General features: G+C 39.2%; 2 protein-coding genes across 2 annotated transcripts; both read right to left on the minus strand.

Moving 5' to 3' along the window:
- Positions 1-10,824: 10,824 nt before the first annotated feature.
- Positions 10,825-114,999, minus strand: COL12A1 (collagen type XII alpha 1 chain; the record flags this gene model as incomplete). The annotated part of the gene is made up of 65 exons (XM_081998047.1): positions 10,825-11,486; positions 13,851-14,021; positions 15,069-15,137; positions 16,215-16,403; positions 17,992-18,058; positions 18,169-18,204; positions 24,531-24,602; positions 25,679-25,732; positions 26,954-27,007; positions 28,482-28,535; positions 30,502-30,597; positions 31,127-31,180; positions 32,058-32,144; positions 32,788-32,865; positions 34,039-34,188; positions 39,332-39,441; positions 39,825-39,967; positions 42,081-42,219; positions 42,309-42,347; positions 43,215-43,379; positions 45,515-45,658; positions 45,858-45,981; positions 48,854-48,993; positions 49,557-49,631; positions 50,110-50,256; positions 50,697-50,813; positions 51,623-51,769; positions 52,383-52,502; positions 52,696-52,825; positions 54,352-54,494; positions 56,079-56,208; positions 57,229-57,371; positions 58,968-59,097; positions 60,170-60,309; positions 61,217-61,346; positions 64,640-64,782; positions 65,091-65,117; positions 65,218-65,350; positions 65,674-65,813; positions 67,224-67,353; positions 68,107-68,246; positions 69,213-69,342; positions 69,616-69,761; positions 70,830-70,959; positions 72,175-72,314; positions 72,945-73,091; positions 73,282-73,446; positions 73,991-74,110; positions 74,196-74,345; positions 76,968-77,089; positions 77,804-77,996; positions 80,345-80,611; positions 82,534-82,803; positions 95,465-95,737; positions 96,639-96,911; positions 99,229-99,501; positions 100,866-101,468; positions 101,676-101,966; positions 102,787-102,960; positions 103,415-103,579; positions 103,690-103,953; positions 104,644-104,700; positions 105,605-105,748; positions 106,508-106,624; positions 114,927-114,999. The coding sequence occupies 65 exons, from the start codon at positions 114,997-114,999 to the stop codon at positions 11,305-11,307; spliced, it is 9,369 nt and encodes a 3,122-aa protein (XP_081854173.1). The 3' UTR covers positions 10,825-11,304.
- A 17,181-nt stretch (positions 115,000-132,180) lies between these two features.
- Positions 132,181-137,171, minus strand: COX7A2 (cytochrome c oxidase subunit 7A2; the record flags this gene model as incomplete). Its single annotated transcript, XM_081998666.1, has 4 exons — positions 132,181-133,767; positions 134,167-134,251; positions 135,738-135,827; positions 137,154-137,171. The coding sequence occupies 4 exons, from the start codon at positions 137,169-137,171 to the stop codon at positions 133,709-133,711; spliced, it is 252 nt and encodes an 83-aa protein (XP_081854792.1). The 3' UTR covers positions 132,181-133,708.
- Between the last annotated feature and the right edge of the window lie 7,008 nt (positions 137,172-144,179).

A 144,179-nucleotide genomic window follows, 5' to 3' on the forward strand; every position in this document is an offset into this window, starting at 1 on the left:
ATATTTTTTTCTCTGTTTTTTTCTGAACCTGTCTTCTGTATTCATGTTCACTGAAGCCAGATGATGAATTCTTACATACTACACATTCCTGAAAACGTGACCATTTAATTTAGATTAAGGTTGCCTCGTAGCTTCAAGACAGGCACATGTAAACATCACCTGCATTTGAAGATGGGTTGTCACAAGCCACATCCAACTCAGGAGCTATGTTTGGCATTGAGCCTTAGCAAAAAGTGCATCTTCTCAGCAAATCTTGCTACCTAGGGCTCAGCACCATGACAGCGTGGCTAACCAGCCTCCTTTGAAAAGTTGGTTCACATCTGAACCCAGAGTGTAACTAGACCCAGTGCCTAAACAAAAACTGAACTTTCTGGGAAAATAAACAAACAAAGAAACAAATGAGACTTAACTCAGATTACTGACACTTATTGAAAATCTGGCGGTAACTCATGAAATTCCATACTGATACATGTCCAAAGAGTTTATTAAAGGCAAAGCTCAACTGCTTTGGAAGGAACTAGCTCTTCCTCCAGTGGAATTTCCACCACGCTGCAATGTGGCTTTTCCCACAGTACAACGCACAATGCTACTAATGTTACAGGATAACCATAATCTAATGTCATATGCCAAAAGACTACATACTAAGAAAGTGAGAAATGTTGATTGTAAATTTAGACTGCCAAAGCTGAATTGATTCAGGCAGCTTTAGAAATATGTATAATTTTGCAGTATTTTGTGTAGGTGATGATCCTGGGGAAAGAATAGCAAGAATAGAATCAGATGTAACAGATAAAGCTGTGTGAACTTTAAACTGGAACAAAATGCCATACACTATTGGTATCACAATAAGAACTTCCTAGGTGTTGTAGCTGGAGCCATTTTTAAAACTGCAAAAGCAAAATAGATTAAATACAGTAAATATGTATCACACCAAGACATGACAGTTAATATACATCTTATGAATCACAAAACACATTTTGTCATAATGTACTATTATATCATAGTGTATTCTATTCACTCTGTTTACACAGAATACAGAGTGAGAAAAAAAGTCATTCTAGTGGGAAATATAAGCTGTTTTGATCTGTTGGCATTCTGAAAGCACAGTTCACTGGACAGTTGACCATGTAGTATTGTATTTAAGTATCCCAGGAGCATTTTTTTATACTGAAAAATATTTTTATGAAAATTTTGGTGTTGCAAGTTACCTTAAACCAGTGTGCTATGTTCTGACTTAGATACATGAAGCATTAAAATACATGCAGAAAACTTAATGAAGACTGTTAGCAGGTAATAAAAATAAGGGAGCTCTGTCTTTTCTGAGCACTTCTGGATAAGATCTGTACCTTGATCTGAAATGAAACTATCCTTGCATATGCCTATCCAGATACTTTTTCCTCTCTATATTCTCTAACTTAATATTAAACCCTACTATATTTTATGAGGTCATCTGAGAAGTACTTCTAAGAAGTGATAGATAATATATTTTTCTTTGAGATATCATGAACTCTTCATTTACACTAACATGCAAGATGGATCTATTAAAAATGCACAATATTACTATCCATAAAATAGGGAAAGCTGTTCTTATGATACCTATCCATATATGATTGTAATATTACCCATTCAGCTTTGAGTAAGAGACATAGAATGATTCAGAAATGTGGACGGAGAATGTTTCATTTAAAGCAGGAATTTAAAATTATAAGTTGAAACTTTGAGTAATGTAGTTAGGCTGAAGTTGAGACATATCGCCAAGGAACTGAGTTATAGTCACACAACTGATTGAATTCTCTCATGCAGGATTGTTGAAGAAAACCTTTCTTTCAGGAAATTTGTAATATACTATTATTTCCATATACTACTGCATAAAGCAGGATATAGCAATTGTTATTCACATTTCTGAACAGACCCCTTTTTGAAAAAAATATCAATCACCTCCCGCTTCAAATGCATTTTTAGAATATGCAGAAATTGTCTCTGTGTATCTTCTGTCAGAAAGAGATTATGAGTACGTTGATTTAAAAGTGTAGGCCTCTTACCTTCTGGTTTTATATTTCTGTAGATCATCAGCTACAATCTTCATATTTTTCCTCCAGTAGATCTCAACAAATTGCAGTAAATACTATTGCCTTAAATACAAGCATGAAGATATGGGAGCAAAACTGGATTTTCTTAAATTTTACATCTGTTCCAGTGTCTGTAGTCCAAGCATTACATGCTTAATACCTTGGTTCTTAATTTATTGCACTCCTCTGCTTTCAGCAGTGGCTTCATTCTCTTTAATTTAGTGACAACACTCAATCTCTTCCATCCCTCCAGCAAGACTGTGCTACACCAAGTCATCTTCCAGTGTCAACAGCCATTGTCCCTCGCAGAACACCTCCAGCCTTAGGAGAAATAACTCATACAGTTAAGGGACATGTTTTGTACAATTTTACCATCCAGCCTGGTGAGGGAGTAGCCCCAGTGATGACCATTTAAGGATTTCCCAAACTAAATATTGTAAAATGGCGTATGAGTGGAAAATAGTATTTTCAGAGAGAGGGCAGTGCTAGGCCTGACTCTCCCTGCCGAACTCCCACTGGGGCCTCCCAACCCTGACTATGTCCCAGGTTGCCATTTCTGCTCAGCCTGGGGCCATCAGCCCCTGCCCCAGCAACACCACAGCAGGGCCAGTCTCCAGCTGTTGAGATGGTTACTTGTGCAGTGATGTCTTGCTGGACAACACAGAGCTCTTGCCCTTTTCCTCATCATAGAGAAACCAGACAAGTTTGGTTTCTCTCATATGCTGGTCTTCCAAGCCTAGAGGTCATTCTTGCATATGCAGATCCCCAAGTTTAAGTTCTCATGTTGCACCAACTCGATGCACTTCTAGAGGCTTCCTAGGGAATGTGCACCTTTCCATGATTTTGCAGGAAACTCTGACATTTATTTTAGAGTGTGTCACCAAAAAACTAATGTTTTAGTTCACAGGCTAAAGGAGAAAGTGCTTAATATAATGGGTTAGCTCCCATTGAGGCTTTTCGTCTGTTAACATAAAAACTAATGGGATGAACAACAGCATAACTTGTGCTCCAAATATGGGACAAAAGAAGGAGCAGTCAGAAAACAGCCTCTCATAACACATTCTTTTGGTCAAGAGCAGTCATGGTCCTTATGAAAATGAGCAAATTACCTCGATTTCTGGGTTGACTACAAGTAGTGGGAATTTGAATGAGGACACCTACTATGCAAGAGCTCCTTACATCATTCTCTATCAAACGAAGAATGGCAAGTTGTATTTCTGCCTTCTTTTTCCCTCCTGAGTAAAAAGTAAGCTTTCTTCCACCCTTGAAGACCACTCTTTCCTTCCAGCCTACTCCAGGAGAAAATGCAGCCACTAAACTACACCAGCTAGTGACTGCGATAGGATGTTTCCCTGTGCATTCTCCCCTTTGCTCCTTCACATTTGATCTTCGTTTGAGTTCCTTATTCTGAACCTTTCAGGTTCACAGCTACATGCCAGTCCTGTAACCCAGAAACTGGGTTGGGCCAGGGCATTGGGAGTCACAGCTTGCAAGTTCTTCCTCCTCGCTTTGATTTCATCTAACCGAGTAAGAAGAAATTAGGAACTTTCTCCCGCCTCAGCTGGAGAAAAAGGTTGTGTTTTAAAGGAATTAAAGACAAGGTCCAGGTAACATAGATATCGCCCTTAAGGAGTCTCTTTTTTCTTGAAATTCCTTATCGTCATCGCTCAGTGATAAAGCATTCAGTGCACTAATGATTTATCTCTTACATTGAGGAAGCTGCTGGGAATCCTCTTAGTGCTGCTTTCCCCTTCCTGTCTTTTTAATCACCTTTAATGGAACCAATGGGAACAACCTGTGACCCTGTGGTAGTACATAGCTCTTGTGCAAGATGGTCTTTCTACGTGGTTTTCCTGACCTACGAGTGGGAACTTACACTGGGCCAGCACTGTTCTGAATCATGGAAGCACTTGAATTTTATGTCACTGTCTGTAGTAAAGCTTTTAATCTTTACATCTAAAATTTTTTCTCTTCAAATTTCTAAAAGCTTCATCTATTTCACTAGCAAATATCTTGGCTTATTTTGGGGGAAACAGTGCTGTAGAGGGAAAACACATCTTTCAGGTATGCCTTTGAGAAATGGGACAGATATATGAAATGTTTGGTGCTGTTTTGACTTCTGTTGCTACTGAAAAGAGATCAGCTGGGGAGATTGAGAAATATAACCTCAGCATACTACCTTGGAGGATGCACTGGCTGGGATTTTATAGTCTACAGGCGTTTTCTGTCAGATATACTGTACACAAGGGCATTGCCAAATAACAACACAGAGTATTTATGGTATTCTGAGGAACTGCCAAAGAAAACAAGTCTGCAGATTACCCTTTATTTGATGTTATGCTGAAATTTCTCACATCAACAGAGTTTCTAGAACTGAAAACTTGATAAACATCTAAGGATGGATACTAGGCCAGGATTCCTTTTCGGCTTTTTAAGGAAAAATCCTAAATACATTGAAATCAGCCAAAACTCAGTAATTATAGAAAAAAACCTTGGACTTTGAAATAAAATCTCTTCTTATCTGTAAGTGGGTGTGTATACACGTAACATGTTTTTATAATTTTTACAATTGTTTTTCTTTCTATTTCAAACCTTGGTTATGGTATTACATCTTTGGTTATTTACCCATAATAAAAATTAAAGTTAAAATTAAAAGCCATTGTAGATAAAACAGTGGTTTTTTTCACTGTCTTCCAGTGCACAGAAAATACTTGTTTCCTGTAATTACATAGAAGAACTAGATTTGGGATAAAAACGTCTTGAACCATCTCGGCTGGTAATTAACACCTGTAACTACATATAGGGGAAAAAAAAAAAAATCTACCCAGAAGAGTTCCTGCTTGTTAATCTATTACAACAGAAGTATAAAAGCAGCAAGAGGACTAACAGTTCAAAAAGATAAATGGAGACTTGAAAAGGCCAATACTTATACAAGCGTCAACAATAAGGAACCCTAAAATTCTGTTGCTAAAACGCTGCTTTACAGTTTTGGATGCAAGACAGGCAATAGCAAAAGACAAGTCACATGGAGTACACAATCCACTGGGATGGATCATGGGAGCTTTGTTAATCTTTCATTTGTATACTGCCATCAAAATAAAAAGAAAACAAGTTTTTGGAATAGCAGGAAGGCAACGGGAGTTGAAGACAGCAGAAGGACCCCTCCTTATCAGACTTTTTTTTCCAGGCTAAACAAGCCCAATTCTTGCAATCACCAGGCACTCCAGATCACCTTGGTGGCCCTCAGCTAGACTTGCTCCAACATGTCCTTGTCCTCCTTGTCCCCAGGGATGCATAGGCAGGAGGTCTGAATAGAGGGGTATAGCACATAAGCTTCAGGAAGGAAAGAGGGCATGGAAGAAGGGAAAGACGACTGTGCATGAGGGCATGACACGGCATAATAAAAGATAGTAATAAAAGAGAAAATTGTTACTGTACAGTGTACAGTAATTTTAATTATTTTTTTCTGTTCAATGTCATGACCGGAGCCCAAAGCTGCAAACATGAAATAAAGTGTTGCAATTTTCCAGTGGTGGTTGCTATGAGACATAAACAGCAGGCCATTATAACTGATAAATGTCTCACATTTGCTTCGGTTTGGCAGCTGTAATACCTTGTATTACTCAAGGTATTTATCACTTTTATATACTTCTGCTTATCCCAGACAGGAACACTTTTTTCATGATCAATACCGGAGTTCTAGTAACTCATAAATGTCTTTATTTTGCTCAGAGACCAGTAATTCTGGTGAAGTTTATGGCAGAATTATCTGGATAGGTGCCCTCTCTAATGGAAAAAAGATAAGTTTTTGTTTTCTCCTTTCTGGCATTTCATGAGCATCTGAAGCTTTTCTACTTTCATTAGAGCTGAAGGAAGAAAATTTTTCTCCTTCAGCATTTTTAACTTAAGAACTTTTCAGGGATAATGTGCTATGAAAATGAGAGACAGAAGGTACCTTATTTCCTCTCTATACTATTTTTATTGTTTTGTTCAATAGTTAATATTGTACAAATAATCTTGGCAGTGACTCAGAAGATAACTCAAGGGTGGTAGAAAAAGTCAGGTTATTAGAGGCATATGGCCTTCTGAAACTGAGATATCAATGGGTGTCTCAAAATGAGCTCCCAGAAATATCACGTTCCCAAATCTTTAACAACTCTTGAAAATCCAGTGGGTAGCTCGCATTATTCCAGGAAGGAATAAATATGGGTTGCACAAAGAAAAGGTACAGTGGTCATGAACTAAACCTTCAAGGCATCCTGGGCTGTCTATACAGGGATCAAAGACAGTGGATGTCAAACTGGTCACTAAATTATTCTGTAAGAACAGTTCAGAAACAAACAGGGGTTTTCAAGCATGAAGAAATGCAGAACAACAAAGCTGACCCAGAAATGAAACTGAGACCAGCATCTGGGTGACAGCTCCAAATGGTCTTGCTGCATTTCCTCATGAAAAACGAAATATCTTATTGCTAATGGCTTTCTACATCTCCAAATTTACATATTTGTTGAATGAAAGCAAGACTAAAAATTCAACCTTGCTAAATTCAGTGGCAAAACACAGCTGATCTTACAGGAGGCAGGTTTTCACTTTATATTTCAGAATTACTCTCTGAGGTGCAATTTGTCACAATTAGCTCAATGATCTCATGCATGACAGGAACAAAAACAATGAGACGGAAACATATTAAACAAACAGCACAGGAAAACAACTCAATGAAAATGCAACCGAGCATTTCTTTTCAGAGGCCAATAGTGTATCAACACTAAAATCATTGTTGGAGTCCATTCTTTTTAGCTGAATGTCACCTAAGAAATGTTCAGATGTGGAAAAGCCTTCAAAAGAATTTTCTTTCATTCCCATCTCTTTTTCCAGAGCATGAAAGTGATGGCTGTGCATCTTTTAACTAGTTGGTCAAGGCAAAATTTTGAGGTCTTCTGCAGTAAAGTAAAGCCTTTGTTAGAAGCTGTGTTTTCTTGATGGCTATAAGTTGGTCTGATCTTTTTTACTTTGAAGACCAGAAATACAACTATCTTCATACCAGTATGTTCAATGCGGCATTTAAAGTAAAATGATACAAAAGGTATTAATTTTTATATTAAAAAGCTGACATGAAAATAATTAGTGTCTTCACAGTGCAAGATTTTCCCAAAATGTGTTCCCATTGTAACCTTGCTCTGAGTTGCAGTCAAAAAATATCAACACATTATTTCACTTCAAAAGAGCAGTAGACAACCTCAAGGACTACGTGATTCCTTTAGCGTGTTTTCCTCAATAGAATTTATTATGGGAACTTGCTAAGATGAATTATTTCCTTGAAGATCTATATGGATTGATCAAGTTATCACTAATACACGATTTTTTTATTACCAAAAGGGGTCTTCATGGGAACAAAAATCAACTGTTGGCTGAAACTCTTCTGGCAAAATCAGTCACTGGCCCTTTATCTTCTTCTTCTATAGGCACCTCTGTGCAACCAGTGCTAGGGCGTTCAAAAGACTATTGCAAAACTCCAACAGCAATAAAAATGAAGGGAGGCACTCTTTCAAATAAGGCTCTTTACACGCCATCCTTCACTCCATTTTTGCCTATTATTGCACAGAGACCTCAGCAGTGGTATACTACCATAATTTAGCCTCCATAAAAACAGTAACACTGTCTGGGTATTTGTGCAGTTTTCCTATCCATGCTACCAGGAATGCAAAGAACTTGCTCTCTGAGCAAATGTTTGTGGGACACACATAGACTGTCTTCATTAAGTTCCTCTCTGCAATGCTCCACCCTAATTTCAAACAAACAGCAGCCCTTTCCCACCTGCTTCTTCATATCCACAGTTTTTGCCAAAATGAGAGAAAATGAGTATACAATTAAAACTGAGCTTTTAAACAATTTCATTCTTTAAAACTGCCAGACTATGTAAACTGCTCAGTTGTGCATGAGATATTCAGGAACTCAAACTTGTTTGTATTTGCTTTACATCTGTATTTCTCCAGGATTTGCTTGGCTCAGCTTTGCAACAGCTTTCCCAGAAGTGTCATCAGTACCCCCTTCCCCTGAGAGTCATTCCCCTGAGAATTCCTGGAAATGAGTTGTCCTTCCTTGTTGGCCTCCATCAGTAAACACTCATTTATATGCTGTCCAAACATTCCAAGTATTTTCTGCCGATTTTGGATGAGTTGATTAAAGTCCTTTTTACTTCAAAATGCACTGCCAGAAGAAGGATGCCCCTGTCATCAAGGTAAAACTCGTGGGTTGAGATAAAAACAGTTTAATACGACAGAAAAAGAAGGGAAATAACATAATAATAATGATAAAAGAATACACAAAACAAGTGATGCAACAATACAATTGCTCACCACCCGCTGATCAATACCCAGACAGTTCCCGAGCTACAGAGCCTCTGGCCAGCTCCCCCCAGTTTATATACTGAGCATGATTTCATATGGTATGAAATCATATGATATGGAATATCCCCTTTGGTCAGCTGTCCTGGCTGTCTCCCCTCCCAGCTTCTTGTGCACCCCCAGCCTCCTCTCTGGCAGGGCAGTACGAGAAGCTGAGAAGTCCTTGACTTAGTGTAAGCGTTGCTCAGTGGCAACTAAAACATCAGTGTGTTATCAACATTATTCTCATACTAAATCCAAAACACAGCACTATACCAGGTACTAGGAAGAAAAATAACTCTGTCCCAGCCAAAACCAGGACAGGCAGCAGTTTTTTTCTGAAATATAAATGCTTATCAGCACTTATGACAGGTTCAGAGATAGTCTTGATTCATACTTTGTAATTCTGTGCCCATCCTACAATTTGTATCCATCCTGCAAATCTGTGAACAAAATTTTGTCATTAAAATGTATTACTAATAAGCTGAGTTTTTACTGAATGTTTAAATATCTCAGGCCACCAGATAATCAAACAGGAGCATCTCTACCAAGATTAATATTAATAAAAGAACACAAAGTATACAAGGCATGTTTGGAGGACAGAAGGGAATCTTTTTTTATGAAGATATGGGCATCTGGTTAAGCTTCTCCTGGGGACACACTTAATGCCAGAAAAAGGCAGATGGGAGACCAGTGCAAGGATGTTGTTATTTTTAAATACCATTCAGAGAAACATTTTAATCACTTCTCCAAATATCTACCAGCATCTTTTTTTTCTGCCAGACACATGCATTTCTTTATTGCACATCAGGCTGCACATATTTTTGATACTTAACTCTCTGCAATTAGAAGAAAATATAAAGAATCAGTGGCTTTGATTCTTCTTTAAATGTTCCTCCGTTCAGCCCAGAATTATTCTCTTACAGTCTAAAAAGCATATGGCTGTAATCAGGATCACTCTTTGAAATGCCATTTGTTTGGATTTCATTTCCCTGATAACCAGTCAGGCAGTCTATGGAGTTGTTGTATAGTTTCCATTTGCAGACACTAAAATTTTTCATATAGCTTCCAGCGCATGGTAAAATTCAGTGATCAGGAAGCCAGCCTGCATATCTAGCTTCGCTTCTGTGACAGATGTCTTGCATGATCTTAAGAAATGGCATTCCAGCCTTCCTACTGAAGTCAAAAGGCTTTGCTTCAGGTCCTATGGCAAAAGCCATTTCTACTTCTAAGACAGATCTGGGTTAAGATACCATGGATAGGAAGGATCATCACCAGTCCACTCTCTCCTCCTCAGTTAGCAAGTGAGTCTTCTGGTCCACTGTAGTTTTGTTGTTCTTCTCCAAATCATCCTTGTGACCCTTTCTTGGTAAAACTACATCAGAGCCACCACTGTGAACAAAGCTTGTGCAGATGCAGATGACATCTTGAGCAGATAGTAGCCAGCTCATGTGCAGTTCCAGCAGGATGGAGCTCAGCAAACACCAGACACCCGCTTCCTGAGGCTATTTGCTATATTGAACTCAGTGCTGCCATGGCTACCACGCTCACAGCACATGAGAAATTAAAAGTTTGTGGGGCTTTAGGTTCTTACTGCAGCTCAAGTACTTCCTCAGATGGAAAGAGTCTCTCTCTCTGGAACACCCATCCATCAGAAACCCAAAAAAGAGACAGCAACTGAAGCTCAGAACCTCTTTTTAATTTTCTTCACCCAAATGTCTTGCAGACTGAATTTTTTAAAAGCCTTATTCATACCTCAGAGGGAGGAAACCTCTCCTGCTTTCATCCACCCACCTCTAGACACCACAACCCAAATACCTATTTTAAGACTCTACACATTCTAATTGATTTTGGTACTTGGCATATCCAAATGATTGAGTAAATAACATTAATAGAGTACACACACATCAGTCTCACGGTGCCTTTCAAGAAACAAATAGACACATATAAATTTTCAGTAGTTTTATTGAAAAATGCCTCTTTCATTTCAGAAATAAATAATATAAGGCAGTGAAATTCACAATTTGCAGTTAAAATATAAAAGCAGCAATTCTATATCCATAGTCTTGCAAACAATTTCCAACTGCTTTTGATAACTAAGAAACATTGTATTCTGAAAAAAAAATCCATACTAAATATACAACATAAACATGCAATTCATCTCTGCAGGATTGACTGCAATTTGGCATAAATGTTGCTGTGTCTACAAACAAGGAGATTTCAGGCATTATTAAACTGTATCCAGTTGATACAATGAGTTCAACTACTTAATGTCTGTGGTGTTTAAAGGAGATGTGTAAGAGCAGCATATGCTCTGCAAAGTGTAACTAAGAATAGAAGAAAATGACAGTGATATTAGAAGGAGAGGGAAATTTTTGTTTCTTTCTTTTTTAACTAGATAATGCAGACCTGTGATCTGACTGAACTGCAACCATGCATTTGAAAGAGTAGAAAAACGTAGAGCTAAAGCAGACAGTCCTTAGAAAAATTGCAGCAGCTCTGTGGTTATTTTTGTTTTGGTTTTTTGGTTTTCTTTTTTTTTATTTATTTGTTTTTACATTATTTTAATGAAAAGGCAGCACTGGGATAACTGGATGCACATACTAACCTGTACGCAGCCACTATAAGCAAAAGTATTTTACAAGCATTTCGAGAGCAATATGAAGTCTATAGGTACACACATTGCTATCCCCACATAAGCAAGATACAGAACAGGGGTGCGTCTGATATGAAGAGACCAGAAAGCTATGTTGCAAAAGAAATTATGCACTCTCCCTTTGTGTATCTGCAAATGCGAGTATAGCAAAAACAAAACCCACCAACCAAAAAAACCAAAACAAGGCACAGATTTTTTATGGTTTTGTTTTTGCTTTTCTTGACAGCGATCTTTTCCAGCGCATGTGCTCAGGGTATTCTGGTGAGTGCATTTCAACTCCATAGTCCTCATACTCGTCCTCTCTCCTTTCTGACTCCATAGGTACTATAAAGGGTTCAACTTCAGGTTGATAGGGTCCACTTTCAGGCACGTATGGTTCTGGTTGAAAATAGTTGTCCGATTGAACATAATAGTTATCGCATGTCTTTGAATCCACAAATACAATGAAAGTTAGCTTGTCTACATAAAGTTAGTCCCATCTTATTTCCATATAATAAGTATATAAATTAAGAGTTCACAGGGGGTATTTTTTAGTTTTGTTCATGAATACTTTTGGCATTAAAATAATAAAAAGTTTAAAATTTGTTTTGAAAGGCTTTGTATTTATAATTCACAAAACATTGCAGAAAGAGTCTTAAACTATGCAAGGGACAAATTATTGTAAAAGAAAAAAAAACCAAAGAAAATCAAAGAAAAACAAATAAACATATTATTTTACAGCTATTTCAGTAAATCCAGCATGAGGCTTTATTTTAGACTGCGTAGGTAATAGAAGACATGGAGCAGGTAAAATGAACAAGTGGGTTTGGCATATACTAATTTTGTCTGAGAATGGGAAAGTAAGTGTAGATGTAACTATCACCAGCGGCAATATACAGTACATGTCATTGTCTCGTGCTGTTCCTCGTAACAAACCGAGTTACAGCTGGTGCTTCAGGAACACCAAAAACTACAGCAAAACAGAAGAAAAATAATTATAAAACTTTGGTATTTATAACTGCAGTTACAGAATCCAACAAGATTACATATAAAAAAAGGCACATGCCCCAATTCAGACACATTGGTAATAAGCAACAGACAGGTAGGTTTCACAAGTTGTCAAAGATGTTATTCTGGCATATAGCAAGCAGCAGCAGGCTTTTATGCAAAAGCATCACGTAGAGTTGTTAACAGATTTTAGTGAATACAGTCCCATACAAATCATTTACAAGCCACAATTAGTTTACTATTTACAGAAGTCATTTCTCATTTACCAGGTTAAATCTGTCTCTCCTAATGGCATTACCTTTGCTGGTTAGTAGTTTTATAAGCCTCTTTCACCACTGAGGCTTTCGATGGTCTGGGTCTTTTTTGAAAAAAGAAAGACTGTCTATTTTAATATTGAAAGGCAACAAGCTTAAGAAATTGACATCACTGTCCTTTATCTCATTCATGAGTTGTGTTAGTAAAGAGAATCTCCCCATTCTATGAGGCCAACATGGTTCAAAAACCATATCCGTGGTGAAATATCCATACGGACTCATTTTCTAATAAGCACGTGCGCAAACATCTCAGAAACAGGATTTTCATGTATTCAAACTGTAAGCAGCACTGGCGACTTAGAAAATGTGTTAGCCGAAACCTGAAACAGGTCAAAGATGATGTTAGTCTTTTAAAAAGTCCATCTGATGTGCAAAAACATACTTTCATCCAACTAAATACATAACAGTTAAGTCATAGGCATATATTTATATATGTATACATAGTTTCTTACTAGAAAGGAGAACACTGCTGAATCACAGGTACAATTTTCTTTCTTTTTCATTTAAATAAGAATTTTGTGTGAGATCTGCACAACCACCTGGATTTTTAACCAGCAGCACTGAGTCTGCAAGTGTGTACATATATATATATATATCTATCTTTTCTCTTTTTTTTTTCTTTTCATGGGTACATGCACAATACACTAACAGCAAACCATATCCAATAGTAGTATCACATACACTAATTTTGAGATGTTGCAATGCATACATATTAATTTGTTAACAATACTGTGGTCCTGCAGGATCCCCATGTTAAAATATATTAGAATCTTTCCAGTCAGAAATTGGTGGCCGCTGTGACACTTTATTTTGATTCCAGAAGCAGCCTACTGTTTTGAGTGGAAGGCTGGTATGACCCAGGGCTAATCAGAGACTCCATGGTGTTTAACTCAGTAGAAATTGTAGGACAGTGGTGGTTTTCAGTTGTCTGCACTGTATCACCGAATGGATTTCCTTTGTGGAAAATTTTTATTTCAGGTATCAATTTTGTATAAAAAATCCTGACATTGCTCAAAAAGAGACACACGGAAATTGCCAACCACAGCATTCTTTTTATTTTTCAAGAGAAACATGGAGAATTCAACCTTGTTCTGAAGACGATTGGAAGGGGTGGGTATGGAGGGGAAAAAAGAAGAAGAAGAAAACAGTCACTTAAATCCTATGGGCAATATCATCAGCTACTAACCATCTATGTTTAAAAAAAAAATTTAGTTACTACTTCCTATTTAAAGCAAACCACACATAACATTAAGTAAACCTGCGTCAAAGTCCAAATGACTGCTCATATACCTGCACATTACAATGAGGCAGGCCTGTTCATTGCAACTATTTCCTCCTGATTCAGTATGTCCAGGCTAGCAGGACTGTCCTCATGTAAAGCAGCTCAATATGGGCAGTCACATCTGTGAAGGCTATTTAAGGCAAGTTGTTCATAACCTACCTGGGAATCCTTGACCATTGTAAGGGATGCTGGCACACTGGGATGAATCGCAATATCCTGGTGGCCCTGGGGGACCTCGAATACCCACATTTCCAGGACGACCTGGCGGCCCTGGTGGTCCTCGTGATCCTGTGGAGCCTGGTGGACCAGTTCTAGATTCTCCTTGTGGACCTATTTTTAGAATTGAAAGGTTAGGAGGTTGTTTTCTTTAAAAGCCAGCTTGATAAAGCAGCTAACATTACTGCTGTCTAGACTACACAGTCTAGGCTATGTCTTTGGTGAGAAAACACTTGCACTTTGTTGCTATATGGGGGTCAACAGAAAGAAAAACAAAAGAAAACTAGAAATGTGACTCATCATTAGTTGCTTCCCTGTGTGTGGCTTACTTAAGGATTTATTCACAGAAACGGATTTAGTAAGGTTTGAGCCAAGTAAGAAACATCAATGAATTCTCTGGTTTATTTCCCCTCCATGTAAGATATGAAGATCTCAAGGGAAACTACTAGATTAGACAAGCACACTGGATTTCAATTAAAATATAGGAGTACATTAATTCTGCTACTCTGTAGCCCCAGGATAGATGAGGTAATGTTTTTTTTGGATTTGGTCTTATTATGGTTAGCAGAAAAGTAAAGCTTCAAGTAACTTGGGCTACAATGTGCTGCAAGCATCTTATGCGTCCTGTAATGAAAAACCATGTTTAGCCTAGTAAACTATGAGCAGAAACAAATGATGCAGTTGTTTTCTGCCAAGGCATCAGTGAACAAAATTGCATGATACAAAGAGCAAAACCAATGGTCAAATCATCTGGCATTATCATCTGGTAACTCTGCATGTGGGAGTACTTTGTAGTCCAGGGACAACTTGTAGTTCTGTAATCACAAGTAAAAAATGGAACTAGATACTGCAAAAGTATCATCTGATAACACTTATGAAAATATCTGCCAAATATTTGGACAATGTATTTTCATTAAATACATTTTTACACAAGCAAGCATGCCAGATGAGTAAATTACAAGATAAAGATAAATACCTATTAGACACATCCAAAAATCTTTCTAAATTGCCCTTTTTTGCAGGGGTTTCCAGCAAACTCTAATACATTTCAAAAACATAAGGTGAACAGAGTAAAGCATGTTCAGTCACCATATGTAGTCTAGTTCCCTATGAAGAAATGTTCTCTTTTTGTCCTACTTTTCTGTAATCTGAAATATTTACCAGGTGGTCCCGGCAAACCTCGTGGTCCTTGAGATCCAGTCCCTCTTTCGCCTTTCTCTCCAGGCATTCCTACAGGATTAAAAAAAAGTAATAAAAACCAAAGGAAGGAAACCACATCAACAAATATTTCTTCATGTTTGCTCATTGATGTCAATATTTAGTTCGCATTATTTAATGTAACAAGGCTGGTCAAACCTTATTTTGTACAGATGTCCAAATGTGCACTTGGGAAAATAATTAGGATATAAATATACTAACCTAAAAATAAAGTAGGATGCAGAGGTAATTTAGTGTGAACAAACTTTCTCAAACATAGAAAAGTCTTTGGGATATTTAAAACACCACAGAACCTTATTATTTTAAACTACAAGCAGGAAGGTATTTTCAAGCTTGCATAATTCTGCCAGAAAGGACACTTTACACTTTCTTCGAAACACTTATGATGAAATAAGTTTAAGAAAGAGCAGAATTCAGAAATTCATTCTTCCTTGATTTTTTCTTACTCTTTTTTAAAGATTATACTAAAATATATGCTAGAAAACACAGCACTGAGTCTACGCTACAGTAGAGTAGCTGGAATAAACAAAGGCAACAACATAGTACAGTACAGACACTCCATGTCATTGCAGTGATTTAAGGTAGCCACAAAATACCCATGTGCTCAAACTCAGTTCAGAGTTGCTTCCCTCTCTGAGTACTGCAAAGAGACAAGGATGTAGACCTAATTCTTTCAGCTCCTACTTTTTATTCTCGGTAATGACTCATTTTCTCTCTTAATCAGAGTTCTGTTCTGCAGAGTTGTGTTACTCCAAACAGCCTTTCAAGATGTAGCTGTTTAGTGCCAGAAGAGTTCTGAGAACATCCACTTTCCTGGGATATCCTGTAGAAGCCTGAGACAGCAGCCAAAATGTTATACCAACTTGTGTTTCATGAAACATGAACAAGGGAGAGACAGAGGAAAGCACTGATGTAATTAACCTTGTCCTCCAGAATATCCACATCCTTCAGGCAACCCAACTGACCTAATAGGCTACAGATAGGTGTGGGCTTCCTAGTCTGAGGTGGTAAAGGGATCAGACTGCTCCTCTGGCAGCCTCTGCACTATGCCCGCTGTGAAATATATAAGCCACCTTGGAATTTACTCACCTCTTTCACCAGGTGGTCCTTGGACCCCAGGAGGTCCTGGGAATCCTGGTCTTCCTCCAGGTCCAGGCTCTCCTCTTGTCCCAGCAGCTCCTGGGGGACCAGGTGGTCCTGGTGGCCCTGGCTGATTACGGTTTGAATAATAATCGTTCGGGATTTGATTGAGCATTTGATTGAACCGGCTCATTTGACCTTTAAAAGGAAAGAAAAATGGTTCAATAAATCATGTAAAATGAGTGAAAGTCTTTTATCAGAATGGGAAGGAATAACAAATTATCTCTCTCCATTAAATCTTATCCTTGTTCCCATACGATAAATTAGTGGTGAACTAGTACAGATGAATTGGGAAGACTTAAGATAAATGTCTGATAAGGAGGCTGAAAAGAAATGGAGAAGGGAGGGAAGAAAGGTAAGGGAGATTCTGGAAGCCAGTAACATTAACAAAAACTAATTTTAAAACAATTGAAGTCACAAAATAAGAATTTGTTTACAATACTCTTGCTCTCAGAGTTCTAGTTAGAGGTTATTTCTATTCTGAAGAAAAGACTTGTTACACTTCTAATGGTGGAGTAACACATTTCTTTGCACTTTCAGAGCTCTGAAGCTCCCAGAAACACAGTAAAATTATTCATGTGTGAGCTACTAGCAGGACAGAGTCTATGAAGTCGTTTTCTTAAGCCTGTAGGATGCATAGGCTTGTATCTACATACCTTCTGCATATAAGCAAATTTCATTTCCAAAGAAAGGTGTCTGAGCAAAGGCAACAGCATTATGAAACAATGCAGAAAGAAGTCCTTAATGGGGGGCCACACTAGCGCTACCTGATTAGTGCAATGTGCTGATCCTAGCATAATCCTGAAGACATGAGCTGAGTATGAAAAAAATAAGACAGGGATGTTCAAAAAAGGGATACTAAAAGGTCTCAGACAACACATCCTTATTCATAAGCCTAATACATTCATGAATGTACTTTCCTTCCTCTGTGATGCTAATAGATGTGCAGCTAATAGCAGCCATCACAGACATTTTAAAGAGCATACTGTCCTCCTGCTGTACACAAGCACTCTTCATGATCCAAAAGGTACATCTGTTTACCTCAATCAGCACTTACTCTTGTTATATAAACAATTAAGAAGAATTTATGGGCACATTTCTCTCTGTCCTCCTCAGCTGGTCTACTGATAGCAAAAGCACCTCCTCGGGGACAGAGAGAAAGCCTCTGCAGAGAACAATTTCATGGGCTGCACAGCTGCACTGTGTGGCAGTAGTGGCCTGAAATTCAATCTGGACTCCGTATCCAAATAAACATCATTTTTACTTGCATAGCGCAGATGATTTTGTGTACAGTATTTGCCCAACACTCATCTGTCTTTTCCTGCTAGCAAAGTACCTGCAGTGAGCCTCCTTTTTCTCACCGATTCCCTCCTCCTGAAGACATGTTTAATAAGAAAATGTATACTGATTTTATGACTAAGATAAAATAATTTTGGACCAGACTGACAAAAGGAAAGTCACCTTCCTTGTAGAGTATTAGATTTGCATGTATACTTCTAAAGGTCACAGATTAGTTCATGACCAAGCTAGCCATTTGGATCTGGCAAAAATCTAGTGCTACATTTTTTTCCACCAAATCATTGGCATTGGACAGCTATCAGGTCACTCAAGCTCTCGTTATGCTCTGTGGCCAATATCCCTCACGTTAAATTTAAACCACTGTTTTCTATTTAACAAACAAAGTAGTAAATTACTAGTATGAGAAACAAAGAAAGAAACCGTTTACCATTTATGAGTTGTTCACAAACTTGTCTTGCAACTGCTCGCATCATATTCTGAGAAGCAATGTCACCCTAAAAAATCAAAACCAAAACATGTGTTTTATTATCAAGTGCTCGTGCTTTTAAAGACATAGTGTTTACTTAAAAAATCTGAGAAAAAAATTACTTTAAAGCAGACTTACTCTGTCACCTTTTTCTCCCTTCATTCCAGGTGTACCCTAAAACAAATAGAGTAAAAAAATAAAACAGATGAAGGATTATGTTACTCCACCCCACCTACAGGTTTGAGACATGCAAATTTAGAAAATATTTTGACTCCTTCAAGCAGACAGACCTGGTCCTCCTTAAACTGTACATTTCAGAGATGCTAAAGCAGGTGCCAGAAAAGACTAGACAAGCAGTGATCTTCTGTGTATAATCAAACACACTGACAGACACAAACTAGGGCCAAAGAAACTGATATATTCTGACACTAGGAGCAAAATGGCAATTTGAAAGTTGAATTTCTAACATCACTTTTCTGTAAATGGTGAATAGTCTTGTGTAAATTATGTATGACTTTAATTTTAAGTCTTAAGTCAGCTCATCATAAGTAAGCTAGGAAGAATAACACATGACTAGGAAGGGTAGCTGTCTCCTTGAACCCACAAGAAACAGACCCTGCGTTAAGTGAAAAAACGCTATGTAGAGATGACACAGAAGATGGAGAGAGATGCCATTAAGTGATTATTCTATTTATAACAACAGCTTCCCTGCTAATTCTCAACCATTTCTAGTCTTACAATAGTCTCATAGAAGTCTTAGCTTGAGCTGCTTTATAATTATTGCCATTTGCCAAGAGCTAACTTTTGTCTAATAGCAATTTCCATTTGCCTTTGAATACTCTAGTGGTTGTTGTGGGTTTTTTGGTTTTCAAGAATATGCAAGAAGCCAACCAGAAGGACTGATTCTAATTTTTATATACGTATGTTTCTATGGCTGGAAAAAAATCATGTATACTCTAAAGATGTTTTTAAATGCTGAGCTGGAGATATGCATACACAATCTGCAAACAAAATTTTGAGTGTGCACCTCTCACATTTTGAGATTTTAGCCTTATGTTTGCATTCCAGTGCTAGCAAAAAAAAACATCAAGAGAGAGCAAATCATACTTTCCAAAGAAATTGTAATTACAATGTTTGTTATGATGGATTTTTAAAGATTTTCAAAATAGACAGCAATGATCTCAGAAGGATATTTATAACTTACTGTGGTCTATTTGACATGATTTTGGCCACAGTAAAAATTGCAGATGCACATTTAAAATAAGTAGAAAATTAGATTCACAGGTATTTGTTTTAACCACTAGGTCTCCCTTTGAAAAATCTAAAAAACTGCAAAGTGTTTTTAACTATTTTTTTAATTTTGACATCAAAATACAAAAGAAAAAAGGAAAACAAAACTGCATTTACTGCAAGACCTGCTTAGGAATCCATCACGAATAGCCCTTCCGATGCTCTTGAATACTCACTGTGACAAATACCACATATGCTGAATTGCAGGTCAGTACAAACAAAACTTTGCCCTAAACTATTGCTCCTGAAATGGTTAGTGTGAGTTTTACAGGTCACTTCAGCAGATGCAGAGTCAGGCCACAGCTGAGTCCGTCTAAAAGTCTATTGTAAATTCACCTGCCAGAATGTGTCCAAAGAGCACGGGAGCTTCGTTAGTTATGCAAAAAGAGACTAGCATGAGTTCAAATAGATTTTCACTTGTAGCCTAAATTACTATTTGAACATAAGACATATTTCAAAGGTGAAAGACCAGTTTGGTCATCTGCTCTGCATGGCTCGCCACCATATTTACCCATACATCCTAAGTATGACTGCTTTTTACACTGTAGTATTTCTTTAAGGAGTCTATTTATCACCATTAACAAAGCAAAGGCCAAGTGTGGGCCGCAGCTGTTTTTCATAACATTCCTACAGTACCCACAATTAATTTCAACAACACGAAACGACAAATCATTCCATTGAGGTCACAGCAGATACAATTCGAATGCACTGTTTCATAGAATTCCCTCAAAGTTTTGGGCAAACAAATTCCCATGGGGTATGTCAGGGTGTGAACTTCGTATGCCATCTGAGCTCCTCTACAGCAGTGCTGCATACACCTACCCCATGACATGCCACAGAAAATATTAGGCAGCTCATCCATCAGTGAGTTAAGTAGTTGGCATATGGTATATTTGCATCATGTATAACAGATAGTTCATGCAAAATTAGTTGTACAGACTCAAATGAAAGATTCAGAATGGTGACACCATAAATGTGTCACTGGAATAAATTATGCCACCAATGAGACAGTTACTCATATGTACACTATATACCCGTCAAACTGATGAATATTCTTTCCCATCTGTCCTTCACTCTTTCATTTATATCTTTTCTTACTCTGTGAAGTCCACAGGGAAAAGGTCTGTCTTTTAGTTTTAGCTTAGCACAGCCACATGCTGAAACAGACTATGGACTTCTAAATGCCATAACAACATAAAATAAACTGCAACAATTAAAACCATCAGGAAAATATGACATTTCTATCTGTCATTCTATAATAATTAATATTGTGGTAAATGTGGGTGTACTGAAGCTCTGAGAGATGTAATTTGACTCTCAATTCAACAGACTTTAACATCTCAGTCATAAACTATCACACATATCTGAAATATCCATTGAATAGAATTGCATGTTTTTCACTTGCACTAGTCTATAACATGAAAATGTAGAGGAAAAAATATTAACAAACTATTTGGTGCTTCTCTTTCTGTTTGAACCTTGGCAACTTATTGCTATTTCCTGAAAGCATATTCTTTTCAAATTAACTGCTGAGTACATATTTGTAATACCTGTTCATTCTAATTATCATTCTTTCTAAAGGCTTTCATGGTACAACCTGGTAGTTTTGACTGGAAACAAATCATGCAGTGTGTCTTCCTGTTATTCACTAGGTAGGTGCAAGCATTAGAAATCAGTTTTCTGGTCTACGGTTCCAGCAATATTCCAACAATTACTGAAAATGCCCTGTTCCAATGAATTCACATGCTAGCATGTTCACACAGCAGAACTGCACACAGAAGAGAAAAAAATTGAAACAAACTTTTTAAAAGGTTCAAATCTTATATACTGTTTCTGGAAATATTTTTGCTGAGCGGTCAAGAAAAGTCCTTCAGGCTGTCTTCAGCTACAAGCCCTGTTGGTAAGACAGGAAGGTGCTCTGGTAACAAAAGCACAACATTGCACCAACAAAGGTCCTCCAGCTAGAAAAATGTTAAGGCCATTCCTTAATTCTAACTGAAACATAGTCAACTTTACAACTCATTGAAATTAAATGAGCCTCATTCTTCAACTTGTGACCTTGCAAGGATACAGTATGACTGGAAATCTATGGGCTATTCCTAACTAATTTTAAAATTTGAAGATTAGAGGCTGACAGGCTAGCTTAACAATAAAATTCATTCTCCACCTGGATATTTTAGAAATATGATTTCAAAAAAATAATTACAATGGCAATTACTGAGTTGCTATTTGCATCTTCCTCCCACTTGGTTATATTCTTCTTAAATTTCACTTTATTTTCTTTTAATAGAGAAAAACGTGCAATTTAGTCAACTGCTTGCCAGCATTTTGAGAAGCAGCAGCTGCTGCTGACATTCTGGTTTGTTGATATCCTGCGATGAGGGAGTCACTTGGGGTCAGTGTGAGGAAGAGCTAGTTTATACTGCATGTGGGATTTTTCTGAGCTGTGTGATGAAGGTTGGGGCTGCAGCAAAGTTCTATGGCTGAAGGAGGACAAAACAAAGGAAGTTTTGCTATTTTTCCTCCAAAATTATTTTCCCCAAAAGAATGTTTGCTCCCCACAAGAACCACTATTTCACTGCTCCCAAAGTGGCGTCTTTTTGAGACCTCATGTAGGATGTCTGCATAGATGGATGCAAGATCAGTGAATACATGGCAGCAGAGAATGGAAAATACTCAAAAACTGCATTCAACTCACAACAAACACATCCCTTACGTGCTTGGAATTACCCTCTAAAGGTTTTCACAGGCTGTTTGCTCCTGGGGGCATCAATCTAATAGCACCTTATATATAAATGCCTTGCACTATTTCCTGGAGAGCTTCTAGATCAACAAAGTCAGATCCTGTAGTCACAGTCTGTTTTACAAACAAGACAGTTCCACTTTTATATGACTTAGTCTGCCTATGTATTCATTACCATTTGGACTCTCACACCTATAAAACAACAGTACTGGAGCTTTTCTTCTCTGGTAGTCCAAGATCTTCTATTTCCTGTTACATTTATTCACAGAAAACATATATGCATTTCTTCTTGAACCAATACCTTCTCTTAGCTTAGTTACTCTTTCATATCCTTGCTGGTTGTTACCCTATGATATATGCACAGACTACGACCAAATTCTCACTTTCTGTTTGACCAGACAGACAGAGGACCGATATATTAATTTCCTCTAGGATAGCCAGTGATCAATTCTCAATAGATTTACTGACTTATTTGTGTTCTTACTGTTCCTTTCTTGGTCATTTTGTTACTACACTGAAAAAACACATAAGTTCCTCTTGGAAGTACTTATAAGCAGATTATAAAGTCAAATTTCCTATTTCCATGCAAATTCAGTTAATGTTTCAAATATCAACTTCTTCTAGTGTAAGTACGCATTGAGGCAGAGAAATGTTTACAGCCACATTCATGGTGTGGTCTGCCTCAACTTAGCACATTAGTAGTATTTAACACATCAGGCAAGAGCTCAAATTGACTGCATTCACTGGGAATGCCTTCATGACACCAAGGCTCCTCATACTTTGCATGTAACTGTGTCTTTTGCCTGGGATGTAATGTTCCTTGCCTTGTAGGGATCTATCACCTGACTTGCACTGCATAGTACCAGCATTACAGATTGTTCAGGTAGAAGAAAAAATGGCAGAATCTAGTTGAAAATTATTTACTCCTTGTATTTATCAGAGGCAAAGTGAAGTCTCATTATCCTTCTCCAGGATGGGAAGTTACAAATTCAGGCAAGCCTGAATTATGATTCAGGACACTGCAAGTTACATTTGGCCATTAGGCTGCACCTTTGACAATTCTAATACTGGACACAAAGGAAAGCATTGAAATTCGGTCCACCAGGAGTCTGATAAAACATCTGTGCAAGGTGTAAGCCAGAATTCTTGCTGGGATCTGTTCTAGAAACATAAAAAATTGTAAATACGGTGCACAGCATACCATTAAAAGAAAGTGCAATAACTGGAAAAAACCAACGTATTTCTACCTGAAAGGAACTCTTAAGATTAGAGTGTAAGAGAACTTACACGCGGTGCTTGGACAGAAGTTGACTGCTTTGCTTTGCAAAAGCAGTGAAACTGGGCTTGTAGCCAAATTTCATTCTATGCACATTATTTACCTGCAGAAGCTCTTTGCTGCTGAACTGGGTCAGCTATCCAGTGCCCCAGGTGAAGGAAAACTTGGATACACCTGGTAGTTTGACGCTCACTTGTGAACAAACCACAACACCTTGTGCCCCATCTACGTCTGCCTAGCATCTGACATGTCAGGAATATCACATTAGCAGTGTAGGTCTAAAGGCAGGAAAGTTTCAGTACTTTCCTAAGACGCTCAATGTCCTCTACAGCAAGGCGAAATGGGATTTATAGGCTGGCAAAAGCAGACTGAATTCAGCACGTGTATGAGAAAATGACCCAGGTTCCAGATGCTCCTGGGAACTTCCACTTCATAACCACCAAGCTGCCCAGCCTACTCTATATTCTTCCAAATTATCCAGCTGTCGTACACACAATGACATTGATGCAGGATGGAAAATTCCAACTGATTGCCAGACATTAAGTTACAACTAATGAATGACTTCCCACTTCAACTGCTGTCTCCACTCCTGATTCAAGCATAATTTCTTAGAGATCCTATAAATGAATCAATTCAAATTTCTCCTGAAACTGTTGGTGGGAGGCAGCACCTTCTGCTCCTTCTCCCTATTCAGGATGCACTTTAACTTTAAAGGTTTGATTTGAACCCACAGAAACAATTCCCAAATAATTGCAAAATCACATTGTAAAAAACATAAAACACTTGCGAAACAGAAGTGATTATATAATATTATCAAAGATTGTCCACCTTCAGCAGTGTACCACTTTTTTACTACACACACATACACAACTATAAAGACTTTCCAGTCATTTTGCTGACCCAGTTCTTCATGCTTATGCAGTGTAGGAATATATGCCTTGGCACGTAATAGCCTATGATCTTTTTAGTGGAAACCAGAGACCACAATTTCCAGCCCCAACTATTAAACTCAGCAAAATGACATACTGTAAAAATAAAATTGTTTGAAAAAAAGGCTTGTGGTCTTAGGTCAGCTCCACTGTATTAACCACCGTCTTAAGTGCAAGACAAGATTTAAAGCACGGAGAAGTCTCATTTTCATCAACAGACTGTAATTTTAAATCTGATACTATAAGTGTATCATTATCTTACTGGTGTCCCACGATCTCCTGGTTTCCCTGGTTTTCCACTTGGGCCAGCAACTCCTGGAACTCCTGGGGCACCCTACAGCAGAAGACATGTAAAGTGAATTGTGGAAATCCACAATGGCCTAAATGCTAATAAGAAATGTGTCATTGTATTGAGTGCAAAGCAATACTGAAAACGGCTCCTATCTGTTTGGAGGTTTTTCTATTAGGTACATATCAGACTTGAAAACTCCTCAGAAAAAATAGTTTATTTCTTCATGGAATTGTGTTCTTTTATATAACACCACAGTTTAACAGGTATTTCTGAATCTAAAGACACAGAATGTGTCTATATGTTTTTGGTATTGCTCTTAGTAACAGATTCCTAAAGGAGTGCAAGACCCTTTGGCCTTCTAACTTCATCTAGCAGGTCTGTGATCCATGTGAAAGTCCAAACAAGAAGTCCATGAAAGTCATTCTAGTGATACTAGATAAATATGAACTAATAAAAGACCAGTGTTAGGTTATATGATAAAAGGTTATCTGCACACCCACAATCTGCACCCACATGTGCACCAGAAAGACAACCATGGGGGAGAGAGAGTATCCCAAATAATACCCTACCCTGGTGGAATCCTCTCTACATAAATACACGTGGTGTAAATGTGTGGTCTCTGTACGTGTGCCTACTGGGAATATATCTTCCACCTCACTACTGGTTGGACCTGGTAACATGGAGCTGCAGCAGCTTTTCTAACATGGTCCCACAAAACACAATGCAGTAGCTTTTGAAGCAAAAAATAATCCTCAAACACTCTTGTCAAGAAAAAATTGTATTAACAGCGTGTCTTTTCACTAGACTACAACTAATAAGCTGGTTGATTTCAGTAGACCTAACTATGCATTTAAATATCCTGCCTAAAGAACCCAGTAAACTGGTGCTTCCCTTACTTACACTGGCAGAAATCAGTTTCAAAACCACTCTCATAAATGTTTGTGAAGACATGATCTATGCAGCTGTCTGCTCACCTTTACTGAGAGCTTCACAGATCCATTTAGGATATTAAACAAAGGATCCATTTCATATTTGACAGAGACTGAAAATGTCAATGTGGCTCTCTCTTGGCTTAGGTCTCTTATTTCAGAGTATACCAAAGACAAAGTTATATTTACCGCTGGTCCTGGTGGGCCTCTGGGACCTGTGGGACCATCTTTTCCTGTGAAACCCTGTTCAAAAACAAAAACATGATTAGAGACTAGCCTAAGATTGTAGCATGATTAAAATGGCCTTTAAGATTACGTAATTGCAATACTCTTCATTACTATAACATGTATTTTTAAACCTATCCACAATGTAAGTTTTAAAAATAGCTATCACAACTAACGCTGGAGAAGGCTATGGAGCAATGAGCTTCAGCCAGTTTAGATGTTCAGCTGTTGTTGATTAACTGAAGATGGAACAAGACACTCTCAACATTTTTAAGAAAAGGAATTGTTGTTCTAGCCCAGAGAAGCAAGATTTCCCTTTTTGCTATTCTCTCGCTCACAGATTAGCTGGAAAATCAGATGTTTCTCCTTAAATGAAGAACAACCTCCCTCTCAGACACTTACTCTGCAAGAAAAGATGCTGAGAAATCCCATTTCAATAATCTAACAATGCATTCACAAATTAATATTTATGGTCCATGGCCCACTAATGACCCATGAATCCCATAGTACATTCTTTGGCAACTGACTATCATATGGTTGTCTGTTTTCATTTCCAGCTATCAACTCCCACTAAAGGATAACTATAAATGCTCTTATCAGATATTAATTTTGACTATAAAGGTCAGTCATTGCTTCAGTCATCTCAAAGGTGGTATGCCACTGTGAGGACAAAAGAAATTTGCTTAGTTGACCTCAAATTAGAAGCAAGGGCTTGCAACAACTCCACAATTAAATACCTGTGCACATGCCCTTCATCATGAAGACATTTCAGACACCCCCATCCAAAGAAAAGCTCCAGATAGTCAAAGGTTAAGGAGCAAACTTGACCTTCACGGTAACAATGGCACAGACAGATTCTTTACGGATATGACATCTCCCAGACATTGAGACAGGCAGAGTTTCAAAGCAGCAGCAACAGTGTGTGGAAGACAGCAGGGCCAAGTACCTCAGCAGAGCCCTGCTCAGTTTACATACTGCCCTGTGGATGCAGGCATCTGAGAACCTAATCAGAAGAGCGAGCAGTGCAATTTTCACAGAAACTATCTGGCTACCCTACGGCTATCTGGGGAGGTTTTCACCCCTAAGTTTTTCCAGTCCACTTCTACCTCACCAGGTTGGATACTGATAAAAGAACTCCTTCTGAAAAAGTATTTCAAAATAGAAAGAGGTGATAAAGAAGTGGGACGGGGGGACCAAAATTACTTGGTCTTTTCAGAAGATAAACTGAGGAAACCTTACCCTTTCTCCTGGAGGTCCCATTGGTCCAGGTGGACCAGGTAAACCTGGGGTTCCCTAGAGGAAAAAGGAATAATAAACTGTATCCATGACAGAACAAACATCACTGCTATGCTAATCATGCCAATATATGTGCACACATTCAAATATTTAACTGTCTTCAATGTTGTTTTTTGGCATTTAAAAAATAAAACAAACCTTTACAAGAAACCATTTATTTCATATACCTGATACAACACCCTCACTCTACTTTTTACTTCCATTTCCTCACCAGCCCATAATTCAACTTCAAAAATAATTTTCAGTACTGTTCCCATAAAACAGATATAACTGGTTTATTGCCTTTACAAGCATGACTTACAGATGTCAGCTAATCCTTTAACACCTGGTGCTAAAGTGTAGCTGCAATCATTGATCAGAGTGTATCTAAAGAAACAAAAATTAGACTCTTCCTTTATTATTCTTTTCCCCCATTATCATATTTTTTAAAATTCTGCTGCTTTATTGTGCATATTTTAAATTCAGTTTCTGTTGCTTGTAGTTTCTGCATAGAGAAAAAACGTTAACATTAAACAGGCAGGCTACATTAGAGGACACTCAGGAGTAATTTCATTCAACAGTCTGTAGGATCAGTACCACTGTTGTAGGAACTGAATATTGAACAGTCTTGTGTCATGTTGTCATGTTGTTCCCCCTTTTCTGTCTAATCTCGCTGTACACTAAAACTTAGCATTGCTTTCTACAGGATATTACTACTCCCTAAATGTAATAAACCCTACTCCCAGGGTTATAAGGACTAATAAAACAGGTAAAGAATACAAGGCCCTTGGTTCATGACTGAGCTTATCTGATACATGAAACTAAATCCACAACACCATTTAAGCATCTCACATATAGTCTTTATATCCCCAGTAAAACCAAGGACAATATAGTAACCAAGGAATATTAGTTGGCACCACATGTGCAGATCAATGACCTTAGATTATCCAACTCTGGCTGGCTATCCAAAAAAACACTTATATTTTCTTTTCACAACCTAATCCTAGTTTATAATATAGAAACCTGCAAGAAAGTGAAATTTAATATTGCTTTCTTCTTTCAGAAAGCATACAGTTAGTGTCCCAAGACCATTTGACTTCCAAAAGTAGAAAGCAATTAGACAACATTGCTGAAGAGGGGTTCTGCAACCTTTATTTTAGGAAGACATTTAACTGCAGGTGGTCAGAAGTTGAGGGACCTTCCTGGGGAGTTATCAGTGTACTTTTCCTAATCCAGTGGTGTGTCCCTGTGCATTTACAACTGTCCAGATGGACATTTGGCTTGACTCTGTACAGCTGTTCTTTCACTCTTGCTGTTTTGAATAGTTTACTATTTCCTACATTTCAAATTCCTAAGTGTAAGGTAATTATGTTTCCCAAACTATTGCTTAGGAAGGTATAAGAAGCCCATGACTCCTAGTGATGTCAAAGAGCAGCCAGCCTGCATGAGGAATACTGTAAAATGACATTATCTTGTTTAAGTGTCGACTTACCGATCTCCCTGGTAGTCCAGGCTGGCCAGCATCACCTTTCATTCCTTGACGACCCTATAATTTTCAAAAATTATTGTTAAAGAGTCTGAATTACAGAATAGATCAGCAAAATAATTAATTTGTGTAAATGGACACAAAATATTTCCTGCAAGATACCTAAATTAAGGAAACCATAAGCCAACTATGTATTATGGAATAAAGCAAGATACATATACCTCTTAACTGAAGCAATACTGATCATCTCACAAACATCTGCAAATGCAGGAGGACTGGTTGATGTTATATTAAAAACATAGGCAAGCAGACATTTGGAGAGGGCACATACTTTGATAAGGAAGTGACATGGGCTTTTCAGTAAGAGAGACTGATACCAATGTCTTCACAGGCAGGAAAGCAGGGTAGGGTTAATGTTTTCTCCCAACCTTCCTTATCTTTCCCAGCTGGTGAATGGAGCTGTCTGAGCTCATGAAAGGTAAAACCTTGGTCTTTTTAAAGTATCACTGTTTTTCTCTAACCCATGGTCTAAAAAGCATTACACACTTCCAGGACACAGGGTGCGGGAGCATATAAAGCAGCAATGTCTTGTCTTTCACAAGCTGGTTGCATTCCATATATACTACAGCTCTGTAGGATAAATGCACAGTCTAAACCCAAATGAGCTAAATGTGACAATTCAATATTACCCACAGTGGCTTGTGTGATAATCCAGCATTAATAACTGTTGATGACACACAAATAATCAAACAATTTGTAAATATAGCCTGCCAATGTGAATTGCGATTGATATGAAAAGCAAAATTACATGACTCAAAAGTGGCACTCTCACATTGTTACAACTTCTCATTAGAATGAATGAGAACAATTATGTCAGTTTTGTTGGTGTTTTCATTCTTCAAAGGTTTTCAAACTGAATGTGACAAATAAAAGTATTTATCATATTCCACATGTAAAAGGAATGTGTTTGGCCTTTCTTGCTGTTTGGCACCTCTAGCCCATCTTGATGAAGTTTTTCCTCCCGGCATGTAACAAAAAACTGAAAAAGATCTACACTGGTTAACAAAATCTTTCTATTTTGTCCTTACAAAACAGAAGGTGCACCTAATCTTAAAGCACATTTTGTTTTCCATTTCCCAAATTACATTATAGACTGAGAAAGTAACCTGGTTTCAAATGCAAAATGAGACAGTTTACAATCAGACACCAATTCTATTATTTGTTTTCATAAACTTTATATTTTAATCAGACTTCATACAAAAAGCTCCTGGTTATATTAAAATTCAAGCTATTCCTTTCCTAAACAGGAAACATCAAAATTATATTCCTGCTTTTGGGGTGATTACTTATTAAAATGTGGCAAAAGCAGTCTTGATATATTCAGAATGTAGACAAAGGATTACCTATGTTATCTGCTATAAAAAGCAGAATCTGGTGAACCTTCATCAGTGTTAATATAGTTACTCTGTCTTTGAAAGTATGTACATGAAATCAGAAGTAGCCCCTCGTTAAAATATGCATGCTGCTGCCAAGAAAGCCCCCTAAAAATGAGGAGCTATTTTGTATGCCTAGATCTAGGCACCCATTGCCTCTCTCAACTTTCAGCTGCTGATTTAAGCTCAGAAAATAGAAGTTGGACATGTAATTCTGTGAGAAATCTTTCAGAGTAATATTGCATGCTTAATTTTCCTGCACCAGAGTTTGATAGTTTTGAGGCCTAGAATTTGAAAGCCTAGAAACTATAGAAAATCTGTAAGAGAAAAAATAGGGTAGCACAGTGTACATTACAGTGTTTAGACTCTGTCGCTTCACAGACATCCCATAAGCATATGTAACATTCAGGACAGAAAATGCTGTTGCATTGGGAGAGACTTGTTTCAGAAAGAGACTTGTTTCATAATACTACCACATCGCAGGGAAAAACAAATGTTAGAGCAAAGCTAGCACCCTCTTCCCAAGACCACCACCCCCATGGTCAGCTCTGACTCCACACACAGTGACACCCACATTCAGAATGGCCACTCACCGGTTCTCCTGGGATTGACAGCCCATTGGGGCCCTGTGGACCTGGGGGACCTTGAGGACCAGGAGGACCCGTCTCACCACGAGGACCAGGTGGCCCCTTAAAGCAGAAAATTAAAACAAGATTGTAAATGACAATCCCTTCTTAGATCCGTAACTGTAAAATCCTTTGGGTTAGACACTTAGGATAAGTCAGAAGCCTAAAGACACATTTAATACTTCAGAACAACTGTGGAAACAGTTATCCAAGTGGCATATTCTTTCATAAGCTGTTCTGTGATTCATGTTGGCAGTCTCAGGCCAATATGTGCCTTCTGGCAGTATTAATTAGAAGTATAGCTATCGCCTCTGTACAGAAGAAAGGACAAGAATGCTGCAGAGTGTGTATTAACACCCTGATGCATGTATTCTAGTTTCCAGATGTGCAGTCAACGCCATTGAGGCTACATATATACATAAGCTCTGTATACACAGCCTCAAATAAGTAGGCTGCACATAAATAGCATATAGGCATATTTCCAATTAAATTTTTAATCTCCATTCTTAGCTCAGCATAGAACTAAGCACACAAATTTTCACACAGGTAAGCATGCAGCAACATTATAGATGTATTCCAGAAAGATACTTACAGATGATCCAGTCAAACCCCTTTCACCTCTGGGACCTTTTGCGCCTGGGCCACCCTAAATTAAATATTTGGAAGGAAAATACATTTCACACAGGAAAAGCAAGGGTACATCATACTGGTGTGCATTATGAATCCTCTTTATCAAACTCTGATGTGAAAGCCCAAAGTTTTGAATTGTATAGATCACACTGCTAAAAAGAGTACTAGAATAAAAGATGCATCAGAAACTAAGGTAAACCACATCAGCTTCAGCCTTGCCAATTCAGCCCATGAAAAATTACTGTCATTTTTGTCTCTGCAGATAGAAACTTCTTCAATTTATATTCATTAAAATCTCTGGAAACCTCACTAATAGACTGCCAGACAACTTAACTGGGCTTCAGATGCCTCATCCTGCATTTTTGATAGCTTCGAAGTAGAAAGACTACTGGGCTGAGTATAACTCCCTTATATTCAAAGCAATTGGTAGGACCATATCCATTCCATAGATTACTATCTCTCCACACAAAAAAAGAGAGTAACTAATTTATTTCCCTGACATAGTAAAGAATGTTTCCTTGGAGTGAAATCCTGACTCTGTATTTAGGAAAAATATTTGCATAGTCCGTTAAAAATATCTCGTACATGAAGCAGCAAGACAGCTGAGATTGGGCCAGATTCTTTCAACCTATCAAACAATAAGGAGCTATTCACAGTGATCACATTGGAAATGTGGAAAAAGGATTATTATATAAACAAGTAGAGGTGGTAGGAACTGCCCAACTGTGTTTTAAACTAAGATGAAAGGGGAACAGATTATCCTGATGTTATGGACATGCTAATAGAAAATATCTCTCTGACTGACCTTTGTTTCACAAAACCACAGATCAACATAAAACTACTTCTGTAAATTTAAAAATCAGAAAATCTGACTCTTGCAAATACTTCCTTACAGCTGGTCCAGGGGGTCCTGGAGGTCCCACACTGTCTTGAGTACAGGTACAAGCATTTGGAAGAGCTGGGCATTTTGCTTCATCTCTCTGAAAATTAAATCACAACTATTACTGTCCTTTTAAAGAAAAAGTACTTGGTGGCAGCATATTTTTCTAAAACAATAATAGCAAGATTCTCTATTATCCTGTTTCCAAGTATAAGTAAAACTCACAGCTAAGCGGTGGTTTCTAAATGTTTCTACAGGACCTTTCCTATTTTTAGCAAATTTTCTCTGTGAGTTTTATAAGGCACTAACAACAGACACACAGGCAAAATCAAATTCATATGCAATTTCTGTTGTTCGAGTATTTATATTCATTAGAAAATCAGCTTGCTCTGACAAAGAATAAACTAGTTGCTTTTTAAATGCCAATCTAAGAATAGATTAAATTAAAAAAAATAATATAGCTAATACATTCATGACACCTAGGATGTTAAATATCACTGAAATACAAAACAGAACCAACATTTTTTCCACCATTCCCAAGAGACTCAATTCTACCACATTTCAATCTTTCTCCCTCAGACACAAAACTTTGAAATGCAGTATTGTTCACTGGCTGCTCTGACAACTGTGATTCAGCTGGGTGATTCAGTCAGTGTGAGGTATAATACCAGGCTAATATTGATGCTGTTAAATTTGCCATTAATAACGATTTTCTGAATAACCTCTTGTTCATTTATACTTACCATAGAAGGAAGATCACAGCATCTGTCTCTGCTAGTCCAAACCGGACTGCATACAATGTCAAAATTCTGAATTTCTAACTGTAAAAGAAAGGGGGACTCTTGAAAGATACTAGAGATGTTATTTATGAAATCTGTTGGCATTATCATTAAAAATGACACCCCAAACAATTTCTTTCTAGTGTAGTTAACATCAGTCTTTCACTTCTTTTTTGACACTGACAGAAAAATTAATTAAGAATAAAACACTTAAAACCAAGCCTACATAAGGCTACAAGAACTTCAAGAACTGATGCTTGCTCTTGTTCTGGGGCAAAAGGTAGCCAAATAAAGTGACTCAAGAAATATTTTGCAATACTTAATGAATAATAGTGATGAACAACTACATCGACTGAGTGCCTGTGCACTTCAACATGAAATCTGGCTGAAAAACTTTTGGACCAGCTCAGAGAGCTGCAGTCCTTGAGTCATAATAATTCAGATTCGTGTATGGAACTTTCCACTGACACTAGTGGAGAAAAGCTAATGCAAAAAGGCTGGAGTACCTTAGGTACACTGTACGGTGAAAGCAGTTTCCTCTCTTTTTTTCACCCCAAGAGCTATGATCCTGTAGTTTGATACGTACAACCAAATATTTGGTGGTGAGTACCAAGAACCTTCTTCAGGTGTTAGGGTTTGCACACATGGGTCAGATTGCAGACTTAACTCTTCTAATATGAAGCCCAGATAATAGCACTGTTTACATATTAAGTGTAGTTAATCCATCAAGATAATTGATATGCCCTTCATAGCAGCAGACACTTCTTCACAGTAGGTTTGTTGATCATAAAGCCAGTGGGTATTACTCTGATCACCCGGTACAAGAGAGACCATAGGACTTGCTAGAATTAAAAACTGTTCATTAGAATATGTCTTTTAGAAAAACAAAGCAATCTTCATTTAAAGACTTGCAGGGATAGAGAATCCACAGTAAATGGTTTCAATGACTAAATACTCCCTCTATTAAAGAAAAAATTTTTCTGCTCTTGTTTGAATTTACCTGACTGCAACTTTCAGCTATTAGATTTTTTTTCTCACAATTCTGTTAGAATGAGAACACCAAACTTCTCTGTTAAGTATATTCGATCTTGCAGTACAGGCATTTGAAAGCTTTGGGTGCAATATTGGTTTCTTAGCAATCCTTAATGTCTAATCTCTTTCCTCAGAAAATTTCAAGGACTTGCATTAATGAATGGATTAAGGTTTATTTCTTACTGTTGCTGATTTCCGGTCGCCTTTCATAAGTTTCCCAAGTATTTCATAGCCATCAGTTGTGATGTTCCCAGCTGCCTTAATTGGTTTTTCCAGTATTTCACTGCAGTCAATGTAAATCTTAACATTTGATGAAGTTACAACAATATGGACCTGAAAAAAAGTTTACCATGATATTTAGAAAATGCACATAGGCAAATTTACTCTAATAGTTTAACAGTATTTCACTGTTTAGGTAATACTGTTTTAAATTTTCTTCCTAGTGATGCTGTTTTACTTTCAACTGGTGGAAAAATCCAAACTCAAGGAAAGTCTATGACATTAGTAACCTCTTTAAAATGTGTTGAAGGTCAGTAAGACGGTTATGCAAGCACAGCTAAGAAATACTATTTAAAATAATAGTTGAACTGCAATGGTCTATTTTTAAAAAAGCTTGCCTGAAAATTGCTTTAAGATGGCATAAAAGAAAAAAAGTAAAAAGAATTTCTGAGAGGAAGTGAATATAAGCTCTGCTTGTCCTCTTCTGATGGCTGGGACCACACAAGAGGTTTATGAGCCTGTGACTACCCACTGGCTAATAAACTCTGTAGTTCAGAGAGTAGATTGTTTTAGATCCAAAGATCCACAGATGACTCAACCAGAGGCATTAGTTACATTGAGATACAGGAAGTGAGCAGAGAAGCCTGCCCAGAAAAAGACAAAATAATGGAAGATGCAAGAGAGAAATTTCCATGAGAGAAATTTGGCTACAAAAACATACGCCAAAATAAGGGGAAACAGGGAAGAAGAGGAAGAGATTAGGGCAAAAAGAATTACTGTAACAAAGGAAGAGTATGTTTACCAGGAGAAAAGAATGACGTGTTTGGGGAAAACATCACAAACCTTAAACAGAAGAACAAATAAAATGAAAGCAATGGTTACCATTCCAAAAATTTATAGTACGTGTGGCAAATGTTATGAAAGGGAATTTCCTACATTTCGCTGAAAACCAAAGACATTCAGGAGTCTCCAAGAAAGAAACAAGGAACTGACATTTTAGTAAATCTAGTATGCAGTTGATAGAAGAACTTCTTAAGGCAACAGAAAGGTTTCAGTGGCTTTATATATTTTACATACTGCATATATTTTATATACAACATTATAACATCTATGTAGTTGTTAAAATATCAACACAGATCAGTAGTAAAGAATCCTTGAATTATTTGTGTTTTAAAGCTTCTGTTACCACAGTACACAACGCTTCAGAAACATATTGCTATTTGATGACTGCTTTAAAAAATTGGCATAAAGTTGAAAGACAGATTCCCTTAAATGTCCTGAGTCAACAAGTGCCTGAACAATCTCCTGAGAATTTGTTCTTTTTTTCCATATTAAATATTTTCCCATGTGGAGTTGTCTCCAAGGCATCTGCATAGCTTATCTAAAACTCTTTAAACATTATGTGCTTATGCTTTATATAACTGGAATTAAGACTTTTGAAACTGCCCTCATTTTTTGTCATCTGAAATTCAGTCGGCGTCACACTTTAATTCTCAGTGCTGTGTATACAAGTGGTTTTTTTTAATTCACATTCCCCACATTGTTCATTGACCAAATACAAAAAATAGAGGAAAGATAACTGAGTGTGTCCAAAGTATATTTTGGTATTACATTCCAAACTTTCTACAAAATAAAATAAGCACCATGCCAAAACTTTAAATTCATTATTATTTAAATACCATAAGCTGATGACTAAATTTTACAGGTTAATGAATGCATCAGACAGTTTAAACTCATCACAGATGTAATTCACTAATTCTGAAAGATACCTAATATGCAAGTTTTTCTACTGGAATGTTAAGTATTTATCACAAATTAAATAAAGCAAATGACATCTGCATAGTGAAAGCATATTACTGCATTTTCATTTGCACACAAAAATTAGGAAAGGTGAATCCACGTGAGAATGTTGAATGGGATCATCAGAAAATGTTTGAAGAGCAATGACTGCTGAGCTTTGTCGATCTATCGAAAGCAGCAGCTAGCCCAGCAGTCAAAAATAAGCAGGGCTCCCCCAAGACATTGACTCAGCTCACTGCTGATTTAATGCCAGCTCTGAATTCCAGCCTGAATTTCATGGCCCAAGCATAAATCTAATAAAAGTATGCATATAGTGTGTACAGTAAATAAAACATCTCTGTATACAATGCAGCTACATTTTGTTTTCAACAAATTAACATCAACAAAATGTTAACAGAAATCCTCTCTTCAATTTCTAACACACCAACATAAAGCATCACTTCTGACTATTCTCAGTGTCAGAAGCCATTGAGGTTTTAAGAAAGAAAACATACTTTAATCTTTCTCTCTGGACCCTTTCTAAGATAAAGTTTGGTGGTGTTCTGATCTACTGCTAGATGAACCACATCAATAAGCTAAGCAAACTATTATCCCATATGTACATCAGCAGAAAGACATACACTAATTTTCCAATTTCCTGTGGCTATCTACTGCAAAACTGCAATCTAAAAGAAAGTTTAGCACGGTAAGAATAAGAAAGTAGAAGTCATCTGTCTCTCCAGAACATTTAGTTATAAACTTAACGACTGTCTCAAGCAGTCAGGATTTTTCCTATGGGACTTGCCAGATTCAACAGCTTTCACCATAGCTCTGCTACGCAAAGCATTCAAGTATGCCAAAGTAAATTTCCCTGCACGGTTAGGTGTAGTTAACTGTGCTTCACTGAATAAGCCAGTAAGTCATCGAATGAAAACCACAAAAATGTTTGATATTTTGGAAAACATCTTGAATTCTAAAGATTTGTCATTGCTTTGAAACTGGATGGTAGGAGAAATTGCAAAAGTACATTTTGAAACGTGTTAATCTTGCTTTCCATTCAGCTGAAACTACTGCTATACTTTATTAGGAGCTAATCAACATGGCTCATACATAAGGCTTTCCCAGCACGTGAGCTGTGGAATCCCATGATGCTATCATTAACAACCTGACTCATAGAGCAACCTCACTAATCATTCTGGTGAGAATCCAGAGGAGTCAGCTCAGTTACATGGTGAAAAATCACAAATACAGCTCTTTAAATCAAGGCTGCTCCAGTTACTTTAAATACTATCAAAATCTGAACTTTTGATTCCTTTCTGGGAAAAAAAAGAAGGGGAATGACACACTGCACTGAGTAAACAATACATTTTTGCTTAAGAAATAGTCTCATAAGCAGGAATTCATAGTTCTAGAGCTCTAAGATAATTTGCAAATGGCTGTTACTCCTGTACCTCATTTGGCATCTTCGGGTTGATTTCTTTTCATATGTATGAGTGTATTTAACTATTAAAATAATAACAGGGTAAATAAAAATCCAGATTTTTGTTATTATTATTCATCAGCAAATGTAATGAACAGTTATACATAACTGCTAGTATTGCTGAGGTTGCAGGTTGTTCCCCATTTGCTCTGATAAATGAGCAGAGCTTCACTGTAAGTGCTGTCAGACAATTCTGCTCAGCTCTATTACATTTAGAGAAACTAAAAGGAAAAATATGATTCTGAACTTCACTTAAATTAGCAGCAGACACATAAAACAGACTGCTGGCAGTACAGCATGTAGAGAGCTTCACACCACTGACCCAAAGAAAGGAAGTTTCAACTCTAACACTGATTTCTAAAACGGGGCATGCTACAAGCTGTTCTGTGTCTTAAAAGTACTCCTTGGCAATAAGATGTCTCAACTTTTACATCAAAACAATATCTATTGTAGCTTTTACTGACGGTTTTTCTCACTCCAGTAGATTAATGCATTTCCTTTTAATTCAGGTGTCCTACTAGGCTATCAAAAAAAAAAAAAAAAAGGCAAAAAGCGAAATGCCAAGGACGAAATAGAGGCTGCCTACTGTGGTTGTGATCCAAGCCTACTCATAATTATCGGTTACAAAGTCAATAACATAAACATTTCTTCATATAGGAAAAAAATAATTAGCCATTAAATACATTATAAAACAAGAATAATTGGATACAACATAGAAGCAGTTTGGGAAACTATCCTCTGATAAATTCTGAGGAAACCAACAGCTTTTATAGCACTGTGTGATTTTTGTAGTCATCCATGTTTTAAACAGATGAAGTCACAAAATATTATAATGCTGGCACCAGCTATCTTTCCCTGCTTTCAGCCTAGCAGAGCTAGGTTGACTATGTGGCCTCCAGTATCAGCAAGTTGACAGAGGCAACCTCTTATCAGTATCCTCAGAGGAATGCTGGTAGTGACTAGTCATGCAGGAGACGGTATCATAAAGAAAACAAATGTCATACTCCAGCCATATTTAGTCATCAGAAGAAAACTAAACTAAACAGAAGGGAGATAAATGAAAACATGAGAATGTGCATTTCAGCTGACCAAATATGTTGCAATTGCAACTCACTTTCTTGCCCTAAACATATATACTTAACACAGCAGGAAAATATTTTTTCCATTGTGTTTTAGGTATACATGTAGTCTGAGTCAAACACTTCTTGATGACTAGAGGTAAGGAAGCCTGGCAGGATCACGTTTTCATAATTTGGTGCACAAAATTAGAAAAGGAAGCACAAAATTATCACAACTGAAGGCAGATGCAGTAACATGTAAGGATTTCACTAGCCATTTTGACAATTCAAAAATGTGATCTTCATTCTAATTCACAAATAGATTATACAATCTTCTATGGGCTCTCTCTCATTATTGTTGCTTCCTCAGTTAACATTACTTTGGAGTATTTTAGGCCCAGTGAATTTAAGCAAAAAATATACCAATACACATTCATACATACAAAATATATACATATACATGTATTACATTTGTTAAACATATGAATCTCATTCAATATGCTATTCACCTCCCAAAATTCATTCCCTACCTTTATCTGTAAGTTAATAGCAACTTACTTTCTGTGGCTATATCTTCCTCTTCTCTGAATGATTTCAAATCATTACACTGTACCCCAATGTTTTCTCACCACAACTTCTTTTCCTTTTTTTTCCAGTTTATCTTTTATTCTGCCTCTTTCATGTGCTAGGAATTAGGCTATGAAGTCTATATGATATATCCCTCCACTTACACAATCCTGACAAATTCTTGACAAATCTCTTACACTGGTTCAAAGAAGAGCTATAACTTCAGAGATCTTGTTTTATATGATCCGTTAAGTCCCTATGTCAACTTACAGTACTATACAAAGACTGGATATAACTGATAATGATTTCTGCTTGTTTTTTGTTTCAAAGAACAGCACTTCAGAAAGCAACATTCATAATTTCAATCCTTTACCTTATGGAAGCTTCCATAAAAGATCTTCTTTACTTCATCATTATCAAAAGTTACAGTTTGAACCTCTCCCCTTGTATCCTTGTTAAAGAATGACAGCATTTTGCTGGAAGCTGCAATAAATGAAAATAATACATTCCATTTCACATGTACAACTGAAACCACCATCAGAAGATACACTTATAGATAAAATGTAATATACCACTCAGTTGGGTAAACACAGGTTATATGGATGGTCTTACTGACCCATAAGTATATAGATGTATTTTCCTTTGGTTTTAGAGGTAATACCAAAGCTGAAATGTAGATTAGATGAATTATTCTGAGTTGAAAAAAAACAACTGACGTACAAATAAAAAAAAAAAAAGTCTCTTAAAATTAAAAATATATAATCCTTTTACCATGTAGGAATGCAGGTTTGGAAATATTTGGGAAGAATGCATGCAAATTAATGTAACATATAAATTCTTTATTCAATAAGCATAATCATCCTTACGATCAAGCACAACTCCAACTTGTGGTTTGTAATCTCTGTCTGCAATCTGCCAAATTGCAAAAGGCTCATTGGGGGATTCAGGCAGAAGACGGAATAACAGAATGATAGTGTATGCCTGTGGTAATCCCTCGGGGTGAATCTCCCTGTTAAGACAATATGAAGACGTTTTTTCACATGAGGAAAATAAGATCTTCATTATTTGCTCTTTTTCAAAGAAAAGACATGAGAGTAACAGGGAAACCACAGTGTTTAATGGAACTGAGCATTTTAACTGCTCTCTCAAATAGAAAAGAACCTTGTGGTAAAAAACACTATGTGATTTGTTACGATGAACTGCCAGCAGCTGGTCCAGGCACCATGGTTATGGAAGAGGCCAGAATATGACCAAGAACTCTTGGAGATGTATTCTTGTGGCAAGATTCTGTATAAACTACACATATTATAAATTCCTTAATGATAAATACAGAAAAGAAGATTGCAGCTTTATTCTTTTTTCATCTGGTCCGTTTTATACAGGCAACAGAAAACAGCACTTAAGCGTTCCTGCCCTTCAGGCATAGATGCAGTGAAGGAGATATTTAACGTATTGTCTGCAGCTGATGATGTATTTGGGCTCCACCTCATTCATCAATGGCTGAGGTTTAGATTCGTGATGTTCAAACTGTTAGACATTAAAAAAAAATTGCATTAAATGGCCTCCAGTATTTTCTGAAGGGGAATGGAGGGAATGCAGGAAGGGAACTGTAAGAAGGCCGTAGTTTCTGCTCCTCCTTAACCGTTATAATGGAACTGAGAAAGGGATTTAGCTTCATGAACAGAAACATAGTAACCTTAAAATGAAGACAGTAGCTGCTCTGTATTTTAGGCAAAGCTTATGTACCCATACAATTATGGACTCTGCAATAATAGCCATATCACTAAGTCAGCACCACCACATGGCACAGTGCAAGAATGGAAATATTAAAGTAGATATAGCAAGACTATTTATAACTTGGATACCAAGTTATTTCAGATATGGAAACAACTAGGCCACCAGGATCAGGATGCTTTTATTGCTTTGCTGACTCAGTCTAAAGTGAGTTTTATTCCCTGGCTTCTCATGAAAAATATGTGCCCAGAATACTTTGGCAAGTCTACTCCACCTCCTACAGCAGACAACAGACTGTGTATCGCTGCATTCTAAAAAAAGATGAAATAAACAGGAAGTCTGTCTTTTATTGTCTTTTTATCATCTTATCCTGCTAAATGCAAGGTTTATCTTAATGTAAGAGAGTTGCAAAACTGGGATTATCTGTACTTCCCTAGATTGTAAAAATCCAGGCTGCCAGAGACCTATCACCCCCATAGCTATAATGGCACATCAAGTAACTCAGAAGGACCTCAAGTCCTCCACTTTTAAAGTTGTGAGCTGAGAAGACTGGCAAAAAGACATTATTTCTTCGTAAACCCCAGCTCCTGTGCCTGTGATCTGATCTTTACCAAATCTGGCAGGATTGCAGAAGATTTCAAAGGCTTGCATGAAAAGAAGATAAAATTTCCTTAAATTTAATAGGAATAATGGGCTATTTTTAGGCATCTCCTCTGACTCAGAATGACTTTTTCTGAAATGTACTTAAATAGTAGGGTGAGGAAAAAATGTAAAAAGAAAGAGAGAGAGATGCTGTTCCCCTCTTAGTAAAACTAACTGCTAAGTCTTTTTGGGTTTTGGGAAAAAAATGTTGGCAAGAATGACCATATATTACCGCTCCATAAGCAAGCTCTAAGACCACAGGCCCTTGAAAACTCCATTCCATTTGCCAAATACAGCAACTCCAGTAGAGGAGAAACTACCCTAAGTTAATGGTGTCAATGTGCTGCCTATTGCAGTATGAATGATGCCTCTGCTAAAAGTGGTGCTTATCCCTCCATATTGAAACCATCTCTCTCCGGCAACGTGGAGCTTGTTTTAGTAAGGAGCCTGTTGTTCAACTGCCTACAGACAAATGGGATTATATGCAACTCAAATGGTTAAGCAGCATAATCTCAAAAAAGAAAAATAAGCAACTGGATTAATAGTGAACAGATCACAATGGAAGAAATAGATAAGCATTTAATGAGAACAATGATAGGTGTTCTTTAGAGTATATTTCTTGAAGTTCAGTAAAAAGAACATAAAATAAATTAACCTTCCATGAGATACCAATGCAATCATCTATAAACTCTATTAATCCTTCCTCATCTACTTGCCCTAAATATGAGTCTTTCAAGTTTACTTACCGTATTGGCTGGCTGACAAAGGCATTTTTGTGGAGTCTATATGCGACATAGCTTGGGAAAGAGCCTGATTCCAGTGATACACCTTGTACAGAAGCAAAATGCTTCTCTGTTAAATTATATGATTCCAGCATCTTGAAACCTTTAAATGGGAGAGAAAATTAAAAAATAAAAACACTGTAGACCTGTAAAAGACACAAATGAACCTATGCCAAAATATTAGACACTTACCAGGTGAAGTGTATCCCTCCAAGTAAATAAGAGGACAAGCTAAAAGACATGAAACAACATATAATTCAAAACCATAAAACCTAATAGGATATGAACATATACATACTTCAGAAAGTTTTATTACCAAAAAGTCTGTGCTATTATAAATTGTCATCCAACTTTTGTTACTTTTGTCATACTGTGTTCTGCTCTGTGGTAGATGTACTTAAAATCTTTACTCACTACTTTTGGTGGGATATTTCTATCGTGACAAATTGAATGGAATAACAAATGAACCCCCCAAATATTTAAGAGTCTAATTCATAAGAAGAAAGGAGCACAATGACACAGTCTTTCCATGAATATTTAAGGCATGAGTCAACTGCATAATAGCTGTCAGATTCACAAGGAAAAACTGCAGATTTATATGGCTCCTCAGGAGCCAGCGGATGAGGCAGTTAGGGAGTACACAGTTGCACATGACAGGCCTGAGAATTTCTTATTTTTGCCATAGAAGGATTTCACTTGAGTAAACAACTTTATTTAGATAATTTTAAAACAGCATCACACACTGTAGCTGCACCTCTTTAGAACCCATAGACCAGTTGTAAATAAGAGACCTGTTGTGCCCCCAGTTCAGATTAGACATCATTCTACTTCTTAAAGAGCAGTGGTTCTCACTGACTGTTACTCTTTTTTTGTTATATCAATACTTTTGAAATGTGAGACAAGATTACCTAAAATATAATACCTACTTCAAAATTTTTAAAAAGTAAATTGCTCCCTTAAACTATGTCCAGTTATTATGAAACCCAACTTTTATATATGAACATTTATTTTGATGTACCTTAAATGGCATGGCTACACTATCAGTATATAAGCAAATGTATTAATTTGGGAAAAGGGAAAATTATGTCTTCTACTCACTTGAGGTAGCTGTCTCACACACAAAGGTGACAAGGTTATCTTGAATCTTTTCAAAGGCATCAAAGTCATCAACAATAAATACATGACGCTCACTGGGCTTGCTGGCAATCTTGGCCAGCTCATTGTAATCTACATCAGCCACACCAACCACAAAGACACTGAAGCCTGTAAAAATAATACTTGTTACTTGAAATGTAGTAAATGTACATTACCGTTTTTCAGGTCCATATTTCACAAACTATCTCTATCATTGATTTCTCAGTCTCTACCTGGTCTTTTATCTGGCCTTTGTTATAAGCATACATTCTGGAGATCCTTTCACCCTATTAAAGCTCAGGAGGGATTAAACTGATTTTTGCATCTTTCTTTCAAAACTTTCTTCTGCTTTCTTCATTGATTTTTCTTCGGCATTATCCAATCTCATATAGCCCTTGCTTCATAGTCCCCTCACTCTTTCATACAAAATGTATAATCCTCTCAACTCTACAGTATCTTAAATCTGTTCTGTGTCCAAAATATCTGTGCAGATTATTAGTTATCCAGTTCTCTAGCTCTTGCCATCTCCTGCACTTCATGCTTCTCAGTTTCTCTTTCACTTTCTTAGGGTGATATTCACTTCACCAATTTTTACTTTCCAAGTTAGCAACAAGTCTAAGCTAGTTGCTCTCTTCACTAGCCATAAAAGGACCCTACATGATGACCTTAGACTAGACATTTGGATAGATGGCTTAAGTCAAATGAGAAGACCCCAGACCCTAGAAATTAATCATATCACCAGGTGTAACAGTATAATCTCCTTCTTTGTCAGGGCGATTTTCCTCTTCAAATCCTTAAATTAGTATCTCCTTGCCTTCTGTGTCAAATTTTCGTTTCCTGCTATCTTCTAGCCTTTACAGAATTCTGTCTCTGACTCATTTCTTCCTTTCCCTTCTCCCACCTAAGCCTCCATGTGATAATTTGACATCTTTTTGCCATACCAGCAAACAAGGAAGAAAAAAAAAAAAGTTACAGAACAATTCAGCACTGTATAGAAAAAAAAAAAACTCCCAGAAAATTTCATTCACATGAAACTGCACAGATGTTGGAAATGTTGGTTGGAGGCTGAAAGCAGAATTCACATTTATTGCAAATGATAAAGGTATCTTTATTGACATTTTTAATTTTTCAAAAAGAACATAGTTATTCCTCTGTAGTCAGTTCTGGTGAAGCTTTGGCTGAAATACTGTCCAGCTTTGAGCACGACATTTAAGATGCAAAGAAACCTAAGCAAGTAGAGAGGAGAGCAAAAATGGTAAGAGGTTTGGAAAACATGATCAACAGGACATTGAAAGAAGTAGGTTTGTTTAGTCTAGAAAAGAGAAGACAGAAAGAGGAAATGACAACAGGTTTCAAATATGAAGGCCCGATACAGTGGACAGTGATCAACTGCTTTCCTGGTTAACTAGGTAAATGAAAAGATGACAATAGTTTCATTAGCCTGATGAAACGCTTGGGTGAAATGTGAGGCAAAGCTTTCCAACTTTTAGGGTAGTTAAGCACTGAAGCAGATTATCCAGGGAGACTGTAGAGATTTTTATAAGTAGGGTAGCCACACATCTTTAGAAACCATCTAGACAGAGCTGACTCCTTCAGATTACAAAGGCAGAGAAAATGACCACTTGTTGTTTATATACCCATGATTTCCATAAGGAAGTGCAACAACTCCTTACTCTGGGAGCAGGACTTCAGGTGGTTCGTGAAGTGCAAAACTGCTGGGTGCAGAGACAGGAGTAGATTATTTGACATAAGCCACATCCAGCAAATCTGAAGAGGAAGTGCAATGCTTCTCAGCTCAAAACACAATGAAGGAGTCAGTTCAGACCAAGCTCGACCAAAAGCAGTTACTTCAACTGGAGATCCACTAGATTACACCAGGTAAAACATAGAGTCCAAAACCCAGGCTCATTACATCAAAAGCACTAGAATGGAGTACACTTCACAATGATCCCTGGGGTCCACACAGCAAGGAGAGAAAGAAGTAACCAAAAGTCAAGTCTATGAAACGATGTGCGTGAGGAATTACTTGAAAGCCTTAGCAAGCCACATCCTTCCCCAGAGAAAAAGCCAGAGAAAGAAAAAGTAAGTCTGCGCCAGAGATTCTACATTTTTTAAATAGTTTTGACTTTTTCCTAAATACTCAGAATACGTTTCTGAGTCCATAAATGGTGAGTAAAGGATTCCCAGATAATTGAAGCACCACTTATAATTGCATTGCTTAACACATAAGGAAATGAAAGAGCCAGGTACTGTGAGCTGCTTACCAGAGTGCTGTATGACCGTTGCTGCTTTCCTCACCTCATCCTGAGATCGACCATCTGTGACAACAACAAGTACCTTGGGAACACCTCGCCTCATGCCACTCTCCCAAGTCAAAACCTTTTCTTTGATAAATGTTAGGGCTTTGCCTGCAAAGTGCATAACGAACAAGGAGTCAGCCATATTATCCACAAGAGAAGAAATCCCATACTCTACTTTGAAAGGGCACAGCCACACAGCTAAAACAGAACATAAAAACCTAATTCTTCATCCATGCAATATTAGGTTAATGAGGCAGTTTCTGAAAACATTTTATCTTAAAGAAATACAATTACTGCTCAGGATTACCTGTCCTTGTGTTTCCTCCTCTGTACTGAATATTTTGAAGAGCTCCCAGGGCCTGGGCCTTGTCATCAAATGTATTCAGTTTAAATTCAGATTTTGCCTCATCACTGTACTGCACAAACGAAACCTGAAATGGAATATATCAGGGTGTTCAGTCTCATACCTCCATGTTCAGACCAGCTCTCTCCACTGAAATATTTATTGTGGTATATTAGTAAACAATGTGCACACAACACTCTTTTCTTTGCCTTTCATGTATAAATTGTGATGTGATTTTAAATACGTATGATTAAATTATTGCTATTACTATGATGCAGTATATAAAGTGCCTATTCTCTGCTTCTGAGCAGAGGTACAGCATTTACAAAACCTCTTCCAGGTTTTTTTTTAAGAAATACAAAAATAATTTGGCAATAGAATGTCAATAAAGTTGGATATATACAGAACTGTGTACTCTCTTGCCTTAAATACTGGAATACAATCACAGAATATTTATTCTGAAATAATTTAAAAATATTTATATATATATCATTTTGCTCCTTTTAATATTCTGTAAAATTGCAATATTATAATATACTAATTTGGTGCTGAATAGACACCTCTCTGTATGTATATATTCATATTTACTGAAGTATAAACCCCTTTTTAAATTATTAATATCCATTTAAAAAACAGAGATTATTGCAACTATCCCAAGAGGTAGGTCATTTAAATATTTTACTAGACATTAGCAATTACATGTCTCTGTCACCTGTATTAGGCCTTCTCTATCTCTAGGCTGGGGACTCATGGGTATTTGCAGGAAAAAAAATACTATGAAACAAACAAACAAATGGGAAAGAAAACTAGCTGGTATAGACTAGAGCTAAGAAGGATAAAGAATGTCTGAGACAAAGCAAAGTATGAAGGGTATCTTTTCCTTAAAAATGTCTAGAGAGTTAAAGATCAATCAAAGAACTAAAAATCTGCCTAGAAGATGAAAGGCAGTTCATAAGCATTGTAAATAGTTTTTCTAGTTACCGGGGAAAATCACTCACACAATCTCCCACAAAAAAAAACAGCCAAACAAAAAAAAACCTTCAGCCTTCTAACCAAGGAAAATGCATTGGACGTGCAGGTCATCACAATGCTCCAGAAATACCTTGTAAGAAATTCTCTCACATCTCATGTTATTCACTTCATCTAGTGAAAGAGAAATAGTTATGGGAACTTAGGCAGTCATCTCATCCAACTTCCCATAAGCAGAAGAAAACCAGTAATGGTGCAAGGCTTACAGTTAGAAGCCTGACTGGAAATGTCTTTGACGTAGCTATGATCAGCCCAGAAATTCTGAAAGTCTATTCCTCATTAGCTATTATCATAGAATCACAGAATGTTTTGGATTGGAAGGGACCTTAAAGATCACCTAGTTCCAAGCCCCCTGCCATGGGCAGAGACACCTTCCACTAGACCAGGTTGCTCAAAGCCCCATCCAGCCTGGCCTTGAACACTTCCAGGGATGGGGCATCCACAACTTCTCTGGGCAGCCTGTTCCAGTGCCTCACCACCCTCATTGTAAAGAATTTCTGCCTTATACCTAGTCTAAATCTACCCTCTTTTAGTTTAAAAACATTATCACTTATCCTGTCACTACAGGCCCTGTTAAAAAGTCTGCCCCCCATCTTTCTTATAAAGCTCACTTTAAGTACTGGAAGGCTGCAAGAAGGTCTCCCCAGACCCTTCTCTTCTCCAGGCTGAACAACCCCAACTCTCTCAGTCTGTCCTCATAGGGGAGGTGCTCCATCCCTCTGACCATCTTCACGGCCCTCGTCCTGACTCACTCCAACGTGTCCATGTCCTTCTTACACTGGGGGCCCCAGAGCTGAACACAGTACTCCAGGTGGGCTTTCATGAGGGTGAAGTAGAGGGGCAGAATCACCTCCTTCGACCTGCTGGCCACACTTCCTTTGAGGTAACCCAGAATACAGTTGGCTTTCTGGGCTGCAAGTGGACATTGCCAGGTTATGCTGAGTTTCTCATCAACCAACACCCCCAAGTCCTTCTTGGCAGGGCTGCTCTCAATCCCTTCATCACCCAGCCTGTATTTATGCTTGTGATTGCCCTGATCCGGGTGCAGGGACCCTGCACTTAGCCTTGTTGATCTTCATGAGGCTCTCACATGCCCACCTCTCAAGCCTGCCAAAGTCCCTCTGGATGGCATCCCTTCCCTCCAGCATGTCAACCACACCACAGAGCTAGGTGTCATTGGCAAACTTGCTGAGGGTGCACTCCATCCCACTGTCTGTGTCACCAACAAAGATACTACTGTTTACTCTTTAAAGCTGCACTAATTAGTTAAGAGGACTAACTTTTCACCTTTTCATACTTTCACAATGCCCACTGTGGAATGGACCCATGTTATCTATCTTTAGGATAGGATGAAGAGACTTCTGCAAGTGCCTCTCTCAAAGGGATTTTGCCTACTTACTGCAGTGGGATTCTAGGCAGCTCAACAAGACAAGGCTAATGGCAAGCCAGCTGGACTCTACATGCACAGGACTCCTTTCTTGCACTAAGAAATTAAAACGTAATCCTCACTCAACAGTCAAACTGTCCCCAAAACAGATTTCTGATATGACACAGACAAAACCTAGCATGTAACAACAAGGTAGTGTACCAGTTGTTGATGCCCTATACAAATAAGCAAAAATATAAAATTGCCCATACATTGACTATACATCACCCCAGTTTCTCTGCCTCGAGGATTTCCACAGACTACAACTTTTGTCTTTCAGGATAGTAATCTCTCAGGATAGACTGGATTCCCTTTTTCTTTACAAAATGACCAATATATTTCATAAATAATTATATATGCACACATATACATAAGCACTGTACAATAATCTAATACAAAACAAGATAGCATTCTGAAAGAAAAGAAAAATCAGATGTAATTTTAGTAATTTAGCTTGATCTTCAGTTTCCCTCCAAAACGTACCCAATGGAAATAACAAACCTACCTGGATTCCAGCAGGATTAATCAAGTCAAAGGCTCCTACTGTATTAAAAACAAATTTCACTACTTTGTTGAAGTTATCATCACCAATACTCCAGGAAGCATCAGTCAAGAATACTATGTCTGCTTTGGCACCTCTGCATACTGAAAGACCAAGAAAAGGAAAACTTAAAACACATCAATCATATCACTGTGAAATAAAGAGCATTGCTTCAAAATTTGGAAATTCAAGAATGACAAATATTCAGCAAACTTCTATTACCATGCAGTCAATGTGGCAGATGGCTAATGCTTACCACAAAAAACATTTATTAAAAATTTTCGAAGAAAGGTTCAAGAAATGAAGAAGAGCTCAAGAATCAAATGTAAATGTTTTAAATGACTTTTTTTTTCTGAGCAGCTACCATAAAACATAAATTGCCTGCTGAGGCAAGACAGACTCACAGACTTGCTGCAGAGCTATAGAATATCATTCCCCAACATTTTTTCCCCAAATGTGTGAACCTTGTTGTTCTAAACCAGGAAATGTTGAGGTCTAGTAAAGCTCAAGAGCAAATGGATGGCATTAGGAAACTGGTCTCAAACTTAATTTCCCTAAAATGCTGTGGTAGCTTTAAATCTATTTAAATTTATGAAAAATAGAATTAAGCTCTGAAGCAGTGCAGCAACTACATAAAAATACTGAATAATTCTACAAATAAACATACCATCCCGAGCTGGAGGGATCGTGGGAGGTGGAGGAGGTGTAGGTGGCGGTGTTGGTGCCTCTGTAGGTTTGAGGACTGAAACGAAATAATAATTTTTTTACTCCATGTAAATTATTTCATTCAAGGAAAAATTCTAGATTATGTATTATATTACCAAACAGAAAGATTCTAATCTTTTCTCACCAACCTAAACAATGTATAATTGGCAAGGAAAATTTTCTTGTCTTACAAGAGTAATGAGATTATACCTATTGTTAAAAAAAAGGTACATGATTTCATTATAAAAGGAACACTTTTATATGAGCTGAGTAACACTGCGCTCTGATAATGCATCAGTTTTTCATCCAAGTGTTAAGAAATACTTGGTTTCAAGAGGAGCAATAAGAATTTCCCTCTCCCTCATAAACTCCAGTTGACAATACACATAGATAAAGAGGAAAGAAGATCATTTAAAAGAGGTATTGAAAGACATTTCGGAGCAAGGCAAGTTCTACAGCTGAAACAAGACAAGCTCTATAGGCAAAACTTAAGGTTCATAGTATCTATTACCTACCTGTATGCTCCCTCATAGAGACTGGAGGTCCCTCAAGGTTAGGGGTCTGAACAAAGACAGTAGCATTGTATTCTGTGTCTGGTGAGAGTCCAGTAAAACAATGGCTCGTTTCTGATCCACGTACTGTGATTTCCTGTCCTCTGGAACCTGTCAAAAAAAGTCCAATGGAAAGAATGTTAGGGCAGAAACCCACTATTTCCTTTTTAATATGTATACAAGTAAGTGTAGAAATTAGAACTTCTTGAGAGGAGGCTGGAGCAAGCTCCTATAGGACAGCAGCTCTTGTTCCACAAAGGCCTTTCTAGACCAAGATTATGTGGTGATTATGCACCCAAGAGCATACTGGACAGTAACATTTCAAAGTACATGTGAAACCTAGGTAACTAGCAGATTCCCACTAATGAAAGTTAACCTGACAATAAGCAGCACTCGCTCTTTGCAGTTCTGTTCAGAGCTTTAAAGCTCAAACAGATGTATCGTGGCTTCTGGTGAGTGCTTGGTGCTTGCCACCATCCCAAATAGGTGGTGCTGTCACTGAAACAAGACAATTATGTTTCCAGAAAATGGAAAAAATAAAGTGCACTTACCATCAGCTGGGTTTAGCTTCAGTCTGTAGGAAGTTGCCGAACGATGAGGTGACCATCGGATACAGAAAGTATCCCAACCCACTTTGTAACTTGTTAGGTCAGTGACATTCAAATATACTGTGAACAGAGAAAGAGATAAATTGTTCTCTGGAAAATAGTGTGTAATGGATGAAACGCATCAACGTGAAAATTGTATTAGCAGTGCTGGTTCAGAATTTGTTTTTTTAAAATACTCATAGGAGGAAAGAGCAGTTCTAGTCAATCTCTTCATTTTCTGCTATGCCCTAGAGATCCCAGCCTATTATTTACAAAGGTCCAAAGTCTGATACCCTTCCCGTATTGGGTAACAGCCCATTTTATGAGTTTTCATATGAAGTAAGTTGAGTTCTTTATAAAATAAGAATCTACCAAAAATTGGAACCTGACTCATATATATGGCAGTACAAAAAGAATGTACCGAGTCAACAAAACTCAGGATTCTCAAGAAAACTTGATTTATCTTAACTGAAGAAATTTTTAGAAGTTTCTCAGCTGAGGCCGTCAACAAAATCATCTCCTTCCAAAAAGCTGAAGTTTCAATCACTGGACATTCCTGTGAGGTAAAAGCAGAGTAGCAAAAAGCCTAGACCTGCTTATCATGGTTAGATTCTGTAATACTCTGGAGACAGTTAAAGATTGACCCCAACTATAGCTGAATAAAATTTTAGGAAGCAGACTAGAAAATTTTATATCATCAAATCATTACTTAAAACTATATTTCCATTACTGTTCACAGACTTAGTGTTTTTAAGGTCTACATCATGGACAGGTGACACATATTCCTTCAGACTTTCTAACAATCAATCTTAAAAATCCTCTCTTAACCAACATTGTCTCAGATCAGCATATGTATCTAGCATGACTACAACAAAATTATTTTGACTTACATGTAGTGCCTTGATCTGTCAAAGGTATGCTCATTCCAGAATCATACTGGGCATAAACATTCACATCGTAAGTAGTACTGGGAGACAGATTATGCAAGGTGTAGGAAGTCACTTCTCCCACAAAAACCTCCATAGGCTCATTTGAACCTTGAATTGAAACAAAGAATTAAGGAAGTACAGAGAGAGAAAGATTCATGATTAAGTGAGCTACAAAACTATCCACTGTCTTTTACATGTCATTAGGTGTTAATCTCATTTTTTCTAAAACAAAACATACTAATTTCTTAAATTTTAGCATATTAGACTGTTGCAAACAGCACATACACATAGCTTTACAAGCTATTGTTCAAAGTTTGCATTTAATTTAACTTATAAGAAGACATATACATTGTTTCAGTATCACATAAAACAAAGGTTCTGAAGGACATTAGCACCTAAATACCTGTCCAATACTTATCTCACATACACCATTTCATATCCTAAGAAGGAAAAGAGATATTCAAGAGAGGAAAACCAAGTCTAGTCCAGGACTATCTAGTCACTGTATTAAATTTTAACTATACAATTCAATCTCTGTAATTGAATGTATGAAACACTGTGTTTGATAATTTGTGCTTCTTATAAAATACCGATACTAAGACTTAAGCTTCCATCAAAATCAGTAAACAAAAGAAATAAATAAATCCTTTAACACAAACATTTCCCATTAGCCACTCATTGTTCTGAAAGTGGTATACTGAGAATGAACAGATTTTCTTACCCACAGGTTTGTATACAATTTTATAGCCAAGAACAGGGGATGGTGAAGGATCCCAGGAAACTCTGAATCGTGTATACCATTCATCAGTTATATACATGTTTTGAGGAGGAAGCAGGCCAACTAGAAAGACAGAAAAATATTATAATTAGACTAGTGACTCTTTTTCAACGCCTAGAAACTTACATTGTAAGTCTGCCAGGTAATAATCACATCAAAGACATAATGAACGTAATAAAACATTAACAATGTTGGAGTGCCTAAGGAATACAAGTCTTACATTTAAAAAAGAATACACAATATTAGAACCAGTTACCAGTTCTGCCATTTCCAGTCAGTTGTCCACCATCTCCATCTTCATACACAGCCACAACAGTAATTTTATATGGCGTATCTGATTGCAGTGGTTGTAGTATCACATTGTTTCTTATCCCAGGCACTGTTGTCTAGAACACAAAAGAAACAGAGGTAAACAAACACAGTCCTGTAACTGATCAATAATGACAGTAACTAGGACCAAAAATTTGTTTTGACAGTTGGTGCACTTTATTTATGTCCACTGTAGATAAAGTCATTCTGGATATCTTAAGAGTTACAGCCTTTAAACTATTATTAGTGTTATTTTAAATTATAAAATACTGTGGTCAGCACAAAGAGATAAATCAAATTGACTCTTCAGTCCCTACCCTCACATCAGACTGAGATGCTGCAGTTCCTCACCAAGATTTCAGTACTGTTCTGTCATAGAAAGGAAGAAGTCATGATGATGTATTTGGAGGCAGAAGAAGAGAGGAAAAAGCTCCTAAAATGGGGATGGAGGTGATTTACACTACTCATCGGTTTCATTTCTACCTTTTCATTATCCTCGTCTTAGGATATCATTTTCTTGGCAGAAACAAGTTAGTCTGAGAAGGAAGCTCTAAATATTTTGGTATGTAAAAACATGCCTGTTTATGCATCCCTCAATCTCAACTTCCTGGTGCAGTCATGCACTATTGCTCCATTCTAATGAAAAGGTAGATATAATCCAAAAAGTGACACTGCTCCATAAAGTGGCCATAAAGCACTGAAGCTATGGAAAGTAGCTTGAGGTATCTATCTCAAAAGCATGTCCCAGTCAACATTTTCCATTATTACTTAATAAAAATTTTCAGTTGAGACTTGCTGTTTTTATGAAATGCCCAATATTTTCTGCAAGGAAGATATGTGTGTTGAAAAATATGTGTGTCCTGATTAACAGGTCCAGAAGGGAATTTTCAAACAGTGATTTTTCAGCATGCCCTGTGCAATAATATATAGGCAGTAATAGCATTTAAATAGCGCTCAACACGTTACATTTTCGGCTGGTGGCAGTCAGCAGGAATTCTGCCATTGACCTCTATAGGATCTGAGTTTGGCTTTGCTATATACAGAGATTTTTATAAGCATCAGATTAATTTGTGCTATCATTAAGCTGCAGGAAATTAAACACAAACACAATTCATACTGAACCTTACAAAAGCAAGTTAGATGCTGAATGAAAGTTGCCATTGCTTTGTTATTAAACTCTGCCAACTCTCTTCAATTTATAAAATGCAGACTTATGTTTATTCTGTATTTTAGCACACTAACTTCATAATGAATAGAGTATGAAGTAATAGATGGGTATTCACTGTAGCACATTGTTTGAACTAAGTGCCAGGAAGCAGGTTCTGCTCAGAATCTTCTTATTAATGTGTGACTCACATATTTAATATTATTTTACACACAAGTTGGTTCATGAAACTCTATATGTTCTGTGACTATGTGAAAAAAAAAAACAAACAAAACTGTTTCATACAAAGCATGGCTTCTCAGCATTGATAACAATGACCAAAGAATCCATAGAGCATGCAAAGTGTACTACATGTAAAAAAGGTGTCTCTTGTTTTTCTGTAGCCTAAAGAATCAACTGAGAACATCTCAATGCTTCCTAAGGAATTACAGAACTTACATATTCATCAATAGGGTCTCCCACAGTGGGTGAATAAATGATTCTGTACTGCTGGACTGGCCCATCAGCATGGTCCCATTGTACAGAAAGGCTGTTTGTGGTCTCATCGAACACTCTCACATTCCTTGGACCACTGCGAGGCACTAAAGAAAGAAAATACAGAAGGTTGTATGGAGCATGATTCTTCCAGACCAGTGTCACCCTCACTGATTCAAATCATAGAATTGTGGAATCACAGAAAACCAGGTTGGAAGGGATCTCAAGGATCATCTGGTCCAAACTTTCTTGGCAAAAGCACAGTCTAGACAACACGGCCCAGCACCCTGCCCAGCTGAATCTTAAAAGTGTCCAATGTTGGGGAATCCACCACTTCCCTGGGGAGATTATTCCAATGGCTGATTGTTCTAATTCTGAAAAATTTTCCTCTTGTGTCCAATCAGAATCTCCCCAGGAGTAACTTGTACCCATTACCCCTCATCTTTTCCATGTGACTCATAAAAAGGGAGTTTCCATCTTTTTTTGTAGCCACCTTTTAAATACTGGAACATGGTGATAAGGTCTCTCCTAAGGCTTCTTTACTCAAGAAGAACAAACCCAGTTCTCTCAGCCTTTCACCATACGGCAGGCTTCCTAGTCCTTTGATCATCTCTGTGGCACTTCTCTGGACCCTTTCCAGCCTTGTCCACACCTTTTTGCATAGCGGGGACCAAAACGGAACACCATATTCCAGGGGTGGCCTGACCAGCAGCCAAGCAGAGTGGGATAATGACTTCTTTATCTCTGCTGGTGATGCCCTTGTTGATGAAATCCAGCATCCTGTTGGCTTTCTTTGACACAGCAATGAATGCTGCCCTAAAGTCAAAGCTAAGGGCCCTCCCTGAAACCCTGAATAGTCATATACAGGTAGATTTAGTCAATGATAATACAGCAGTGCCTGAAGGGTCTTAAATAGAAATACGGCCTTAACTGGAGGACCTGGAGCAATATGGAAGGGAGAGAACACCAGAGGGATGTGCAAAGTGAGTATCTACATACGTTCTGCTTCTTGGACTCCTGCGGACAATTGCAACTATAGCCTGTCACATCTGCATGTTTTCAATGAATATGGGGATTTAATAGAGAAAGGATAGAAGCAGCAAAAGAGAGGTGATCTATTATTACCACAGACAGTTTCTTTACATGTTATTTCTAGAATTAATTTTAAAGAAGCCAAGCGTAAGCCAACCAAGATCCCACAAGCTAAGTTGTAACAAGGAAGTTTTGATGCTTCCATGATGCTGGATGATGCTGGCATCTCCAGCAAAAAACAAACATCTGGGGAGGCTGACATATAAAATTATCATGTAAGACACACAACATGAAGCACATTTTTACTGACAGTAAATTCTACCCATCTTAATGTGCTATTTTTTTTTCAAAAAGGCAAATTTTTATTTATCTATAATCACATTTTAAAGAACAGTTTTTAAACTCTTAAACTTTCAAATTAGGCTTATTTCACAAGTGAAAATTACTTTGGTAATTATGCATGTACCACAACTGCCAGACAACATGGCAAAAGCTCCCTTCCACGGAGGCCTGTAATTGCTTCAGCCATAATTCAGTTGCATTGATCTCAGACTTGCACTGATTGACTTACACTGTTTGTGATTGCAACCAATTTTATAAATTCTCCACACACCAATTTTGATTTATATTTCACAAAGCAAGTACTGACGGCCTCTTACATGTTCTTCCCTGTGCTTGACTTGGATTTCCTTCTCCATCTGCATACAGAGCTATAACATTTATTGAGTAAGCAGTGTCAGGAGTCAACCGCTCCAGCATCACATCACGAGTGTTGCCTGGTACCACAATCTAAAACAGAAACAAAAGGCACCTATATAAAAAAAGCTTCAGTTTATACCATGTCTTGTTAGAATGAGCAATTCGTATGAAATATAGGAAGATTGGAAACATGATCACACTGCACATTTTCCAAGAAAAATAATGCAACTTTGAAATAATCAAATAATGTTGATAAAAATTCAAGTGCAGTTGCAAAAAAAATTATAAGTATATATGGAGCTCTAAATCTGCAAATTGAATTTTTTTTTTTTACATTTTTACATAAAAATAGTTCAAGAAAAAAGCAGAAACATAGAGGAATAGATACCAAAAAAGTAAATTCTGTCATGGTTTACTGATATATAAAGGACATTTTCTAACAGATACTACTAGACAGGTTCCCACTCATGTGTGAAGTAATACGCAGTTTCACTTTACAGATGCAAATGATTCATTAAAATTCTTATACTTCCTTACATAAAAACATATTCATCTGTACATGTACAATATGGATGTACATCTTGTGTGAGTACATTCACAGGTTTACCTCTATTACTGCACCTATTTCTACACAAATCCAAGAACTCTTACTCCACATCTGGAGGGCAAATTTTTATGCACATCCAGACTTCACTGCTCACCAAGACCTATTTAAACACTAATGATTTCGGATAAACAGATGGTTTAGTGGTAAAATCACATAAATTTGGCATCTGGTTTCATAATTAAACATTTCCTAATAAATATTTGCTGTTTCCTTCTATCTTTAAAAAAAAAAAAATTAACTCAACTTTACCTGCAATATGATAAAGGACACTAAGTCGTCAATACTCAAGTTTTAAATTGGAGAACCTTATTTCTTATTTTTTTTTATTTCACCAAACTAAACGTTTATTTACAATGAACTGAATTCCTGTAGACAGTTTTTTCACCAGGGACACTCCTGGGCAGACAGTTGGCCTGAGTTTATTATTATTGTTCTACATTCATTGAAGGAAGCAATATCCTCCACACACTTTTAAGGAACAGCATAAAAAGTAAATTACTTACAGATTCTGATGGCCTGGGGCCAGACAATGGAGAGTAATTAATTCTATATTGCTGTACTGGACCTGGAGCAGGTTCCCATCGGACATTCATGCTGTTTGGCGTGGGATTGTAAACTTGAATGTTTCTTGGTGTTCCTCTCTCCACTAGATCAAGGATAATTTGCATTAAGTTTTACAAAGTTGCTTACATAAGTTTTAGTTCTACTTGAATTTATACCAGTGCTCAAAGGAAGTTGAAAAGCACATTAGCCCCAGATAAACACATTACTTTTGTTACCCCAAAAACTACAAATCTAAAAATCTCAGTTATTAGTCTTTACAAACATCCCTGCCAGGCAGCAAAGTACATATGCTTATGCTGCAAACTGAAAGTATAATCATAACACTTTGTTATCCTATTGTTGATCACACAGGTATGAAATGTAGTCACAAACTACACATTTCATCTCATGCTGACATTAGGAGCTCAAATTCCCTGGAAAATTGTAAGTACATGGTATGGACATTAGCATGGATTAACACCATTATTTGCCATTTTTTCACCAGTATTGCTACTGGCAGTACAATTAAAATTTCACTATTCTGTGGTAGTAAACAGTACATTCACTGCACAACATAAAAGCTGAGTGTTCCTGACATGAGTGGACTGAAAACCTCCACTCGAATAAGCAAACAAAACAGAATAAGTTACAGAGCTGCACCATAATCAAGCAGGTAAAGAGAGTCTCACAGAATCATGAAGGTTGGAAAAGACCTTTAAGATCATCAAGTCCAACCATCAACCCAACACCACCACTAAACCATGTCCTGAAGTACCACGTCTACACGTTTTTTGAACACTTCCAGAGATGGTGACTCAACCACCTCCCTGGGCAGCCTGTTCCAATGTTTGACTACTCTCTCAGTAAAGAAATTTTTCTCGATATCTAGTCAAAATCTCCCCTGGTGCAACTTGAGGCCATTTCCTCTCATCCTATCACTAGTTACTTGGGAGAAGAGGCCAACACCCACCTCACCACAACACCCTTTCAAGTAGTTGCAGAGAGCGAGAAGGTCTCCCCTCAGCCTCCTCTTCTCCAGACTGAACAACCCCAGTTCCCTCAGACGCTCCGCATAAGACTTGTGCTCCAGACCCCTCACCAGCTTCGTTGCCCTTCTCTGGACACGCTCCAGCACCTCAGCATCCTTCTTGTAGTGGGGGGCCCAAAACTGAACACAGGATTCAAGCTGCGGCCTCACCAGTGCCGAGTACAGGGGCACAATCACTTCCCTACTCCTGCTGGCCACACTATTTCTGATACAGGCCAGGACGCTGCTGGCCTTCTTGGCCACCTGGGCACACTGCCGGATCATGTTCAGCCGGCTGTCAACCAGCACCCCCAGGTCCCTTTCTGCCGGGCAGCTCTCCAGCCACTCCTCCCCAAGCCTGTAGCATTGCATGGGGTTGTTGTGACCCAAGTGCAGGACCCGGCACTTAGCCTTGTTGAACCTCACACAATTGTCCTTGGTCTCTTGATGTAGCCTGTCCAGATGCCTCTGCAGAGCCTTCCCACCCTCAAGCAGATCAACACTCCCACCCAACTTAGTGTCGTCTACAAACTTACTGAGGGAGTTTCTTACACAAGTTTTAGTTTTGGGGGAAATAAACTTCCACACCTGATGTAAAATCAATTTCTAATGATCTGAGCCACTCACAGAAAAAAATCCTAACATTTCCTTGAAAAGGACTATTTTACTTACAAGTTCTTCCAGTGTCAGAGACACGTCCACCATCCCCCTCTGGGAAAACTGGAACCACAGTTACAGAGTAAGGTGTGTTGGGTTCAAGAGTCCTCAGGATGATATAGTTTGTGTTTCCTGGTACTGTGGTCTACAAATTTAAAAGGAAAGGTAGGGGCATGATATTTACATATGCAAAAAGTTTAAGCTTTTTTGTATCTCACTTACTTCTCCACCACATCTCATTTCTAGACTGGATATGATAAAAGCTTCAAAAAGGTGAAGCCTGAAGTAATGGGGTTCATGGTATCTTCTGCCTTTCAAGAAAGTTCTGTCTTGGACTTAACAAAAACGGATGTTAAATCCTGTGCTCTCCTATACAATCCCTATGTTCACTTTTGGGTCCAAATTCTGTTCTACTTGTAACAGTAGCAGAAACTGCAGTGATCTCTTTGAGGACTACTATTTAGCAGCTCAGAGGCATTAAAAGGTCACTTTCCAAAACAAAAACCAAACATTACATAACACTACAACATGCCAATGACAAGAAGCAATGAGTAGCTCATGTTAGAAAGTAAAACTCCACATCATTTAAGAATATTTATCATCAGTAGCTTTCTAGATGCTATTGAAACAGTAGCAATTCAGGTACTCCTCCTTCCACAGGCACATTAAATAGCACAGATGTGGAAAAAGAAACACAAGTGGGAAAGAATAATATTTTCCCAGTCTGCAACAAGGGTTCCCATTGTCAAGACTGTTTTAGCTCTTTAGCAATTAAGCAATTTTAGGAGATTAGAATAAGACACCTATGTGGATTTTTCTGCTTTCACAAATATCATCCTGGCTGACTGCCTACAGTCACATGACTTATTAGTACTAAAAATGGGTAGAAATTAGGTCTGCTTTATAGCCTTTTGTACACCCTGAAGTCAGCTTCACATTCACATGCAGTGCCCTAAGAATAAACAAACAAAAAATTGTGTGTGGTATTAAACCCCCGTGCTAAGAACGAATCACTGAAGGTCTACTATATAAAAAAAAACATCTGTAATACATATGGGAGTAACTGACTTTCATGGAAGTGCTCTGAATTTTCTCCAGGGTATCTAGGAAGAGAAAAAAAGCCAGTGCATACACAAACAAGACCCAATTCACTCAGCAACATTTTCTCGCTAGCGCTGTGAGCTAGTGAGACAGAGAGATCCACACAAAGCATTTACCATTTCTTCTGCACCTCCAGCTGTAGGTCCATAAAACACTTTATACTGTCGGGGACTTCCTTCTGCATGATCCCATCGAATGTTCAGAGTACTGGTGGTTGGGTCATAAACTAGCAAGTTCTTCACGGTAGTGAGAGGTTCTGAAACAGATCAATGAGCTGTCAAGAATGTGTAACCACATTCTCCCATCTGTGCTGTCAGATCATGCCTATGTAATGTATCATTTAGGAAATTTATAAACAACAGTGTTTTGTTAAATTCATGTCAGATGTTATTTGTCTTCATTAATCAGAGCATATCAGCCCCATCCAACAGATAAGGAATACTAAATATAGTAAGAAAAATTTCTTTCAAGACACTACTTTAGAATTATACAGTGAGTTCTTTAGGATCTTTCTCCTCATTCCTCACCAAACACATTTCTATGTCTGACTTTCTATTGCAGGCTCAAAAGTAAACTAAGTACAAATTCATTAATAAATTTATTAATACATTTACAGTTAAATAATTAATTACTTCAAAATAGTGAATAGGTTTTTATGCCTGAAGTGCCTCTTGGTAGCAAACTCCTCAGTGCTTTCAATTGCAAGGTCAAAACAATGCTATCAACATAAAATGGTAGAGTCTGAAAGTGTACACTGTAAATGTCAGCCTCTGAATTGAAAGTGCTGACAGGAAAATAATAGTAAACTTATAATTAAGAGCACGCATACGAGAGTCACATGCCTTCAGATGCTTTAAGGTATTTACTAAATTGTGGCATAAGACAATTAAACAGATTAAAATGAGGGAGAAGTTCCATGGTAACATTAGGGTTTCTCTCAGCCTTAAAAGCTGGGCATCCACTCTAACGTAGTGGTCCAGGGTTTCTCTACAGCAAGTAGACTGACAAGCCTTCTTACTTTAGATACTTGAAACCCATCAAAGGACAAATGACAAATACAGATGGGACAAATTTCACCACAAGAATTTTTTCTCAGCTACTTTGAAAAGCAATACAGCAATATGGTTTTGCACCTAATAAGAAGATCTCAAGAAGCTACTTACTGGTTCTGCCTCGTCCTGTCATTCGTCCCCCTTCACCATCTGCATACATTGATGACACAGTAATAGCATACGGTGTGTCAGGCTGCAGCTTCTGTATCACCACACTGTTCTGCCGCCCTCCAACCATAGTCTGCAGTAAAACAAAACAAAAAGATTTAAGTTCCTTTCATGTTTACTGTTATACTGAAGACTGTAAACATTTGATGCAGAGTGGAAAACACTATGATGTATCATATGCTGCAAACAGTCTTGTGACTGACACTGACAGTAGGCATTGAGCAATAATAATATATAGTCCATATTTGTCTTAGCAAGTTTAGGCAGAGTCCGGTGACACAAAGCCAGTATTCATTAACACCTCAAAACTTGCATATAAACACAATTATATATCACAGGAGCACAGAATCATTAAGGTTGGAAAAGACCTTTCCAGTCCAACCACCAACCCAACACCACCATGCGCACTAAACCATATCCTGAATTGCCACGTCTACACGTTTTTTGAACGCTTGCAGTGATGGTGACTCAACCACCTCCCTGGGCAGCCTGTTCCAATGTTTGACTACTCTCTCAGTAAAGAAATTTTTCTTGATATCTAGTTGAAATCTCCCCTGGTGCAACTTGAGGCCATTTCCTCTCGTCCTATCACTAGTTACTTGGGAGAAGAGGCCAACACCCACCTCACCACAACACCAGGTAGTTGTAGAGAGCAGTAAGGTCTCCCCTCAGCCTCCTCTTCTCCAGACTGAACAACCCCAGTTCCCTCAGACGCTCCGCATAAGACTTGTGCTCCAGACCCCTCACCAGCTTTGTTGCCCTTCTCTGGACACGCTCCAGCACCTCAGCATCCTTCTTGTAGTGAGGGGCCCAAAACTGAACACAGGATTCAAGCTGCGGCCTCACCAGTGCCGAGTACAGGGGCACAATCACTTCCCTACTCCTGCTGGCCACACTATTCCTGATACAGGCCAGGATGCTGTTGGCCTTCTTGGCCACCTGGGCACACTGCCGGCTCATATTCAGCCGGCTGTCAACCAGCACCCTCAGGTCCTTTTCCACCGGGCAGCTCTCCAGCCACTCCTCCCCAAGCCTGTAGCGTTGCATGGGGTTGTTGTGACCCAAGTGCAGGATGTGGCACTTGGCCTTATTAAACCTCATACAGTTGACCTCTGCCCATCGATCCAGCCTGTCCAGATCCCTCTGCAGAGCCCTCCTACCGTCCAGCAGATCAACTGCCATTTCTGTGCCAGCACAGAGCTGTTTCTCCACATTGCCTCTGACTATATCATATTGAAATCAATAAAAGTCTTTTATTCATTTTGACAGACTTTGAATTGTGCTCTTTATGCTCTACTCTCAGGTAGAATGAAAGCATGGAATAAGTTACAACACTCTGTAGATCTCTAATGTAGATTTGATACAATATCAACATCATCTCTCCTTGATTTCAAAAATTTTACAACATGATATTTCAGCTTCTAAAACATCTTTGTTAACAGTCTAAAATCATTATACATCTTTGACTGCAATTTTTCTTTTACATACAACCCTGTGATCATAATCTCGACCAAGAAAAAGATTGACAGTGCACTAAAAATAATACCTAGAACTTCAGCATTTGTGAATCATGAGCTTTTTGGATTTCAGTTGTGTGAAATTACACTTGCTCAAGCGCATCCTTTCTACTTTTAAGATTATCTGCATATTTTCAAAGCCTATTGAGCTAATATGTTTGTTGTAATACTTAAAAGCTTCTGATTATGAATAACTGATAATGAGCAAGCATTTATACATCCTCACATTTCATAGTAGGAGATTATTTTAATTTACAAGGAAACATTTATTTTGTAGTCACATGTACAAAGCTCAGTTCAAAGCATAAATGCTTTTAGCATCTCATCATGGCTGCCTTCATATTTTAGTATCTATTTGTCTTTCAAAACCTGGCCCTAAATTATCATGATGGTCTCTGGTGTTTCATGTGCAGTTTTTGCAGAGTTGTCTTCAAATCACCTGTGCTCGTTCTTAGTGCTGGGGCCATTAAACATTAGACAGAGCAATAAAAAACTTCAAGAAATCTTATTTTAAATATTTCAGTGGGGACACTGTTACTGTCCATGCAGTTTAATCAAATTTCACAGCAACAAAAAAAGCAGACAAGGAATTACTATCATATGACTGAGAATTTATTTGCAGAGAGACATTAAAATGCCATGAACAGAGCATGAATGTTCTGTGTGCTCTCCTCAAAAAGTGGCAACCGCCACTGCTAGACTCTATCCAGCTGTGAATAATTAAGTCTATTAAGTCTATTCTTTGCACAAATTTCAAGAGAATGCATAAAATTCTCTTTTTTACTCAGTACCAGCAATTAATTACAGATATTAATTACCCTTATTGCTGTTCTACTCTATTACTAACCTTACTGCTGTACTACTTATTCTTCTAGTAATTTCTCACTAAACTTGCATTGAACTACTCAATTCATTCAACAGTTCAATTACCTCAACTCAAATGCATGTTGGTCAGAAGAGAGTAAAAATGGGTGCATAAGTGTCCAACTGATTCTAAAGTAAACATTCCTAGATACTCTTCTGAACATGTGTGATCTCCAGTTACAGGAACAAGCTAAATGAGTGTGGTTTTCATCTGAGACTGTTCCTCTGAGTCATTTGGCAGTAACCACAACAGCCTCCCACGGCAGAATAGGGCATTTTTAAGTAGCACACATTTCTGATAAACAGGCTGACTGAATTACCATTCCCAGGCTGTGTTGCGTAGGCCGCCAGTAGTCAACACAGCTCTTGCTGACAGTGCAGGGAAAGCTGGCTGGCTATACAGTGCTGGCTCTCCCTAGCATTACAGCTGCCCAATCATACTAAAAGACCCTAAAATAACTTAAATACTTCCCTACCATATGTTTCGCATGGATTCATTTTTGCAACTGCCATTCTGGGCAGTTATACTGTCCACAGTATGTTCCACAGCAAAGTCCCTCTGATAGCACATGAACCATACTATCAAAACAATGGAAAACCCTGGACTATGGAAGTAGTCATGGCAGCTCATATTATTGATTGTTGTGATAACTATATATTTGTGACTTGTAGTCTCATGTGCTGATTTATTTGTTCCTCAACACATTTTAACTTTATTCTAGTTATATTTATAGATTGTGTGATTTTCAAAAAAACAGGCTGTATCCAAAGTTATTTTTGCTCCACAAAAAACATTCTATCTTGGATTTGAAAGGGGAGAAAGAAAAAGGTGGGAATGTATACATATTCATTATAAATATAAATCTTCACTGAAAAGGTGATTAACATATACACTGCTGTGCTTTGAAAATAAATTCTTCTAATGGATTGCTTTGCAGAACTATAATTTAAGACTGAACAACTATAGCACTTCAAAATTAGTTACCGACTGTTCAGGGCTATCCCCACTGATAGGCTGGTAAATGATCCTGTATCTCTGCACACGACCGCTGGCAGGATCCCACTTCACAGTCAAACTGTGTGAAGTTGCATTGTACACCTGAAGGTTTCGTGGGCCACTCTTTGGGGCTGAGAAACGTAATACAGAAAAGAACAAATACGTAATTCAAGCAAAAAGCAGAGAAAAACATTTCATTCATACTTCTAGGACTGCATGAATGCCTGACCAAGAGCAGAATGTATTAAGTAAAGATGACATGAACTGTAATGTTTGTAAAATAATAAACGTGGTAATCCAGTGTTTAGTATTCTTCCAAATACACAATAATATTTATTAAATAATCTCAGCTTTTTAATGTCAACATTCCTCACAGTTTGGAAAAAGGTAGCTCTGAGTTTTCTTTAATAATACCATACCTGGTAATTTAGATTCTTACCTTGTGTGGTGATAGGTACCAAGGGTACTAGAAAAAAGTAGAAAGAGTTTTCAGAATTCTTGTATGTGTATGCCTTCTGATTTAATAACTATGAATAACAACATGCAGAAACCTTGTATTTACTTACATGTTCGTTCACTGCCAATGAGGTCATCACTTTCTGATTCATCAGGATAGATGGCAGTAACTGAGACATCGTATAATGTATCTGGATTCAAATTTTCAAAGACCAAACTGTTCTCATCCCCATTTAAGATAGTCTAGTGGAGAAATTTAAAAAAAAAAAAATTGTATAAATAAAAACAAAACAAATAAATTAAAACAAAAAAACAGGGAGTGGGATACAACTGAGTAACTTTTTACAGAGTGACATCACTACAAGTGTCTGTAACTATGTGTTCTACACCTTCTCACTGAATTTCCATTGAGCACAACAGGAGGGATTGCAAGTTACATATATAGTCCATTTATTAATGACATTTCTGATTTTAAAAATATAAAATCAGAATTTTGTATTTTAAGAATATAGCATAACTCTCTGAGAGACTGCCCACAAAATCTTATGGTGATTCTCTACTCTTACCTCTTGTTTTTCTGATCTTCCATAGGGTCCCCAGGTTATTCTATATAGCGAGACATCTGGAGCTCCATGATCCCAAGTTCCTCTAAAACTATTTGTGGTTATATCTGTGATTCTGAGATTGACTGGTGCTGGCACAGGCTCTATTATGAGAAAAGGAAAAGTATTCCACAAAATGTAACTACAAAAAACCATACAGTTAAACCAAGGAATTACCCAGACAAAGAATTTAGAAGATTATGTAGAAGAATCATCTGTTAATTACCATGCTTCTAATGAGTACAATAAAATGCTGTAGTATAACCCAGCCCACCTACACTAAGCAAATCCTTGGTCATGAGGTCACATCACCAGGTCATCACCTGATAAAACAGACATAGCCCTGCTGACCTCAGTAGAGGTCACAACTCATATTCCTACTAACAACAACTGAAATCCTAGTTCTCACATTTTGGAGTTAGAAGGAGTGATTATGAACTCCCACAGAGGTCAAGCTCCTGCATGAGTTTCTCCAGATCTTAAAATTCTTTATATAAGCCAAATAAGTCATGACTGAATTACATCACTTATTTAGAAAGAATTCACAGAGGTTAACTGTAGGTTAAGGAGGCAAAATATTACAACCACTGGAAAAAAATTAGTAAATAGGTAAAACCAGAGAATTAAACTAAAAATACTTTCTTTGGCAGAGCTATCCTCTTCCTTACACACGTATTCACATAAAACCACAGCTATAGAAGAAAGGCTAGCACAAAAGCAAGCAAAAAAATCTCACAAACATTTTCAAATAAACCAGGCTATAAAACAAAAAATTCACAAGGAAAAAAAGAGAGAAAGCATGTGCATGTGTTTTCTCTTTTTTTTCCTCAGCAGAATGAGGGGCACTGATAAGGTAACATTGCTCATTTCTATTCTAGATCTTCTGGTTAGCTGTCTTCTTAAATCATAAACCTAGATCGGGATGAGGGCTTCCCTGACATCAGCTTTCTCCTTTCAGTCTGTCACTTCCCTCGTACGGAGGTAGGCTCTCGCCATTTGTGCAACACCATTTCCTTGCCTCTCTGTTGAGATTACTCAAATGCTGCCTTTATGATTCTCTGAAAGTACAGACTGGTTTAGGATTCCATGGTACAAAACTGTCTTGCATCAGAAGCTAGATCATGTCTCTCTAATCCTCTAGCATATGCCCCAGCTTCCTACTCACTTTCCTAGATTCCTGCACAGACTTGCTAAACCTTTCCCTTGCCCTCACATTTTCTTACTAATTCTACCCCTACACTCCTCCTTCAGCCTCTAAACACAATTTTGCTTTGGTTGCTGGTCTGTCACCTCTCTGCAAGCTGCAGGCTCAGTGTTTACGGCATCAAGACACTGAACTCATCTAAGATTCCCAGGGATTACTATTGCAAATAATGTTACAAATGCAAGCAAAATATTTCTCAGATAAATTAAATTACAGTTCCACCTAAACTCAGTAATATATTGCAACACACACCACTTAAATAGAACATAAGGCAAAAATAACCACAAGAAGGGTTGTTAGGAAAACTTACGAGTGACAGCTTCTGCATTTATTGGTAGGGATTCCCCTTCATCATATACAGCAACAACTTTTACATTATACAATGTTTGAGAGGAAAGGTCTGTGAGAGAAGTGCCGGTTTTGAGTCTGTCAATTTCCACCTAAGAATAAAAATAGTGATTTAAGAATTGGAAATTGCTCTATTGCTGACTCTGCATCTGATTAAGTGGTAGAAATTCCTGTACTGAAAAGCAGAAAAGTATTCCACACTAAATTTTCCCCTTTACACATGAATATTGAGTGCTATCTACTAACTCCCCTGCAAAGCATATCGTCTCCGATACTTGTACTACTTGTCGATCTTTCAGTGCTTCTTTCTTTTGGAAATGAGGATGCATATTGCATCTCCAGAAAATTATCATTCTCTTACAAAAATACATTTAATCCTCCAAGAGCTGATTCATGCCTAGCAGTGCAATTATGGAAAGTTTGCACATAACTCAAAGACATCTCTAACAATGCTTACATGTCTTCTGACAGTGGGCAAAGGGGCTAACATACCTTTATTCCACAGTCCTGTCCTCCTAATTGCAAGCTGTTCTTAGAGCATGGCAAGATAACACTTAGGCAGGGAGTAGAAATGAATATTTGTCAAAGCACAGGAAAATTCTCCTGTCAGTATGAGGATTTTTCCTCTCTGGAGGAGGGGGAAGAGGGGAGTAGACAAAGAAATCTATCTTGTGCTTATTCAGTTTCCAAGAAATCAGTACCCTTTCCTGACTGCAATCACCATGAACTGATGTTCTTTATTATCAATGGTGGTTTATAATACTACTTTTACTATTATTTTAGTAACTTAGCTCCTCAAAATAAAATTGTCTTCTAATACTTTCAAAAATGTTGCTGTCATTTACCTCCTTTACATCAGCTTCATCAGCTATTTTGTATCTTAGGATGTATTTTCGAACTTTCCCTGGAGCAGGATCCCAAAGGACACTCATACCGCTGTGAGTAACATCCTGAATTGTTAAGCCTCTGGGTCCAGGCAAAGGTACTGTAAAAATAATGACAGTGGTAAGTAAAAATGTTATTCACAGCAGAGGTATAGGCCTCTCACAGAAGGAATTAAATTCTTTTCATTCATTTCACTGAAATGGAGGCAATAACTTTCTGGGAAGTTCATTGCTCTGGCCATGAGATGAGACAGCTTAAGAGCTTATTGTCCCAAAACAGCTATAAACTATAGTATCACACAGAATCACAGAATTACTAAGGTTGGAAAGGACCTTCAAAATCATCACGTCCAACCATTAATCCAGCGCCACCATGTTCCCTAAACCATGTCTTGAAGCACCACATCCACTCATTTTTTGAACACTTCCAGAGATGGCGACTCCACCACCTCCCTGGGCAGTAGTTTCATCTTTGTAAATTATGAGCACAATGGAAGTATCAGTGCTTAAAATCATAACTTTTCGTGACAACAGTCACTTTTCATGTACAGTTAAGGGTTTAACATTTTTTAAGAATGTAAGAATAACCAAACCGCATGCATCCAGCCCAGAAACATGCCTCTGCCAGTAGAAAATGTTTAAGAAATGGTGTTTAATGAAAGGTTTAAAAAGGAAGCCATGTTTAGATCAATATTTTTCTTGGTATGGCATGTTTCCTTGGCATTTTCTATACTTAAGAGAATGTCTGAAATTGGGAACGAGGTTTCTAAGTTAATGCAAGAAAAATTGAGCCCTTTTAAAAATACTATAACCTCAAGATTGTCAAGCCAACTCCCTTCATTATTCAAGCAAAAAACCTTTTTGTTCCTCCTTTAGCAGTTGACCCCTTTTCATTGAAATTGCCTTTAAGATCTTTTGGGAATGTATGAGTGTTAGAAAATGTATACAACATGGAAAAGACGGTCTTCTAAACAAAACCGAATATATAAAAACTGTTGCATGAAATAAAATGAAAGATAAATGTTGGTGAAGCAATAACAACAAATCAAAAATTAAGATGGCCATACATGTCACTTCCTGGGTGGTGAGTGGGTCACTGGTGATATCACCAAACAATACGTAAGCTGTTAAAGTGTACTCAGTATTGGGGATGAGATCTACCAGCTGAACCTCATTCACTGATGGTCCAACACGCATCTGCACATGAAAAATAACACATCATGTTTAAAAACCAAAGAAAGCAATGTCAGAAAAGCAAGCAATGATTTAACTTCAGGGGAATTTTGTTTGTGAGATTCACAGTATATTTACAACTTCCTGACTGATGTCATTGTATACAATATCTCAGTAAATTCACTGCACTTTGAGAAGTACATGCCGGTCTCTCTTCACTATTATGTCAAGAAAATCTATCTGGTTTTCTTAGTTTGTTTTTGGTAGAGTACAGGAAGTGAAGACAAATTCTCTTACCTCTTTCTCTGTAGTTGGGACTGTGGCATTCACAGCTTCATATGTTAACAAATAACCAGTAGCTCCACTGAGAGGTTCCCATCTCACTCGCATGGAAGTTGATCCAATGTCATAAACATTCAGGTTTCTAACTGAAGAGACTGGCACTGCCAAATAAAAGATATATATTAATTTATTTCCTTCACCTTCTTCACCTTTCATATTTCATGTCCTAGGTAGTACCACTGAGAATATTGCACATGGGTATTAGGGTACATTATGGGTAGTAGAAAGGTGATCTGCAAGTAGTGGTATTTTAAGTGGTGCTTTGTTTAAGAATGAGGTAATGGTCATGACATTTTGAATGTACTACAGAGTTGTTACACACAGCTAAAATTATCTTACAAGTCTGCACTGGAGTATTTCAATATTCTAAAAAGCAAGATTAACCCACATGAATGCTCTAATATAAGACAGAACATGACTGCTTTGGGATATGTACTTAAAAATGGATTTTTTGTACTTACTTTTTTTCTGTATTTATCAAATTATTAAATAAACATAAAACATTACCACAGACTTCATAAAAATCATGTACATACTGTAAGAGTTTATGACAAGCCTAATACCAAAAAAAAAAAATCAAAGAAGTGAAACGAACACCTAACATTCTATATACTTAAAGAGGCAGGAAAGTCACCCTATGTTGTATTCAGCATAAATATACCTAAAATAAATCATGTAGACAGTTAATAGTAGAAACATAATGGCTAAGTCATGTACCATAGAAGTGATGTAATTGTGTTGAACTAGCTTTTTGTTAATCTTATAAAATTAGAATGAATTTATATAGTATTCTGGCTGCTAGTAGCAGGAATTAATTTCTAGAATAAAAATGAAGGAGTACACATTTGTATATGATCTGATTTCAGGAATTTTTAAACTCTGTCTTGTAATTCATGTCTGTTACTCTAGTCTTGTAGAGCTGGGTTTTATGACCCTGGAAGGAAGCTGGGACAAACATTTTTTACCACAATGTAGTTTCACTTTACTAAAGTTTTTCAGCTAAGATCTGAACAATCAGTATAACACAACACAATTTGGTCATTCAAAATAAAATCGTTGTTTCCTCTAAGAGGACAAAACTAGCCCATAGTGCTAAGGGTTCTACTGGACAGTTCCACATACACCAAACTGGCTGTTAACATGTTATTCAAGTTCCATTTCTAACTTACAAGTTGTTTCCCTGCCGATTAGAGGTTCACTGCTTTCGTCTTCTACCACAGAAAACACGTTAACAATATATTCTGTTTCAGGGTTCAGATCTTTCAGCACTGTCGTTGTTTCCATCCTACTTACATAAAACTACATAAAAGAGAAGCAACGTTAACCACTGTACAACAAATGCATTTGTAATCTTATCTTTAAGAAAAAAAACATTCCTTGTGCAACTCTTCAGAAATCAATGGTATGCAACTAAAAATAAGTATGGTCTTAATTTTCTATGTATTTTGTTTGACAGTATGTTATTATTTTTGCAAAGCAAGCTGTAGGGAAACTTCAGAAAGACACTTGATTCCAATAGAGCTGCATATATCTAGCAGCACTCACTGTGCATCCTGCTTTCACACGTGGTTTACACTTTGATATTAATCAGCAACATAAAGAAAGTGCCAGAGATATATGTTACCACTTTGGAAAAAAGTTTTAAACACCCAGGATAATCTAGATGGTTACAGCACATGGCATTAGCAACACCTTGTGGAACAGAAACGCCAGCAAGCAGTCAAGCTGTAAAGTCAGTGTGCACTGGAATGGTTGCTCCAGCCCTAAACAAAGGCCAAGTCCTGAGGTCATGATTTACTAAGATTAAATTGTAATAATGTACTAAGATTAAATTCTCCATGAGTCAAACCTGAGTTAGGATTTAAATGCCACATTCAGAGATGGGAAGTTTGGAGTTAGGTACACAGAGGTGCCTAACTTAGTTCTCCTAAATACTATTCTGTCTAGTTGAAGAGAGTGATGAGCAATTCAGATTGCCTAGAACCAACGGTTGTCAGTTATTGGCTCTCATCAAAAGATGAGCTTGATCCTGTGAGTTAAAAAGTTTGGAGAATATGCTTAAGCACAGATTCAAAGTACCATCACACAATGTTAATCTAAACACTACCTCACAACCTGCATCACCTACTGTCTTTTTTTCTATTAAGAAGAAAATGTACTAAAAGGACAGTAAGCCTACACATGAGTATGTTCAGAAAATTTCTACTAGAGACTTACTTAAACCAATATATGACAACAGAATATGAATAGAATGGAATTACTTGAAGAAACAGTCAACTGTTTTTGAGAAATACATTTTACTGCTGAATTTATTATTTTAAACCAAAGTAATCTTTATGTTCCTACTTTTTATAATTTGTGTATCATGTACCAAGGCGTGATATGCTTGATGTTGGGAGCCTTTTTTCATTTACTGTTACACCATACTCAGCACAAACTTCAGAATGACATTACTGTGATGTGGAAGTCCAAGGTTATTATGGACAATGTCAGAGACAAACACACAGTACTAACCTGTTGAGGGCTACCTCCAGAGGTAGGGTAATATTCAACTCTGTATCTATCAACACTCTCAGGAGGTGGACTCCATCTCAGTCTGAAAGAACGAGGTGTCACTTCTGAAATAACTAGGTTAGAGGGAGGTGGTAAATCCCCTACAAGTGGAAGCAAATTTTAAAAATATTAATTTATCTTATATCATCAGGAATAAAAACATGAGACAAAAAAAATTGCTCAGGAAAAAAAAAAACCATTTTAGGTTCTTGCTTATGTTTCTATTTCCTCAGGAATTCTTAAAACAACTGTGTGAAGAGATAGCTCACTATCACACCCTCAAGACCAAACAAGCTCCCTATCATTCCTACTCCACCTTCAACACCAGTGTTTCACTGGAGAACCATCAGCTAATGTTACTGCTTTTCCATGTTGGGCTTTGCTTTTGGGCTGTCAGACATTAATACTTGAGAAGAGCAGGGCTGCTGAAATTTTCCTTATTGAATAAGTATCATCAAAGAACCTGCCACACTGAGCAACATACTTCCTGACTCTGGGAGAAAAGAAGGCACATCCAGCCATGTCATGCTGTGTTAGGTATAACATAGTCATTGTTGAAAGGAAAAGAACCCCTGCAGGGTAGTCCAGGTGGTCTACACAACTTCCTCACACAAGCAGCTGAAAAAACAGCCCAGGGCTACACACTGTTCCCAATAAAGTAATAAAAAGGAATTAGCAGTGCAAGCATGTAAATGGAAAAAGAATGAATTAGACTGAAATATGTGATGTACCTGGACCTTTCACACTGTTACACAGATTCGTGGTTACATCATCAACAATGTTAGCCAGGAAGGAGAAATCTGCAACATTGTAAGCATGGATGTCATCTGGATCTGTTGCAATCTGCTTCAATTCATTTTCATCTGCGTTTTTAATACCTTACAGAGAAGACATGAAAACAAAACTTGTTAGAAATGGTGGCCATGAAACATAATGCCATGAACTTAAGTTCCTAAACATATTCTTTGAATACCCTTTTAGGTATTTATGTATGTGGCCACTTCTCTGTGCATTTAGCAGATGGGCAGGATGGGGTTGGTACAGGCCACCTCTTCACATAATACTTACCAATTGCATAAAGTTCCACTCCCTCATCTCTGAGTCTTCTTGAAGGGGTGACTACATCATCTTGTGATTTGCCATCAGTGATGAGAACACCAATTTTGCGAGCTCTGGGCCTTAAGCCTACATCTTGTTTGAAGTTGTTTTTTAAGATGAAATCCAAGGCCATTCCTAGCATGATACAAAGAACGTAAACATCACTATAAGTTATTTCTATATACTAGTCATGGTAAAGCAGTATTTCACCCTAATTGGGTGAAATTTCACTCTGACAACATCATTCCACAATTTACTTCCTTCTAGAAGCATGCAGAATCTAGTTGCAGCCCATCATCTAGCCTTATCAGCAACTGATACTATTTCAAGCCTCTCAAAGTCTCTAATCTCTTATTTTTTATGCATCACCCTCTTATCTGATCTTCTCTAGATTCCCTTCTGAGTCCTCACCTTATCTTCATCCCAATCCTGACATGGAACTGCCTTTTCTTCTCATGTGCTCAACATCAACCCAAGCTCTCCTCCATCACATTTCTCCAGATTTCCACTGCGTTTATATGTCTATGCTATGCCTGTTCTCTTCCAAACATTGAACTGGACAATTGAACCGTAAGGCCTTTTCATCATGGACAAATCTGAGCTCACTGAACAATACTGGGGTCAGTTACAAGAACTGTTTTTACTAGAGCTTAAGGAAAATCCAGGCAGTGTGACATACCTGTTAGAGTATTGCCTCCTTTATACGGTAAGTTGGCTACAGCCTCCAACAAAGCCTGTTTGGTTCGGTAAGCGTTGAGATTCCATTCTGTCCTGGGATCTCCACTATACTGTGCAAGACCTGGCAAAAAAGACATCATTACTCAGTTATTATGTGGCTGTATAGCAGTTACACATCATTTTCCCTCCAACATATGAGGACTTACCAATCTGTACTTTGTCAGGACCAATATCAAAAACTTCAACAATACGGGCAATGAAGTTCCTGATAGTTTTAAAATTTGGCCGCCCGATACTCCATGAGCCGTCCACCAGCAGCACGATATCAGCTTCTGCTCTGGTTCTACATTCTAAACCTGCCGTGTCAACCAGAAAAACATAGCCTTAGCGTGATAGCTTTCTTTCCCCTTCTTTTTGTATGACATAGGTCATGAATTAGCTTCCAAAATAGGTCTAGTTTTATTCACTGGCACTCTGTCGAGTGTGACCTATTTGTGAACATTATTCGCACTAGTCACTGGTTCCATGGCAAAAAGCTGTATAAATTTCTTCATGTATGTTTCCTTTTATAAATAAGCCCTCACAAATGTCAGGGCCAGTGCTCTTCTCTATTGTCATGTCATTATCTCTTTTGGTCTTTAAATATGGTTGATAACTTGACTTCAGAGGTTTTGTAAAAGACTACTAAACTAATCACTGACATGGCAGTGAGCATTATCAGATTATACAAATTTACAGTATTTTAGTCTGTCATGGATAGCTAAATGACTGCTTAATTTGCAACTATGTAATAGTGGAATTAATAGCGTATATTACAACCACTTTCAAATAAAAAGCATTTCTGAATTTTCAGGGGAAAAGACATAGTAATACAAATGGTATAGAAGTTTGCGCATACAGGAAAGAACACAATTTAGAGAAGATACACAAACATAAACACAGGTCAAGACATAGAGAGAGGACAAGAACAAACACTTATATAAAGCTGCAATGTTCTGAAAAGGTAGGAAGTTATTTCAGATATCCTCATTTTACAAATTACAGAATAAAATATGCATCATATTGTTTTCATCACAAGGAAAATCACGAAATATTTATACAAAACAGAAAGCACAATGATTTTATCCACAATCATTTGCAAGAAAAAAAAAAAAAAAATCCTTGCTCGCTCTCTTTTCCTGTAGATTCTGTTACCAGCTGCAAATTTTCTGGCTTCCTGCCATCAGAGCTTCTGGTCTTTATATGGAAGAAATCCCATTGAGAAAAATCAGCCACACTCATCACAGTTGAAAGACATTGTGATTTCATATATGTTCCACATAATTGATCCAACACTGTAGACTCATGAATATAACTATTCCATGTACCTGGGGGTTAAAAGCATGATCCTCTTCTGCATAGAAAATATAGATCTAGTCTTTAGTCAGGACAATAAATTCAGTTGGGAGTAGAGTTTAAGTAAAACCATGTTAGTTCAAAAAATTGCATGCATAACTTTAATATGGAAGTTAAAGTTAGCTTCATGTACAATATAAAGATAAACTATTTTGATTTTTATTTTTCTTCCAACTACCATAGTTCCCCACATGGAAAATTCTAGCAAAAGCACCAGACCTAGGGTGATTTTTTTTTCCCCCCTATTAATAAATAATGTACTATTATATTTACAGTCCCAGATATAAAATTCATTTTTCACATTAACCCAAATTCATGCATTGGTAAAATTAATTAGCGTAAAGAATACAACACTGAAGACAGAAATGACAGCTGCTGTAAAACAAACAAACAAACAAACTACTCTTGGTGCAATTATTTTTCAACCAGCCTTTACACTAATGTCACTGATGGCCTGGTATGTAGGTTTTCTCAGTTTTACCCTCTTGTATTAGACAGAGTGGGACAGCAATTAATTAAGAAGTTTCTAAAAATGCTGTCAATAAAGTTACATGAGGTGAGTGTTTTTTACACAGCCCAGCGTGGAAACAAGGCATCAAAGATTTTAAGTGAAAAGAATATAGAGTCAACTGTCAAAAAATTTTTTTTCTTTATTTGACTCTGAGAGGCCTTTGCAGTTAGGTTCTTTCTCCTCACCAAATTCTCTCTGATGGTTATGCAAGTCTTGAAATGGCAGAGGAGAAATGTATTTACTTCTATGTGTATACTTGGCTATTAAGAAGCAAAGATCTGCTTCTTTATGCTTCCTATGAAGGAGGACTGAGCCCTGAAACTTTCTTCATCCAATATTAATTGAGAGTATGATGGTCACAACTATTAGCATGCAGAGGCCCATCAACCACACCAAGGGAGCTGCTATCATAACATTCATAGAAAGTTTGACTGCAAGGTCAAAGGGAGAAGCTCCCAAACAGATACTGGACAGCGCTCAGCAATTGCATTTCTGAACTAAATCTCCTCTTTCTATAGTAAAAAAAAAAAAAAAAAAGACTAAATAATGGTTATGTTGAACATAAACTTACATAATACACAATAACACTGGGATTTTCCCAACTATCAGATCTTTGTTCATTATATCATCTTAGTCTTAAAGGAAAAGTCACCATATAAGGACAAGCAAAGGCCTAAAGATCTGATTTAAATTCCTTGTTCTACTCCTGTGAACACCTCTGTAAATGAGCCATGATCTCTGTTCAGGAATTTGACCTTATGTGATTTAACACAGATGTGAATGGCTTGAAAATGCAATGCAGATGGCTTTGAGTAATCAGCAAAACATGGGTTGCTTGAGTTATCGTCTTTGTAAGATCATCTAAAGGGTGCAGAGGACTAGAATCATGAACTGGGGCATACTTAGTGGTCCCTTCAGACCAGGGGTTATGTCATCAAGGTAAGGAGTATACTGAATCCTGTAAATAAATATTTATGTGCATTAGAAAAACAATAAGGAAATGCTGGTAAACTTTTGGTCTTTTTTAATCCAAAAGCCAAGACTCCCTTTTTTTCAATTCAATCATGTTTACCTCTAGATAAAAATGGTTCCAAAGTAGTATCTGAAAGGGTTGTCATCTCTTGTCCAACCAAGGGGCTGCTCTCTCCTCCTTCAAACATTCCAAAAACATTTACCTTATAGGTAGTTCCTGCCCTGCAGTAATTAAACAAATGTACTGTAACTAAAAGTCACTTGGCTAGCTAAATAATGACAATTCACTTATATGAAATTCTCACAGAAAAATATCCCCCATGGAAAAAAAGGTGCTAAAAGCTGAAGCCCAAAGATTATCTCTTCCACAGTACAGTGAAGTTTTGACAATTTAAAAGCCGATTCCAGATTCTATACTTAATTTTATAGCCTTCTTCATTCAAGTAATTTAAGACTTTTAATGATCTTATTTTTAATATATTTAGTATATTTGCATAACAGATTTTAACATGGTCTGAAGCCTACTTTATAAATCCAGGCTTCCAAGAAAATGAATCAAGAACTAAACTAAGCTTTTTTTAACAAACATGAGGTAAGGAACTTTTGGGACAAAACCTTAGAAATTCCAACTTTCTCCAGTATCCTATTAGCTTTCTCATATGTGTAATGCAGAATACAGCCTCTGCCCACATCTTTGCCTCCTTCAGTTCCTGTGAGAACACCACAAGTGATGTGAACGAATAATCTCAGAAAGAGCCCTGACAGGTGTCTTTCATAGACTACATAACAAGATCATCACGGTTTACTGACAAAATTACTTTCTTACTTACAGTAGATTTTGCCAGGCATTTCAATCCCAGATCATGATTAAACAAAGCCCTAAGCTAAGGTTATTCAAACAATAAATAAAAGACAGACATTAATTATTATCCATACCTAAGCTCCTCCAATACCACTGTGCTGTCATATGGCCCCACTATTAATTCTCCAAGACTCCTGTCATCTTCAGTAGGGTGGAAAGTTACTTTGTACCCCTTCACTCGCCCTGGGGCTGGCTCCCAGGTTACTCGGAAGCTTGACATAGTTGAATCAGAAGTTCTCAGATTTCGAGGTGGCTTAAAGGGAGAGGCTGCAAGGATGGAAAAAAGGGGTTTAAAGTAGGTCTGCTTATGGAAAAAAAAATGAACAAGTATGCTTTTATGTAAAAATCCATAGGCAAATCCAGCATTAATGGCAGTCCTAAACTCTTTGTTCCTTTCCTTTGACATAAAGACAAGTATCAAGAGGTGAAAAGGTGAGATTTACTTCACTTAATTTTAGCTATTTAACTAATAGGTATGTGCACTAAGTTTTTTATCAAGGCTCCCTCTATAGTCAACAGACTGAGGGATAGATAGCAATTCATGCCACCTATCTTAAACCTCCATCTGATCTTACAATAAACGTTGACAGCAGGTGGACTAACCAACATCAGTCTTTCTATTAATTATGGAGGAAGACTAGATGACCAGCTTAGACTAGCCCTTTCTATTTTAAATGGCAACAAGTAGGTGATCATATAGACCAAAAGAGAGAAATGGAAGCAGCTTCCTCTCAAACCAACACTGGAAAAATCATAATTTACTGCAGGCAGAAGTCACACCCAGCCAGTACTCAGTCACCAATATCACTTCTTCAAGCTGCTTCCTCCTCAGAGCTCTGGGTCCCAGAGGTCAGAGTATGGAGAAGGTGGAAGCAAGGACCCTTTCATAGAAAGGCCCTGCCAATGGTCCTTTTCCTTTACAGGCTCAGGGCCTGGCAGCTCAAGCAACTTCACCAGTCACAGGTGTGGCAGTATGTCAAAAAATAATTCTTCAGAGGAGTGCCAGCCAAATGGCTTGAGGTTTTTAGGTCAAGAGCAACTTCCTCTGAAGACTAACAGCTACCCAGTGCAGGTCAGTACTCACACAGAGAGTGGTTCGCAAGCCTGCTGCTAGCTTCTGTATTACTTTTGCTTTTGTGTAAATCTGAAGTGAAGCCACAGGAAATACTGCAGCCATGTTATCTCAAAGTTGCAAAAATGGTAATTAAAGTAAAAAGAAAGTCACCACTATAGTTTTGGAGTGAAAAGGTGGAGGGAAAAACAAGAGTTTGTCTTATCCCTGTGCCTATGCAATTGTCTAACTATAGCTGAAAGATCATAAATCTCATCAGACTGTGAATTCTGCTGAAAAACAGTAGATACACTCTGACTCACAAGGAAAAATACAGCCTTTTTGTCTCATCTCCCATGACACTCCTCCCTGAATTATCATAACAGCTTCAACTAACAAGATCACTGAGGCTCCACTTGCTTCCAAAGAGTGACTACCACCACAATTATTTACACTGAAAGCACAGAGGCATATCTGTATCAAGATGAACAGGTCAAAAATCAAAAGCAGCTGTATGATCTGAGATTCATCTCAGTATAATTTTCAAGATTGAAAAACTAGGTGACTAGGTGTTGGTCAAGAGCTGATCAAGTTTTTACAACACTTCTACATCAACCACATTTTAATTTAAAAAGAAATCTTCCTTCAGTAACTGAGGTACCGATATCTCCACTGTTAGGAGACTCATTTCTTACTTCCTGTCATCATTCGATCTGACACATATTCAGAGAACAGAGAATGGCATGAAGTATTTACAGTGTACCTTGGTGAATGGCACTAGTCCCGCATGGGCAGAAACATCTTGAAAAAAATTCTCTTTTGGTAATGGCTTTCTATTTATGGAAGCAGAAAACTGACTCTAAATCTGGTTGATTTGATCTGGTTATCAAGAGAACATTTCCTTACAAAAAGAAAGACCAGCATCAGATTCATAATAAAGGTAGAGTAGAAAATGAGTTTTGCTTTTACAGAAAAAATCCCCTCACAAGGACTTAATAAAAATGTATTAGAGTTTCAGCTTCTGAGAAAGAAGACAGCTTGTCCAAAAGACCATGGCCTCTGAGGTCAGGCTTCCACTGATGACTCTTCAGAATCATCTACTCTCCCTTTTTATTATCTCAGGTTTTCCACAGAAAATATGATGACGAAAGAACACAAATCTAAGTAACAGGATGCTGGGCAGCTGTTTAATCAATACCCATGACCAAAAGGCAAATTATGAAACCGCTGACAACACTTGATTAAGTAGTCTGTTGATATACTGTCTTCCTCACAAAGCACCTTGTTTTGACTTCTGATGACAGTGTTTCAAAACAAGTCCAGTATTTTCAACCAGATTTTACACCATACTTACACTTCCAATATCAACAGCAAAAAGCTGTGCTCAGGCTATGCCATAGTTAAGTTTCCAGCTAATGAAACTCTCTTCTTAACCTCTAACATTTTCTTCAGTTTGGTAATTCATGACTTGGCAGAAACCACCATACTTTTCTATGTATCATAATTATTAATTTTAAGCACAAAACTTTAATTATCAAATCCTGTAGAAGCTTGTGATACATACCTGTTGTTCCTTCTGCTCTTCTTGATTTTCCTTGTCCAAAATCATAAATTGGAACAACACTAAGGTCATATGTAGTTCGTGGCTTAAGTCGCTTTAACACTATGCTTGTAGCAGGAGCATTTACTCTCCCAAACATCTGTCTTCCTCCACTGCGTGGTCGGTAGTACACACGATAAGACAAGACTTTCCCGGGTGAAGGCTGCCATGTAACTCTCATTGTATTCTCTGTCTCGTTGTCTACTGTCACAGTCCTGGCATTTGGTGACACTTTTCAGTGTAAAAATATGGATAAATGTTTACTTTGTCACATAAAGCCATATTCAAATGCATGCCAACAAAATTCATTCTGCTGTATTAAAAAAAACAATCACCCTCTTTAAAATTACAGTATTTGATTGTGGGGAAGACACAGGGGAATTTCACAGGCCATTGTTAAATTATTTTTTAATTGTAATGGACTAAACAAACATAAGTGTGCTTTCCACTACAGAGAAAAAAAGAGGGAAGTATAAATTACACAAAGACACAGCATAATTGGGAGTTTTATTTAGTCACACTTTTCAGTAATCTGTTAAATAATGGATTTAGCACTCTCAATGAAAGTGATAAATTATAAAGCCTTTTTTCTTTTTTATGAACACAACGTCCTATAGAATTAAGATTTTCTAAGTTTCGAGTTTACAGATCTGGTAAAGTACTGGTAAACACCTAAACTGCTGGGTGTTGGGCTCCATACAAACTATCCTGCAAATAGTAGTGAGTGACTTTCCAAATGCTTGGAAAATCACTCACCACTCTTTGCAGGACAGTATATGTGCTGAAATAAGCACATGGACTAATAAAGCATTTTCTCTACAAATTGCAGCATTCAGCTTCTAAAAGATATTTTCCAGGCTGTACAAATGTTACAAATGATCTGAAGTGAACTGAAAGGTATGTAATGCTGGCTGTCAGCCGGAATAAGACATCTAGGTCTTGGCAAAACAGAACCTTGGCATGCCAGAATCAGTCAGTATTTCATCACATGGTAAAGTAGGCTTTGCAACCTACAGTATCCTCTTCCAGTCCTAGGAACTGACAATTTCTAATTGTGTTTGTACCATAAAGATTCAATGTTAGTCTCAGGTCTGGGTCTATTTATAAGCCTGACAGCAAGTATCCTCAGGCAGCACATTGAGAGAAGCAACAAATGATATGGCTAAACTGCCTATTTAACCTGGAAAAGTTAAGTTAGGTTAAAAAAAGGTCCCACCTAATGCTGCTGTTCTTGAAGAAGGAAGATGTGGGACAGCAGTCTGCTTTGACTCTGGGGAGTCAGCTCTTACCAATGGCAGTAATCACTACTCTTGCGAGACCTTAAGAGCAATTATACTGGGTCAAGGGCAAAGGTTAACGTAGTTCAGCAGCCTGTCTCCAACAGTAGTCAAAACAGATGCTTAGGAAAGAGTAGAAGAACATGTAAACACACATGATGCTTCCCCAGAGCACTCCCTCAGGCTTCATCTTCACATGGCCCCTTTAGGCAAACAACAGAAACATCAAGACGGATTTAGGGCATCCCTTCATTCATTCTGGCTCCTCTACTTGTCAGTTCTTGTTATAAAGCAACAAGCTATCCCTGGCCTCTCCGTGTTTTTTTACTTTGCCCACACTGCAGGAGAGGCTTGAGCCTGCTTTGACTAATACTATATAAAGCTTAGCAAATAAGAAAAAAGAAGAGCCTCAGGAAAGGTAAATAACAAACATCAAAATCATCCAGCGAGCCTCAGTTTGAGGACTGTGAAGACTCTAAAGGGCAATAGCTTGGAAAGGTAATTCATTGATTCTGTGGGAATTTACTCCACCTTTCCTTCTTACTTTATTCATAACATTTCTTGCACCTGATTTCCAATAGTCACACCAAACCTATGAAAGGCTGTCTTCAAAGTGATTTGCAGACAAAATCACATTTTAAGTTGGAAGAAGTTCTTGCTGAATCCAAACCTACATGACATAGAACAGATTTTCTTTTTTTTAATGGTCAAACAAAAAGCCAGAATTGATTGATCTGAGGTGGCATTTTGATTTAGGGGGACTTTTCCAGAAAAAAAAAAAAAGGTGAAGAAAAATAAGGTCCATTTTCTTTAAAATACAATAATTTCATCAAGGACAGAATGTTACAAATGGTGGTAATGTTATACCACACTCACCGTCAGTAAAAGCCTCTCCTTCTACTGGGTCTCCTTCTCCACTGCTGTAGGTTGCGTATACTGAAATCCTGTATTTAGTCTCTGGGTCCAAGCCTTCTATCACAGCATCCACTGTATTTCCAGGGACTCTCTTCTCTCCCATTGTATCATCATAAAGTGATTTCCATACTATCCTATAATCATTAACTGCTCCTGGAGCTGGTGTCCATGATAACCCAACTGTAGTGTCAGTTATGTCTGTGGTAACCAAATTACGTGGTGAACCACGTTCTGCAAGAAAGAAAACAGCAAATTGTCTCTAAAACAGAAATAGCAAAGATTAGCAAAGTACAAATGGAGCAGTAAAATGTTCGTAAGAGCACAATCAAAATTTTCCCATCAATATTAGTTTCAATAACATACATTTGTAGTTCCAAGAGAAAATTGATGCACTTTTCAACTAAATGCTGAAATCTAACTTGAGACTATGAATGATCCTATCCCTTACCATGCAAGATACTTAGCTGTTATGCTTTAGAATATGCAAAATAAAAGTGGCATTAATCAAAGACTTGGAATTAAGCCAGTGCTTAAATGTGCTGCAGCTCATTTAGGTATGAAGCTATGCTAAGTCACATGGAGGACAGGGAGGTGATTTGAGACAGCCAGCATGGCTTCACCAAGGTCAAGTCCTGCCTGAACAACCTAGTAGTGGCCTTTTATGATGGAGTGACCACATCAGTGGGCAAGGGAAGAGCTACCAATGTCATCTATCTGGATTTCTGTACGGCCATTGACACAGTCCCCCACAATACACTGCCCTCTAAATTGGAGAGAGATGGATTTTATGGGTATACTATTCAGTGGGTGAGGAATTGGTGGATGGTCTTGTCCAGAGGGTAGTGGTCAATGGCTCAATGTCCAGATGGTGATCGGTGGCGAGCAGTGTCCCTCAGGGGACCATACTGGGACTAGTACTGTTTAATAGCTTCATTAATGACATAGTGGGATCGAATGCACCCTCAGCAAGTTTGCAGATGACACCAAGCTGAGTGGTGTGGTTGACATGCCTGAGGGACAGGATGCCATCCAGAGGGACCTGGACAAGCTCGAGGAATGGGCCCATGTGAACTTCAGGAGGTTCCACAAGGCCAAGTGCAGGGTCCTGCACATGGGTCGGGGCAATGACAAGCAAAAATACAGGCTGGGGGATGAAGGGATTGAGAGCAGCCCTGCTGAGAAGGACTTGGGGGTGTTCGTTGATGAGAAACTCAACATGACCTGGCAATGCCCACTTGCAGCCCAGAAAGCCAACTGTATCCTGGGCTACATCCAAAGAAACATGGCCAGCAGGTCAAGGGAGGTGATTCTGCCCCTCTGCTCCAGTGAGACCCCACCTGGAGTCCTGCATCCAGCTCTGGAGCCCTTAGCACAAAAAAGACATGGACCTCTTGGAGGGCCACAAAAATGATCAGAGGGATGCAACAGCTCTCCTATGAGGAAAGGCTGCGAGAGTTGGGACTGTTCAGCCTGGAGAAGAGAAGGCTCCAGGGAGAACTTAGTGCAGCCTTCCAGTACTTCAAGGGTGCTTAGAAGAATCACAGAGTGGTAGGGGTTGGAAGGGACCTCTGAAGATTATTTGGTCCAACACTCCTGCCAAGGCAGGATCACCTAGGGCAGGTTGCACAGGAATGCATCCAGTCAGGTTTTGAAGGTCTCCAGAGAAGGAGACTCCACAACCTCTCTGGGCAGCCTGTTCCAGGGCTCCGTCACCCTCACAGTAAAGAAGTTTTTCCTCATCTTGAGGTGAAACTTCCTGTGCTGCAGTTTATGCCCATTGCCCCTCGTCCTATCACTGGGCACTACTGAAAAGAAAGATGGCGACAGACTTTTGTAGCAGGGCCTATTGTGATAGGACAAGGGGTAATGGCTTTAAACTAAAGTACAGTAGATTTAGACTAGATATAAGGAAGAACTTTTTCACAAGGAGGATGGTGAAATAGTGGAACTGGTTGCCCAGAGAGGTGGTAGATGCCCCATCCCTGGAAATATTCAGGGTCAGGCTGGATGGGGCTCTGAGCAGCCTGATGTAGTTGAAAATGTCCCTGCTGATTGCAGGGGGGTTGGGACTAGATGGTCTTTAAAGGTCCCTTCCAACCCAAAGTATTCTATGATTCTGTACTATGTTGGTTTTAACTCTCAAGTAAATAATTTTCTTTAATTCATTCATCTTCATCCTCACGTGTGTAACTACTATTCTGGGAAATAAATAAAGGAGACTTTTACCTAAGTCAAACAGTCCTTTCCCTGACAATCTTATCTTCTTATTTAATAGTACTACACTATCTTCCAGACTACTGCTTACCATATCCATCAGCTATTTCGTTTTATGTTTACAATTAATTTGCAGCATGCTTACTTCACACCACAGTTACAGTAGAAAACAGTCTCCATCTTTCCACCCATAGGACTTGTACCTCTTTCCTCCCTGTAGTTTGTTCCAACCAGCTTGGAACAATGGAAACAGCTCATTAGTCTGTGAAATCCAGTTGTCAGTGGGATGCATGAGTCTCACCTAACACACCAGAGTAATTCCACTGCTTAAAAATGGAGTTCATTGGTCTAAAGTGACGCAGTGAAAGGAGTGCCTCTGTTTAATGTTTAAGATACATTTATATCATATATTCAATTTTCCTATTGCAGTGGCTGGCTTTTGATGGCAGGGAAGAAGCACTGACTGGTGGGTTTAATGAAATGGCCAACTGTAGCAAAATCTGCAAAAGGGACCTACAAAACCAGATCCACATACACACAGAAGCACTCAATTCTTTGCTGTGTATTCTCTATGGCCTTTCTCACCAAGTACAGGACATTCCTGAGAGACTGCTTAGCAGGAGGACTTAAACACTTGAGGTGGCCTCATGGCATTACAGTTAAGTTTTACCTGCACTGATAAAAATATATCCGTATATTATACCAGAGCAGCCACAGGACCAGATTCAAAATTCTTTGAGCACAGAGAAATTCAGTACCTATTCAATTTCCACTGCTTAGGTTCATTGCAAGAACAGATCTCACTATTTTCAGAAGCCTGAAGCAGTTTCAGTCCAAGACTGAGCAACAAGTTGCCCAAAGTCTTGAGTATACTGTGTTTTCACTTTTCATATTCATTTGTCTTTCACTTCCACCACAAATCTGCAATATCAACAAACATAATCCCACTGGAGCAAACAGAACTACCTGTAGAAAGCTTCATTTTGGAAATACCTCATTGCCAGCAAAACTTCATTAAAAATGAGCCAATTAATCCCACTTAGCTTAATGATGATTGGAAATTAATATCAACCTATCTGAAAACAATGCTTACAATATAATAAAGATTCATCAGCTACACAGATTACAGAACCAGAGGGTACCACTCCAGCTACAAAGCTGAGTCTCAAATATAGCTAATGGAGCATGTAATAGAATTCCTTTGTGTTGTGGGGCTTTTCTGATTTTAATTCACAGTCTTCGGACCTCCCATCATGTTTTTCTGGAGACAATTCCTTTCCATCCTAACTCTGCATCGGTTCTTACAATTTTACTCTTCAAACCAATTTTTATCCTCACAATAGAAATTACCACAATTTATGGCATCTTCTCTACAAAATAAGAGGTTTTGGCAGAGTTCACTTGTTTATCATTTCACAACAATAGCATTTGCATATAGTGAAAAAGGTATAGTGAAAAGGCCTGGTCCAGCTCATGCTTCATGAAGTCTCACCGAATTCAGTGACTGCATTAAATGAAAGCCAGGGCAGAATCTAAACTCCAAATATCAATTTTTCTGGAAGTCTGAAAAAAAGATTTGCCTTCAGAAGTAAATTACACCAATTTTTCTGTCTGCTCTTAAGCTTCTACTTCCAAATCTTGGCTTTTTCATACAATTAAAAAAAAAATTAAGGCAATCCAAATGGAAAAAATATGAAAAACCTAACTTGATAGAATGCACAGATGTCTCACAATAAAAACTTTTCTTTCCATATTTTAATGTAATATAAATATACAAGTCACTTTATTTTGGCTACTTTAAAATATGTCTCTGCCACAACATGATTTCAGTATTAAAGTATCTGCTACCGCAGCACAATTTTTTGCAAGTCTACTCTTGGATGCTACAACTAATGATATATGTTGGAAACACCACAAAAATAACTGCATATTTAAAACCTTTATTGATTAAGTCATTATTGAGGTCCTTAAATAACAGAGGAAAATAATTTGTTTGGAATGGACTGTAATGAACACCAGTTACTGTAATATGTTGGTTCTGAAAGAAATATCCTCTGGAACTAAATGTCTTTTTTATAAGGCAAGGTAAGTAAGGGAAAAGGGACTGGGATTCCTCCCAAACCACCAGAACTAAATGGAAAATTTTTATTTCAAATAGTTGGAAACTGCTGACAAGACAACTTACCTACTAAGGGAAATTAGACTTTAAAAAGTTACACTGCAACCGAGAACATTTCTTTAACCTAACACACTAACTTGATTTGCACCTCATGCGTGAGGTGGAAGTTCACTGACACCTTTTTTCTGCTTTGCTGGATCTCCCAGAAGCATTTTTTTGGGGAAACGGCTGTGTTTAAGATGCAGTCCAACTGTAAGTCTTAAATTATTAGGACTCCATCAAATATTATCTAAACTGCAACACTCAAAGTCAAGAAGCATATTTATACTCCACAATAACAGTGGTACAATGCAGTCACTAGGAAACACATAATTAGACATATGAGATATTTTTGGCTTGGATTAAGCAAAAAAAAACCCTACTTACTTTGCTTACATTTCACAAAAAAAAAAAAAAAGAAAAAGAAAAAAAAACAAACCTACAACTGTAACACCTAAGTAGTCACTCTGTTCTTTGGTCCATGGGTTCAGAAATGCTTGTTGTACACCCGCCACCTGCCTCCTTCTTTGAACAGGATGGATAAGGAGCATGGAAAGATAATGTACAGTGTAAGAAAGAGCCAGTGCTGGCTGGCTCGCAAGTAGTTGTCAACAGACTCCTACTTGTTCCTAACTTGAAATGGAAGCTAAAGTATGCTCATCACTTCATACAGCCCTCAAGCCATCAGCAAGTGAGGAAGCAGTTGGTTTTTGAAAATTATCCCCTAACAGGCATTAGGTCCTATGATGCTCTGGAGCACCAAACCAGCTGGTGTAAGCACAGCTGTAAGCCATGGTGAGTATGTATACAGTAAAACAAAGTGCTTGCACGGACAGGTCAAATCCCTGCCCGGGTGAGCAAGCCAGTCACCAGTTTCAGGCTATCAGATTCTCTTCAGCAATCTTTAGCTCAGAGCTGGTATGCCTACAGTCCCTTGTACATCTCTACCACTGCTCAGTGCAGACACACTCTCAAAAATTTACTTGGTAACTCAGTCAGGTGCTTTTACACCCAGTTCTGGGCTTCGGCAATGTCCAGTTTCTATATTAAATTTTCCCGCTATAGTATGCTAGAGACACAATATAATATAAAAGCAGTTTCCCTGTGTCCACTTGGCTCACTTCCCACAGCTCTCCAGTAATCACTGTGGTTATTGAACACAAGACTATGAATCAGCTAAAATTTAAACGTTGACATTCATAAAAATCAAACAGCCTTATTCAAATGGCCTTTCCCCTCAGAAACATTTACACAACTCCAGTTGTGTAATGGGCAAACCAAACTATTTGGGCAGTTTGGGCCCGAAGCTTACACAATTTTCTGTATGTGCTCTTAAAACCAGTTTTCAAAATCAACTTGCAGCAGTAAATTTCATGCAGAGACGCGTTTCATTTAAGTTAAACATAGGATTAATCTAAGCCAGCATCCTAAAAGGTCAGAATCAACTAAATAAATGAGCCGTCTCTTGCAGAGGCATAGAGCAAAATTTTATGGCCTGAGTCCTGCCTTGTTTACGTCAGGAGTATCCCATTAAGTCAGCAGGCGAGGTCACCACAGCCAAGGATCCAAGTGCATGCATCAGATGAGATGGTAGCAGAATCACTTCAAGGTTTTACTCTAGTGGTCAAACTCTCCTCAGCACTGGAGGAGGCACTTTGGTCAGCTGATATCCTTCCCTCTGAGACACAAAGTAGTTGGCTCTTCCTGGAGTACCAGCCCTGAGACACATAGAGAGGGATTGTGGACACGGTGCAAGGGAGAGCCAAGGACTTGCTACACAAAGGGAATGCTCACTTGACCCTGTTAGAGCAGGTTTCTTGCTCTTCTGCTACTGGGAACACAGAAAGGTGAGAAGATGCAAACCAGGAGAGTTCTGACCCAAAACAGAGGGACTTTGGCCAGAGCATTCCTGAGTCCCTGCTCTAGGATAAAGCCAACAGGAATTCATACTCAGTCCTTTTAATATTTTACCTGTCTTTTCCAACAGTTAATCAGTTAACACTACTCTCAATTTTCTAGAAATATCTTTTTATTATGCATTCAACCTCCCCCGTGTTAATTTTTTTCTGATACATATTTCATTTCCTATATAAAACTAAGATAACTTTCCACAGATTATCAAAAGTCAATTTCAAATGTCAGACTCAAAAATCTCAGAATGTATAATTTTAAAAATGCATGAAACAGCATTAAATCTCCTGAGGACACTAAGTCCTTGTTTCTGTCAGGACAGAAGCAGCTCTACACAGTCTGAACATTACGTAAAGTCCCTGTGATATGCTAAAAACCTCATTGTAAGAAAATGTCACTTGAATTTGTACGATTCTGCCCTGTAGGAGGTCATTCATTTCTAAAGCATTCTTATGTTACTACAGAAACAGGAAAAACAAATCATTTATTTACCAAAGAACTATTATCCATTTTCTGACCAAAAAAGGTACACCCCCCAAATCCCCAAACCTAAGCTCTAAGAAATGCATACAACCAAAAATAACTTAAAACTGAAAAGTGATTCAGTCACGACAACTTTTTTTAATATATTGCTTTAGTACAGACCAATTCTCACAGCACAAATAGCTACCTGTCAGATGGGATAGCAGGACTGAACCCTGTATCACTGAAACATAAAGAATCTCTTTCTAAAGGGGAAGAGACTATGACATCATTCTCTCTCAAATTTATCTCCTGAATATAATACACTACCCCTCTTGTTGTTTCTTCTAAAATGTACGAAGATAAGAAATAAAATGGGTTGACATCTCTGCTAATGTAGACTAGTATTCTCATTTATTTCAAAAGAACTACATCCATTTACACCAACAGTGTTTCTAGCCTAGGAACTTCACTGATATAAGTGGAAATACTTTGAAATTTTTCAGTGCAAGCAAGATGGGAATCTGATCACTGAATCTTTTCCTGAAAAAAAGGCTTTTTTTCTACATTTCTCTGAAATTTGTATTTAAAAGTGTAATGACTCCCCTGCTTAGATTCAGTAACTGAAATATTCTTAAAGCTGTTCTGAAAAGTATATAACTGCCAGCAAAAGGACACTTATAAAACAGATTTGTAGCTTTCAAACTTTTCAGACACTCATTAGTATTAAACATTTCTGTGTAGATTGCTTAATCCAGCAATGAATTTCTTTCTTTTTAAAACAACTGCAAATCATGAAAGTTATCAATTGAGCAGCTAATGTACAGTATGTTCTTTTCATCTGACAGCATGCCTTTGGGCAGAAACCCAAATTCCTGCCAGACTTACAACCACCTCTCTTATTAAAAAAAAAGATTAGAAAAACAGTAGCTCTCGCAAACTGCTTGCTCTCTCTGTTGCATTTACACTCACCGCCCTCACCATATTTATCATTATATTTTAATTCTGGTGTATGATGACTTGGGTAAGATCATATGATTGCCCAAAATATTGAAAACCAGATGATTTGTTTGAGGTGTTTGGGGATAAGAGGGAGACTTGCCTCTAAGCCATTCCTGTGGGTGTTTCTTGCTTGTTCTTCAATCTGTATTATGCATCATCAAATATAACCATCAGTACTAATTTGTTTAGTTCCCCCAGTTGTCACAAGCCTTGTTCCACCACACGGCAAATGGCAGCCTGCACTGATTTAATTTACTTTAGCAGTTTCAAGGACTTTGTGTGAGCTGAGGGGAATCACAGCCAACAAAATATGTCTGAGGAAAATTTTTCCATGGCACCTTTATAGAAGGGCTCCAACCAAAATTGCCTAGTGATGGATCACCATGCACTTTTGAAAGTGAGAGGATAAAAGTGAAGAGTTTTCTACAGCACATATTTTGCACGTACAGTTATGTTTAATGCAGTATGAAATATAAAGCTCCAGAACTTTCACCTCCGGATGATACTTCATAACTGCAGACAAAAATCATCCAGTGACTGAAAGAGGATGTATAAAAGATTCAGAGCACTATAAATTTCCTAAAATCTGGACTACTGAAGAAGGAAAGCATACTCCTTCAAAAAAGAGGCAAAACCATTTTTTCTCTTTTCCTGCTCCACAAACACAAAAGAAAAATAAACTCATTCTCTCTGAATAACAATTACCTGTATGTTATGGAACAGCACTCTCAGAAATGTGTCATTTTCTGATTACTCATTTGCTAAACTCTCTATACCATGTTGTCTGTGAAGAGTTCATAAAATTCTGATCCTCTGGTATGTTATCTTTGGGCTGGACCAGATAGCTATGCAAACAGTTTATAGAAGAGATTATCTACAGTTACTTGGGGGAATACTTGCCCTCTCTGTTTTATGCAGAGAAACAATAAGGGCAGGCATATACTTAGCAAAAAAGAAAAACAAAAGGAAAAGCAGAGATTACCCAGCTGGTAAATGATATCAAGTACACAGAATGCTTGCTGGGTTTAGGTGGATTGATTTTCACAAGTATCTTGAAACAAACAAGCCACTTCAAAACACTGAAAAACTGCCGTGCAGAGCAAAGCAGAGGAAGAGGAGGAACTTCCAAGAGCAATTTATAAATGCTCCAAAATACTTTGGACATAACATACTTAACTGAAGGATCTTCAGTGAACGCCTGGGCAGACATGTTCTTGCAAACTATGTTAGAGCAGTCTTAAAAACCTATCCGTTTTTCTCTCTCTACTGAAGGCTACCCTTGCAACTGAGATACAGTGACTGCCCATATGAGTTCTGCTACTATATACAGAACAAAATAAATCATTACAGAAGGCAGTAAGAATGTTTGTTTACACATTTGGTCACAGGGGACCATTTAGTGACTCAGTAAAATTCCATAAACATCTGAGAGCTTGGATTTTTCATTTCCTGCCACTTGACTATAGAATAGCTGGAGAAGCTACTGTATCCAGCTCCTTTTTTCCCACCTTCCTTTTAGTGCTGAAATATTCACTGCACCCAAACTGATTTCTCTTAGACTATGTGTCAATACCATAAACTAAGAACTGTCCCAGTTTGAAAGGCAATCTCAAGCCTAGCTCTTGAAATGATTATGAACTGAAGTGGCCAACAACTATGGCATCACACACTGAATAAGTTTGGTGAGAGTTGATATGGTGAAGACATCAAGTAAGCCCCACTGGGATTCCTGATGCAGGAAAATACTTAGGTGCTCAGTACTTCAGTGCTGTCGGCAATGAAAAACACACACCGCACTGTTTTGCTTCTCAGACACTATGGCTCACGGAAAAACTAATTGAAATACTAAACAGTTTTTCATGCTTCCTTTCACAACTTTTTTGACATTACTGTTGATAAGTTTATTTTTCCAGGAGTTAAGATCTGTCCCATTCCCAGCCTCAGTCAGACAAGTTATTTCAGCTGTTAGTCCAGTATTCACTTCACCATCCTGTGCAGCTTCTCAGCTGAGTCCAACCATGTTTATTGTAGCTTCACAGGCAGCATGACTTCTTTTTTTGAGTAAACTTCTATACTAAGCTTTGAAGTTTGAATGTTACCTTTCAGCTCCAAAACTGCAACCCTTTTCAATAATTGTCTGTTTTTCCTCAAAGCTTTTGTCTTTTTATCCTTCAGTGAAGTAAGACAGTACCATACAGTGAAATATTGTCTTATATGTACTTCAACAGATATTCTGAGAACTTTTTATACCAATAGTCAGAGAGTCTTTTAAAATATCTATGGACCATGTCCCAAGAGTTTTGGCCTAATTCAAGTATTTTTATTACCTCATGAAACTGCAGATATGCTGATTACTGAAATACACAATGGATGTTCCATGAGGAAACACCATGATTTAGGCCTCTGCTGTCATGCAAACAGAAATTTTTATTCTATTCTTTATCTTTGATCAGCCAGTAATGACCAACATCTGTATATGCTCTTACTAACATTTTATCTAACCAAGAGAAATTTAATAGACAGCTTTAATGCTAGAAGTATTTTTTTCTGGAGTACACCCTGATAGGATTTTCAAATCCAGCTGAATCTTCAAAGGATATGTGTTTGAGTCACAAAGCTATGCCTGTCAAACTGATAAAAGTAATTTTTAATTTGGTTTTCTCACAGCTGAGGAACTGAATAAAAAGGAATTCAGTTAAGTGACAGGAAGCTCATTTATTCATATTTATCACAAGACAAAATCTATCACAGAATTTTCGACACAAAGTTTTAAACAAGTTGCTTAAAGTAAAACCTCTTATAGGAATGCTTCTGTGTCCTTTTAAGTGCAACATCCATTTTAAACTCCATCGGGTTGCATATAAATCCATTCCTGAGCTATAGTCAACTATCCTTTTAAATTCTTTAACTCTTCTTTGTGAGTTATGACAATTTATCACTGCAGAAAGTCCAAGTCAGAATCAGAGCCCTCCTGTAGGGGGGGAGCACTGAAAGGACAAGACAGTCTCTACCTGAGACTGAATTCTGGTTTTCTGACGATTCTCTTTTCAATTCTGCTGTATTTGATTCACTGCTCTCTCTCTTTAGAATGTGTTTTAACTGAAATTCTAGGCAATGTCTTATAAGAGTTTTCTATTGCTCAAGTTTTATGATAGAGTAAAAAACTAAGCTTATTACAAATTTGAAAGACTCTTGATCTCTCCAGAGCTCCATGTTAATAAAGGGTTTACTACATACTCAATGAAAACCTTTCCACCAAATGTAAACAGTTAACTTCGTCAACCTTCACTAAAATTTGAGGCACCTCCATAAAGAAGTGGGCAATTCGGTCCATTTAACAGAGAGACAGAGGCCTCCCAAGATTTGCAAAAGAAGACCAAGGTGTTCCTCTCTCCACTGACAGCACAGAGAAAAAAGCAGGGGTGTCAGGCTCCTCTGTCCACTTGGGAACCAGTCCGCTCTTGTTCTGAGAGTGAAATTTGCATTCCTGGATGTGCAGTGGCTCAGGTTCAACAGAAAGAGAAAAGGAGGCTCCTGCCCAGCATACACTACAGCCTTGTGAATCTGCTGGGGTGTGGAGATGCAAACTGAAACTCCCCCAGACTAAGACCTACATCTCCACACTCCCTCTTCCCCCCCAAAAAATGTTCAACCTAGTAGAATACCATACAAAACAAAGTGGCAGCACCACCAACAACAGGGAAGTTCACTAAGTCCTGATCACCTCTGGCTTTTCTTGGAGGATTTGGGCAGAATCCAGCTACCTGTTCTCCTTTACCTGGATCTCAGCAGTGTTCTGGGCAGGAGACAGGTTCTTTTCTCCTACAGAAGGAGCATTTTGGATCTTGCATTGGTAATGAAAGCGAGGAAGTTCGGGAACTTTCAGCATGAATTGCAAGGTGCGTGATACATTGAGGCAGTGCCATTAGAGAAAGTAGGTGGATTGAATTGTTGTCTGAGACTTAGGTAGTGGGGCAGGCAGAGAGTTGGTGCCTAGCTCTCAGTTGCTCCTTCTATAGTCAGTGGACAGACAAATGTTCCTTTGAAGGAAAAATGAGATCTCAGATGGACTACCTGCTTCTGGAAGTATCTGCCTTTCTTCACGATTCACAGAATAATTCTAGAGAGTCCATGCTGCAAACTGCAGTGTTCAGATAAGTGCCTAAATTTTAGTAGGATTAATTCCAAGCATTGGTGAATCATTAGAACCTTTTTTTTTTTTAACAGTTTCCTATTTAAAATAAGTTTTCTGGTTTGTTTCCTATGTCATAAACAAAAAGTTAAACTCATGGAGAAAATGAGAGCCAAGTATATCCCTACTATAACTCCATTAGTGTCAATGGACAAGTTTTAATTCCACATAATTCATCTGCAAGAGGTATTCAAGTGCCGTGCCTACACAGCTGCAGTGCCAGACTTCAGCAATACATACCTGGCCAGCACAGAGCACGGTCACACTTCCTTTCATGGCCTGGCAGGCAGCTTGCCCTATCCTCTGACAATTAACAGATGACACAGAGAATGCTCGCAGAGAGCAAGTCTGAGAAATTCTCTGCACGAAGGCAGAGTGAGAGCAGCCTCCCCTCCTTATAAGAATGTCTTTGGCTCTGACTTAGGCTTTTGCCAGCATTTTGTTAATGCTCCGCTCCAGGTTCTTACTCCTATTAGTTAAAAGCAGGATATGGTTCGTTATTGCTATGCCTAGACTAGATGTTGCTTCTCTAATGCAAAAAAGGTCCCTGAACGTCTTTCAGTCTCAGTAGAGTAGATACCCTGCAAATTTTCAAATTAAACAAACCTGTTACATTAAGAACAATTTGCTACTAAAACTGCTTGGAAGTTGAGAGTTACAACACAAAATATTTCTCTGAGGCTGGTGTTGAAGTACAGTCAGTTTTGGTCGGTACTTCTGGTAATATCTTTTCCAAGAGACCCAGAGTCCCCGCCACAACCAGTGATATTTGACCCCACTGTTTTGTCTGATAGACAGTAGGTTTGCAAAATCCCTGTAAAGTAGAAGAATGTCTTTATGCCTATTTTTCATTCACATATTTACTTCTACAGAAAACTCAGGAAGACAGCACACTTTAAAACACCTTAAACGTCAAATAAACTAATGACCGTACAGAGACCATAAATAATTACCTTCAAGTGTTTCTCCCTCTCCAGAAAGGGCCTCTCCTGCTCCAGAGGCATACAAGGCAGACACAGTCAATGCATACCTAGTGGCTTGGTCTAAGCCTTTCAGCACTTTAGAGGTAGTATCACCTTTCACAGTCACTTCCTTAGTTTCACCTCCTGCAACTGGAGTGTATGTTATAAAGTACTGTTGCACTTTGCCAGGAGCAGCACCCCAAGACAGCTTCATTGTCGATGTTGTAGCATCAGAAACTCTCAAATTTCTTGGATTTCCTCGGACTGCACATGTCAAAAGATGTTGAAAACAAGTTGAAGCAAGCTTCATTTCTCGGTTTATTTTTTAGGCTACCACAACTTAAGAATTACTGCTGAAAAAATAATTCCTGAATAGCCTGAACTAACACTGCTACAGTATAACTTTACAGTAATCAGGAATGCACAATTCCATGCCCACCCTCCTTAGGCAAAAATGTCCAATAAAGTCTTTTTGTTCGTATTTTTTTCTATCAAAACCAACTCATGCCAAGATCCATGTTGAAGTCACTGTCTGCAGAATCAAGTCAAAGACCACCAGTGAAACATGAAATTAACACATTATGGTTTCCTAGAGTTCTTTTTGATGATAGGTTTTCTGGTTTCTAATATTTAAAATATCAGTGAAGTTTCACCAGTAATCAGGACATTTGTACTCTCTCTGTATTCTTCAGATTTTCTTTAATAAGGCATGATACCTGTTGAAGGATCATACATTTTCATACAAGTTAAGGCTGCAGTGATAACTTTAGTAAATTAAATGTTTCATTCATTCCTTGCTAGCCATTCAGAACAAAGTACAAACAGGGTCTGAATTTGCTGAAAAAAAATATAATTTATATTATTGACAATATGAAGAATCATGAGGACAATTAATTAAACATACAGGTAGATTCTTCACCTAAGTTACTTTGCCATATTAGGTGTTGCAGGTTCAATAGGCCACATTTTAAAATGAAATATTACAATTTTGATAAATTATATTGTCTTAAATTACCTCTCAACCATGCTTGAGTAATTTTATAACTCCCTATTCACCTGGGATAATACATATTGCCAATATGGGTTATTCTCTTTGCAGTATGAATACGTCAGCATGCAAGGAGTTCTTCTCTAGCTTACTACATTCACAGCGTTAATAATGTACCTTCATCTGTTTTTGCATATCCATTCAGTGAATTCCCAGGCCCAGACTGATACTCAGGAATAACAGACACTTCATATCTTGTATCTTGGATCAAGTTCTGCAGAGTAGTTGATCTTTCATTTGCTGAGACCGTCACTTGTCTCCTTTCTCCTCCAGTAAGTGGTCTGTATACAAGCCTGTACCGTAGGACATTTCCTGGAGCTGGATTCCAGCCAACTACAAAGCTATCAGTAGTTTCATCCGTTATCCTTAAGTTTCGAGGAGTGCCTTTAACTACAAAAAATATACATACATAATTTGTAAATATTTGCTTTTAATCAAGAGTATCTGAAGTGAAACCGTTCCAACCATTCTGTTAGCTCATTCAGTTTACCAAAACATCAGCTTATATTGCCCTCTCATTGTTTTAAGGTACAAAAACCATTAGTCATTTCTGAAAATTTAGGGCCAGAGTTACAATGAGCAGTGCAATAACGTTGTCCTCGAGAGTACATTAATCCCATTTTACAAAACTGCTTCTGAAACTTAAGACAGTCTGACTGTTTTTAGCAGTAACAGAAGAACTGAACTGTTGTGAGGGACATTTGGGCATAGTGGGGAAATTTCTTAACACAACAAATCATATAGTTTCTTTGCTGTTGCCATTTGCTTCTGCACCACCTCCATGTACAGACAGCTGTCAGATACACCTGACCACACACAGGCAGCTCTCCTATTTTAACGAAACAACCAAGATAAATGCAAGGAGGGGGGGATGGGGGGGGGGGAGATGACATGGACAAACCACCAAAACAATTCTATTTCTTTAAGTTAAATTTTCACAACAAAAAATATATTCATTGCAATATGAGTTGCATCTAATCTTTAAAAAAGTCTTATGAATTAAGTCTCAAACTCAAAGACAAGAAAGAGCTTGTTATCCCAGAAATTAAGGAAAAACTACGGCAAATCTTTTAACCTAGCCTGCCTCTTGACAAAAGACACAGCAGCGCAGGTCATTTCATACGAACTCAGTGGGCCCACCAAAGGACTTGACTCTTCCAACATACATTAAGACCTACTGTACTGCAAGTTGCCTAGCAGTAAGGAGCACTGTCACTTAGGCAAAAGAAGTTGGGTTTTTTTAATTGTTTACTGTCTAAAGTGTAATTCAACTGGAACATTATATGCCAAAAGCATTGTTCTTCAGTGTTAAATTACAGACCTGTTAAGAGTGGAGCAATTAATAATCCTGGTTTTAAAGAAACCAACTTCATTTGTACTAATCAGAAACAGAATGCTCAATTTCAAGTTCTTTAAAAACCTGAAACCAAAGTTAGTTACTAAACAAGCTGTCTGACCCAAATTGGTAGCTAGATCTGCATGGAGAGCTGCTGATGTTTACATGATTGCAGAAGAACTCTGCCATCTCAGGCACATTGGGATTTCATCAGATCAAGATGCTGACAATTCTTTAACGTAGTATCATTTACAACATGGGAACACTGATTATTTTTATTAAAGCTCTTCCTTCTCCTGTCCCTTAGGCTCACAAGCTACATATTCTATCAGCCAAGAGTTTGTCTGTTTTCCTAAGGGAAAGTTACGTATGCCCAAAGCATTCTGACCAGTACAGTCATGGAAATATGCACACCAGCAGTGAAACCTGTACCTTCCAAACTTAACATCCAAACTAAGCTGTTTTATAAATGTGTATTTCTATCAGTCCTGAGAGGAAAGAGCAATTAACAAATTTCCATGCTGTTCCTTTTGCTCCCTTGGAACTATTTACATCACCAAAGGTCACAAATGACAGCATGGAATCATGAAAAAGAGTGGATCAATATTTTTAAAAGCATGATTTAGACTAGACTGAGTATCCAACTACTGGAATGGAAAATCAAATTTACTGTCATCCTTCTCCTTTAAATCAGTGGAAATGTATTGTGGCAGCACTATTAAGAAAAAGTACAGCTGCCATGCTTAAATTTACAGCCATTGATCACAGAAACTCACACTGACGTCAATGGAAGTTCTGAATCAGTAAGAGTTTTTGGATCAGACCCATGAAGTTCTGATTAGAAACAGCTGACAAAAACTCAGCCCCCTTTAAGCCTATGGTAAATAAACCAGAATTTCTATTAATGTAAGTTAGATACAGACACAGCAAATTACATAGGTACATGCTTGACTTAAAATGTGTTAAAATCAACGTGCATTCCAGCATCAGTCATAATTATTAAATAGAATAGTTCAGTCAGCAGGGACCTACAATGATCATTTAGTCCAACTTAGGTGTATGTTAATATTAATACATGCCAATGAATTTATTATTGACAACACTCCATTCGAAAATAGGCCACTGCAGAGAAACACAGCATCCATCCAACTTTCAAAGAAAATAAAATCCATTCTTAACAATTTACTGTTGGCCTATTGTTGGAATTTTATCTCTTTAATAAATGCATTGAGAGACAATAATGTTTACTCTGATCCTGCATACCAGTACAGCTTCTCAGCCTTAGCTGAGACATATACCCATTCTCTCAATCAAGCAAATTCTTATTTGAACATATGGCGCTCTTGTGTCTGAGAATAATGGGAAACCTACCTTCTAAGGTGGTTTCCTCTCCATCCAAGGGAGGGCCATCACCATCTTCATATTCAGAAATCACACTGACTGCGTAAGTAGTTTCAGGGAGCAAGTTGGTAAGAACTGAGCTAGTACTTGAAGCTGGTACTGAAACAATGAATTCATCTCCACCGACCGCTACTTTATATTTAATGAGGTAGGACAAAACCTCAGATCCAGCTGGAGACCAGCTCACTTTGAAACTGTCAGATGTTACATCAGAAAACACCATATCCTTTGCAGGTATGTAAGCTGTATGGAAATAAAAATGCACTGATGAGGCATACTTACTGGAATATTTTTTTACACAAAATCTCTAAAATAAATGAAAAGTGTCCCTCAATAACCTGATTTATTATAAATGAACAGGTGTTTTGTTGCACATGCAACAGTATTTGTTTTCTGTACTTGCTTGTAGCTATCAAATTTCATGAAGATCATATCCAGATTGTCTCAAATCATATGATAATGAGTAGAAGCACCAACTCAGTGGTTTCTAGATCAAATGAGAACATTCCATCTAAATGAATGTAGTTATGAAAACTTAAGTTAAAATTTTGTAATCTAATTGGGTTCCCTCTTTCATATGTTCCATGAACAGCAACAACATTATGCCCTCAATGGGAACCAAGAATCCTTGGGTTTTTGCAGATCTAGATTAGAAATAGGACAAAATAAACCCCAGTATTTTTTCAGGAATGTAGTCAAAGGGGAAACAAAGAACTTGACATGAGGCACAAACACAAACCTGACATCCTGGGCTTGTTTTGGTTGGCCTAGTCAGCCTAACAGTGAGGATGTTAAGACTGCTTGAGCCCTCTAAAACAAAGACTGCTTTGCTGGTTTGTTCCTCAAAGCTATCCTGAAACAAAAGGCTTATTTTTAAAGAGAGTGGGGTTTTCAATACTGGGGACTATTCAATGTTAGTGTTGTACTAAACACAGGTAGGGACACTGAGGGTGCAACTAATCATAAGTGGCTTTAGCTGACCAAAAGTTGGTCATTTAGAAATCTTTTAAATATTATACATTATCCAAGCTCACCAGATTTGGATGCATGTGAAAAATTTCATGTGCTGCTTCATTTCAATCTTCACAGTTAAATTGAGATTAATATCACCTAGCACCTGCTGTCTCAAATTGACTTGTCTAAGCTCATTTCAGAGGGACATTCATTTTACCCTAAAAATTAATCAAATCACCCTCTGGAGGTATCAGCTTTGCTCCATTGCCTTTGAAATTCTAAAAGACAAGCTTAGACTAACTGCCTCATTTTGGACAGCTAAAGAATGGCCCTACTAAATAACTGTTTTACTCAAGACACTGAGTGTAAAGGCAGAGCACATCCACTAAGGTCATTCCCAATAGACACACACTTTAATAACTTTCTAGGTACCTAGGAGGGGAAAAAAAAAATTCTCCAATAATTTTTTCATCTCTGTTTCTCCACTAATTTCCCCTGTTGCTTTTCATTTTGTTTGAAAATGAGAAGCAAATCCCCAGTTATTAAAATTATCCTCAATATCAATTCTTTAGGTAACTACAAGCACAAAACATTGGTTCTGATCTTTTTTCATTGCATTTTTTACATTTCTCTAAGTAATAGCAGTTACTTACATTTTTTCCTTATAGCAGCCAGTTCCTGCTCAATCCGTAGGCAGACAGACTGTGTAAGTTCAAATGATATTCTTTGAAAAGCATCAAAATCTTCCACTGTGTAAACATGGGTTTCAGCAGGAGGTGACGCAATTGCTTCTAATTCTGTACGAACTGCATCCTTCACACCAACTGCAAATATTTCTACATCTGCATCCCTCAGCTTTATTGCAGGTTCTTTAAAAGCATCTGATGATTTTCCATCAGTAATAAGGATCATGACTCTTGGCACATTTGGTCTTGATCCTTTGCTGGTAACAAATACTTTCTCCCTCACATATGTCATCGCTTTGCCTGTGTTGGTAGATCCACCTCTGTAGGGGAAGGTGTTAATAGCCTGAATTATGTCCTCCACTCTGTTGTATCTGTTCAAAGAAAACTCCATATGGGGATCTCTGCTGTACTGGACAAGACTTATCTGTACTTTTCGAGGCGATATCTCAAAGCTTTTAACTAACACTTCCAAAAAGGCTCTTACTTTAACAAAATTGGCGATACCAATGCTGTAGGAACCATCCACTAAAAACACAACATCAGCTTTTACATCCACACCACGTGAGCACTCTGTAAAGAAAAAGAATCACCACTATAAACAGATATCCGATAGCTACAGCATTACAATTGCATCTGCAGTTCATGTATCATACCCAGTCGCTTATAAGGAAAATAAACCATTCTAAGTTTCTCATAAATAATGATATTAAAACAAACATGAGAGGTTTAAACAACAAAAGCTACAGCGTGAAAATAACATAGTAGCTTCTAACTTACCCACTTGAACTTTTACTTGTTGTGTTTTTTCCATTATCGTTATTGGCTCACTGGGGGTCAGTCCTTTCATTGCATAAACATTAATTTGATATTCTGTGTCTGGAGAAAGATCTTTAACATTCAGAGCAGTAGTCTGAGGGCCCACACTCAGTACATGTTGTTTTCCACCAGCTATCATTGGAATGAACTGGAGCCGATAGCCAGTTATTTGGCTTGTGGATGGGTCCCAAGTGATCCTAACAGATTTTGAGGAGATCTGAGTGGCCACCAGATTTGAAGGAGGCTCCACCACTGAAAGAAATCAAAAGTAAACCCAAAATTTTAATTATAAACAGTTTTTCTTCCACATTTTTATTTCTGGATTAAATATAGTCATTTTTGCTTAACCTTTACTAAAAATCACTTCTTTTTTTTAGCATAAACAAACACAAGTGAATTACAGGACAGCCCAAATGAGGCATCAGTGAGAGGGTAGAAGTACTAACAATGCATTTGTGGTCCTCAGAGTGTAGTAGAATTTCCAGGAGAGATGTTGCCTTGCTTTAATACTGTTTCAACCAGAAGTGAAAGCTACACCCACAGAAACACAGTACAGAGTGTGAACAAATGCAGACCTGAGCAGAGCATGATGACAATGGAGTCACCTCTGCTGCCATTTTGGTCAAAGAATAACTAATCACTTAGAATCTTACAGGGCCAGAAAGCAATGATACAGGTTGACATCTGTGTTTTCTCAGCATTCTCCAGTTTTCATTCCTTGGTTCTTAACCTATTACATATTCTGCCCATTCACCAAGCCAGTTTTTTCCCTTTAGTACATTTTTCCATAGAAATGATGCCTCTGTCCAAATTGACTGTATGAGACTGTGATAACTGCACATCAGTGTGTTGCCCTTGAAACAGCGGAACAATGGAGCTATTCCAAATCTACTGCGTCACAAGTTTTGTTCTCCTGCATTTAAATACATAAAGCTGAGACCTGTTTTCCACACTTGCTAAATGAGGCAACAGATCAAACTCCAGAAATAAAGCAAAGGAAGTAGGGATAGACCCTTAAATATGCATCAGAATAAACTGAAGTCAATAAATATATTTTTATAAAGTATCTCACCTTCTTCTCCGCTAACTAGTTCACCTAGCTGTTCATCAACACCGGAGCACACTTGCAAGATAATTTCATTCTGTATATCCACAATTCCATCAAAATTAGCCACATTGAACACATGCTTCAGTGAAGGCTGAGATGCAATTAGCTTGAGTTCCTTTGCATCTGCTGCTTTGATTCCTAGAAGTTGCAATAGACAGGACTGACTTAAGCTGTCATAAAATACAGGCACCTGTGAATGTATTCATAAAGTATCAGAACATCCTGGGGTAAAGCTGAGTTTAATTCAATTCTGTCTTCTGTCATCACCAGTAATCAAACCACAAAATAATGATTAATGCAATGAGGTGACATATCCCATTTTCAACCTGAGAAAATAATGCGGTATCTTCCATAAGGTCAATGTTGAAACTACACTTGTCAGTCATCTTAATCTCCTCTCCATGTAGGAGATACAGAATTACTATTGAATTAACACAACTGGTATGTTCCACTCTGGAGGGCACAAATGACCTTTTTCAAGGCATACACATGGAAAGAGTGGTATAGCGAAATTCTTGAAACACAAAATCTGCAAAACATATAACTTCTTTAGGAATGCTAATCCCTCAATCATTAGAAAAACTCAACGTACCCAAAGAAAAAACTTCAACTCCTATGTTGCGAAGCTCTCTTGCGGGAATTTCAACTTCATCCTGAGCTTTTCCATCCGTAATGACAATTGCTACTTTGGGAAAGCCTTTTCTTGCTCCAGCAGACTCGGTGAAGGTGTTTTGAACTAGGTAATCAATAGCCTCACCTAAAAATACCACAAGTTTTGTTTTATTAGGCTTCAATGAACCAGGATTTAAAGCACATTTTAATTATAAAATGAAAAGCTGAATAAACATGTATGTGGGAAATCTGTACCTGTCATTGTGTTGCCACCTTTGTAAGGTATCCTTTTAATCGCATCAATAAGATCACTTCTTCTGAAATACTGATTTAAATTGAACTCTGTTCTTGTATCTGAACTGTACTGAACAACTCCAACTCTCGTCTTTTCTTCCCCAATGTCAAAAGCTGATACAAGGGCAACCATGAAATCCAGAATATATCCGAAGTTATTTCTCCCTACGCTCCATGAGCCATCTACCAGGAAAACTAAATCTGTCATTGCACTTATGGAGCATCCTGGAACACACACACAAAAAAAACTGTTAGCAAATGAGCAATAGCATTCTTACAAATCAGTGAGAAATGTCCAGCAGAAACATAGTAGGTAAAAGCCAAAACAAACAGATATTTAACAGATTTATATTCTTATCTGGAATATCTTACTTGGGGAAGCATTATTCACATAAGTGAACACCCATACAAGCCTTCTTGCTGCCATTACCAAAAGGGAACTGTCACCTAAATACTCAGTTTTGAGACACCTGTCACACTGTTCTACAAGATCTGTTTTGCCACAGCAGGTGAAAACTCACCTACAAAACTTTTTGCAACAGTTTGATGTTACAGGAGCATTTCATTTTGTTACCACTTCTGCTTTGCATCTTTATCTCCCCATAATAGCTGCACAGGTTCTTCTGCAATGCCTTTTATCTGCAGCACAATGTCATTTGTTAATAGGACTAAGACACTCGTGGACTTGCTTGGGTTAGTTGCATGAAATTCCTAGTTTCAGTACCAACTTTGCACCTTATTCTTTCAATGCAGCTATAAATTCCTTCCATCCCAGTCCCTTCCAAAGTTTTCCTAACTCTTAATTTTAAAAGTTAACTTCACTGCTATGTAACACAGTTTAACTTTATGGGGCCCTAGAGCTAGACCTCACTCATCTCTAAAATGTCAGATAAGTTGAAAGACAAAACATCTTACTTTGTAATTGAGCCTCAATCTTCTTTTCCTCTGGTATCCCTGGACCACCTGTCTGAACTGCACAAAGAACAACATAGAGAGAATTAAAGGATGAAATCAGGTTAAATTTGTAAACATCAAAGAAAAACATGTAGGGAATTAGAGACACAAATCTGACAAGGCTCAGAACATGAAAACATAAATGCAAGTTATGAATGTGTCACCTGTACTTACAGATTTGACAACATAGCATTCAGGGCAACACAAAATACGGAAAATGGAAATTATTAAGAATCCTCTGTATTAGTACATCTTGTACAGTAATTTCCTGAAAACTAACTGCAACATCCCTGGACAAAATACCGATATTACCCCTCTGTAATACATAGGGGAACTCATCATAGTCATTTTCCCGTGGTTGTCTGGGAAGCCCGAAACATGCAACAAAATGTGTCATAGAAGATAGTCTGCTGTGCTTAACATTCATATTTAATTAAATTGATTTTATGGTTTATTTAATTAGTGAATATAAATTATAAAAATATGTTCCATATTTTGTTATGCATATACATATTTTGCGTGACATTTTATTGTTTGATGAAGGTAATTAGCTTTTATTTTTTCACACACACATAAGATGCTGATCAGATTCATATGTTAATGACGCCAGTGAGAGTCTTGACTTCAGCAGGTGCAGTTTATAGTAAGTAGGTTTAGTTCAAAAGAACTAGTGGCCCCCTGCAAAGAATTCTATAGAGGTTCTCAGGCACAATATATCCATGTTAGTCTCCACTTATCTCTTGCAAATTATCTCTGCTTCTACTGGGAATTATGCTTAATGGAAAAAGGCTGTTCAGACATCTACATCTGATCAGAGTTTAGGTATGCAGCAATTTTGTTGAGGAACTGGAACAAAGCCAAGTTTTGTGAATGACCACTCAGTTATCTTATGTGGTTTTCTAATTGTATTACAATTACTTACTTGTCAGTTGGCCAAAAACAGGTAGACTCTCCTCTCTTTCATCATATGAAGCTATTGATACAACATACTCTATATCAGGTATAAGATCTGATAAGACAGTTTGGGTAGTGCTAGGTGAAAGAGTAAATTCTTTAGTAGGCCCATCTGCAATAAATATATAAAACAGTTAACGCAGCCTTTAAATACAGTAATATCAATGACAAGTTGATCATTTTTAAAAAAAATGCAACAGAGAATAACCAATCTAAAATCCAATGATCATTTTAGAACGATAGACTTTCTTTTTTCCTGAAATATGAATTTTGAAACACGAAACTTCAAACTAACTTGTTTTCAATAGTGAACAAAATTACCGAAGTGTTTAATAAATTCCAGGAAATTTGAATCTTAAAATGCACATACAAATATGTACTATCGTCTAACAAATCACAGTCCAGTTCTGATTTAATATCACTTTTACACTGATTATTTCTCAAATTGAAATAGAATAATGGGTGTCTTACACAGCCATTATCAGGAAGTTATATGACATCACTGCATCATTACCTGACACATGCAATATTTCCCCTGGGAGAAGTACTTGAATAAAATACAATACAATTCCCTAACTTTCAGGTAAAAGGACGAGCAGAGTGTTGATTCTACCTTCTTTTTGTTCCTTGCAAAGGAAAGGCATCTGAAACTTCTTACTTTCAGTCCCCAAAAAGTGAACACTATGGTAAGAAAAACTCTAACTTGGAACAATCACTGCTCCTTCCTGCATGCCTTTTGCTGTTACCCAGTCTTGATCACAAACTTCGGAAAGATATTAATAGCTACTCTCATACCTAAGTTAGATATAAGTGAAAATAAACCCAGGCTTTCCAAAAATGTAATGACATAACAAATTTTTACAGAACTCACCATTTGTTGGAACCACAGTTATCCTGTAACCCACTATTGCATCTGGTGGCCTTTTCCATGACATTTGAACATTATGTTCATCTATAATTGTAAAATTCAAGTCTGACGGTGGATTAACTGCAAAAGATTTATACCAGGTGGATGTTTAAAAGTTTGAACAAGCTTTGGCAAATGAATAAATAAAATAATGTTGAGCAAAGCTTACTAAAATTGTCTTTGCATAAATTTGTTTCCAACAAATATAAAGATATGTTGTTGGAAAAAGAGTAAAATAAAAGCTGACAAAATATGACAAAACATCAAAGAGTATACGCATTACAGAGGACAGCACAGAACATATGTTTCTTGAGTTGCCAAGACATTCAAGAATGGCCAGCAAAATCAAGCACAATAGAAAACACATTTGGATACATGTACAATGAGTTCACAGATAATCACCACATATGCAAACATTTCACATAACAATTAAAGGAAATTTTTGTACATGCTGGGTGCAATCCGTACAAGCATGCCAAATCACAACCTGCTTACAATATCATGAGATCATTTAGGACACTGAGAACACAGCACTCTTAATTAGATATCAAAGAATTGATCAACTTTTTAATATAGTCTCTGCATAGTCATATTTCTTATCAATTTCACTGAATCTAGAAACTTGGCAGAGAAAAGAAGTATTTTAAAGAATACAGGAAAAGATGGGGCATTTAATGTTCAGTAAAACAATTTCTGTTGGGGTCTAGATACAAATATACATGTAAAATGTATATCAGTAATAATGATATATGGATTGTCTTTTTTTTTTTTAAATACAGAGCTCCATCCCTTTGTTCCTAGACACCACTAAGGTGACGTACCTTGCATATGGCTGCAAAGGACTCAGGAACTAAGGGGACAATAAATGGGGTTAGTAATGGTTGCAATTTGCTGAAATATTTGAGCTGATGCAAAAGTTCACAAAAGTAAGATTCTACCTGTTTACACCAGATTGCTGTACAATTTCAAAGGTGTAAACTATTGTTTTCATGTTCCCTTTGCAGCAGGTGTACCCATACTAGTAGTGGCATTTTAACATAAAATGCCAGTATGGTTCCAAACAACACAATGGTTAATTATGAAAAGACAACATCAAAGTATATTTATGGACATTTATTTTACAGAATTTATAGAAAACAGCAAAGAAGGCACCAGTGATCTGAACAAATGACTGCAAATAAAACTTGTAGGAGCTGATGACAGGAGTAATTGAACAGTACAGAAAAGAAATAGTTTACATACGCTATTTTGCAGCATCATGCATATGTAAATGAAATGTTGATTATTATTTTTTTAGCTTCCCACGATGGACAAAAGCCTCCATGTACAAGGTTCATTACACAAAGACGTTTCATAAATATTTTATAATGATATTCTCTTTGTAAAATTGTCATGCTTATTCATGCAGTATTTTACTGACTCACTGTCAGTGCATGGTAGGTGTATTATATATTATTGTTTAAACAGGTCTATGAAGTAAGATTAGATTCAGCCATACTTTCCTTAACCACTTGTGAGATCGTTTGGCAGGCATATTTAATAGACAGATCTTCCCTGTTTCATGGAAGATCTCCATCATATGTCAGCTTTTGTTTTGGTTTTGAACATAATTTAAAGAGCAGATGAAGAAATAAATGCTAGAACGTGTACTTATGAAAAGACACTGTCCAACTGCAATAAGTAATATTGAGCTCAAAAAAAGCTGGCAACCAATTGTGTAGGCATTTTTTTTTCCTTGTAATTTACTGTCATTTCCAACTATAGGATAATATGGCTTTGTAATACTGATACAATAGATACGCTAGTATTGAAGTAAATGTTATTTTTCCTATTGTCCATACACAGGCAGTGAGATTAGACCATTAACCTGCATGCACAGTTTATTCATCATTCAGTTTATAAGTATCACAATGCTAGAGACAGCACGGTAGTTATTTAGTATCAAAATCATGCAACATGTGTTAATAGTAAAATACACTTAGGTGACAAGAATATCATTATAAAATATTGTTTCAGTAGCAATGGCTCAGGACAAATTTAATGCAAAGGCAGAGACAACTGACCTGAGCATGCTTTTAAAAAAAAAAAATTCAGTACATGGAAAAAATAGCACCACCAACCTTGCAAGTAAATTGGCATGTTGCAGCAGAGACTTTAGGCTTTAACTGCTGAAGGACAGCAGCAGCCCAACTTGTTGATATCCAAATGACCGGATTCCAGATAAACTGAAAAAACTGACTGTGAGGAAAAGTCTTTAGCATTTTAAAGGGTTTTAATCCATTTTATGAAAACTCAGATGTAGATCTTGGCAGGTAACAAGAATAATACATCGATACATAAGTGACGTATCCTTTCATCCAGGTGTCCAGAGCCTTTTAGAACAACAGCATTGTAGGGGACCTCAGAAAGTCCCCTTGTCCATCCCACGGCCAAGACATGATCAGCCACCCCATGTCATTCCTGACATGCTTGCTTAGATCATTCTTAAAGACCTCCACTGTTGGCAAGACTGCCAGCTTCCCACAGAAACGACTCCAATGCCTCACTCCCTTTATCATCGTGAAGTCATTCCTGATACCTAAGCCCAGTCTTCATTGCTGCACTCTAAATCCATTCATTCTCAACCTATGGCTGGCTTACCAAACTCAAGCACTGAATACTTCTCCCACTGAAATCCAAAAAGCAACCTCGTCTGAGTGAAAAAAAGCCAGTGTGGATCCGAAGTTGTCAAAATGTCTTCTAGAAGGCCCGTGAGCTTTTGATGCTCAAACAGAACCTCCAAAACATCCACAGACCTTCACATGAGTCAGATTTCACCCACGTGAAACTGGCTGCTAGGTGAAGACCAAACCATGGTCATTTGACTGAGAGCAGTAAGTCAATCTGAAGTACAGCAAAATGTTTAGATGATAAAAACCTCATTGCAATTATCAAACAGGGCACCTGTTACTCCACCTTATTAAAGATTCTTCTTCCAGAAGGGAGTTCACCAGTGCAGAAATAATACATCTGCAATATGGAATCAGACCAGACTTCTAGGAACAAAATGCCCCTGATTATGAGGGGAGTTTGTCCCATTACAGGGACAACCCTTAAAACTACACTCTACAAAGGCTTACGTGTGAGCACAGCTTTACTCAAGTAAGCAGTCTTGATGTCGGGCTACTTGTGTAAGTGAAGTTGCACATATGCTTACAGTATAGTGACACTGCTGATCAGTCTGATCCTGTGTCCATCAAAATCCATGCCAAACCTCTCACTGACTTGTCGAGGTACAGGATCATGATCATAACATCTGACGGTATTATAGTGTTGCCTTAATACAGTGATTCCACTGTTGATGCACAGAAATGTCCCCTACAGGTTTCCAGCATAGTAAAAAAAAAACCTTGCTGTATGACAATAATGTTTACACAGTGTTAATTTCCACCACTCTTAGAACTACGATATATGACAAATTTCTCAATCAGATATCGTATCTAATGCACCACAAAATAAAATTTTTAAAAATCTGACATAATACACTTAATTATTGCTAATCCTTGTGTTATATACATGTATAACAACAGTATATTTTCTGAAACAAAAAATATAAAGCAAGGCATCTTTCTCATGCTATGTATGTCCTATAATAACTTGTATTACTTAACGTGTAATACAAAACTAATACACAAAAGTCTACAGCTTTTTACAGATAACACAATGTGACTGCTAGAGGATCCCAATGAATTTCTTAAGACAGAAGTAAAATACAATCAGATGATCAAGCAATTTAAATCTGGAACCAGACTTAAAAGTGATATAACTTGGAAGCAGCTGCCATCCACAATACTTTTGTGAAACAAAACCTGTTATTCTATCACTGGAAAAGACTCACTATAATTGGCATATCAAATAACATGTTAGCCCATGTTAAAATAACATACAGGCCTCACTGAGAGGCTGGAAGTGGCCAAAACTCCTCATTTACTGTTTTCTTCATACATGGCATGGATTTGATACAACTAACTAGATCATGACCCCAGTCAAGTTCCTCTGAAGTCAGTATTGCCAATGTGAATGGGAGAAAGAACGAGCTACAGCCTAGCAATGTAGTAAAGTGCAGCTTCTCAGCCTTGTTAGATATACGTTGCCAATCACAACACAGAAATATTGCCACCTGTATGTTTGCATTTTTTTTTATTTTATACAAGTATATGAAATATCTTCAAAATACAGGATATGTAGCTCATAAGTGTATTTTGAAAAAAATCATTTAAATATATATACCTATACATATAAAGATGTATGCAACTAAAGGTAATTGCATATATATACACACACTGCACGCATGAATATTAACCAAATTTTACACGTGTTTGTGCATATATATATGTGTGTTTGTGTATACATACAGACACACATACACTTTGTTTCTAATTAGCAGTAGGAAAAACAGGGAATTATAGTCACCTTGATGTATATACAAATTTCAATTTCACACATCAGTCTACACGGTTCTCTCTTTAGGAACTTGGAAATCAACAGCTAGTTTCTCAAAAGGTAGAAATCAGATGTCAAGAGGTAATACCCCACCAACCAGCTCCAAAGCTGAACAGGTGGTTATCTTTAAAAGTTTCAGCTATCCTGGATCATCTCTAAACCATTCAGTCAATGAAAATTAACGTATTCAACACAAGCTTTATTATCTTTCTCTATAACTGCTGTGCTGCAATATTTTGTCACTTACTGTATTGCATGTCCTGGAGGCAGATTTTTCACCAGACAAACCTTATTCTGCACTACACAAAGGTCGCACACTTGGCTCAATGATGCCCTCCTTCCCTAGAAAACAGACTTTTCTAGGTCTGAACCAGTTCCTGAAACATTGAAAAATCAGCACCTTCACATGCTCAGTGAGGTCACACAGGACCAATGATTTTCTCATTCCTTCCCTGGGCCTTTGAAAATCTCTCTGTATTAGGAAACACACCATACTACACAAGCCATGACATCATCACAGCATTACCTTGAGGTTATAACTAACAGGTTATTCACATACTAATCTACTTGTCTTAAATATGACTAAAATAATGAAATAAAATTTTATCTAGCAAAAGGAGATAGATTTCCCCCTGGATCTTTGTTATCACAGATGGAAAAATTGCTGTGACAGAAAGAAATCTTGACACAAGGACACACCGGGAACGCACTAGAGTATTGTAGCACTGGACTAAAAAGGCAAGAAACAACTTAAAGCTAGCATAAAATATAGCACCACTCACAAGAAGTTTAAGCTAAGAGAGAGAGAGACACATCAGAAGGATTCCAAAATAAAACAAGAATTTCACTGTAAAAGAAAAGAGCAAAAATGTTGAGCATGAAAAGAGATTTGCCTCCTTGTCCAGGGTAAACAAACAACTTCCCCAGTGAAATGTCATGAATGCATTTAGACTATATGTTGGTTTTACCCCCTGTACAGTGATCATCCAGCTAGAAACCCCTGTGCTGCTGTGTCTCTGTAGAAAAGCTCTAACACCATTACTGCAGCTCACTGCCCTGCCAACAGCAACAGAGCACGGCTCTCACGAAGGACTCGCAGAGCAGCTGTGATGCTGATGAAGAACCAGTTTCACCCTGGAAAATTTAGGAATTTATGAACAGCAGTATTGGATAAACACCAGATCTGCTCCCCAGTGAGAGTGAAAAATGAAAGCTGAAGGAAGGCAGAAAAGTAGAACTAAGCTTTTCCTTCCGTCTGCTTTCTCTCCATCTTCCCACCCCATATCAATAATCTTTACCACATCAAATGGCCCCCTCCCTTTATCCTCCTTTCACTTTTTCATCCCCCCAAGTGTCTACCCACACCTCAGGGAAAGAAAATTCAAACCCCACCTCTTGTGAACACTGCCGGGACAGCCAAAGGAACAAAACAAAAACAAAAAAAAAAGAGACAGGACTGACTGGTGAGGTAGATCTTTACCACAATGTCATCTGAAAGTTGGAAAAATAGATGAAAGGACAATTGTCCACAGGAGAAAGTCAGTTCAGTAGACAGGATTTAAGTTGTAATGATACCAGAACTAAAGTAAATAAGATCAAACATGCAATTTACCAGATGATGCAAAATTGAAGCACAAAACCAAAACAGTGCAGAAGGATGACCAGTATAGTGCAAACAAAAAACACACTGCAAAGAGCTCTACGAAAGCAGTTCCCACGAGAGCAATTCCTAAGGTACTCCTAGCTTTCAATTTCCATTTTCAGCACCACTGCTTCTCACTCCATTCTCAGCACTGCTATTTCTCACTGCACTTCCTTCTCAAGACATGTTTCTGCTCTTGCTTCAAAACTCTGGAGCTAAGAGAAGTTTCTCATAGAAACCTGACCACTGTAAACTAAGTGTTTTATTTAATACACAGTTCTGAATGCAGAGTAATGTAAGTCCTGTCCAGGAGCACTCTACAACTCAGGCTTTGCCCACTTTTTTGCTTCGCAATGGCGCATCCTTCAACACGAAATCTAAACAAGCTTGGCCAGCTTATCTGGCAACGCACTTAGTTTCGCTGTTATAAAATAATTGTGTGCTTCTCCAAATACTTTCATTAACAGTGCTCAAGCTATGACTGGTTTAGTCCACACTATAGCTAAATAAAACACCTTATATTTTGAAATAAGCTACTCCATACATGTAATCAGTGGTGCAGGACAACAGCAACATGACTCCAGCTCCAAATGAGCTCCCTCCTAAGACGGGAAGAACGCACAAATACATCCACTCCCTTCCTCCATCAAAACTGTACACTTTCTCTGCTTTCTCTGGCACGGCGGTCCTGCATTTCAAATGCAACTCTGAAATGACTTCAAATGACCTTTTTCGGTTCCTCAGCCAACAACAACCCCGCGCAAGAGGGAGGCAGCAGGCTGATTCTCTCCTAGGGTGACCAGATGTTGCACTACTGGCAGAAATGTCATCTTTTTCCAGAAAGCCAGTGTACTTTTACATCTGCAAACCCCAAGCAAGCACCGCTGCTGGAGGGGCAAACGGCCCAGAGGCGTCTCTGACACACCGTGCTTTTAGCAGCCGTCAGCCAAGGTGACCAGGTCCCAGACACAGGAGCCTATGGCCGGCCACGATCGAGAATTTGTTTCAGCTCAATACAGAAAGAGAAGGAAGGGAAAAAAACCTGAATTATCAGATGCTGACTTCTGTTTTTTTCCAGTAAATCTGGGGGAATGCATACCCAGCGGTTCGGTTCACCTACAATGGAGCCAGGTCCCAGAGGTCAGATCAAGTCATTTCAGTGCAGGACGTTCAGCATTTCCCCTGGCAGCCGCTGCTGGCAGAAATACCATTACTGTGACCAAAGCCGTGCAGCTCACACAGAAGGTGATGGAGAGGTTGCCCCCACGCTTGGTGTTAATCTGCCAGGGAGGCAAATGTGCCAGCGCCAGGCCATTTTGAACCCCGTTGTGGCGAGCGTGGCAGCCCTGATGGGTCTCCCTGGGTCTTCATCCCTGCAGCTGGAGGCAGGACACTGCCACAGGCTGACAGGGACCTCAACCTCCAGAGAGACTGGGCCGGGGCCCTATAAGGAGGAGGAGGAGGAGGGTGAGAAAGGCCTCTTTGGGGGTGACAGCACCACAGAGCCTTGGGGCTCTGGCCACCACAGCGAGGCCCACCCCAGGACCAGCCACCCTTCAGTGGTGCCCAGGACATATGTCATGGTGGCAGCAACATGGTGTCCCCCAGGTCAGACCCGCCATGGAGGCCGAAGCATCCCCGAGGGAGGGTCTGGCCACCCCAGGACTCAGCCGGGGGTCGCCCCGCCGAGCAGAGGAGGCCGGTGCACCGGCAGGCCGGCGGGGTGGAGGCGAGGGGTCCGGCCCAGACAAAACACACAGGCGCAGAGAGCCAGACTCTGTTGGAGCACTTTATTTCAAAGCTGCGGGTTGTTGGGTGGTGGGTTTTTCATTTCCTCTCTCAACATAACCAAACAGGACTCTACAGCACAGGGCCCAGCCATTCTCGGTCCGTCAGCGGGGCAGCGCCACAGGCCCCGGCCGTGCCGGGCTGCCCGCCGGCGGCAGCAGCGGGCTCCTCGGGGCGCTGCGCCCGGGCGGCCACGCCGGCTGGCCCGTGTCCCATCTGCGGGGCGGTGTGGACAGCACACCAGAGAGACAGAGAGAGGAAGCTACGGTCCGGCTGACTAGCCGGGAGAAATAGAGCACAGAAGGAGCTGGGCAAGGAAGGAGAGGCGTTTCTCTGAAGGAGAGAAAGAGAGAAGGCGAAGTAATTACACTCAAAAACGGAGAGGGAGAGAGCCGGTAGCTCAAGGCTTTTTGGGAGGTTTGCTGGTCAGCAGGGCACGGGGGGGCAAGAGGGCAGAGAGGGGAAGGTTACCTTCAGCCTCGATGGAGGAGAGGAGGGCGGCTGCACACAGAGCAGCGACTGCCGAGCACAGCGCTGTCTTCATTTCTGCCCTTTCAGATCACAACAACATGAATGAATCTGCAGTGATGGGGTGGGGGGGAAAGGGAGAAAGGAGAAGGAAATGATATGCGTGGATTAGAGGATTGCGTGGGTGTATTCATGAAACATAAAAAAGATGAACCGTGGATTTCACTTTGTTCCTTTATCCCCCAGCCCCTGCCCATGGGACCAGGTTGAAACCTCTAGACTTGAAAGCTGTCCAAGATGATGACAGATCAGCATGACTAACTGGAGAGTCTTGTCTCACAATAATGTGCCTTTTGTTGCTGAACCCTTTCCAATCACAGTAAGCACACGCGGCTTTAACCTAGTTGGGGTTAATTTGATCAGGGAAGTGCGGTGAAGATCTGTGCCTCCGCACGGGCAGGAGCCAGGAGGGAGCTCCATGACTTCACCGCCAAGTGTGATGATAGCTAATTCAGAGGTCATTCCTGCCTTGGATCAACTAAATGTCTCTTTCAGCTGGGGATTTTATTCGGCTCCTTTTTCATAACTGTTGAAGCACTTAGTTAGCTGTGTTTTAGTGGTCTCAAGGCAGTTTGGAAACTGTAATAAAACTTTTTTTGAGGGGTTCTGCCTACGAATGTGCTATTCTTCATTTCTTGAAGGTCTGAAATAGATTATACAGAAGTGTGTGTAACACACAACTGAAACCTGACACGTCTGTCTAGCCATGATGTTTCAACATCTGATAATTCATTTACATGTCCTGAGAGAAAATACATTTAAAATACACTATAAAAAGCAGGCAAGCAAAAGAGTCTCACAATCACTGCAGGTTGTCTGACAAAATAGGTGGGATTACACTAAGTTAGTGGTTCGTAATTGCAAGCAGCTATACCTTCACAACTACATGCTCTAGGTCACATCTAATTACTCCAGCAAAAATACCAATTTTTTTCCTTGTCTAAGTAAAGGCAAATATGAATAGTCCTCATCTCATATGTGTATCATTGTTTCTAAAGTTCAGGTTTTTCTATCTCTGGAAATAGGGGAGGGGTAATTTGTTTGAATAAAGTCATAAATGCATCATATATCATAATTAGGCTGGAGGAAAGAGAATTCCAAAAGCAATTAGGCAACAGATTTTATCGGGAAGGTGCCAAGAGGAAAACAAAAGAAAAATACATAAATCATTAGTCCGCAGAAAGAGCTGAAGCAGAAAATATCCTTCTGCCATCTAGAGAACTAACCAGCAAGGCACATTTAGTGGGTAGGCACTATAGAGATCCAGGAATTTCCCAGTTACTGACACTGAACTTGACAGGCTTCTGCCGGGCAGCTCTGTACACTTGCCTTAGCCAAATGCCTTTACTGCACATAAAAATACTGGGAGCTCAGAGAAAAACTAAGCAAAGGTTTCAGTCCAATGATACCTCCAGCGGGTAAACAGAAAAGTAATATTGACCACAACGAGCCCCTGACACTAACACAAGAAAGACCAAAGTTCAAGGTTAGCATTAAGTTGTCCTGAAAGCTCCAAAATCATATCACCCCTCTGTGTGGAAAACGGGCGTCCCTGAGCACATCTACCACATTCTGCAGGGACTTTCAGGATCACCTAAACTCAAGGTAAAATGGACTTTTGTCCAGAAAATCTTGTGTGGGCTCGGAGTGCCATCTTTTGATCCTTTTGAAGAGCACCAGAAATTAATCATCTCACAAAGGCATCTAGGAGTTCCCTACTGCTGCAGGTCTGCCACTCCTGATACACATTTTTCTTTAATGAAATAAAACACCTCAGCCAAAGCGTTCATTTGCCCACCTAGAAGCACTTTATTTCCTTCTCACAAACTTGGGTGTGAGAAAGAAAGCCTGGAGGTGGCAGAGGAAAGGTCCTCTTACTGGCTCGGCAGGGATACAAGTAGGCTTTGTGTCAGGACTAAAGGTTTTCTCACTGACCTATAGAGACCACTTTTTTTAAAAAAACAGGCTTTCAGCCAGTCCAATCTCACACTAATTCAACCTACAAAAGCTCAGCCAAAGCATTGCTAAACAGCACAGCGCACATTTACCCCTCTCAAGAAGAAAAAATAACCTGAACGAAAAAAAAAAAAAAAGACCAACAACCAAAGACAGGAACAAAAAAACACTACCTATCAAAGGCATAAAAAACTCGGAAACAGGAGGAAGTATCCCCGGCAGCTGCACACACCAGGGAAGGAAGCGAGAGCTCCTGCCCAAGCCGCAGCGGTAGGCGCCGGCCGCCGACTCCGCCTGGAGCCCCGAGGCGGAGGGAGCCACCGCCGCTGGGACACCGACGCCCCCCGTGCCTCCCCTTCCCCGCGGCCTGCCAGCCAGCAGCCCCTCGGAGCTCTCTGCTCGGCGCCTCTCCTCCACCCTTTCGGCCTCACGCCTGCAAAGTCGGCTCCGACATGCCCAACACGCACATGCAGGGACACACACGCTCTTTCCTCCCTTCCCTCTACCAGCCTTCAGCCCAGCGCCGCTAATCTCAGCCTAAAAAGTGCATCGGAGGGGGCTGCATGCGTGGAGCCTAGGGACAGGCAACTGGAGCGGGCCGAGGGGAGGGCAGGGGATCCCCGCTCCGGCGGGGGCACAGACCTTCAGGGGCGGCTGCAGGAGCGCCGGGTCGGTGGCGGGGCAGCTCCTCCGGCGGTGCCCGCAGCAGCAGCCGCAGCCGTCGGACCTGGATGAAGGGAGGAGGAGAAAGGATGAAGCTCCGGGGGCACCTTGTGGAGGGAGCAGCGAGTAGCAGCAGCGGCGAAGGAGGAGCAGAAGCAGCGGCAATAGCTGGGCGCGGAGGAGGCGCCTCGGTGACTGTAGCTCCCGGTGCGAGGGGTCCGTCTGGGAAGACTTGCCTTCTTCAAGTGGGAAGAGCCTCTTCTCAATCTGCTACTTAATAGAGGGCTGTTCCCAACTCTCAGTTTACCCTCGTAAGCGGTTACGAAACTGCAGGGAAGGTGGACTGCTGCCACCGGGTGATATATGCGCTGCTCTGCTCCAGCAAGGAAGGGGATCCACTTCTGGAAACTGGCGCATACCTCCGCGCATTCCTGCGGCATGAGGCGGGCGGCCGCCGCGGCAGCGCGCCCGGGGTCAGGGGCCCGGCCCGCCACCCCCTCCCTCCCCTCGGCTCCCCAGACCGGGGGGACACGGGAGGGCACTGGAAAAACTGAGTCCCCGGGCACGGCTTCGAAAGACGGCAGCGCGGAGAGTGTCCCGCGCAGGGGTTTCCACGCAGTCCCCGTCCTCCCCTCTCCGCTTGAGGGCCCACTTGCCCTCCCGGGACCGGGTCTGGTCCCCGGGACAGCCTTAACAGAAGGACGCGTGCAGCCACAGCGCCGCGGCCGGGAGCCTCGGGGGCAAGTGGAATATAGTCATTTTAACACCATTCAGGTGTGTCTGGCCTATGTGTCTAGCCTACACATATTAAACCACCTCCCTCCCCACATAGGTGTTTTGCTTCGGGCACGAAGCGCTGCCGGTGCTTGGTGCCGCCTGCCGCGGGTCTCCGCGGGCGGAGGAGACGGGGCGCACGGCCCCCACTACCGCCTCCCTCAGACCCCCCGGGCAAACCCGTGGCTCCTGTCTGAAACCGGCTGCCTTCAAAGGAAAATGCACCTTCCAAACAGCAGCCGCTGGGCGAGAGGCTCCGTGCGGGTCAGGGAATGATAGAATAGTTTGATCGGGTCTCCCGCCGCCAGCTCCCGGGAGCCTGCCCGTGGCAGCCGGCCTGCCCCGTGACCAAGGGTGACACGGCGGGGCCGTAAACTCGGGAGGCGGCAAGGGAACAGAGACGGGCGAGGAGCGGGGACGAGCAGGGAGAGGGAACGGCCGCGGGTCTCCGGCAGCCGCGGTCCCGCTCCGCTCCCTCCCCCCGCCGCCTCCGGCGCGCCAGGCCGGGGCCATTCGCGGTGCGGGGGCGCCACCCGGCGGCGGCGGCGGGCGCGGAGCGGGGCAAGGGGCGGCCGTGCCCGGAGGTGAGTTTCGGAGCAGTCGGGACGAGTTCCCAGCCGGGGTGGAAGTGCCCGGTCGTGGAGATGAATAGTTTTTTTCCGGGGGGACTTTTCCGCAAGATTGGGAGCTCAAGGACGTGTCGGCGGGAGGACTTGTCTCTGCTGAGCGGAACGGGGTTGTCTTCGTTTCCGTAATAGTCCAGTTATCCGCACAAAAGCCCGAACGCTGAAAGGAAAGCGATAAGCAGAAGACATGTGCTGACATTTCCAGACACTTTGGAAGTGAGTCAGCTGCTCTCAGGGACACGCCACAGCTTCAGCTGTCTGGTATTGATAAAATGCGCTTTCCAAAAGCGACGTCTCCGCTGCTGATAAATTTTCAGATGCTCTTGACCTATTAACCCCCTTGCCCAGCTGTTGAGTTGGATTGTCTCTTTTGGTATGTTGGCCATGAGGAATTTAATTTCTTCCTATCCAGATATGATACATAAAAGCAATGTTTCTAAGAAATAATACTTTTTAAAAATTTTAATTTAATTTCCTGAATTAACACACCAAGAACACCAGTATAAATGTGGTGTGAACAATAGTTTCAGAATAATGGATGTTGGGGATTACAGTGAAATATCCTTCCATAGGGAGTGAACTAATGGAAATAAGGCATTTTTATCACTTGTGCACTGCGATGGTATTTTTTTACAATGTACTGTGGATTTGTTCATCATAGGATAGCTGAGATTTTATGTTAATAGTTAAAATCAATTAATGTAAATAGTGAAGATGGAAGAAAATATGTATTCTCGTTAAAAGTTAAATCACTCAGAACAATTATTTTAAAATATTTAAATAATTTGGTACTAAATCTACAACCAGTTTTATGTGAGTGGAGACTTTGAAACGAATGGGTCTCAGGGGTGCAAGGGTCTCACAGACTCTCCCTCACAGGTGCTGCTGAGGGGACTACCTCCCATTCCTCTCAGCTGACCAGCTTTGCTTAATTTCTTGGTGTGAATTAGGACTCAGAGCTGGCAAGAGCAAATAATCCATTGACTCCAAGGGCAGCAGGATTTCATTCTTATGTTTAACTCTTTGTTCTAACCATTCTGACCATGTTCCTCCTAAGATCTTTTACATGTAAAATACACCAACGAATTGCATTTAGATTGTGTGCTTCCGTACATTACAGTAATTAAATGGGTTGGTTTTAATCAGCTCTGTTGCTATGTACATTCATAGTCTGAGTACATAATATGTGATGCAGAAGGCATTTCTGAAATGCATAAACATTTACTAACACTCTCCTGTCTGCTTGTTTCTTAGACAAGTGTTAAACACATTAAGACCATGCACTCCAGCTCTGCAATTTTCTTTGCTACCTAAGCTGAATAAAGTGAAACTGTCAAATGTAAATACAAAAATCAAGATTTGAATTCATATTTATGCTTTTAATAATATTGTCCATTTCTGGTGTAGGCATGTGATGGCAATATTGCAGGTAACCAGGAATTTCTTAGAAATTTTGCACTGGTTTGGGGTCCAGAGTAATTCAAGCTACTTTGTGTTTCTGGTGCCTTTTTATTGTTTCCTCAGGCTGCATTGCCAGGGCAGAATAAAACAGGATGTTTTGCATTTCAGCACTGTAATCTTTGAATATTGTTTCCCTGTGGATATCACACTAGGTTTGGCTTCTGTGGCTTTCTGACAATTCCATCTGCTTTACTATGAATATGGTAAATGCCTTATTTATATGCATAGATGTATTTCAGTATATGTTTTGCACAGAGGAAGAATCAAAAAAAGTGTCAGGTCTTTGAACATTAAGCAATAAACAGATTCAGCATTAAGTGTTGTTATACAGGCAAAACTGCTGTTACCAGTGACTTACCTACATCTATCTGGGAAGTACTTTGCTGGTCGGTCTATCACTGCATCTATCACTACAGTGTATCTAAATTAAACATTGTCTTCGTATAGTCATTTGGGAGGCTCATTTCTTCCTTACAACACAAAGAATGGCCTTTCCAGTGTATTTTTTTTTCCTATTAAACCAGTCATAAAGCTAATATTGCACAGTATCATATCTGCATCCATAAAATGCAGAAGGACAGAATACAGCAAACTGCTTCCTCCAGGCTCTGCCTTCTCCAAGAGATTTCCAGTCAGAGGCATGAGAAGAACTTAGTCTGGTGTTTATTTATTTGCTTAATTTCATTTCAGAGCTGGTATTCAGAGAGCAGCACTAGTCCGACCTCTCATAATGAGGCATGGCTTCTGATATTCAGTTCAGAGAGGACTGATTCTATCTGAAATCTACTCATTTAGTGGAACAACTATGGAAGCAACATCCCTGGAGAGTGTTACAGCCATGAAATAATTATCTACCTCACCAGGTATGTTTTCCTTAGCAACTATTTATTTCTTTAATTTCTCTAACTGATTTTTCCCATCATGTAATGCTCTGAAAGTAAGAAGTGATTGTGCCTCCAAATAAGTAGAACTGGAAAAGTAAATAAATCATTCAAAAGCAGAGGTATAAATAGAAAGGAACCAGCCTTTCAATGTGATTTGGGAGTCTTACAAAATCCAGTTGATTTGCAGGCAGCCATTTTTTAAAAAATCAGATCTTGAATACTAAAATGGGAAAAAATTATATGCAATGATCTTATAGTCCTTTCTGTATATACACACACAAACGTGCTTTATATTAAAACAATCCTAAATTAAGTTGCTGTGTTTCAAAGAAGCTGGTTCGTTATTTCACAACAGAATCCGGATCTATTCAGGAGCCATTCCCCAATGAAGCCAGTACAAATCTTGCTTGATTAAACAGGGCAAGAAAGGAAATTAACTGAAGACAGTGACCATGTATATTTGTCAGGTATCACACTATGTCATAACACAAGCATTCCTGTCACAGCAATGGACCAGCAACAAAGATTTGCGGATGCTGGTCTCTTCTCCATGCGGCTGAGGGGTACCCAGTGAAAGAATGATGATCCACTGAGGAAACACATCACTTTAGAAAATCAAAACAGACTTAAAAATCACTAACCACTAGCTGCTACTTGCAGAATATTATAATACAGCGCTCTCTGAGTACCTAACTGGATTCAACATAAGATGAAAAGTTAATAGCCATGGGTTCCCCTATATTAGGTAACCCTTCAACTATTTCAATGTAATTACTCCCTACAAAGAAGCACATAATCTTAATCAGCAACAAAGTTTGAAATGGTGCAGTGCCAAGCTCTGAATAGGAACATTTTGCTAATTCTTCTCAGTGCTTCTATATCAAAAAATATCAAGATATATAGTGACAGCAGGGTCCGTGTAGGTGGTAGGTAGGCTTATGGAGGACATAAGCTTGTGCCTGAACGGACAAGGTAATCAAAGGTATTAAAGTTCAAGTTGTGTTAGCTAATGAGTGACCTGATCCCATTCTTTCAGACAGTTGAATAATCAATGACATTTGATTATTAATGATGAGTTAGTTAGTTAATGATGTACAAAAGGCATTGAGTATGGTGGGATGCTGTGATCCCCCTGACTGAGGAGGAGCAGGTCAGAGGGAAGCTGTCAAGGGGGAATACTCAGCTGCTGCTGTGCTCTCTCCCGATACACATCTTTCCAAGAAGGTTTAGAGGATGCAGAGGTCAGCTCCAAACTTCCTGCCAGTTCAGCAGGACAAATATTCAAAAGCTTAAACACTCTAACAAGCGACTCTGATACAAATACACAGAACCATAGCAAATGAGGCTGCAAAAGATCCCGAGAGGCTGTTTAGTTCATCCCCCATTATTTAAGATACACTAGGACTTCAAAGAGAAATCCTCCATACCATACTTAGTACTAACAGCACACTTTGGGGAGCTGTTTCCTAGTGGCTGACAATAGATAATAACTTGTTTTAGGTGAGTCGCACGGTGTCCTTAGTTGGGCTACGGGCACAGCAGTCAGAAATAAGTTGGATCAACAGAGTAAAAGTCTACTCTGAAACGAAAGGAAAAGTGATGTTGGGGGGGGAACCCCAAACCAAAAAACTACACCTGAGATGTCTGTGTCTTTGGCTGATTCCACAAAAATAGTCTCATTTTAATATGAAAAATTAATTGTCTGTTTAACTCACATGTCTGCAAACTTGCAGCTTGAGAGCAAAGAACCAGGACTGGGAGATTCCTTCCTGCATGTGACTGCCAGAGGTACAGACCTTACCAGCTTTCCTAAAAAACCTTGCGCTGTTACAGTATGCCTGTACTTAAAAGTCCTGTAATTTTTGACCATTTCTAGACTTTAGGGCAGCTGAACTCCATGGTCATCACCCCCCTGCCTCAACCTTTCCAACCTCAGTGCCTTGGTATCTCTACTGGCAGCCTGTCGCATTCACTGCAGCTCTTTCCTCTCCAAAAGAAAGAGCGTGCACAAGAAGCAAAACCTGGGCCAGGACACAGCCAGGCCCAAGGAGCTGGGTAGCCCAGGTTATATATATTTCCATGAGACCTATGGGGCTCTCATCTGCATGACACCTATCACTAGTGTTGATGGACACATGGAGATTTTGTGGAAAAAAAGAGTCAAGCAGGAGTTTAACTCTCAGTCATTAGAAGCACTGCCTAGGTATAACCTGCCAGGACATTTATGAACTCCACATGAGCTAACTTTAAAAAAGAAATTTGTTTCTTTTGCACAAGTGATAACTGGATAGTGACTAAAGGAGAAAATACATGGAGCAAAACAATTCAGATTTAAATCAGCATTTCTTAATGCAGCCTCGTGGCTGCTGCTTCCCAATATGTTGAATGTTGACAGTTCCAAATACCAGAACATAAGATTTATTTGGATTATAAATAGATGTTGCCCTGTGCTTCAGTATCAGAAGCACTCTGTTGTGTAAACAGAAAACTATTGTGTTTTGCTTCTACTTTTAAAGGTTACTTGAAAGCTCCTACCCACCCTTTGCTGGCAGCCTTTTTCACCTGTTGCAGTTCAGTGTGTGTCTCATATATCAACACCTCTATAGTCTGCAAAGAGGCTTCACAGGAAGCTGTTAAAATGTCTCCTCTCATATGCCCTTTCCTCCGCTCTCTTGGATGTCTTCCAGTTGGCCTTGCTACTCTGTTAGTTTTTAGCCACCCCAGTTTATTAACATGTCTTGGTTTTGGCGTTGTCCTGATTTCTTCTCTGGAGAAATGTGTTTGCTACTAGCTCCAGTGTCTCTTATTTGTTTTACAAAAAAAAAAAAAAAAAAGGATATTAAAAAAAGCATCTGCTTAGAAATTTTAAACAACTTGTTTTTGAAGCACAAATTACACTCTGAAACAGCACCCAGCTTCTTTCGATCCTCTGCTATGACATGTTCCAGAGTGTAAATGCTCAGCTGGTAAACCTGACCTGTTGCTCCTTTACCCTCTGCCCAGTGCTCTTTGAAATGTATTTAGGCAATGTGCTGCTTAAGGCACATCACAACATGGGGCTTCACTACATCATGACCATCTTCTCCAGTTAAAAACAGCAGCAGCAGCAAGGTGAGGTCCCTTTCTTTGTGCTAAGAGTGGCTGTTGGGACCATATTTTCTAATAAAAACTACAGAATCTGCTTCTCTGACGTCCAGAGAAGCCGAGAAGGCAGACAAGGGTTGTACTCCTTGACGCATGCCCCACCGTTGCAGCTTTGCTGCTTGAGAACATCATCTGCACCCATTCCTCTGTCCTGCATGGTCATCTCAGGTGGCATTTGGCTCTGGGTTGATACATTTAGGTGCCTGCATGACAGCCCAGCATCTAAACTTCTGCAATAGCTAATGGAGATCTAGTTAACAAACTCAGCAGTGCCTGAGCACTTTGCCCACGCACTATCCACGGGGCTTGCCTCAGCTGCTTTTACACTGGGCTCTAGAGCCCTTTGAGTGCCCTGCACATCTGAGACCTCTTTTGGAGCTGCCACCTACAGCCCAGGACCCATATAAGCTGGCACATCTCAAACTGTACTGGACCACTTAGAGGAGGCACAGGCAAGCCCCCAGTGCTGTTTTGGGTGCCACAGGCATCCTGCTAGGCCCCCAGATGATATAAGACGAGTGTGCGAGTCTCCTGCAGGTCCTCTGTCGTATTTGCCAGCAAATGCTTCAAATGTAGCCTGAGATGGTGCTGGACACCCAAGTTTAGGCAACTGGATTGAGCACTTTTACTTTCCATCCCTGATATTTTTGCCAGTCAAGTCTTCTGCTGGCACCAAGCTTTGTAGTCTGCTCATGTAGACACATATTTACTGGGGACCAGAATGAGACCAGCAAATGTGCCTGATGTTGATCAAAAGGTGTTTAGATGGTAGTGATTTCCAGTCTCTACTCATCTGCTTTTGGATCTCAGGCCCGAACAGAGACATAAAGATTGTGATAGAGGTTCCTGCCTAACTCTGTGAAATATATCGTATGCAGCTTTTGCTGCCTAGCCGTACAGTTGATGTCTCTCCCGCACCAGTCCCAAGTTTTGTAACTTCCTTTCAGAAACTGCACTTACACCCCAGAATTAATTAAGCTGGGGTAACCAAAAGTTGTGATTCCCCTCTTCCCAGAAATCTGGCCATACATTTGAGTATTATTTCCAGAAATAAAAAAATCCTTTCTTGTTGTTGTTGTTGTAAGATTTTTTTTTTTCTATTTTATGATTTTAATAGAAGAGAATTTCTCAGTATTGCTTTTCTAAAAAATCAGGCTATTTATGTAAATGCCTAAGTATGGATTTAGGAGTCTAAGTTTAGGCACCCATTTCTGAAAATCTCAGCCGAAGGGAGGGAGAAGGTGTACTGACCACCCCGCGCGCTGCGCTCCAGCTGTGTGGCACAGCGGTCGCAGGGCAGTGCGCCGCACAGAGCACGTATTAGCGCACCGCACTATATTTAGCAAAATGTGCCCTACTGCTCCTAAGAGATGACTGACTAAACCTTGATAACAAAGTTGGCCTGGCTCCTTTGGGACTTGTAGCTTCCCACTGAGCAATAGAGATCATTAAAATGTTTTAATTATGGAATTCCCTTTTGCATAGTGTTATGATAGATAAGCATGTGTGTGTCAGCCTTTCCGTTATAAACTTCAGGTCCCAGGGCATTAGTCATCCAGAGCAAGTGCTCATGTTGAGATGAAACAATGTGGAATCATTTTGATATTAAACTTATACAACTCAGTTAAAGGACACATTTGTAGCTTAAAGGTCCTGACGAAATCACAAGCTCCTCCTCGCACCCCTGCAAGAACAGAAGCTGCTCACAGTTACTGGGAAGAAACTGAGAGCAGCGCTGAATTTCCCCCTCTTCCTTTTATTCCAAAAAGCATTTCTGAATATCTATGCATAATGTTACGGTCACATTGATGAGAATGATACCAGGAGATTTGTGTAGGAACTCTTAGAGGAATCTTAATTTGGAAGTAAGAACATTATGGGCAGATCACATGCTTCAGGTCCTGCACAGCACTGTTTTCTTCATTAAAAGGGAAAACTTCTGTAGAAAATGAAAGACAGCCATCTACAAGCATTTTTTTTCGCTGCTGTTTCAGATTTTGTTAAAACTGGACAAACGTATGTCTCTTTTGGCCCTGAGAAGTCCTCTAAAAATATTTTAACCCAAAGAAATGAAGAGACAATTCAAGTTGTTTCTGGATTATTGGGGCAGCTGAAACACTTTTGGATTAGCACATATAAAGTATCTCAGTGAAATACCTTCCTTACTTACTGTTCTTTTCGAGGAAAACATTCTGCTGCTGCTCCTGGTGAAATCACAAGCAACTGCATCTCTAGCTGAGCTTCACAGACAGCCTCAGGAAGAGAGTTATTCCTCAATACACCTCTAACAGTAAGGATACCGTTTTATTAGACTGCCATATCACAAGACACTGTACTCCTCTCTCATTTTACCTCTAACAGTCAAATGCCTGTTGCTCATAGAAGAAAGAGAGCACCAATGCTGCAATATGTTTTTAAAGCAACACCATGAATTTGTTCGTTTCATACTTAGTTTGTAACAGTTCTATTTAGGAAGCCTTAATTTAGGTAACTCTAAACCTGCAAGCCTTCTGTGGTCTTTTCTATCATAGCTCCTTCCATGTTCTGGTATATGAGAGCTTAAATATTACCAGGTCTTCCCTGATCATCCCTTTCCAATTAATTTTCATGCTCATCAGGCAGCATCTCTCCTTTTCTGCAACAGCAAAGACCCAACAAGACAAGGGACAGACAGTTTCACCAATGAAAATACCAAAGCTGGTAACATAGCAATAAAACAATAAAATACTGGGGAGGGAGAGGAAATGTAATTACATGCACTGCATAAACCTGATAGAGGACAAGAAAGATTCTTGCCTTTCAGAAAGTTCAGACTGGTGGATTAAAAACTATAAAAAAGAAAGAAACCCATTACCAAAGGACAAATCCATCCCTCTTTCTTCAGTAGTTTCCTCTAGGACATAGCAGGCTATATTCAATGGGAGTGAATATTTCGTGAGTGAACTGTACACAGATACGGGTATTCCCTATGGAGCTGAAACCAGGACTGCCTGACTGGGCAGCCAGCGGGTGGGTATCTCTCAAGTACCTCTCCAGCCCCTGTGAGTGAATTTGGCTTGTCACAACATTTATAAACAGGAATATCCCAGCTAATTAGCTTTTTTGTGAAAACATATCTTTTTGAGAAAATAGACACAAGTGTGCTTTAGCTTTAAATGTGTTTTGGGGAAGCCCGTGTTCAGTTAGCCTAATAGAAAACCTGTGAATAATCAGAGCAAATCTTGGGAAATATTGAGACAAGACCGAGGCATATCTCACAGACTGTATGCACTGCACACCAAGTTTGAAGACTTGAATACTCACATTCAGAAGAGTACCGTACAGCCAAGAGATTCTTCTCAGACTGTGTTTCTGGATAAGCCATTATTTTTACAGCAGAATTGATTGAGTACTGAAAAAATAAGTGGAAAGGCTCAGGCAAGTCAGACTAGAAAAGGTGATGTTATTATTAAAAGGAACTTTAACAAAATAATTGCACAAGCACGTACACGAAAAGATATGTTGGTTCTGACTTACTCATCACCTAAATACCTTATTTAGGGTCAAGTCAGGTTGATCAGATAGATTTTGTCTTTGAAAGTCTGATTCACTCCAGAAACTATGAAGGTCAACTGCCAGCTTTTTGATATGTAACAGAGTTGGGAAAGGATGGGAGACTAAGGAAGGACAGCTTAATATGAAAGATGCCAAAAAAAATGCAGCATTCTTTCTCACAGTTCAAAGCAGCAATAGCCAAGGTGAGCAACATTAGAAAAATAGTATTTTTACTCTGGTGTTTGGGAAAATAAAAGAAGTGCAGATAATATCATACACTTAGAGATCTCCCTGATGCTTTCTGAGGGTTTCTGAACTTTCTTCCTGTTCTCTTTCAGGAAGTCCATGCTGTGATATTGTATATTATTACTCCTCAGACTTCTACTAGGGAAATTTTTGTGTGTGTCAGGCTAATTGGATCTATACATATATACAGCAGCCAAGAAAATGTAGCCTAGGGCACAGTCCCAAGAGTAGATAATTCTGAGCTACCTTCCCAATGGAGAAAGTAAAACATGGTCTGTACATCTGGAGTCTCAGAAAGGATTGTGTAACCTAGAACTGCAATACTTAGGTTTTCATTTTCATCTGTTTCATCTGTCTGTTTATTATTTGAATAGTCACTTCTCTTACTGTGTCGTGGTTTAGCCCCAGCCAGCAACTAAGCCCCACGCAGTCGCTCGTTCACTCCCCCACGGTGGGATGGGGGAGAGAATTAGAAGAGTAAAAGTGAGAAAACCCATAGGTTGAGATAAAGACAGTTTAATAGGTAAAGCAAAAGCTGCGCACACAAGCAAAGCAAAACAAGGAATCCATTCACCCCTTGCCATGGGCAAGCAGGTGTTCAGCCATCTTCAGGAAAGCAGGGCTGCATCACACGTAATGGTTACTTGGGAAGACAAATGCCATCATTCTGAACATCCACTCCTTGCTGCCTCTTCCCCCAGCTTTATATGCTGAGCATGACGTCATATGGTATGGAATATCCCTTTGGTCAGCCTGGGTCAGCTGTCCTGGCTGTGTCCCCTCCCAGCTTCCCGTGTACCCCCAGCCTCTTCGCTGGCGGGCTAGGGTGAGAAGCAGCAAAGACCTCGACTGTGTGTAAGCACTGCTCAGCAACAACAAAAACATCCCTCTGTTACCAACACTGTTTCCAGCACAAATCCAAAACACAGCCCCATACTAGCTACTGTGAAGAAAATTAACTCTATCCCAGCCAAAACCAGCACACAGTTGCATGAACAATTTTTTTCATTCTGCCAAAGCTGGCACACTTTCAGGATGACATTTAGAACAATTCATCTCAGCGGAAACCAGGACAGCATTCCCATGTCCTCAGCACCAAGAAGCTTTCTCATCCTTCAAAGCAAAATATAAAAAATCATAGATAACATTTCTGACGAAGATAACTGAAAAATAAAGTTTATATAAACCTGAAAGAGAAAATAAAATTTACATGAACAAGAAATCTCTTTTTTGGAAAAGAGACCATGTCTATTGCCTAAACACAAACTGAAAATGGGAATGCACTAAGGTAGTAATATTTACATCAATATAATGCCTAACTCCAAAAAATATTGATTTAAGGGTGGTAATTAAGCATCACAGTAATAGATCAGACAGGAAAAGCTCATAACTGGAGTACATCAACTGCTAGCAATCTAAGACTTCGTATTACTGACCATTTTCTTTTTTAGAATTTATAACTTCTCACATTAACAAGGAGTAATAGAAGTTGCTTATTTTCATTTCTGTTACTCATAAAATACCCACAGGGACACTGAAGGTAAGATCTTCAGATATTTCCAAAAACTTTGCATTAATTTTAGTCCTAGAGAAGATGTATAGCTCTCTTTTTGCATTTTGCTAGGGAAAGACAGTATAGGCACCTAGTTTACATCTGGCAGCTTGTGATGTGTACATGCCTGCAACAAATTCCATGTATAGACTGAACAGGGCATGGGAATTTCCCAGTTAGCTTTATAATGCAGTCTCAGAAGATGGTGCTGAGCAGCTGACCGTGGGTCTTGTTTGCTTTCATCCTCCTGCTGCTCCAGCAGCAGAACAAAATCCAGGAGCGCTGGCAGAGACGCGGCCTGCGTATGCCACCCCCAGCACTGCCAGCCGCTCTCCCGCCTGCCTCCAGCTGCGGACTCCGGGGATGAGTTTTGGAGTTACTAGACCCACTCCTGCCAGAACAATTTTTTGTCATTTGTTATTCATTTAAATAACATTTCAAGGCGCTATCTATAAATACCGATCAGATCACACTGTAGTACGAAGATCTTTTTCCTAGCTTGCTTTTACCCTGCACACCCTCTCGCTGGCAGCGCAGAAGCTGTTCCCTCTCCTGAGACAGCGGAGCCCGAGCTGCGGATGATTGCAAGAGCGACTGCACATTCTGCTTCCGTCACACACAGAAACACAGATTTACTGCCTAGCTCATCACAAGATTTTTATAATTTAGACTATTTAAACAAGTGCCCTTCTTTCAAGATTCTTTGTAATTCCTGTGGGTGGGAAAGGATGTATGCTGTTTAAAAATTCTGACTATTTCTTACGCTGCCTTCCAGACGCCCACCACTCGGTCCACATCTTAGTAGCAACCCTGGGCACACGGTAGCAGCAGAAGCCTTAGCAGTGTCGCAGAGAGCAGAATGATTCCTTCATACGTGGTGAAGTGTAGTCCACTGTGCTGTGAGGTTTCTGTTCCCTGCAGGCATCAATGTTCATCCTATGATGAGCTGTACCCAATTTCCCAAACCTTCTTGAGACATCCATCCAGGCAGTTCTTACTCTTTCAGTCATGCAGTTGGCCAAACCCACCTATGTAGAGAGACTATCGACGAGAGGTATTCCCGCATTGTCCTCTTAAGGTTTTTACTTTTACTAGAGTTCTGAGTACACTGGCCCTCCTCTTGCCATGTGCCTCACAACTTTAACAAAGCATACTCTGGTTCTCCAGGATAGCAGTGAAAAATTCTGAACAAACAATCCAGAAGAGGCTTAAAATAGTGCTGTAGTGGGAAGCTAGATTTTTGTGCTCATTTTCACATTTTGGAAAACTCACTGTTTCCTTGAGAGGAGAAATAAAAAGATTAATTTGATGGAGGTTTTTTGGGGGGGTTTGAGGGGTTTTTTTTTTTTTAAGAAGCTCTATTTGTTACGGAGTCAACACCAGGCTTTCAGCATAACAAATCACAAGTAGCAACTTGACAGGAAGGCTACAAAGGCACAAATTGTGTTAGGAACATAACACCTAACTAGGGCTGGACAGCTACCACTGGTTCCCAGAGATATTCTTCCCCAGTAATTGCAAGTCAAGCTAGTAAGAGGCATCAGGGTGGCATATAAGTGATTCTCATATTCACCAACTTAAAGATGCCTCCTAGAAGCAGTTTTCATAGGGCAGGTATTTCACTGACACCACTAGCTACTTTGGATATAAAGCTTGTTCCTAAACACTCGATAACAGCTAATAGTTATTACTGGGCATCCCTGCCCAATTCTAAACCACAACCAATTTTTTCTCCCCTTAAAACAATGATGGATCTCCAGTTGCATTTGTGGTTCTCAGTGTCAAAGCAAGATGATAAACCACCACCTCAGCCACTGAAAGAGGAGGACTTCAGAACAGATGATGATCAAACCATTAGCTTTATCAGCCATTCATTCTGCCTCTACATGTGCAGAGCACTGTCATACAGTTCTGCTGGTGAAGCACAGCAGCTGAGCACTCTTCAACTATGTTATGGCTAAGGCACATAACCTAGCTTAAGGCTGATAGTTCAAATTACTGCCAGTTTGGCTTGACCCAGTAGAAATTGCCCTGGAGCAGAGCTGACAGCTCTCCCAGAAACCAGTGTTGACTGAGCTTTAGAAGCAGGAGCTACTGACACCTACACACCAAGTAGCAGCAACCTAAAACTCAGCCATGCCTACAGCTTTTGCCTCGTTTCCTATTAGAGGTCTTAACATACAGCACTGAAAAGTATCTACTTTCCCCTTTAAGTTTGTAAAATTCATGGTTGTCTAGGTAGAAGTAGTCAAGTGCAATTGTGGCTTCCTTTAGCGCCATGTTACAGGAATGCTAACAGCCATACTTTAAACACATGTACTCCTGTATCCCACAAACTGAAAGATACTCCTCAAAGAACAGTGAAACCCTGTGACAGGTTGCACAGAGGTTGTACAATCTCTGTCCTTGGAGGTACGCCCCAGTCAACTTGCCAAGGTCCTGGGCAACCCCATGTAGCTCTGAAGCAGACCTGCCCTGAGCAGATTGGACCAGCTGACCTTCAGAGGTCTCTCCCAACATGAATTATGCTACCATTGTTTGAAGTCTAATCCACTTAACCTGGTGTGCACTTATGAACTAGATCTGCTCCTCCCCTACAGCCACAGGGCAGTTGCTATTCTCAAGCCACAGAAAAGCATTGCAGACAGAAGGCAGCCTCCCTAAGCATTTAGCCCATCCTCAAACTTACAGAGCACTCTGGAGAAATTCTTCCCAAAGGGCATTAGAAACTGACAAAAATTATTGAAGCTTTTATAAGCACTGCCTTCAGTATCTTCAGTTTTTCTGGCTTAATAGCAACCTGTTCAGCCTGTATCAAATCAGCAGTCAACTGCCAGAATATCTGTGTAATTAACAGTCACTGAAAACCTTTTCAATCAGTAGATATTTTAGTACAGTTAGTATTAACACTTACTGTGACCCTCCACTTTACTATTTGCTCTACAGAATACCCTCAAATTCACTAATGAACTTTTTTTTCATATTTTATCCTAAAGAGCTGATTGCTTTACTTACCCCAATAACTAAGAGCAAGCTGGCTTTGGTCCCCTGAAACATGAGGCAATGTTGGAAGATTAACAAGTCTTAAATCATACTTACATGGGCAGCAGTTGATTTCATGGGCAGCAAGATAAATACACAATCACTTACTAATCATATTTGCATGCTTAGAAATCTTTATTCTTTTCAGGAAATATGATGTTCCATTAAGCTGTAGCAGAGGAAGGCCACCAAAAAAAAAAAAAAAAAAAAATTGTTAGATGAAGGTGCTGAGTTCCCCTGAAACTACTTCTAAGCCCTGAAGCTGCAGAGGACAGTGTTATCACCTCTACATAGTATAAACTGTCACCTTTGGATGGTGACCAGAAATCAGATTCCTCTGTTTCTAGATATGTTACAGTCAGCTTCCAGCAGCTGACAGGAAAGATACAGCACAATCAAGTCCTCAATATTGATTTCCACACAGGTTTGTTTATTCCTAATAATATTATAAGATTAATTTGCTCCACTAAAGCAAGAGGAGGAAATTGCTGTAACAAAGACAAGGTATCACTTTCTCATCAGGATTCAGGGCATTTAACTCACCTGCAAAGTACTAACATAAATCATATACAAAGAAAGGAGGCTCACAATTCAAAGATCTGCATATTGATCAACTCAATGTACATTTACTGGCAGGTAAAAGCACTCTAATATAGAACATGTGACATAGTCCAGACCACCACAACACAACATAAAACTTGCTTTATTGATTGCAGTTAACACGATACAATTAAATTAAGATTCCAAGCATTAAGCCAGCTCTTGTACTTATTAGAAGCTGCCATCATAGTCACATGGAATTGGACGAAGAGATGCTAGTCACTGAGGCATCCTGAACTGGAATCATTTCTGCTTCTTGGGCATTGAAGCAACAAGCAGCTCATAAACAACATAGGCTGTTCCTGAATTAAGAGATAGAAAAGATATTTTCAGAATGGTAAACAGAAATTTCTTTCAAGTCATCTTTCCTTTACCAGTTTGTTCCAGAAAAAATATTGACAATAAGCAGCTGCAATTCAGACACAACACATTTCCATAGCCATGTCACAATGATTTTTTTTTTTTTTTGGTAATTCGTATTTTACAGGGGAAAAAAAAAATCCTTAAATAGCTCTCCATAGACTGCACAAAAATAGAGAAACTGAAAGAAAAAAAGGGGAGGGGCATGTTTGTGGAACTTATACAGACGATCATAAAGTACTGGCTACTCATTCTTAAAGCAACTGAACTGGAAATCCATTATATTATATTAGCATGTTGGACACTGTACCAAAGCATAAATATTTTAGTATCAGCCTTACCAAAAACGGAAAGACCCATGGTGACTCTATACAACAGAGAATCCATTACACCACCTTTAAGATGCACTGGGATGCCATTATCCTCCTAATGGAAACAAGTGACAAAAAGAAACTATTTAAATACAGTTCTTGCAATACAGTGTTAATGTAACTAGCATTACCCAGAACAAGAATTACCTCCCCAAATTACCTTCCCAACTCCCAAAAGACAATGAATCTTATTTTGATTCCTCCTTGCCTTTAAAGCTTTCCCTCTGGTATCAGGTGATCACTTGACTCAGGAAGTATAGTAAATGATGTGCACATTCATTTCCAAAGCAGTGACTGACAGATGCTTAAAACACTTCTGACACCAGTTGCCAGCCCCCTCAGGTGCACAGGCTATTATTACCATCCCTAGAAACTTCCCATCTGTCTCCAGCATAACCACGCCCTGCTATAGGGAGCGGCAAGGGGACAAGCCTCTACTGTCACCTGGTGTCATGCAGGAAGTTGATTTGCTCCACCTTAAGTAAAACTCCTAGACACCAGGTCCACATGATCTTTACCCTTGTCAGCGAGTTCACACTGCTCTGGAATTCAAGCCTGCCTGCAGTGCTGGTGACCCACAACCCAGGCCAGCATAACTTGCTGTCCCACAAGAAAGGCACAAGAAAGGAACGGGAGGAGGAAGAGATACACCTAGAGATCTCTGCCAGCAGAAACAACCTCCAATCTCATCCACTGACAATATCCCACTTTCCCCCTGGCTCGCAATAAACGCTGTGCTCCTTAAGCAGTGTCCCAAGAAGACTGTCTTTCTCTTTCAGGGAAAAGGAAAGCAACAAGACACAAAAACTATTAAACTGAGGCTCCTAACACGTACTTTTTCCCTTTCACATTGGTGAAGCAGAGTCTACTATATCCTCAGAATGAAGCTACTGCTCCAGGTTATGGCTCACAGTATGCTCTTGAGTATCCACTGCTTTGGCATTTGAAGAACCACTAGTTCTCTCTCTAGGGGGTCCTCCTTAAGGAAGGGATTAATTCGGAAATTACTTTTAAAGATGCAATAGTTTTCTAGGAGTGAATCCAATCCCTTAAGACTCTACTGTTTTTGTAACTGAGAAGTACAATAATACTACATCCTCATTAAGAATTAGGGGTCTCATCTATAAACTATGGATATAGCTGTAAGATTGGAGGTTTAACTTTTCACCGTACTTCTGTCCTCTCACTTGCTTTTTCTCCATTTGTTGTTAGAACATACTCCCCCAGTTCAGTCCATTTTGGAGTACCTTGTCTGTATCTTTGTACAGTGCCTACTACTCATAAGAAACTCAGGTACAAATCATTTCACAGGGTAAAAAAACGCTAAAGAGTCAGCAAGTCAAGCACACATGTACAAATAATCTCTGTAGAAAATAACTGCTGATTTCAAACACTGTAGTCATGCAACTGATTTCAAGAGGTCATCCCAGATGTAAAGAGGACTTTCACCAGTTCTTTAGAAACGAAATGTATGCAGTTATGATCTACTAAAACCTTGTCATTCTACTAACATTATTCTACTATCAGTGCTCATTCAATACCTGAAAAAGCTTTTGCTTCTCAGGAACTCTATTTTCAAACTGCCTGCGTGAAGCAGTGCTTATGGTCCTCTGAGAAATTTGGCGAAGACCCTGAAATAAAAGATAAAACATTGTTTTAAAAACAGTGAGATTTTGCACCTATATCCACACTGGAGTAGAAATATTTTCTTTTAAAAGTAAAATGGAAGTAAAAGGGACAGAAGGGAAGTCTTAAAATGAAAAAAACTTTCACCAAAACCCACTTTTTAATTCAGTCAATCTTTCAACACACTACATAAAAGAATGATTAACATGTTACCTAAAAAGAGAAAATTCAAGACAATTACTTTCATTAAGATACAACAGATTTATGGATCTGCAGAATAACCTTCATAATCAGCATCCTTTTGGGCAAAACCTCGACCTCCGCCTCTCAGATCTCGGTTTCAGGCACACGTTTTCTGTGTCTGACTCTAGTGATAGGGGCAATAATGTTTAAGACAAACATGTTCATGCAGACAAGGATCTTCTCTGAGCTGCAACACACCTGCTAGCCAGAAGCACAGGAGCTAAACTTCAGAGCTGAAGCACAGCTGTTAGCACAGATCAGGCCACCAAAAACAATAGTCCATAATTCTTCCCATGTCTCAAAGTAGCGTGTCAAATCTTAAAGTTAAGAATGAACCATACCTCTAAACTGCCAATAGTGTCCTTCAAGCAACACTGATAGAAACACAGAATCACTAAGGTTGGAAAGGACCTTCAAGATCATCAAGACCAACTGTCAACCCAACACCACCATGCCCACTAAACCATGTCCTGAAGTGCCACATCCACACATGTTTTGAACGCCTCCAGTGATGGTGACTCCACCACCTCCCTGGGCAGCCTGTTCCTATGCTTGGCCACTCTTTCAGTAAAGAAATTTTTCCTAATATCCAGTCTAAGCCTCCCCGGGCGCAGCCTGAGGCCATTTCCTCTCGTCCTATTGCTTGTTACTTGATCCTTACTGAACTACCACCATGAAAAATACAGCCACGGGGCAAACATCCCGATGACGCTGGTTGCAAGTCACGGAGCAACACCCCTCCTCCCCTCACCCACCCCAAACAAACACACTATAAAATTAATCTCCGTAAGACACGGACTGCGCGTACCCTAGACCCACCGATTGCACTCCCACCCCTCCAGGTGCCTACAGCTCCACCCACGGTGGAGCGAGTGGGCCGGGACCTGAAAGGCAACACTCCCTCCATCCCCGGCAGCTCCCGCCGCAGCATCCGGCGTTAGCGCGGGGGGCGGCACCAGGAGGACGAGTCCCGCAGCCCGGGCGGGCGCCGACAGCCCCTGAGGGAGCCCACACACAGCCCCGCCCCGGCCCGCGGCGGGCTGACACAGTGGTAGCGCCCAGCCCGGCCCGCGGTCCAGCGGCCTTACCAGCAGGTTCCGCCACATCGTGACTCTTGGTCCCATCACCTTCCGCCTCTAACAAGGGCAGCGGAAGCGGAAGCATCTCCCCCGCCCCCACCGATGGTACCACAGAGGCAGCCGCGCGGCGCGCCCACGAGCGCCGCCGCAAAGCCTACAGCGCCGCCCCGCGTCAGTCCGCCCGGTGGGGGGAGGCGGAGATGGCGGGTGAGGGGTGGCTGCCGCGCAGGAGCCCTGTGGAGGAGCGGGTCGGTGCGTGAGCGCGCCCCGGCTGTTTGCCGCAGGTCTAAGGCAGGCTATTCCCCTCCTCACGCTCCCCCGAAAGTCCTTCAGTGAAACAGCGACGGCGGGCGGCGCCGAAGGGTCCCCCGAGAGGGGGGAGGCAGCAGGAGGGGGCAGCCCAGGCCCAGACCCCGCGCCCCGTGCTAGGCTCAAGTGTTGGCCGATGTTTGGTCCAAAAGGGTATTTGTCCGGTTTCAGGGCCTGGGAACCAAAAAGTGAGCCCCGCAACACCGAGAGTGGGATAGGGAAGGTGAGGTAAGGACTGCAGCAAGCAGAAGTACAGGGCAGTAACCGGAGGCAGCTAGGCCTGGGTTCAAACTAGGAGCTATTTCTCCACACTGTACAGCGTAAACCGAGGACATTGTTGCCGCAGGATGCTGTGGCTGCCAGCTGCCTCCCTTCCTTCAAAAGGGCACTTTGGCACATCCATGAAAGAAACATCCCTCAGATTTTAAAATCGCCTCTCCTTAAAAAGTTTCAGATGTGCAGAGGGCTGGGAGTACCACCATGGGCTGCTTCTGTTCATACGGACTCCCTCGACATCCCCTTTTGGCCATCACTGGAGGCAAGATACCGCGGTAGGCAGAGCCTGGGTCTTACACCTCTTGGGAGAGACATGGCATTCCCTTGTTGAGCCACTATACACAGAAAAAAAACATGGAATTGCCCACTACCTCAAACTCCATTAGCAGCAGGGATACCAAGTACTCTGCATGCAAAAAAAAAGAAAACCCAACTTCAGTTTCATGTTTCACAATATATAATTACAGATAGCGAAGTAATGCCAGATTTGTATGAAATGCAAGCCTATTTGATTCTAAAGAATCTATTTGCCCTTCAAGAAAGTGCTCTGAGAAGCCTGCGTTTTTTCTGCATTGCAGATCTAGCCCCATAATTGCATCTTCTTACACTGAAATACAGTGCTGCCAGGAACACTATTTCCTGGCTTTGCTGCAGTTGCAGTGCACTCAGGTTTTGGCATTACACTGCTTTTGCACTGGTGCCAAAACCCGTGATGAATTATGTGTCTCAAACACAGCAAATTAGTGCTCAATTTAGTATGGAAATAACAAGGATCATATCTCAAAGCACTGCACTTCTCAATTTGATAAGCTGCCCCAGAAAGACAATAAAACCCACAATGATGAAGAAGTATTTATAGGTATAGTCTTAGCTGAGTTGAACATTAAAAATACCATTTAGAAAGCATAGTCACAGAGAAACGTGTTGTAACAAAGGAGGAAATTGCATGCATTATTTAACAAATAGTTTTCAAACACTCAAGCAGGGCTATATAGAATAACGCTTAGAATACTTTACTACTACTGCAAGATAGATTTCCATTCATTCCTCTTGCAATCTTTCATCTTGTGAGTGTATATAATGTTTGTATTCTGATGTTTATATACTCAGTTGTATAGATACTGGTAAAAGGATCGTAATCCCCAGAGAAATTATCATTGACTTAATTTCTGCTGTGTGGACCATTTCCTGATAGGTCTGAATCTCAGCTTCAGTGCTATTGTCTGTCAAAATACACTCTACAACAGAAAGGCCATACTTAAAACTTGGCATGTGGGTTACGTACCAATCAAAGCTACAAGATGACTTCTCAGAGTAAGCACAGCTGGCGTCTCCAGTGTTGACTAATTTACGAAGAAATGAAAACTAGAGGGAAAGAGAAATGGCAACTCCACCTCAGGGTGAGGATATTTCACTAGAAGCAAACTCAGATGGCTTTTTCCTAACCGGATAGAGTAACTTTTGCATGATTATATTGAAGACTAAGAAAATTGTTAATCAAAACTCATTTTTAAACAGTTTTGTTAAATCCAGGATGAAAACAGGGCGGTTAATCTGTATGTTAATAAGCATTCATCACAAAAAAAAAAAAAAGTTTTACCTCTTAAACCAATAAAAGAAGGGTAAGTAAACCCTGCTGAAGAGTTCACACAAACAGTAACTTAGTTCAACCTAACTGTGGAAGTGGAAGCCCCTGATGCAGCAGGACAGCTGGAAATGACAATTTTTTTAAACCTCCTCCTGCATCTTGCCTGCCCACTGGCTTAATTGTTTTCTTGCAAACAAAATAATCGACTAAGCCAGTTAAAAGCTACATTGTGTATGAAGAGAGAAAACACACTGTATTCTGTCTCAATATAACCCTTTTCCAAGTTACTTTGTGTAATGCACTAAAATTGCATTAAAAGAACTTGTTGACAGAAGGAACAAAGATTTGTTCTGCAGTTTACCAGCATCTATTGTGAAGCATACAGTAACTTCAACCATGTAACTCCAGACCTCAGTAGGCGAGCCTGGAGACAATCAAATTTTCATTTCTTCCAAGAATGTCACAGTCCAATCTTTCCCATATTCATAACAGAATTAATGAGGTCATGAATGACATCCCTGGCCCTCTAACACTAGTTAAAGCATCTCACTATTTTCTTTTGCAAAATTTGGGCACAATCCTTAGGAACAAATTCAATTAAACTTGTACATCACTCTGGTATTCAGCTTGCTTGAATTGTTTATGTCATCTTTATCTGAAATCAGGGTCTGGTGAGAAAGAACTTCCACCTACTTTCTTTCAGGTTTGTTTGTTTGTGTTTTTTTTTAAACTTCTTGAGCTTCATTAATTATTGACTTATGCTTTTATTTGTCTTTACTTCATTCCCAACAGGAAATGAAAAAGGTAATTTTCCAACTTCAGACTTTCCAGCAGCAGTTGGTATAACTCAAATGATGGACAGTATTACTTTCTTTTCGAACACAGGCTGAGCATGTTTGGAATGGGAGGCTTACAGGAAGGTAGTTTCTTATTTGAGACTTGGGACATATAAGGACGTACTAATTCTTATCAGGCCATTTCATAATGGACTTTAGTCTTGATTGAAACTGTCAAGTAAGATTAGACTTCATATTTAGGCACAGAAGACAATACAGTGATCAGAACAGATCTGTGAGCTAGAACACAGGTTAATTTTACATTAAAATACTTCTGCTGATCTGAGGAAAATTTAATACTACTACGATAAAAAAAAAGAACTTTTTGCAGCTGAGCTTTCTACCTCAGAATCCATTCTCACACTCCTAGAAGCAGCCTCTTCCTTAAACTGGCCATCTTGCAAAGAAGAGAGCAGGAATAAAATTGGCTTAGATTGTCACATTTTATCTCCTACTTTGAAAGTGAGAATTTTTGACAGCTGTTAAATATAGACAAGTATTTGATCTGTGGAACATTTTGGGGTGTTGGGTTTTTTTGTGTGTGTGTTTAGGCTTTGTTTGTTGTGTTGGGTTTTTTTTAAACTCACTGACTAGGTCAATACAAAAACCCTCATAGGACTGGCTTGACTTTAAGATTGATATTGCAGACCTTCCTGAAAGTCTTTGCGTTGTTGCCCTCTTCATTTCTAACTCACCAAAGCTAGTTAGTTCAGTTACAGGGAACAACCCCAGGTAACACAAATATCACACTCATAAAAAACAAACGTATGTAGTAGCAAGGGTAGATCACAAATTTTCAGGCAAGATCAGAAACTGTATTCTTGTCACGGGAACTCTGAAGATCAGAATGATTTGCAGTGCTTCCAGATTACTCTGTGATTATTGTTTATTGTCTTCAGCAGTTGCATTCCAATCAGTATATTTTTTTTTAAAGTAATTGTAGATACATTCTGCTTTAGACTCAAGTTACATTTTTGCATGAGACACTCACTGCAACTCAGTGTTGGACATCTATCTGTCTATAGACACTGTAATCCTTATTTTCCCACTGCGAGTAGCGCATCTGAGAGAAAGGTGCAGTCACTAATGCCTCCTGTGAATCCAATCCAAATGCCAGCCAAATCCATTCCTTGCTCTGTTTGATGGATTCAGACTTGTATGCTTGCAGGTGTTACTTAACCCTAGACTGTCATGGCCTTTCCTCCCATGGAGATTTCTATAAAAGAAGACAAAGCTTGCATTCTTCAAGGTTTAACATTCATAATTGAAGCAAAACCATGCTGCTGAGAACCTAATTTGAGTACCAGTGTGACCTTGGGAGACAATGGCTGTGAAGGATCCTTCACCTTCCAGTTATAAGCTGGTAACTCTTCCCTCTGACTCAGCAAAGCACAATCGACAGCTCCCCAAATAGCCTGATGCAGTTAAAAAAATACCTGAGCTGACAATCTGTTTTGTTACAGGGATGTAGATTTTGTTTCTTCCCACAACTCTCGAGCGGAGGACTGCAAGACGGGGAGTGGAGGAGCAAAGTCCCTCCCACTGTAAGAGAAGATCAGGTTCAAGACTACCTGAGGAACCTGATGAGATGCATCCCAGAGTCCTGAGGGAATTGGCTGATGTGGCTGCTAAGACACTCACCATGATATTTGAAAAGTCCTGGTGGTCAGGTGAAGGCCCTGAAGACTGGAAAAAGGGAAACATCACACCCGTCTTTAAAAAAGGTAGCAAGGAGGCTCCTGGGAACTACCAACCTGTCAGCCTCACCTCTGTGCCTGGGAAGATCATGGAACAGATCCTCCTAGAAGCTATGCTAAGGCACAAGGAGGACAGGGAGGTGATTTGAGACAGCCAGCATGGCTCCACCAAGAGCAAGTCTTGCCTGACCAACCTACTGGCCTTCTATGATGGAGTGACATCAGTGGGCAAGGGAAGAGCTATGGATGTCATCTATCTGGACTTCTGTAAGGCCTTTGAGACAGTCCCCCACAACATCCTTCTCTCTAAATTAGAGAGATATGGATTTGATGGGTGGAGTGTTGGGTGGATGAGGAATTGGTTGGATGGTTCCAGAGGATAGTGGTCAATGGTTCAATGTCCAGATGGAGATCAGTGATGAATGGTGTCCCTCAGGGGTCTGTACTGCAATGAGTACTGTTTAATATCTTCATCAATGACATAGTGGGGTTGAGTGCACCCTCAGCAAATTTGCAGATGCCACCAAGCTGAGTGGTGTGGTTGACACACCTGAGGGACAGGATGCCATCCAGAGGGACCTGGACAAGCTTAAGGAATGGGCCCAGGTGAACCTCATGAAGTTCAACAAGGCCAAGTGCAGGGTCCTACACCTGAGTCAGGGCAACCCCTGGTATCAATACAGGATCCCACCTGCAGTACTGTGTCTAGCTCTGGAGCCTGAGGGCCCAGAAAAGACATGGACCTGTTGGAGCAGGAGGCCACAGAAATGATCAGAGGGATGGAACACCTCTCCTGTGAGGACAGGCTGAGAGAGTTGGGGTTGTTCAGCCTGGAGAAGGCTCCGGGGAGACCTTATTGCAGCCTTGCAGTACTTCAAGGGGGCTTAGAAGAAAGATGGGGACAAACTTTTTAGCACGGCCTGTTGCAATAGGACAAGAGGTAATGGTTTTAAACTAAAAGAGGGTAGATTTAAACTAGATAGAAGAAATTTTTCACAATGAGGGTGGTGAAACACTGGCACAGGTTGCCCAGAGAAGTGGTAGATGCCCCATCCCTGGAAACATTCCAGTTCAGGTTCGACGGGGCTCTGAGCAACCTGATCAAATTGAAGATGTCCCTGCTCATTGCAGAGGGGTCAGACTAGAAGACATTAAAAGGTCCCTTTCAACCCAAAGATTCTATGATTCTACGAAGTTGGTCTCACACAAGAGAATTTGTTTTCAGAGAGCTCTTGCGTAAGCCAGGGACATATCCTAGTTTCCCAAATTACTGTCTTCAGGAAAGACTCATTCATAAGCAGACCCTCGTAACAGCAGCAGCCTCCAGAAAGCTTATAATCTCTCACACTTTGGGCACTCCCTCAGCTGGCTACCACTTGGAAAGCACCTAACTTGGGCTCAGAGAGCAGAGGCATTGCTCTTCTTTCTGAACCCTAGTAGGTAATACCTCTGAAGGATGCCATTGAAGAACCAGGTCACAGGTGGTCCAATCCAAATTCCACACACAACACTGAACACGAGGACAGTGACACTGCCCTGAGAATTGTCAGACAGGGACACCAGGCTTTCATCTTTGAACATGTGACATACAGGCAACTTGTAAGAGATACCACATCCAAGTATCTCCATAGTTATCAACACAGCATCAAGACAGACAAGCATGAGTGAAGGCAGAGTTCACAAATTTGGCCTAATATTTTAAGCTCTTATCAGCATTTTAAGCTCCTCAGGCACACTGTCCCTCAGGCATATTGCCTGACAAGTATTTACTGCTACAGGCTCTCCAAGAAAAAAAAATTAATTTTAACAAAAATGGACAGCCATTCTAATCCCAGTGCACTTCATTAAGAAGACCAAAGAAGCACTGACAGCTATAGTCAGCAGAAAAAAAGGTAAAACATGAAAAAGTATTTTAAGGTAAAGGCAGAAAAATACTTTTTTTTAGATTTTGAACACAGCCCAAAAAGCAGCATTTCCTACGTGGAAAAACAGGGATTATGAATGAAGCAGAATATATTTGCATTTCAAGTGACAAACATGAAGTTCAAAAATCAAAATATTTTAATAACCAGTAATTGGGAGACATCCTCTTACTTGCTTACTATATTTTGGACTAGCAGCTACTCTAGAGATGACAGGTAGTTTAATATGTTATTGTGAGTTTTCTTCCTTGCAACACACAAAGGGACATACCATTATTCTATAAATCCAGCAACATAGATACTACACTGTAAATAAAATCTTACAAGTCTTTTGACTATTTAAAAGCCCTGTGCTGCCACACTGTACTATGCAAACAAATTTTATGGAGTTACAGAAAGCTAGCACG

This window comes from Phaethon aethereus, assembly GCF_964289735.1.
Source record: "Phaethon aethereus genome assembly, chromosome: 3".
Taxonomy (NCBI): domain Eukaryota; kingdom Metazoa; phylum Chordata; class Aves; order Phaethontiformes; family Phaethontidae; genus Phaethon; species Phaethon aethereus.